At 45.0% G+C, this 113,712-nt stretch overlaps 2 protein-coding genes and 2 pseudogenes across 5 annotated transcripts; 3 read left to right on the forward strand and 1 right to left on the reverse strand.

The window, feature by feature from the left end:
* Positions 1-36,837: 36,837 nt before the first annotated feature.
* On the reverse strand, positions 36,838-100,028 carry PIG-O (phosphatidylinositol glycan anchor biosynthesis class O). Of its 4 annotated transcripts, none has more exons than XM_089580851.1 (11): positions 99,149-100,028; positions 96,347-96,522; positions 88,742-88,898; positions 88,055-88,237; positions 87,260-87,436; positions 85,355-85,555; positions 82,283-82,407; positions 80,045-80,339; positions 78,338-78,554; positions 75,391-75,686; positions 36,838-38,315 (listed from the first exon to the last, which is right to left on the reverse strand). In XM_089580851.1, exons 1-11 carry the CDS (start codon positions 99,734-99,736, stop codon positions 38,229-38,231), a joined length of 2,502 nt encoding a protein of 833 aa, XP_089436977.1. In that variant the 5' UTR covers positions 99,737-100,028; the 3' UTR covers positions 36,838-38,228. The 4 variants fall into 4 exon arrangements, with proteins under 4 accessions (XP_089436977.1, XP_089436978.1, XP_089436975.1 ...); XM_089580852.1 differs by lacking the exon at positions 36,838-38,315 and adding an exon at positions 63,481-63,847; XM_089580849.1 differs by lacking the exon at positions 36,838-38,315 and adding an exon at positions 67,957-71,551.
* LOC149351491 (uncharacterized) lies at positions 54,514-60,934 on the forward strand (annotated as a pseudogene).
* Positions 100,029-100,303: 275 nt separating the features above from the next.
* Positions 100,304-101,934, forward strand: LOC149351492 (cyclin-dependent kinase 2-like). Its single transcript, XM_089580853.1, has one exon. The coding sequence runs from the start codon at positions 100,367-100,369 to the stop codon at positions 101,279-101,281; it is 915 nt and encodes a 304-aa protein (XP_089436979.1). The 5' UTR covers positions 100,304-100,366; the 3' UTR covers positions 101,282-101,934.
* A 2,842-nt stretch (positions 101,935-104,776) lies between these two features.
* On the forward strand, positions 104,777-108,828 carry LOC149351493 (uncharacterized; annotated as a pseudogene).
* Positions 108,829-113,712: the final 4,884 nt, after the last annotated feature.

The following is a 113,712-nucleotide window of genomic DNA, read 5'->3' on the forward strand; positions in this document are numbered from 1 at the left end:
CGAATTAGTCCGGGCACGCGTGCTGTGGAACGCAGTTCGAGAAGCGGGCTAATTGCTGATCCGAATTTTGAAAATGTCGAACGAAATTTGGCGGGTGGTCGACCAGGATACCAGCAAGAAGGGGTAAGTAGTCGAAGGACGTAGTCGCATTCGAACAAATTTTGGTGGTAGCATGATGGTACAGACAGGAGAAAAGTGTGAGCCCGTTTCCTAGCTACTCTCGCGAGATCTGGTCCGAACGACGGCGACGTTGATGCCGCACTGCGAAGGACGCGCTCGTCCGATCCGAGACAGCAGCCCCGGCGCCGAGGGGCCCGCGCGGCGATGGCCTTGCTCCTCCGCTGGCGGCGGCGACATCCGGACCCCTCTCCGCGAGTCGGGTGCCCCTCGGAGCAGCCACGTTACGTGCGCGCCGGCCGACCTTCTCCTTGAGGCCCCGCGACAAGATGAATGACGCTCGGGTTTCCCACGCTGCGCCACCGCCTAACCCCTGCGCCCCTCATGCCCACGCGCTGCTGCCGCCGTCTTGTTATGCTGCGACCCCCTTCCTTCCCTCGCATTGCATTTTTTTTTCTTTTCTTCTCCAGTACACGAACTTTACGTAAGCGGCGCTTACTCAGTTTTTGATACTTCTGCGCGGTTATCTTGCTGATGACTTACTTGTTCGTGCTCTCTCCTTCTTTTTTTATGCTCTATCTGGCTCCTGAAAGCAGAAGCGGAGCGATTGCCTTCCTGGCGATGCTCGCGAAAAAAAAACTGCGTCGCACGCTGCGCGTTGGCAGTGCGAAAAGCGTTCGCCGGTGCTCCGCCGTTTCGTCCCCACATTCGTCCACTCTTCTAGCGCTCATCACTGTCGCCGACGATGTGCCGCCCCGTGGTGGCATTTCTACAGAGGACAATGACGCCGAACTTCATCGAGATTGGTCTTCAAATAAGAAAAAAAAAACATTCACTTTTGTGCGCAGAAATAAAGACAAAATTTGAAAAAGAAGAGTAAAAATTACCGCACGAAAACGTTGCCAAAGCGTATACCGGGCGTTTCAAATTATTCAACGAGGATTTTCCCCTTAAAGTCCTCAAAAGATGCATCGACGCCGTCTGTGCATGTGGACTGTGTGACAAGGCGGGCATTTACTTTATAAAGTAGAATTAAAATCCGTTTATTTCGCTAAAATTAACTAATCAGTTTTTAGCACCGCCTGCGGTGACTCAGTGGTTATGGCACTCGGCTGCTAACCCGAAAGACGCGGGCCCTATCCCGGCCGCAGCGGTCGAATTTCGATGGAGGCGAAATTCTAGAGGTCTGTGTTCTGTGCGATGTCAGTGCACGTTGAAGAAGCCCAGGTCGTCGAAATTTCCGAAATCGTTCATTATGGCGTCCCTCATAGCCTGAGTCGCGTTGGGACGTTAAACCCCCATAAACCGAAGTAATCATTTCTATTAATTTTTTTGGTTTTAGGGCGCAAGATACTATTGCAAAATTCAAAGCTGTCAACATCGAAGGCGAGTTCAGTTTTTAAAATGTCAAAATCGACATTATGGTTCGCGGTACCGACCAAGAAAAACGCACACACTTTTGAAAGCTCGTTAGATTGGCTTTCCCACCTTGCTTAATGACCAGTTTGCATCACGCGAACATTTAACGCAGAAACACTTTTGCAGTTCATGTGTCTGATGACGCAGAAAGACGGCAACGTTGTTTCCGTGACCACGCCGCGTGCAGCAGAGCCATATATGGTTTATGTGCAACGTAGAAAAGCCAACTTAAGGAGCTTTCGAATCCATCTTTTTTCACATTCGATGTCTTGAACCGCGTTGCCCTTTCGGAAAGTTCAAAAAGCAGGCCCACTTTCGACGTTGACGGCCTTCAATTCCGCGGTATAATCTTGCGCCCTAAAACCCCAAATTAAGAAGTTGATTAGTCGGTTTATTTCATTATTACCGTTTAATTACTCCACATCACGCAAATAACGTCCGACTTGCCGTATGGTCCAGGTGCACAGACCGCATTGGCGTATCTTTTACGACTTTGAAATGAAAAATGTGTATCGAATAACTTGAAACACCAGGCAGAGGATATACAGGCGTGGCCTAGACTCGTCGTTTCGTGCACTCTGACCGCGCTGTGGTGGCGAGATGGCTAAACAAGTCGTGTCGCTCAGCGCGTGGACACGACTGCAGCTCCAGTGCAGCTCCAGCGTAGTGTTTCTATGGGACGCTGAATTCAACGCCTAGGCTCCATAGCTTCATGCGAACAAGTTGCAGCGCTTTCCGGTCGACTACACGAGCAGCTGTTACACGTGTGACAGCTATAGCCGGTCCTTTAGCATCGGCATATCCTACATCTGTAGACGTATCGCACAGCGGGCTTTAAAACCTGTAAAATAAAATACATGTTATGCTTACGCCAACAAAGTGTACTGAAAACTGGCGCACTGCACAACAGCTGGTACACGTCCTGGCTCTGCGAAGCATGGGGAAAGGCAAAGAGACGCATTTCCGACGGTCCATGCGAACGTTGCCGCACGAAGGTTATGTAGCCGCTGAGATGGCAGGTTTTCCAGCCTGGGTTGCGGAAAACAATAAATTTTCGGTTTCCTGGCCCGACATAATAAAAAAAGAAGGTAGTGCTGTAACAGGTGAAAAAGCTTAGCACGCTTCTTAAACAAAATAATTTTTGTATTGCGCTTTAGAATTAAGGGGAGGGGGAATTAAAATTAATGATTCTACCGCACTTAAAACTACATTTATCTTTGCCGACTGCACGACGGCCGAAAAAAATGCTGGAATCATTTCAAGTTTCCGAACAACTCTCATGTGAGCATTTTTAGCTCTTTCGCGCGAGCACCTGTTCGGTCGCCACGCAGGTGAGGCCCAAAATGTCTACTCCAGCTTCGATGCGAGGGAAACGCAAAAGCACTCATGTGAAGGGCGATGTCGGCTCACGTTAAAGAAGTAATTCGGATCCCTTCATTATACGGCATCTTTCATTGCCTACTTGCAGCTTAGGGACGTTAAACGCCACAGACCACACAGCACTATTGCGAGTCTTCTTCAGCGTCTTCTATATATATATATATATATATATATATATATATATATATATATATATATATATATATATATATATATATATATATATATATATATATATATATATATATATATATATATATGCGGCGCTGTGCGCTGCGAACTCCCTAGCGCCGCTGTGGTTTTAATCGGTTTTAATTTTCTAATACTAGCCCAAAAATACTTCGCACGCTTTACCTGCAAATTTCACACATTCGACGCCTTTGAACTCGTCTGACTTTAAAACCTTTTCAGTTGCCCTTTAACATCCTTTTCAGTGATCCATCATTACACAGCCCGTTGCTCTGAGGCAGTAAACATTGCCTAAAACTAAATAAAAATAACGTTGTGGTATCTGCCGACCCAGCGAATGCGATAATGATTTTCGATCACTGTTCCGAGTAAAGAACGCAGCGGTCTGACACAAACATTTGATCCGAGAATCTTTTCCAGTGCGCAGCAGAGATAGGTAAGAGATGTGTTTTTGTTTTTAATTTCACGAAATAGGAAATGGAAATATGCCGTCGGCAGCGTAACTCTCTAGCTCAAGGTCGGCACCTGAAATCGGCCAGCAGAGAGGGAGGAAGGGAAGGAGGTTAGCATAAAAAGGTTAGTGAGGAAGGGCAAAGAGGGAGAGTTTTTTGAGCTGCGGAAAACATCAGCTACCGTCACCCTTGGGCTTGATTTCGAAAAGAGGAGTCAGAAAGATACGCGCGAGCTTTTAAAAAATCTATTTCGCTAAACAAACAGCTACAGGAATAGGTCTCTGCCTGTACTCCATCTCGGCAGTTTCTTGCAGCGCTGACAAAGCTACGAAGCCTCCAGGGCGAAGTTCTTGTGCTATAGAATATAGCGTCAGTATAAAAAGCAACTGCGCTCTCACGTTAGCAGAATGCATGCGGAGGAACGATGACAATCGCATGAGTTTGAATTGGGAGCAAGATCCCAACAAGCAAAGAGGCATATAACAAGCCTAATAACGTCGTATGAATTACGCTGAAGAACAGGGGCCGCGCTTTCTTTCAATTGCCGCCCGAACCCATTGGCGCTTATCTTGGAACCAAGCGCAACGCGAAGCCCTGTCCTGAGCCCGGAAGGTGCGAAGCCAGTGATGTTTTTCCCAAAGCACGGATGAGAGCGCTGCAATCGCGGCGCATCCGGGCGCACGGAGCGCGCTGTCACGTGGTATATTTTAAACTCCGCGGGATTTCGTTTTTCCCGAATAAAAACGGCCACGCTAATTCTATCTCGTTGGAAGTGCATGGGTTGGACAATATTTGTGGAGCTCCACAACTTTCCTATTGACGCCTGAACGTTTCAGGCTGTATTTAAAGGTTAATTTATTTATCTCTGCTAATTATTGAAATAGGAGGAGCGAAAAAATGGTACTGTAACTTTATATGAACCCTAACAACATCCACGCGATTTCAGTTCTGAAGAGCGCTTAGTTTTTTATAAATCTTGGTCCAAGTTAGCTGGGACAACCCATGAAGAAGATCGGTCTTCTAATCGAAACGTCGAGTCGAATAAATGTTTCCTTTAATGAAGCGTATACTTCGCTATATATATATATATATATATATATATATATATATATATATATATATATATATATATATATATATATATATATATATATATATATATATATATATATCTTCACAGCCTGATCAGCCGTTAATGTCATTTAAAGTAGTTCTCAAGATCAGTAACACGTATAACGATGGTGATGCCGGCGCTTTATGCGCACCTAAAGCGACACAGGAGACTGCCATTATAGCGGAGGGCTCTAAATTGACTTCTATAGTACTTTCGATGTCCATCGCGCACCTCGCGAAGCCTGCGGAGTTGGCTTGCCGAGTGCAAGATGGGAGCCAAGAAGGCGCGTAAACGTGATCCGTGCGCGCACGCGTTCACTTCCTGGCCTCAGGATGAACCTCGCCCCTGCGCGCGAGCGCCGAGAGTTAGCCTGCCCGCCTTTTGCTTCGCCCTTGCGAAGGTGTGTGCGCGACGACAGCTGCGGCCGAGCGCGCTCACGGAGCGCAAGCTCGATATCCGAAACGATAGCAAAGTTCGAAGCTATTTACGGGAGAGGAGAGGAGAGGGGAGGTCGCGTTGTTCTGGGCTTACCGTGGGCATTCTCCAAACTCCACGATCCCGCGAGATATTTTCGCCCCGCCGTAAATCACGTCCTGTCGCTGGGCAAGAGGAGAGGAAAAAGAAAAATAGGAACGAGACGATCGGCGCCGGCCCTCGCAGCATGTGCGCGCGCGTATACAGTGGCCGAGCTGTCGAAGCGCGCTCTCCTATTTACAGTGGCAGCTCTTCGCGACAGGTGTCGCGAAGTGTGCCGTTCATTGCTCACGCTCGGGCAGCCCGCTAATGAAACGGGCCTCTCCTCGCGGCTGCGCCCACGGACAGCGTAGAGGTTGTTGGTGAGCAGGGAAGACTCCCCCTTCATCGGCCGAGCACGGTGGACCAGCCGGAAGTATGCAGGCTGCGCACGGATACTCCGCTCTCCAAGCATCCCAAGGCACACGTTGTTCCGAAACCCATCTCCCTCTGTTTCTGAAGGAAACAGAAACTATACAGTCACGGCTTGACACCGCCAGCACTGCGTATATATACTTCATCGGAGAGAACGCGCCTCCTCGAAACTTCTCTCAGTTGACTTTGATTTTCTCGCACGCAAAAATGCGGGATTTGTGTGATGAGTTGCTCACATGTCACGTGTACGAACGTCTTGATGTCGCAAGGAGTCAAAATGGTCCTCATATGGTACCGTGAAATGAAGCATTACTGCGTTAGTCGCACTGCGTGCGGAGTTCACGTCCCTTTTTCTGTACCTTCTTCCAGCTGGTGCCGAAGCTACGCTGGACTCTGCACGGGCAGAGGTGAAAGGGAAAAGGAACGCGAAACGGGGCACAGTCTTTCTTTTGTCGCGAAGAAGGAACAAAAAAAAACAAAGAAGTACGGCATTTACGCGGCTTCTCACACAAATGGCAGTGGTTTCCAGCAACGGTCGGTCGCAGAAAGGGCCAAATGGGCACGCAGACGTACGCGCCTCGCGAACAAAAGAATTGAACAAGTGCGGTTTTAATTAAGCGCCCTTTGTTCCTCAACTCTCTGCAAACGAGGGGAGGGGGAGCGCACCCAAGGACGGCGCGCAGAGAAATCGAGTTCATGGACAGTAACTGTTGCTTCGGCGCCGCAGGTGCACTTTTTTCGCGACCAGAGGATGAGATAAAACAGTGGCACGCGGGGAAAGGTGGGAGACACGTACTGCAGTATCCCGGCGGAAGTTCATTTATCGGCACACTCTCCGGGCCGGCCACCTTCACGCAGCTGACGTCTGCCCGCATCTCTGCGAGAAGTTCTTATGCGGGCCCGTCTCACTCCTTCCTCGAAACCCTTCTCCTTCCTGCCACTTCTCTGGACAATTTCGTGCGGGGAAAAAAGGAAACTCGTATTTTCCTTTTTTTTTTCCTTCTGTCACGGGAGCGACATGCGGCTTAACCATGGTTTTGCTTGGTTTCTTTCGTGGCACACCAGAGCGCGCGCCGGTTTAAGTCCAGGCAAGCTCGAACAGTCACTCAACCCAATTAAATAAGCTGACCCAGTTAGCCATGTTGGTTTAATTTCTACAGCGTGGTAAGTAGCGCGAAAGGCGCAACTGACAAGAAAAATGTGATTTCCACAGCGCTAGCGCTGCGTCCTCTGTGTTCTGTTTAAGACGCTCTTTTCCTTGTTCTGTTCTGGTTGCCGTGCTATTCGCCACGTTGGAAGTAATCAGTGATTTCTTTGGGAACAACGAAAACCTCCGTAAGCTCGTGAACAGTACAGGGATGCGCACAAAAATGCCGGAAGGCACGGACGTTACCTGGCGGTATACGAACTGAACCTAACAACTGTCGGGTAACGTCAGCCAGGTGTGAAAGAGTTGGTCAACGTCCACCTCCCGCGGGGCAGCGCAGAAAGGAATAAAATAAAGAAAGAAAGGATCCACAGAAACGAAAGGAAGCGGAGAATAAATTGACCGCGGTGTGAATGAACTGACAGAGAGGCCGTTGTCACGCCCCACAAAGCGGAAAAGGAGCAAAAAAAATCTAGGTGAGCCTCTCCCGCGCAAGAAACGATCCAATACACATTCACATAACACACACACACACATCACACACACACGCAGACGGCCAGCGGACACGAGCCGGAGAGAGAGCACCGCGGGCAGCTCCGATTTCCCGAGGGAGTCAAGTACAACTGCGCATGACAGTGGCCTCGGGATCCCAATGATGGCAGGTAATTCTTTAGGCATGGCTGGGCTGAGCCGATTCGAGGGCAGTTAGAGAAACGCGCCATTAGAGTAGGCCATGAATACGTAAAGGGGGACCGAGTGGCGGCGAGCCTCTCTCGCTATATCGATCCCAGACACTCTGCTGCACGGAGAGCGTATAGTAAATGTAACGTGTGCCGCACATCGTCGTCCACTCTCCCCTCTCCGTTCTTGTTTTTGCGCGTACGTGAGCTCCGTCCTTTCTTGCGCGGATCGCCACTGGGCTGTGGCGTGAGCGCCGTCAAGGCAGGCAGCGGGAGAATGGAAACAAAAGTGCGGCGGGACACGACAACTCGCGCAGAGGAGTCACGCGCCGTAGGCGTTACATTCATTATGCATCCTCGCCACGTACCTATCCTTTCTTCCTCCTCCCCCCCCCCCCCCCACACACACACACACATATATATATATATATATATATATATATATATATATATATATATATATATATATATATATATATATATATATATATATATATATATTTTCAGCCCCGTTCCGTTCCTTTTTCTTTCCAAATTTGTCGTGCCTTTCCCAGGCAGAAACTCTCGTCACGGCCGAGTACGTTTCCTCTGCAATTCGCTGCTTCGATCCGCAAGACTCGCCCGTCTATTACTGCGCCACGGCACTTTATTTCGCTACTTCGCGGCCATCACGGTAGGAGCGCTTGCCAACCGACAGCGAGCAACGGTGTCGCCATCTAGGGAGCGAGCCGGAAAGATTTGCAGTCGCTGCTGTCGAGAAATAACGTTGCCTCTAACTGCTCCCTCCCTCCTCCCTCCTCCCACCGACTTTCCTTTCCAGCGTGCCGTTTGCGTGCTGGGCGACCTCGACTTAAATGGTGCCCTTCCGTTGATGATTATTGAGCTCAAACTTTTTGCTAACTGCGTGAAAAATCTATAACGTATAAAACACGCAAATGCCGGCGCAAAAATTTGCAAACCAAGACTTATTGTAACTTCTTTTCGCCTGAACTTTTGTTTGTTTGCTTGTATGTGTCAGAAAAAAAAAGTGCGCGATAAGTACGTTGTTAGTCTGCTTTTTCCAGTTCTTGGGTAATTGATTAAGAAGAATGCGCAGTGGGCCTGCATGATGCCATAAGTTGTTAATAAGGCACTAATTATTAATATAGTTAATCACTCACTCTATATGACGTATTTCCGCTTCCACGCGTACGAAACGAAGACGGCGATGACCAACGAGAAGACAGGGGCCCGGTGAATAACAAGACCATTTTGCCACGACACTATATTCGATGCTTAAGATCGAGAGGAATACGAGTTTTACGCGTTAAACTATTTTACTTGCGTGTACCGGCTACCCTCTTGCACTTTACAGAGTCGCAGCACTTCAAGGTAATCATCTGTGCTTTCTCATAAGCGGGCTGAGTTCTTTTGAAAGTTTAATATTTTTTTAAGTTGTTTGAGTGGTTTTCTGCTTTATCGAAATGCAGGATTTTTCAGGTAAATAAATTTCTTTCCTGTATCGGAGATATTTTACGCGGAGCTATCCCGGAAAACTTGCATCAAAGGGCTAAATATTAAACACCGATACCTAACGTCTTTCAGATGCTTTAGTGGGTATCATAAGAAGCTTTTTTTTTTAACCGAGTTTAAAGTGCCCCTGGATAAAGGTGTTTCGCAAAAATGAATTCTTTAAACTGCCGAGAGTATAGACGAACTATGGGAAAAGATGTCACGAATTTTATGTTCCGTATTACTTTAATAGATTGCCTACAGAAATTTTACTCCTGCCTCAGTTGGTCAAGTGAAACGCGTAACGCAAACCTGATTTTTTAGTACGTACCCAACAATTCTGGACAAAATCATTTTTTAGCGGGAAACCATTTAAAAACGGAATTTTTTCATATAATGTAAGATTTCACTATAACAATCGATATGTCCACAGATCACCCGACGGTACCCTTTTGGTTTTCTATGGCAGTCTTAAGTATTCGATGCGATCGATGGAAGCAATTCAAAAGAAATATTTCGCTACTTATCAGAAGAATGGACCGTACTTCAATATTTCCATAACAGTATCTTACAATTTTTCAATTTTCAAAATTTTCTCCGAGAATGTTGGACATACAGATAGCATAGCACAGTATGTGAACGTGTTTTGCCAATCATTATGCTTTTTGTTTTGATTCACCTTTAGCCTCTATTCATTGGTGCGGAGTACACGCCTGTCGACTGCCGTGACCCTTCCAAAAGCTCCCGTGCGCTTATTTGGGCACAAGAATGTAGGATATAAAATTGAAGGTTAATAATGTATGTATGTATGTATGTATGTATGTATGTATGTATGTATGTATGTATGTATGTATGTATGTATGTATGTATGTATGTATGTATGTATGTATGTATGTATGTATGTATGTATGTATGTATGTGGTGGCTTTCCCTTCTGCTGTTCTAATCAATTATTTTAACCGATAAAATATTCAGTAATATTCTCCATTGATAAACACCACAAAATAAATAAATATAATAAACTCCCCTGTGTTACTTGGTTCCTGTGGCTGTTGGCTCCTCTCTCATATGTATAACGAGCCACTCATCCCCTTCTCTTACCTTCCCTTCTCTCTCTCTCTATGTATATATATTTTTTTCCTCCCTTTTTTCCGTCTTTTTTCCCCGCGATCGCAGACGTGGGTGGTGGGCGATGACACTTATTCTCCCCCCCCCTCCTGTTCCGTTTTTTTCCTTTTTTTCTTTTCAGGCGTTCTCTCCCGTATCGTTTGCTTATTGTTTTGGTTCATGTGTCGGACACCTGTACAGATGCCAGCCCCTTAAATCTTCAGTCTTGAAAAAGAACAGGCTTTGTCCGAAACGCCGACTCGCAATAAATGTTTACCTAAATGAAGCTTTTCTATATATATATATATATATATATATATATATATATATATATATATATATATATATATATATATATATATATATATATATATATATATATATATATATATATATATATATATATATATATATACAGGGTGTCCCAGCTAACTTGGACCAACATTTAAAAAAAGAAACTAAGCGTTCTTCTGAACTGAAATTGCGTGGATGTTGTTAGGGCTTATCTAAAGTTACAGCACTATTTTTTCGGTCCTCCTATTTGAATAATTAGTTGAGATAAAAAAAATTAAATTTTTAAATATAGCTTGAAGCGTTCAGGCGTCAATAGGAAAGTTATGGAGCTCTACAAATATTGTCTAACCCAAGCACTTCCAACGAGTTAGACTTAGCGTGGCCGTTTTTATTCGGGAAAAACGGAAGCCCGCGGAGTTTAAAAAATACCACGTGGCAGCGCGCTCCGTGCGCCCGAATGCGCCACGATTACAGCGCTCTCATCCGTGCTTTGTAACAACCATCACCCGCTTCGCGCATTTCGCGCTGCCCAAGACAGCTAGGGCTTCGCGTTGTGCTTGGTTCTAAGATAAGCGTCAGTGGGTACGGGCGGCTGTTGAAAGAAAGCACGGCTCCCGTTTCGGCGGCGATAATTGCGCTGTCACGTTAGCATAATGCGTGCGGAGGAACAATTACTTTCTCATGAGTTCGAATTTGGGAGCAAGATCCCAACAAGCAAAGACGCATATAACAGGCCTGATAACGTCGTGTGAATTACGCTGAAGAACAGGAGCCGCGCTTTCTTTCAATTGCCTTCCGAACCAACTGGCGCTTATCTTGGAACCACGCGCAACGTCAAGCCCTGCCTTGGGCAGCACGAAAGGCGCGAAGCGGGTGAAGTTTTTTGCAAAGCACGTTTGAGAGCGCTGTAATCGCGGCGCATCCGGGCTCACGGAGCGCGCTGTCACGTGGTATTTTTTAAACTCCGCGGGCTTCCGTTTTTCCCGAATAAAAACGGCCACGCCAGGTCTATCTCGTTGGAAGTGCCTGGGTTGGACAATATTTGTGAACAACTTTCCTATTGACGCCTGAACGCTTCAAGCTATATTTAAAAATTTAATTTTTTTTATCTCAACTAATTATTCAAATAGGAGGACCGAAAAAATAGTGCTGTAACCTAAGATGAGCCCTAACAACATCCACGCAATTTCAGTTCAGAAGAACGCTTAGTTTTTTTTATAAATCTTGGTCCAAGTTAGCTGGGACACCCTGTATGTATATATATATATATACACGTATATATATATGCGTATCTTGAGCCATGTAATAAATATAAAACTGTTCATTGTATGGTTTATCTGTGAAGAAATACGACTGTTAATTGGCATACCAAACAGTTGCTCTTTTTAGCTTTGATTTATTGGTGATTTTTTGACGCTGAGGGAGGGAGGGGGATGCTGTTGGAAGGATCTGGTATTCTTTACCTCGTTAGACGGAGTACGAATGTATTCTGTTAGTACGGTGCGCGATGTATACACGACGTCGCCACGCCTGTCGATAAAATGCTACGCTCTGGGAATGGTAGGGAATAAATTAAGGGCTGTTCTTAGGAGTTTCCAACAAGTTCGGCCCCGACGTACACGCCTCCCATCTTCGCTGCGGTGCACTCAGTAGCACTTATTTTCTCATAATATTTTTGCGAATTGTTCCCTTACCAAACACCTGCGGTGCGCTCTACTCCGTTCCAACCACCTCGTTTGAACGTGATCTCATACGATAGAACCAGCTGACAGCTTTTTTTTTTTTCTTTTCGATGTTACAAAATGCTTTGGAAAGCGTCAACAACCCTTCAATACCTCCACAAATTGTTATTATTTCCTTATCACAACCTCCCATTTTCAAGTGGTAAAGAAGACAACGTTACTTTTAATTGGGCCTGACAATTATTTCCGTAATGTGCGATGTCGTCTGAAGCTATAACGGACTACTATGGCGTATATGGTGTCGCTGTCGTGGCCAGATTATCTTTATTGCTTGAAGCTACAGTGACAGCTTCCAACTGCATCATCAGTTGCACTCCAACAAAATTTAAACACCTCAGTACACAACGACAAGAACTAATTAGGAAACTATCCAACGATGCGCCATGCTTCGCCCTCCAGCAAAATATCACTGTTTCGTGGCACATTGTATACCGTCGTATTCTGTACCCGTGCCCATAATTGGTCTGTAGGATCAAAATTAAACACTTTTTCGGTTATTCTTCTCTTGCTTACATAGGGGCAACGTTTTATCAACAGCGCCGTAGACGCCGACAATTTCAGCCACCACAGCAGTCGAGGCAAAGTCCGCCGCGCACTTTGCAGCCTTTGACGCACATATCGGCACTGCATGGGAGTGGAGTTCCTGAAGTTTAGCTCTGTTTTTGTTTTTTTCCCATGCACCCGTTCGAAAGAATTTGAAGCGGGCAGCAGCATCGTGCCCGCCCTCTACAGGCCATATATACACGCTTCCGCGAAGGGAGGGCTTCAGCCGCGCAGTCCGACCTTATAGACGTGCTCGCCGGGAATCCCACCAAAGTGCGCAGCCAGAAAAGTTTGCCCTCCATCTCCCGCGTCCCTGCGATGTCGGGTACAGTGAGTTAAACGATGGCTTTAACTTTGCCTTCATTACACAGACCGAGTACTCTCGGGAAAACGCGCCGCCAGGACAGCGCGTCTGCATGTTATGATTTAGCTCAAAATAACAACAAAAAGAGCGTCGCGTGTTGATGCAGTCCCGGAGATCTCAAGAAAACTATACGCAGAGGCACTAAAAACGTTTGACTCGAACTTCTCATGCCCCTGCGGTTCCCAATAAGCAGTGGTTCAGCTATAACAGGGCACGGAAAATGTCTTGTGCGGTGAGGTAATCTGCTTCGTTCGACCTTTATTGATCGTTCTTCAGATGCCAGTCGACGGAATCGTTTCCTGTTTCTTGTCCGGGGAGTACACTGCACATTCCGCTTACGCGCATATTTTCTAGTTCCCTTTCGCATCACGGGCGCCATAATGATAGTAATGCTGATTATTAGTATAATGGTTTTTCTTGTTTAAGGTGCTGGTAAATAACTTGTCGCATTAACGTCATCAATCGGGTGACAGAAATCTGCAGAATAAAACAACTCTTGACCTACTTATGGCCTTTGTGGACGGCGAACAAACACCAGACTCGGTGGAAATGATCGCAATGTATACACACTGCGCTATACAACGCGTCGAGTAAGCGTATATTTAAGCACGATGTGAAGTATGCCTGCAGGTTCTGAGAAGTAAATCGCTCCAGTGCTCTCCTAAAGCGCCGGAATTTGGAGACAACGAAAGACTATATATCGTAAGGAAATAGTGCAGCACTGACTTCGACAGGACCTTTACTGCGCAGAACAAACCTGTTTGGATAAACAATAGTCGAAAAAAATCTCTTAAGATCTATTTAAAAGACAATGGAGTGATAAGGCAGTGAAATTCCCAGGGACAGGGTGCATGACAGGGGTAACGAAAGACCACCAAGTGCGAGCTTTGTCCAGCGGTAGAATTGAGTCATATGATAATGATGATGAAGTCTGTCACCTCGTCTGAGTAAGATAACTGCTTCGACAGTTATCTTTTCATCTGTCAACGTACTTTCTCGCTGTCTTTATTTAACCTATTCTTTCGTTTTACCTCACCGGCCCTCTAATCTGTATACCTACTTCTCCCGGCAGGTATAGCGTTGGCGAGGGAATCTACAGTCGCTGTTTTGTTTTCCCTTTGTCTTTTCTTTTCTTTTATATTCCTGATTCATTTTGTTTTCAAAACCCACGTATAGGGTGCAACACTTTTTTGCCCGCCCGCTAGATGGGGTTCAGTCCCATCATCATTTGAAATTTCGGCAAACGAAGTTGTTTGCCTTGGAACCGAGGCAAAAGGTGACACACAAGTCGCCTGACTGGGTCTCACATGACTGGGTGGTCATCGCATGCATAGTCGGCGGAAAAGGTGTTGGGACGCTCTCCTTTTCTATACACCGCCAGGTTTGGAAGGGTCATGGCTGCTGCTGCCTAACCATGCCGCGGCCAATACAAGCGCCAACTTTTTTCCCATTAAACCTTGCATTAGCTGCGCAACCTTCCAGCGCGTCTTCGCTGCCCCGTAGAACGCGCATTCCAGCACGAGCTGATGCTCACATGAATTGCTACGACTGTTTTCAAATCGTGTACTCAACGCTAATGCAGGATGTCAGTGAAGTTTGCTTTAACTCATACGCAAGTCCCCAAGGTTAACACTATCAATATAAACGGTGTCGCGAACGCAAAGGTGTAGAATTCCTCAAAAGTGCTTGCTGTATTAAGAAAATTTTTAAGCGGTGGCAGGCATATTTCTTCCAAATCGGCGGCGTGAGGAAGAGCAATACGGTACCCACTCACGCCGCGCGTCGGCGTGACTGTCATTGGCGTTGGCTATACGTTAATTAACGCCATCTGTTGGGAGAAAAGGTGAGCGTGTGACACGGCAGATTCGCTCGTTTCCAGGCAAGCAGCTGCGCATGAACGAACGTAAAGAGCGAAACAGTATAGAACAAGATACGGCTTGCGAGAGGCGGGGCGCTTGTACTTATGAGCCTTCACACATTAGAGACGAAGAAAGGAGAGCATCAGGCATACCCAGTCCGCACGCGAGCATGTTTGCACAGATGTCAGCTTTACTGAAAAATTTCCTTCGCAGTGCGTGTGCGTGTGTACATGGTCTCGAACGTGGCTTTCGACATTGCCGTTCCTCCAGATTGCCGAATTTTTTTGGCTTAATTATAAGACATGACACTGCATCAATCACGCCTGTCCTACTGTTCTTTTTTTTTTTGTCGCCTTTAGCGATAGAAGCACGAAGATAGATACCTCGGAAAAGAAAATTTATTTTAAAAAAATTCGAAACAGTCACCGTGTGGTCATTAAACTCCTCGTGCATGAAAAGGATACGTAGGGTGGATTATACGATTCCCAGCTGAAGAAGATTCAGAATATCGAAAGCAAGCGCAAGGCTTGCGAAGGAGGTATATGTATTTTCTATGCCTTCATTTTCAATGAATTTCCGAAAGTACAGTGTTCCCTTCTTCAGGACTGAGATATGCGTAGAAACAAACAATCTAACGACGGCATTTAACGCGCATTGCAGACCGACTGTCAGCACTGCAAATATAGCGAAAATAGACGCGGCGAATCTGGCATTCTGAAGAGGCCCGGCGTACGTATGAAGTAACCTGCACAGAAGCTGCTCGGAAGGCAAGACACAAATGTGAGCTCTGCATTTTTGGAATGACTCACCAACACGCCCAAACAATTACTCTGCTGAATTTTTAGCATGGTATGCCGCGTATTCAATGTAATTCATCTGGATAAGTAACACAAGTACTATTATATAGTATACCATACAGGCGTTAGTTGTAGAACCCACGCTTAAAACGTTTAAACGTGTTTTGTTTTCTTTACACAGCCCGTTTAAGAACAGCAAAGTTACAATTGAGTTTTTAATTTGCACAGTGAAAGACGCAGGGTGGAGCGGTATTGGCTCGTTGAAAACAAGTTTGATTTCAAATTGCAGAGCTCATTCGTCTCAGAACAACACTTCTAGCTAGAGCTAATCTCTTCAATTTTTTAAAGGATATGGCGCTCTTTGGCATAAGAATACTGGGCTGTGCTGAAGACTGGAAGTGGTATTGACCTATAACCGTTGTGGTAGGCAGCATGGAAGAGGGAAAAACATGAAAGCAGCAGCCCCTCACTCTTATCCGGCAGCTGTGTTCTCCCGCAGTTCGGCAGACGGGCGTTTGTCTTGAAGATTCCTCGCTATTGCGCACCGTAAAAGAATGCATAAGCATAATATTCATATTTTGCATTTGATGCAGGGTGCAAAAAAAAAAGAAAAAGTAGTTAATATAGACTTATATTCGGAATCCCAGTGTCGGTGAGGCTTAAGTGGCACGATCAGGGAAACTGTGGCTAAAACTTTTCATGTCATAAAAATGGTACTTCCGCACAGTGGCCCCATCTCTGACGGGTTAGGTGGTTTCCGGGTGGAGCAAGCCAAGAAAGGATACAAAGACAGCTAAAGTCGGTGCGCGGTTCAGAAAGGTGTTTGGAACGCTTAGTTAATAAAAGACGGTATGAAACCGACGTCGTTGGCGTGCACAGGTGACGATCCATGCAGAGCATCGCAGCTTGGTGCAAAGAAGGCCCACCATGCGTGACGGCCAGGAATGAACGGCCTTTCTCCTGTCACCGAGTTGCATAAGCATGGGTGAAAGAATAATCGAGCAGTAACATGCAGAGCGCCAACGGGAGGCTAACAAAAAAAAAGGGGGGGGGGGGGGGGGGATAAAGAAACATAGAACGCAACTGCCAAGCGCAGAGAGTGAGAGGGAGGTTTTTTTGGACGGCGTTTTCGTTCTTTCTGGTTCCCCTTGGCGAGCCCACCCCCGCCTCCCCTACGGCGGTGATATTACGCATTGATTTCGGGCGGGGAGGCATATAAGGCCCTCACGCCATTGGTCGCCTGGCGAACAAAAGCGGGCTCGGTGCCCTGCGGACGAGGTGCGGAGGGGGACTCGCATACAGGCCGGGAGAGAGAGGTGGTCCACGGAGGGAGGGTCCCCGTGGGGGGCTCTATCGGCGACAAGAGAACCTCCCTCTTTGCCGGCGCCTGGGCCCGCGGCGCACTCCTCGCGTTCCTACTGCCGCGGTCAGCCCCCCTTGCCCCTTGTGCCGGCTCGCGGCACAACGGCCCGTAAACAGCGCCGGATGCCCGCTGCAGCCCGCGTGACGCCTCTCCGCTTGAGCGGCCGCCGCCACGGTGCATGGCCGCTCTCCGCCCCAGCACGGCTATCGGTGACGAGCGGCCCGCTGTGAGCACACCGGCGCGGAGCTAACAGAATGTTGCCGCGGAGTTGCGGCAGCGGGATCCGCGCCATCCTCGTGAAAGTAGAAGGGCGCACCATCCCGTAGATATAGGTCGAAGCACAATGACCGTAAAGGCAGTCCGGGCTGGTCTTGCTCCGAATTTCGCGCTCTTATTTCTGACTGTATAACTCCATTACTACCGAGTTATGCTTCGGCCAAATAACTCACCCAGCCCGCTCGTTTGCATCAATCTGCCTATGCCACCAAGGCAGCTTGATCGCCTCTCTGCGCACGATACATCTACTTCGCATCGATTTCTTGCGGGCTGGTTATTCATCGAGCAGCGCTTATCTGTGCAGGCTGCAGCGGCGTTGTATTAGCCTCGTTAGCATGAACCCTCCGCGGCACCCATCCGCCGAGATCATTAATTATCGAAGCGCACGCTGGCCAACAAATATCTGCGAACCTTAGCCAGGGTTGCCGTTTCGAGTGCGTCATCTATCCGCATGCCGCCAACGGCGCTGCGAGGACGTCTTTTACAGGGCGCCTTTGAATGCCGGGGGTTCAACCCTTTGTATGATTGGGTAATGTTGTGTGTTAAAGAAAAATAGAAGGGAACATGTCCATTAGCAGAAACACGCGCACTATTCGCTAGCTAGAGATGAAAAAAAAAGTGATACATCAAGGCATTGAACCTGATTTCGAGTTTCTAGAGCTTTTTTCTTATGAAAATAGAAACGCAAGCTCGTGTTAGTTATGAAGAAAAAAAGATGGCCAGAAGAAACTACAGAAATAAAAACAATCATGCAAGGCGTCTAGAAACGGCACAACGCACAGGGACAAAGTCGAAGACGAGACGCACAATGGCGCTGAATTTTAACTGAACTTTCAGTTTCGACGACAGTCAGCGTCATTAGGGCGCCTTTTATTTATCTTTGTTCATGTGTGCTGCGCTGTTTCTAGACGCCATATTTCACCAACTATCCCAATAACCTACACTTATATAATTTTACCAACTTTTCTCTTTTCCTCCAACATTCGGTGAGAGCACGAAAGCAATCAATTTTAGTGTTCCCGACTTAGTATGACCTTGACGAAATTCCGCTGCTGCGGGTACTTTCTCCGGAAAGCATGTTTTTCTGTTATGCAGAAATGTATTGAGGTGAATCCCAACTGCGCAGATATTTCAGCTATTTTGTAACTTGCCCCCTTAGCATGACACGTTTTGCGGACACCGAAGCGCCCGTTACTGAATTTCCTGTTAGTTACCTAATTCCCCGCAAATTGTTATTTACCCACTACGCAGAGTGTACCATGTAATTTCAATAAAGCTCGTGCATTGTTGCGCTTACGAAGGAACTTGGACACAATCAGGGACGACACAGAACAGATGTGCGCAAACTATCAACTGCAAGTTTATTTCTGAGTGCATGTATATATAGGCATTGTCAAGACAAAAACAAAAACAAATCCGTGATCACATCGTCATGGCAAGATATCTTTTAACGTCCTGTCCAGCAGTAAAAAACATACATTATCTTTCTGACTTAGCTGTTTGTTTTTATTTTTCCAAAAATTCTTTTTCCTGATTTGAGAGCTCGATAGAAGGCACGCTTACACATGGCCCTTCTTTTCCTGATTGTATGCAGTATGCTTCCCAAAGTTCCCTGATTAGCTTCTCTCTTGAACCGAGCAGTATTGCTGTCTGCTTAAAGTGAGGTGTGCAATTTTTGCATCTGGCGCAATGCGCTGCCAGATTTCCCGGTGAGTTGACAAGACTGCAGTTGCGCCTATGTTCTCTGAGCCTCTCATTGAGGCACCTACTGGTCTGGCCAACGTACGTTTGCCCGCATGATAGCGGTATCTTATACACAACACCTTCGCGGCATTCCACGAACTTTGTCTCATGTTTGACGCCACATGACACCTCTTTCTCGGCATTGTCTTCGTCGTTTACTTTCGCGCACATTGCTTTCAATTTTTTGGGTGCTGAAAAAACAACTTTTACGTCGTGTCTTTGTGCAACCTTTTTCAGGTTGTGGGAAAGTGCATGGACGTATGGGATAACCACAGGCCTCTTCTTTTCTTTGGCATTGCCTTGTTCCTTTGTTCGGACTGTCCTTCTTAGCACTTTCTCTGCCACGGAAACGAGCAAAGGTGTCGGATAGCCTGCTTTTCTCAGGCGTGTTGCCTGCAGATGGAAGCTTTCTTGCATCTTGTGGCTGCATGATTCCATCTGCAGGCACACGCCTGAGAAAAGCAGGCTATCCGACACCTTTGCTCGTTTCCGTGGCAGAGAAAGTGCTAAGAAGGACAGTCCGAACAAAGGAACAAGGCAATGCCAAAGAAAAGAAGAGGCCTGTGGTTATCCCATACGTCCATGCACTTTCCCACAACCTGAAAAAGGTTGCACAAAGACACGACGTAAAAGTTGTTTTTTCAGCACCCAAAAAATTGAAAGCAATGTGCGCGAAAGTAAACGACGAAGACAATGCCGAGAAAGAGGTGTCATGTGGCGTCAAACATGAGACAAAGTTCGTGGAATGCCGCGAAGGTGTTGTGTATAAGATACCGCTATCATGCGGGCAAACGTACGTTGGCCAGACCAGTAGGTGCCTCAATGAGAGGCTCAGAGAACATAGGCGCAACTGCAGTCTTGTCAACTCACCGGGAAATCTGGCAGCGCATTGCGCCAGATGCAAAAATTGCACACCTCACTTTAAGCAGACAGCAATACTGCTCGGTTCAAGAGAGAAGCTAATCAGGGAACTTTGGGAAGCATACTGCATACAATCAGGAAAAGAAGGGCCATGTGTAAGCGTGCCTTCTATCGAGCTCTCAAATCAGGAAAAAGAATTTTTGGAAAAATAAAAACAAACAGCTAAGTCAGAAAGATAATGTATGTTTTTTACTGCTGGACAGGACGTTAAAAGATATCTTGCCATGACGATGTGATCACGGATTTGTTTTTGTTTTTGTCTTGACAATGCCTATATATACATGCACTCAGAAATAAACTTGCAGTTGATAGTTTGCGCACATCTGTTCTGTGTCGTCCCTGATTGTGTCCAAGTTCCTTCGTAAGCGCAACAATGCACGAGAATAACAACCACCAACTAGCCCAATTTGAAACTCTTCAATAAAGCGTTTAAAAAATCACCTGCTGCACGTTCCTGCTGCGGAACTGGGGCAGCATTATTAGCGGTCGCCTGAAAAAATTATAACTATTTTCTAAATAACGGTGATATATTTTATTTAAGCATAAATAATTAATCTATCGCCCACTAGCGATAGGCGAAATACTTTAATCAGACATTTGTAGGGCGCCGAAAGAAACCACGAGTGGCATTATTCTCGCGGTAATGGCGTTATTTTGAATGTCCTCTTTCGCCAACTCTGAAGAAAGAGCACGAAAGCCGGAGTGTCCATGGTATGAGAGCGTTTATCAAACATCCCGCGTTCTGCAACGCACGCCAGGGGTGCGTTTCCTCATGGGGTTTCTTGACAGAGAGCAAGAAGCTCTCAAAATGAACCCTTTTCTTCCCCCCACAAGTTGCGCTTTTGTGATTTCCTGTGGAACTCAGCAACATTATGGGCGACATTTCTCTGGCAATTAACTACAACGCTTCAAAATTTGAATCAGTAATTTTGAGCAAATTATTGTCGTAGCGTTAAGCAAACTAAATGCAGCTGGCGCAAAGCGACCGCCAACATTACTGATTCGTGCAGTTCCATCTCCGCTATCAATTCAACTTTTTTTTTTTAAATTCTTGGCTCGTGCTTCCAATAAATTACATACTGATAGTGCTATGGCGAGCTCCACGCATTCATTCATTCATTCATTCATTCATTCATTCATTCATTCATTCATTCATTCATTCATTCATTCATTCATTCATTCATTCATTCATTTAACCGCTCAGTCGTCCGAAAAACGCGGTCCGGGCTAAATGATAATAGATTAGGCATGACAGAATTATCCAATACACTTACCAGTGCTTCACAGGAATCCAAGGAGTGCGAGGTATTATGCCTCGGGCGCTAAGGAGAACTGGGCTTCTTTCGCTCTGTCCTCATACAGTGACAATTTGCACGTTGTCTAGCTAGGGTGTCTTTTCATGGCATCGGCAGGCTGTCTGTTAAAAGTGTGATCGCGGGTCTGTTATTGTGTATACTGAGAGATGTTTTGACTTTTTTTTTTTCAGCACGACACCGATATTATTAGGGAGCAACGTAACACAAAAACCGTGCACCTATAGTTCTGCTTCACGAGCCCTTGATGCGTCAACCGAACTCGAAAAACTGCAGCCTGGGCTAGCTGTCGCGCATTTCAGACATAAACACCGCGAAGACATAAGGGCACAGGGACAGCAGAGCAGGCACGTTGGTATACGCGTGGATCCTGTAGCCGCGTTCTTTTCTTGCGCTGGATAAACAACCGCATACCATGCTCCCTCCCTTCCAGCTGCATGAGACACGCACAACGTGAGCTGGCTGGGCAGAGGCCCGCCATAGCCACCCGCAACAGTCGATGCAGTCGCACGCGACTTTCGCGTCACGGGCGAGTGAGAGCAAGGCATCGATTCGAGCTGCTGGGCGCGACAGGCACCCCGCTGGACGACAAGACCACGCCACGGCGCTGGGCCCAGCGCGCCGGGGGCCGGCACGCACCGGCGGCGCCCACTCGGACGCCTCGTTACGAGCTGCGCTCTGGGCGAGCATCGGGGAAGCGCGTGCATCACCCGCTCCGGCCGGAGTGCAGCACAGCCGCGGAGCAGCGCAATCAATTGGCCCGCGGCCGCTTCGTTAGCGGCAGCCGCCGCGGGGGGCACTCTTTTGTCCCGGGCCGTCCAGCGCACTCTGCGCCAAGATGCCGGGCGCCGATAAGCATGCGGCCTCTTTTGTACAATCATAATGCCGTCTCTGTCGGCGAGACAATTGCGCGCTGCTCCTCGGAGGGCGCGCAAACTTCCTCCTCTTTACTCTGTCCTTACCAAGGAGGAGGATGCGGAGGAAAGGCGGGGGAGGGGTGCGTAGCGGAGTAGCAGCGCTCGTCAAGGTAAAGAAATGAGGAAGACGGGAGTCGGCGGAGGCGACTCCCTGTTCGCTTATCGTCAATCTTAGATCGTGCGCAGAATGAATCAGCTGCACAAAGGCGTTTATCGCGTGCTACGTGATCTTCAGACTGCTACTGAATGAAGGACATTCCTTTGTTCTTCCCCCGTCATGCACATGCTTGTCTGATTTCATAGGATACACGCGCATCATATAGACATATTAACCTAACCACACAGACTGTTTTCAGAGAATAATTATCCTTTCACATTTTATGACTGCTATTGTATGGAAACATTTTCGCATCAAATGCCAATTAAATCTGATTACCAAAAAGTAAGTTTGGTTGTGACCCGCAACTACTGTGATTTTTGGCTATGAAAAAATCATAGCCGAATATCAGGGTAGTTTCGTGCCTTGTGGCCCGAAACGCACGTGTATTTTCGAGCCTTATGACAAAATTGAAATGAACCTCATGATTTCCTCGTTTCGCTCGCGGCATATTGGAAGAAATACAGCCACCCGACGCTTAAAAGGAACATTATTTGCATGCGCGGTATGGTAAACAAGCAATTAACTCATGTATCCTTCATCAGGTGCCACGAGAAGCTCAGAAAATCAGCTAGGCAGCAATTGTGTTTCCTGACGCGAAACGGTAATCTCGTCGAATCTCATCAATTCGAACTCGGAGGAGAGCCAAATTTTTTTCGCATTAACCAGAGTTCGAACTAAACGGAGCCCGGTGGAAACCAAGGGTGATGCACTGCGTTGCGTTGGGAACCTCACCGGAGACGCGTCAGCACGCGCTAGGCCTTTCGTGCATTAGCGGCAGCTCAGCACTGAAATAGGGCAAGTATATTTGATCATTCACTGGCCTCGACTGCGACGAAAAAAATGGTGGGAGAAAAGAGCACGGCAAACGCTATGAGGGATTTGCCAGATTGCTATGGCGGACGGCACTTGCCATAACGGTGTACAGGGCAGCGCGTAAGCAACGCATGCTTGGAGGCGAAACTCGGCTGGCGATCGGCGTCGGCGGATGGTCACTAGCGGTGATGGCAAGCCGAGGTCCGCATCAACAGCAAAACGAAAACCGCCACTCAACGCAGTCACGTAATCGGTTTCCATGGCTACTGGTGAGCGGCCTTTTGCTGCTGGACCGGATACTTCGTCAGCTGGGACGAACTGCGCGGCATGTTTCAATTATTCGTTGCATACACTCTCGCGTTCGAATTACCGGAAGTTCTCTCATTTAAGCACGCGTGGGTTTGACGGAACCGAAGCGTCAGTTTTTATTCGAATTAACGAAATTTCAGCGCTATTAATCAAAACATCGAAACTAGAACTGAATTACAAACGCACGTGTGTTTCATCATTAGTGCGACTGCATAAATACGTTTCTCAAATTCATGCGAGCAAACCAACTATTTTTGTCCGTTACGGACAGCAAGTTGGCGCCACTGTTACAAATCATGGATCGCAAGAAATAAATGCGCGCGGGTTATTGCGCGATTCGACAACGACGATGCTAAGCGTGCAGGGGCCGCCAGCGAGGGGCACAAGGTGGCTGTAGAGGGCATTTCTTAGTTAATTAGGGTAACTGAACTATAAACTGATCCACTATAATGAACTTTTGAACCGCTAGGGATGCATAAAAGTTTTCGAAATGGAAGATGGTGAACTGCAGAAACGTACTTTCACTTGGAATTTTGATGGTCTGAACAGAGTGCGCGATATCTGAAATGCTGTTTGCACGAGCGTCGGTTCCGACACCTCACGCTTGGCGCGCCCGAGGTGCTGCGAGCGGCCGCAATCTTTTGAGCCCCTGAGGTCCGCACCGTGGAAGAAACGTTGAGAATGTGGACACCTGTCCCAAAATTGCACTGACTGGCGGATTTCTTTTGATGCTTCACAGTTTTCTCATGTAAACGTTTCACTCATCTTAAGCAGTTAAAGTTTAATTATACTAGCAAATTAATTATATTACGTAGAAAGCCGATATTAAAGTGACGTCCAAAAACATTTCCCGAGTTGGGTTTTCGTGATATGCAGTTCTGAAAGTTTTTTTTTTTTCTTTTTTAATGCCGGGGTCGTGCTGCGCGAACTGCTCACACGCACCACACGGGCGCGGTTCTTGGCGGCGTTGTGTTGGAGTCCATCCATGCAGGCGTCGCGAGGCCTGATGAGACGCGAGAAGAGCAGACCTCGCGTGTGTCCGGGCATCTACGTAGCGCTTGTGCTACGTGCAAAGCTTACGGAGTGCATAAAGCGGAGTGCGGAGTGCATAAAGCCGCAACTGGCCGGTAGGACGGTCCTTACGGCGAAGCTGGTGCGGGCCATTTGCGTTCAGCCGAATGACTCCGAAGGATGGGAAATGAATGGGAAGGAGGAAGGCAAAGTGGCAGTAAGCACCTCTGAAGTCATTCGTGTATGGTACTTTTTCTCTACGGGGTTCGCTTTTGTGCCTACTTTCCAGACGCTAGAACTAGCGATGTAGTTGTATGCCACCTGCATGCGAGTGCCAAGAGGCTCATAGCCTGTTTACTAATAGCGGCTTTGTGTGACAAATTTCCTGCGCTCGGGGAGCGTTTGAGGGTGCGAACGTCGCGACGTGGGAGTGCGTAATTTTTTTGAATTTCGCCGGCTTTATTTTAAGCTCGGAAAAAAGGAAACACACTAAAGTTACTTCGAAGGAAACAACAGTAATGGGCATTCAGCACAACTTTTACGCTAAAAAATGCATCTCCATGAGTTCAATGACGAGAAGTTCCAAGCAAAGAGGAAGCGATTGGAGCAGCAGGGAATACCCCCCAGTGATGGATGCTCCTAAGCAATCCCTCTGAGCAATCCTCATAGTTTTCAACAGAAAAAAAATGTAGAAAAAGATATTCGTAAGACAAGCAAAAAAAATATTTTTTTTTTTTTTAGCAGAGACACGAGGAAGCTAATCATTTTTTTTTTTTTTTTAGAGTCTGAAGGGAAGGCGCGCGCTCGGCACAGCTCGTTGATCATACCCGTTGCGGAACACGGCTTCGAAACCCGGCTGCTTCATGGGGCCACGTCGTGCAGTTTAACAGATGGTCGCGCCACCTATGAGATGGAGTGTCAGCTACTGATGGCGTCCTGAAAGTCTAATTTCTCTAATATGCTCGTGTTTCGAGCAGCTCTGAACGGTTATTCCGAACCACGTATATGTATCCTTTAGTTGATACGATGTGCAATGCCCTGCGCTCGAGAATGCGTATATTAGTCCGATAGCAGTATTAGTTGAAGACGACGACGATGTGCAATGCACAGCGCGAGAGTGTGTTGCTGCTTAACACGAGGCTTGATCGGCGATAGCCTAGTGCTCTCATGCAGTGGCCATCAAAGCTGATCTGTTCGCGGCGCCGCGGGTTCGAATCCCAGTCATGGCAATGTTTGTTTTTATTTATTTATGGTTTGGCTCGGTTACACCAACGGCGGCGACGCGGCTCAGCCCACGAACGGGCGATTAAGTGCTGCGCTTAAGGTCGCCTGGCATAATAGGGAGCATCAAAACATACGGAAATTAAATGCTTAATTCCGAGAATGAACCCACTCATATACGTGGGTGTGCTTCTTTCGATCAAAGTGTTACCACAGCAGAGATCAAAGATACGTCAAGTCACAGAAAACTTAAACTTTGGTAAGAGAGAATGTAAACCATTAGGACTGATGCTTGGGCGAGTTGGTATGCCATGTTCAAGAAGAACAGCGCGAAAAGACAAGGACCACAGGAAGATACACAAAGACAAGCGCTGACTTTCAACTAAAGATTTATTGCTCGGAACGTGGAAATAAATACATCAGGCTCTAAGCAACAAAAAGAACACGTAGGGTTGATACACACTTGTCCACGCACACAAAAAATACCAAACAGATACAGCAGCATTACTTCCTTGCAGATAGAAATTCTAATTCTTTCTTTGACAACGATAAGGAGGGACTACTGATACATGCGTCATTTAGCCGGGCGATTTCAGCAGCTTCAATGATTTCTCGAGTCAGCGTATTGGGGTGTCTACTTAACACTTTTGTTTGTTGGAAGAATGGTTGGCACGTTTTGCTTTCGCAATCTCGGCAGTGGATGCCGAGGTGCCCTTTAACAGTATTATAAACAGTGATATTATGTTCTCTCAGGCGCTCGTTCAGGCACCTGCCCGTCTGGCCAACATACTGTTTCCCGCACGAAAGTGGAATAGAGTAAATGACACCTTCTTGGCATGCAACAAACTGATTTTCATGCTTTATGGAACACTTTTTTGGCGTGAATTCATCATTCACTTGTTTACACAATTTCCCAAGCTTTTCGGGAGCCGAAAAAACAACTCTTACTTGAGCTCGGTTGCCTATCTTCTTTAGCTTATGGGAAAAATTATGAATGTAAGGAACAACTGTTGTCTTTTCTTTTACCTTGGCAGACTCTGTCAGATCATTCTTGTTGTTTTTGCTTAAACTTGCGAGCATCGATTCAGAAACGGACACGAGCAGTTGCTTGGGATATCCTGCCTTTACAAGGCGATCAGTTTGCTGGTTGAAACTGTCTTGTTGAGCGTGAATGCAAGATTTATTTAGAGCGTTGTAATAGCATGACTTAGCCACGGCGCGTTTAACTAACTTGGAATGCGACGATGCGAATGGAAGTAGAGGCTTGTTGCTTCGCGGTTCAAACGACCAGCAGGTATGATTCGGCGTAAAGCTGAGTCTAAGATCAAGAAATCTAATCGTATTATTTTCAGGAACTTCGGAAGTCAACGTGAGTGGATGAAGGCACTGGACAAAAATATCTTCAATCTCTTGCTTGACTGGTTCAAAATTATGGACATCGGTGTCTAACAGAACAAAGAAATCGTCAACAAACCGAAAACAGCGCAAAGCTTTTGACCCTTCTAATTGTTTGGTTTTGGTTTTGTGGGGTTTAACGTCCCAAAGCGACTAAGGCTATGAGAGACGCCGTAGTGAAGGGCTCCGGAAATTTCGACCACCTGGGGTTCTTTAACGTGCACTGACATCGCACAGTACACGGGCCTCTAGAATTTCTCCTCCAAAGAAATTCTAGCCGCCGCGGCCGGGATCGAACCCGCGTCTTTTGGGTCAGCAGCCGAGCACCATAGCCACTGAGCCACCGCGGCGGCCCTTCTAATTGTCGTTGGAGCCTTCTGTCCTTTTGTGCGAGCAACAGATCACTAAGCACGGGCGCTATGCATGAGCCGATGCAGACTCCTTTCTTCTGCAGGTAAAGAACACCATCCCAGATAGCAAATGTTGAATTTAAATACACTTCAAGCAGTTTCTTCTCAGGCTGTGAGGCACGGAGCTGAAGAAGTGTCTGTTGCCAGAGGAAATCAACAGTGGAGTTTGCCAGATCAGAGAATTCTTTCCATTTCTTCCTTGCATGATGTGGGGCCCAGGCGTTGTGAAGTTGGAGGTAAAGGCAGTGCCGGTAGAACCGAGCTTGTCTGTTGCATTCGGCTTTCAGGATCTGGCAGATTCTCGAGAAGAAACGCATGCCGGAGAACGTCATCCATACAGCAGGGAACGTTTCACTGCCCACTGAAGTGCGTCGCGTTCTTTCCCAAGGACCGAAGTATGCCACAGAACCCAAGAGGTCACGACCAGAACTTCTGGGCATGGTGAGACAAGTATCCAGGCTAGCACCCGTCGCCGAATCAGACAGGTGTGTGTCCGAAGGAGTCGATTCGTTGCTACGTTGTAAGGGACCAGGGAATTCCGGTCCAGTTAAGAGAACTGTGTCTTATTTGAAGGAACATTCGCTGCGTTTATTTCCCGCGGATAAGGAAGGAGGCTTCCTTGTGCTACCGTCGCATCTATATGTAACTAAGGGTCGAGAAGCCATTCTTTCGTCCTTCAATGCAGCAAAGAAGGTTTCCCTGGCTAAGATCAAGGCAAAAGCAAAAAAAAAAAACATGTAAGAAACATAGCCTTGATGTCTTGGCAAATTCAATTGACAAATGTAAAGGACTCAGTTTGCAGCTTTTCTTTAATGCCAAGACGCACAAACCGGAATGTCCTTTCCGTGTAATCGTCTCTGAGAACGGCGCGTGGCAAAAATCAGTAGCAGTGTTTCTTAAGAAGATTTTAAATTCATTGACCTTAGACGATCCCTTTCTGGTGAAAAAATCACAGGACGTAATTCAGGTTTTAGAAACCCTTAAGAACAAAGGCCTCATGGCTTGCTCGTTTGATGTAAAATACCTTTATTATTCACTGCCTAATGATGAGCTGTTTTTATGTATCGAAGAATGCATCGATAAACACGGCGTTGTTGCCTTCCAAAATGAGGCAGGCATCTCAGTCTCAGGGTTCCTAGAACTGCTTGAAGTGTATTTAAATTCAACATTTGCTATCTGGGATAGTGTTCTTTACCTGCAGAAGAAAGGAGTCTGCATCGGCTCATGCATAGCGCCCGTGCTTAGTGATCTGTTGCTCGCACAAAAGGACAGAAGGCTCCAACGACAATTAGAAGGGTCAAAAGCTTTGCGCTGTTTTCGGTTTGTTGACGATTTCTTTGTTCTGTTAGACACCGATGTCCATAATTTTGAACCAGTCAAGCAAGAGATTGAAGATATTTTTGTCCAGTGCCTTCATCCACTCACGTTGACTTCCGAAGTTCCTGAAAATAATACGATTAGATTTCTTGATCTTAGACTCAGCTTTACGCCGAATCATACCTGCTGGTCGTTTGAACCGCGAAGCAACAAGCCTCTACTTCCATTCGCATCGTCGCATTCCAAGTTAGTTAACGCGCCGTGGCTAAGTCATGCTATTACAACGCTCTAAATAAATCTTGCATTCACGCTCAACAAGACAGTTTCAACCAGCAAACTGATCGCCTTGTAAAGGCAGGATATCCCAAGCAACTGCTCGTGTCCGTTTCTGAATCGATGCTCGCAAGTTTAAGCAAAAACAACAAGAATGATCTGACAGAGTCTGCCAAGGTAAAAGAAAAGACAACAGTTGTTCCTTACATTCATAATTTTTCCCATAAGCTAAAGAAGATAGGCAACCGAGCTCAAGTAAGAGTTGTTTTTTCGGCTCCCGAAAAGCTTGGGAAATTGTGTAAACAAGTGAATGATGAATTCACGCCAAAAAAGTGTTCCATAAAGCATGAAAATCAGTTTGTTGCATGCCAAGAAGGTGTCATTTACTCTATTCCACTTTCGTGCGGGAAACAGTATGTTGGCCAGACGGGCAGATGCCTGAACGAGCGCCTGAGAGAACATAATATCACTGTTTATAATACTGTTAAAGGGCACCTCGGCATCCACTGCCGAGATTGCGAAAGCAAAACGTGCCAACCATTCTTCCAACAAACAAAAGTGTTAAGTAGACACCCCAATACGCTGACTCGAGAAATCATTGAAGCTGCTGAAATCGCCCGGCTAAATGACGCATGTATCAGTAGTCCCTCCTTATCGTTGTCAAAGAAAGAATTAGAATTTCTATCTGCAAGGAAGTAATGCTGCTGTATCTGTTTGGTATTTTTTGTGTGCGTGGACAAGTGTGTATCAACCCTACGTGTTCTTTTTGTTGCTTAGAGCCTGATGTATTTATTTCCACGTTCCGAGCAATAAATCTTTAGTTGAAAGTCAGCGCTTGTCTTTGTGTATCTTCCTGTGGTCCTTGTCTTTTCGCGCTGTTCTTCTTGAAAATGTAAACCAGTTTCCTTCCCATAGCAAAGCACAACTACATGTCACACTTCTGGCAGCCTGCAAGGGACCATGAACGCCGTACTGCAAGTCTTCAGATACGTGCCTGTTTGATGAAGCAATGAGAGGCCAATTTTGGGCGCCTTCCACAACTAGCGAGACGGGTGCATTCCCTAAACCCTCACAAACCTGTGCGCTGGGCCAGAACACATACAGCGTCAGGGTTTAAAATGATGCTTTTGCGCAACCGCACGTTTGTATGGGCTGGGCCGTAAAGGGTTCAACAGGCCTAAGCAGATGCATCTATGCGTTTGGCAAACGCTCTCTGTGCTGGTGGTTGCGTGCAGCACCCTTGCTTTGTTTTTATCATTGGCGAACTATAGCACGCATATAGGGACACTAAACTGTGCCGCCACGAACTGCACTAGCCACGCGTTTGATAAACTTCTATTTACCTGAGACGCGACCTGCTCAGGCTTGTCTCCTCTGCGGTACACCCTGCACCGCGAAGCGGCTGCTGAATGACGTGGTGAAATCTCAAATCTCGCAAAACCGCGGCGGTAAGTCTATATGAAGTCGACCTCTACTCTAGCTTCGTCAGAACACCAGCAGTTTTGCCCACGTTCAGTACTTGGGGGTTAATTAAAATTCAAAAGATGGCAGCATTTTTTGCCTGCTCTGATTTTCTTTTCTTTTTGCCGCAGGTCGAGAACGGATCAGACGAACGCCGAGCTGTGGATCCCTGCTTTTTCCATCCTGTCCACTGCTATGTTCGGTGCAAGGCTTAGCCAACATTTTTTTTTTTTTTTTATCGGGCGCACTCTGACGTGACGACATCGCAAAGCAGGATTGCGTATAGGGTGGACCGACGATGGAGGCCTCCACCCTTTCTTGTTGCGCGTCTTCTTTTTCACGCTCACTCGAACGGTTTCGCACGGAAAACTGCTGCGCAATGTATGCGAAGGGCTGTGAGGTAAGAGGAAATAAAGAGTTCGCTCTCCCATGGAAAAATACAGGCTGCATTTTCTGGCCAGTACTGAGTGACTGCTCAGTACTGATCCAGACGTACTGAGGTCACACAGCCGCTCGCACGAAAATAAAGTTGGTGGTCGGTCGGTGTGTTGGCTGTCGTCTCGTTTTCCACCGCGCTCACACCAACTGCGCGCGTGCTCGAGCCAGGAATGCACGTAGCTCTCTTACGCGCATCGGGTACAGGCAGATGTCAAAACACCTGCTCTTCGCACTGTTGCGAGCAGGTGCAGTAAGTTCCCGTTCCCACTTGTACCATTCTAGAGACAGAGGTGCACACAAAAGTCCAGCAGGCAATTTGGCGACGGACGCTAATTAGTCGAGCCAAACGACACGAGAAAGTGAATTTGCAGCTCAGCTATTTATTACAGTTTGAACAGCTCGTTGTCTTGTGGAGCGCTGAACATGCATAGAGGCGCCACTGCGTCTGCGTAGGGCAGTCGGAGGCGACTGCGCGCATGCGCAGTGGCAGAACTGCTGTAACTGCTGTAACCGAAAGGCAGAACTGCTGTAACTCCCGGCTAGAATGAATGCGCACCCGCACAGTAAAATTTTTCAGCGCATGTGCGCAGCACTCAGTCAAATGCGATGAAGCGCATGCAACCTGCGTTTTACAGCGTGCACGCTGAAGAGCGAAGGACAATTAAGATTAAGGTTTGCGAACGCGTTTGCGGTTAGTGAACATTAGGAGGATATATTTTTTGCGGGTAAAAGTTATCTGCTGAAAGACGGACGAAGCAATGTGTTTGGAAAGCTTGCATCCATTTATATATGCAGAATATCACGGCCGAAAGCATACCACAGGTATGGAAGAAAATTAACGCAATACTAATACACAAGATTGGTGATGTCAAAGACCTGAAAAATTAAGCATTGAGTTGCTCACTGTATGTTAGTCTTCAATCAACATTAGTCTTTAATAAGTCCAGAATACAAGTTCCTTTTCGGAACGAGACTAGTCCACCATTCTTCCACATGTTATGACTATTCCACATGCTATAGAGGAATATGGAGAATACAATGAACCCCTAAGGCTTTATGGCTTACGAAAAACCACTTAGCTCAGCGTGAACATCGGCAGTCATTGTGCAACCGAGCGGGAAGAAAACGCATGTAAGTGTTCATAAATTTATCTTCGTGAACAGTGCAGCGATCACAGTCTTCCAAAGTACGAATAATAGAGTACTATTTGAAAAATATGTAGGCCAGAAGAAACTGATCCCTGCGTTCTCTCTCTGCAAATCTACACAAAGCAATCAAAGCGTTTGGTCGGGGAGAATTAAGTGAAAGACTTCACAACAATTTCCACTTTGGTCATAATTTTGTTTTGCTACATAATTCACGGATGAACTGGAGCAAATTATTGAAGTTCAAAACACGCAAAACACAACGGCAGGTTTAAAATCTAATATGAAGGAAACCAATGTTCAACTGTTTGGGGAAAGGACAACAGCTTCTTAGAAATAGCAACATACACGAAGCCATGAGGCAGTACATTAATACATTACATGTAGGGACCATGCAACACGTAAAGAGGGCGCAGCGCGCCGCAGTGGTAGCGGCACCTGCGGCGACGTCCGCTTTCGCTCATGTTTTGGCGTGCAGGCCGCTCTATCTGTTTTGTATGTATCTGCTGGCGCGCGATGGCCGATTAACGTTGCTAGTTTTCGAAGCGTTAACAGCACTGAATTTTACGCGCTGTCAGTGGGGATAAAGGGGCCATTCAAGTATGCAGAAGTAAGCATCTTTTCGACATGCAGGAAAAAGAATCCCAACTTGACTACAGCGTCCTAAATGGATGGTGCCTGCGGCAGACGAATGTTAATGCCGAAATGTAATGTGTTATATTTAAGATTTTTGTTTTATTTAGGGCTAGTTGAGTCAACGCAAGTGGTTGTATTTGACATAGGTCGCAGAGGTCACCGTGTCAACTAGGGTGTTAAGCTCGGGAAATAGTGTACCGGCATGTAAACTAAACTACAGCAGCAATGGTATTCTAGACTTGCGCATGGAACTTATGAATGAAAACCGTTTCGTTGCACCATGTATGCCAACGGACTCTTGCGCGATATCTAACTGACGCTGACATTCTTGCCAGTTCTTAAACTGAATGCCAGTAAATTTTGCCCACAAAGAAATGCTGCTAGGTTCGGTTCCCTGAATCGAGCCAGACGGTCCTAGCTAAAAACAACAGCCCTCAAAAATGACCACTAAGGCAGAGGGCAATATGTTCAGACACAAAATAGAAGGCATTACAGCGAACCTATAGGGAAGTAAAAAAAAACAAAAAAAAAAACAAGGCGCATTAAACCTTCAGAAAATGCAGGGACTGTTGCTAACAGTGAGTGCGTGCACAGTGCTGTTTTAAACTGCAGCATTTCGTGTTGTCTGGTCGCGCGATCTTGCGGTGACAGATCTCTAAATCACCTACCGCGACGGCAATAAGTTTCTAATCCGGCGTATTGCTCCCAAGACGGGCTGCGCCCATGGGCGTCCGGAGGGGGGGCAAGGGGGGGCGGTTGCACCCCCCTGGAAAATCACTCACTCGAACCGTGAGTGATGGCCGCACACCAGGGGCGGTGGTGCGCTCAGTCAAAAGGGTAAAAGCAGCCCCGCATGGTCACATCTGCGAAATGCCGCGTCCGGGCGTGCGTCGTTCCGCCGTTTTCAAACCACGCCATCGTTAGCTCTACTGAAGGGCGACCTGTTCCAGACATACAGCGGCACCGGCGAGCATGTGTTTCGAGCCGCCTTGAGATGGGTGTCTGTTTCTTTGATCTCTAGAGAGATAGCGACACGGAGGCAGACAGTGCACGGGGCATCTTGTTTTCGCCTATGTCGTTACGCCGGTCACCGATGAATTCTTAAGGAGGGAAGGACAAATCAGCCGTGTCCACCCCCGCTTTGTCGGGCTGCTCAGGGGCAAGCGGGCGATGAGTTGGCGCCGCCGCCGCTCGCTGTCTCCTCCGATCCACGTGTAGCGCAGTTCGGTAGAAGCGCCGCTTTCAGAATCTCCGGCAAAGGGGATTAGCTGCTTTTGTTCACGGCGACGCAGTCTCCCGAGGCGCCCCCACACCAGCGTTCTTTGCGTCTTCTGTGAATACCAGCGCCTTTGGTCAACGCAGCCCGATGGCGCCTGCCTGGCTCGCCTGTCACCTCTGGCTGGGCCTCAAATCACAACAGCGCCCATGTACTGTGCGTGTCAGTGCATGGTAAAGAGACCCAGGTGGTCGACATTACCCGGAACTCTGTACTACTCCATCCCTCATAGCCTGAGTCGTTTTGGGGCTCTGAACCCCATAAAAACACAAAAACAAATTTTCCGACCGGAGTGGCGAGTGTCCCTTCCCCTCGGAAGTTGCGCGGCGTTCCTTTCACCCCCAAAGTGCGCATTCGGGGATACTGCGGCAAGTAAGCCCTCGCACGTGTGCGCGCCTCTGTGTTTGTGCTTGGGTATTTTTAGTGGCCGGTTGTCAGCGAAGCTGAGAACAACCAAGACAGCGGACGAGAAAACGACGAGCGGCGAGCAGTGTGTGTGGGGTTGCTCGACTGTGCGGATGCGCAAGCAAGATGGAGCGAGGTGTATGAAGCTGCGAGCGTGCATTTATCTTGTAAATAAGTTTTCGTTGTATATATAGTCATCTTTTGTTTTCAACGTACGCGTTCAACAGTTTTTCCAATCAATGTGTATGATGAGTGTGCACCGAGAGCGTGTAATGAAGCACAGAAGTGAATTTATCACACGTGTAATTACGCAATTCGCCCAGAAAAATCCGAGGCGCCTACAGTTGCTGTTCAAGGAAGACTGACTGAGTGACTGTAGTTGCGTGTTTGCGAACATATTGTGCTGTGTGCTGGTCATCAATCCGGGTGAGTCGAGAACCCGTATGCAGGAAGACTGAGCACTCTTCTCCACGAAGTGATATAGCATCTTTTTGCATTTTTTATTAATTTTAGTTGTTTCTTCGTTGATAAACTCCAATGTACCTCTCCTAGCCGCGCTTTAATTTGCTGTTTGTAATTTTTCTTTCATGTGTGCATTTTGTTTAATTTTTATTTATATATAAATAAATAAATTTACTCCACAAATAGCGCCTTTTTGCTACGAACATACCCCCCCCCCCCCCGGGGCACCAACGGGGCCCCCCCCTGCAAAAAATTCTGCGGACGCCCTTGGCGCCCACTCACATTTCGCACAATATTAGCTTGCCCAGGAATCTAGGACATCGGCAGTTTACGCTACCTTTCGGTCCCTAGCTAAATACGGCATTGCATTTAACTGGGCGGCCTTTGTTAAAACTTTTTTTTTTTTCGAAGCACAGAACTAGACTCGCTCAATACCAACAAAAAAGTGAGAAAGCATATTGTGTTCTTGTTCCAGGTGACATATTGACAAAAATGCTGCGTTCCTTTAGGATTAAAGATAAATTATATCCCATTCTACTATGCGGAGAAGCATCCTTGCGGATTCAGTTGTAATCTCGAAAGCTGTTTGATACAGAGTGTGGAACAACCCGATGGGGAATGCTCCGTACATCCTTCTACATAAATTCTCCGTACATCCTTTTACATAAATTCTCCGTACATCCTTCTACAAAAATCCTTCTACATAAATCTGCTCACAGAATTATTCGAAAGTGTTCTAACAATGACACAGTGTGTTTCACCTAAGACTTTACGCAATTTTTAAAAATAGGCTTTTTGAGTTAGAAGAACGCTTTTTTCGACATAACATTGTCAGTGGTGTAGTACATCGGAATACAGCTAAGATGTGCTAACTAGCAGGCAGCTTAACCAATTTTTAATGGTTAACTTTTTAACTATTATTGTTAGGCTTCTAAATTACTGAGAGGCATGTAGCCCACCGTAAGTAATATCCACATCAGTTTTTAGAATTTGTAAAACGCGGTTACCTTCGGCGCTGTGGCCCAACAAATTTTGGCTACATCGCGCCAAAAAACGCGCTTTCTAGACGCTTGCAGGCAAAGCAACCTCTCCAGTGCACGCAACTTGTCGAAATAGCCAAAATTTGCTGGGCCAAGAGGCGAGAGTAACCGCATTTTCCAGATTCTAAAAACTGATATGGATATTACTTAGGGTAATACGCCTCTTAATAATTAAGGAGCCTAACGGTAATAGTTAAAAAGTTAACTATTCCGTATTAGTTAACCAGCCTCCTAGTTAGCTTGCCTTAGCTGTATTCTAGCGTACTACACCACTGACAGTGCTATGCCGAAAAAAGCGCTCTTCTAACTGAAAAAGCTTATTGTTAAAAACTGTGTAAGATCTTAGGTGAAACACCCTGCATACCATTGTTGGTTTAGGAGAAGGTGCGCGACAACAACCACCTTGTGTGCCCTAAAAACACTGCGGGAGGCGTCTATTTATAAACAAGGATATTTCTCAGTCGCCTCCTACCTAAAAGGATCCTCCGAAACAATTTGTAGGTTCGGTATTCTACGCAACCTCGCTTACCCAGGCAAAGAGGCAAGGACCGGGGACTAGTTGGTTGTTCATTGTAAAGGGAACCGCGTACTGGTCACCTCGAGACGAAAACACACACGATTGGACGAACGAAGCACGTACAAGTGATGTCAAGGCTCGGGAAAGAACTCGATTTTATTCATAAATCTACATAATACAGCGAGATATATGGTCACAACACGAACCAAAACCCTCACAAGCAAAAAACAAAAGTGCATCCTTCTCTTATGTTCAGCATGATATCCCCAGCCATTCAATTTGACTACCCAAAAGAGCGACGGATTCAGTGATAACACAGTTTTATTTTCCGGCAGTCCTAATCCCGTACGCTTCGGTAAGTTTCCTTTCAGTTTTCGCCTTTGCACGAGCTAGGATAGTGATGGGTGGTGGTGGTGGTTTTGGTGGCGTAAATGTACGGGCGGTGTTAGCCTTACAGTGGCCTGTTGGAAATTGCTCCGCCTGAGTCACTGATTTAAATTATTGCGTCTCTACCACTCTTCCATAAGGCCAGTGTCCTCCAGAAACTTAAGAGTGATCGTGACACTAATCACCGCTCAGCTCGGGAGCTCTCAGGCTACACGATGCGTGAAATGTCGTCCATGGGAACGTTCAGTCTCCTCAGGTTTTCCAGCAGTGCCTCACGCTCGGCAGAAAAACGCGGGAACGCTAAAACGAAACGGTGCACATCACCCACAACTTCACAGTGTGCGCATATAGGTGAGGTGGCGCGGTGAATCTTGTGCAACCATACCGGCGTGTAGGCAGAGTTTGTGCGCAGTCGATACAAGAGAGTGGCTCTGTCGCTCGTCAAGCCTCGCGTAACGCAAGGGAGATGCAAAGGTGGCCGAAGTGCAGAAAAGTGTTGCACCACTAGCTGCCTAGCGAAGTTCTCGTCCTTTGGGACAGCCGCTGAAGATGGATACGACCGTCCTTCTTGAGCAAGAAGGTCTGCTGCCGGGCTGCCGGCGATTCCAACGTGAGATGGCAGCCACTGGAGGCAAACTGTAAATCCTTTCAACTGTATAATTTCCTCAGCCAGGTGAGACCCCAGAGGAAAAATTCATCGTCGGGAGTCCCTCGTTGCAGGGACTCCCCCCTCTCTTTGATAATTACTACCTCGTCCCATCGAACGAACAGTATCTACAGACTCACTGTCGCCAACAAAAGTATTTTTTTAACCAATTGCGCCTTTCTAACCGTATTTAAATATGTTTAGAGAGGGAAGTCTCTTGTGAGGGTCACAGACGTCCCGATTCGGCCGTCCGTTTACGGGCGTATTTCGTTCTTCCAGTGGATGTCCGGATTTGGTACGAAACTACAGATCTTAGACGGGGCATCGCTGGCCGTGTGAGGTAGTTTCACAGACAATCGGTATCAAAAAGACAGCCACAAAGCATTGTCATCACTACAGCTTGAGAAACAAAAGAAAGCTTCATAGAAGGCACGCTAGCAGCAGTTATTGCCCCCCACTTGAAAACTTCTGCCGTGGACACCATTGGTTTTGTCCACGCTGAGTGCTCGAGTGGTATAAATCTCTGCACATCGAAGATGCTTGCTGCATGCCTATTGGATTCAAAACCTTTTTTCCGTGTCTGCTCAGCGAGCCGTTTTACTGTTTCGTGTCCCTCTGGTGTCCTCTCTATGATGTCATAAGCACATTGTTGAAATGCGCCGGCAACCGGGCATATACATCGCTGCCTTTGAGCCAAAAAAGTGCTTCTGGCGGCAACGGCGTCGTGAAACTGGCAGCCATGCGTTAAGCGAATTGTTTGCTGATTGCTCAGCACACACTCACAAAAAGGTCACGGTCCAAGAAGCAGACATCTGACACAACCGCTGCTGACTGGCTTTGACAGGATTGGAAGTGATGATCCTTGCGATCCGAAGTACTGCGGCGGAAACAAGAAACACGGCGCATTTCAGTTCAGAAAATTTTTAATATTTACTTAGATAACAAATATTTATCCGCACAAAACGTGCCAATACGCTTTAGAGACTGAGCCTTGCACATGTGCTCATAAAAATTGTCAGAGAAAAAAAAAAGTGCAGCGGACGACCGGAACCCATGCGGGATATCGGTTTAAACTCATACGTCCTAAAAAAAGTGAATCTGAGGGACATCTACTGGTTCGCTGTCGGCGGACGTCCAAAAGCGGATATCTGCCGGACATCGATTGGTTTATTAATGTTACACCTTGATTATTGACCCAACAAGGCCCGCAGCTAGCGCCACCTAATAAACCCATTTTCTGTTCTATTCGCAACTCGGCTGGTCCGCGTCGTGATTCTCCCCACAACGACTAAACATAACACTCGCCATTACGGCGTCTTTCATAGCCCATGTGTAACTTTGGGACGTTAAGCACCACGTATACAAAATCATGCGAATGAAATGGACATGGGCAGGGCATGTAATTCGGAGAACAGGTAACCGATTGTCCATTAGGGAATTCGGGTGGATTCAAAGAGACCGTAAACGTAGCATAGATCGGCAGAGAGGCGAGCAAGGGGCAGATGATATTAGAAGGATGTTTGTGAGAATGGTGCCCGCAGCTTGAGCAGGGTAGGAAGTCTGCGCGAGAGGCCTTTGTCCTCTGCCGATGATGCCAATGGAGATTGGGATAATGTCGACGAAGACAAAGAGGAGCGGTATAGGGATCAGCATACTCATTACCAACAACAGCAACAGAAGCTGGTGTCGCCAGCTTCAGCTTCGCTTCAGTGAACTGAGGCACGTTTCATGAATACGGTGAGAAAAGCGAAGCGGTACCGGCAGCTCTCGGGCTGAAATGATGACATGGAGCATGCCAAGGCTGATGCAATGGCCAGTGGCCACTGCATCAGCCACTGGCCGGCCCGACATAAAAACCGAGATCAAAGTCAGGCTCAGTTTGGAGTAGAATATCATCGTGGTAGGGACAAAGAATATGGAAGCAACTCGCCTAATCTTCGGAGTGCAACTGATAATGTTAGACGGGTGCAAATATCATATCTGCGCGTACGTCAAACCCCCTGAGGACACGTGCAAGGGAGTACTGAGGGGCAAAAATCCGGAGGAGAGTGAAGAAGACATCTGAAGAAATATCAGATCCAAAGGGACGGAAATCCTGGCTGTAAGGAAATCTGGAAAAACGGCCACAGTGGCGGTGCTCTTCTACCTTTACAAGAAAACGACATCGGCCTGCTACGGGTGTAAGGTTGGCTACAGGGCCGACGTTTGCCCCAACCCGGAGGCACGTGCCCGGAGGTAACGAGATGTGAACTGTGCGGGACACGGGATGCTGTGGAGGGACATGAATGTGTAGTGCGCTGTTCAGTTTATAACGGCGAACACAAAACCAACTCGAACCTTTGTGAGCAGAAATTCAAGACTCCTTACATTATTAAAATGAGGGAGGCGGAGAAGCTGCCTGACCTCGGAGTTGCAAAGGACAGGGAGTCAAGGCCCTGGTCCAGGTTGGAGGCGGGCGCAGCCGGCGGCCAAAGATCAAGCAGCCACTCGCGGTCGGTCAGTTGGGCGTCAATCGACAGAAGCAGAGGCGGATCAACGGAGCGATGCAAGGAGAAGACCACGGAGAAAAGAGCGGAAAAGGAGAGCTGGAAAGCGCGAGGTACCTCGGGTCCTCAGTTGTTGGGAACCAATACTGAATCTAGAGAACTGAAAAAAAAAAAAAAAATACTGGAACACCTTAGAAAAGAAAATAGTAAACTTAAGGTGAAAATGAAAAATTTAAAAATAACTATGGAAATCGATAGTGCAGGGCCTGTCTCCCGAAAGCTCCTAACCCAAACAAACTGGAGTTGCCGAAAATAGCCTAAAAACAAATCAAGGATTTGATCATACAGATGAATGGGGAATTTATAGAGGAAAGTTTGTAGATGCGCTCTAGCCAGGAGCAAATGCAACTCGCCATCCAGCAGCTACAGCTCAACCAACATGAGCTCCAACAGGCATAAAGCAAAATGAAATAGTGGCCTTAAGATTAAGATGGACAGGAAAAATAAGGAAAGAACAACGCTGGTCAAAAAGATTGCGGTCAAGAGTTGGACTGCCAATAGTTTTTAGATGATGAGTGTCCTGAACCAGAAGGAATGTCGAATTAAAAAAAAATTAAACATTTTCGCAATCGAACTGAAGAGGAATTAGGAAAAAACAGGACACATCACAGCGGCGTGTAAATAGCGTTGATCTCAAACCCACGGTAATAGAGCTGCAGGAGACCAATGCGGACGCGAAGCTAATTGGATACAAGACCTTTCATCTTCCCACAAGCATGTACATATTAGTACGCAAAGATAACACGGCCCAAATCGTTGATCTGGAAGTGGAGGGGGTCGAATATACTTGCATAGAAATTTTACCCCGTCGTAGATAAAACAAGGGTACTTCGATCGTAAATACCTATAGCAGGCCGAAGGATACAAGGAACAGGTCCGAGAAAATTATTAGAAAAGCCAAAATTGCGGCTAATGGAGGTTCACTGCTAATTTTAGGGGACTTAATGCCGCAGGATAAATATGGGGCTACTTATATGAGATTGCGAAGGGAAAACACTTAGCAGATGCAATCACGAATGAAGCGCTGACGATCCTAACGGACCAAAGCTAGAGTGTGCAATAGTGTATGTAAGGACACTAGTCCGGATTTAACCCTAGGTCAAAAACCAAGACATGCAACATTGGGAGAATTTGAAGGAGAACTTGGGAAGCGATCACTTTACCCTTCAGACTACAGTGGAGTGCAACAACAGCAGAAGGAAGAGGAGGGCAGCGAGAAATACAAATTGGGATAAAGTCACTGGAGTGCAGGAGCGAAAAGGAGGAGCACGATATTGAAGATTATGAGGAATGGGCGGAAACGCTTTTGGAGGACGTGGAAACTCAGACACCAAAAAGACTATACATCGGAAGACTTTCCGACGATTGGCCCGCATTTATTGCACCGATGGGAAGCGAGGAGAGGTCTCACAAAGAGGTGGAGGAGGCAGAAGCTAAACAGGAAACTAAAGAAAAGAATAGCAGAGCTTGCGGAGCACGCGGAGCAGTATGCCTCGAATTTGGCCAAGGCTAACTGGCACCACCTCTGCGACGCTTTCAATGGCAGACTTAGCCTCAAGATAACCTGGTCCATATTGAGACGCCTCATGGACCCAGGAAAGAGCAAAACAGAGCACATAACAAATCTGTTGAAGGTCATACACAATTTCAAAGGGAGCGAAAGGGAGCTCATTGCAGAACTTAAAAGGAGATACGTACAATCGGAGGGTGTCGGTCAAGACATGCAAGAATACACAGGCACACAGAATGTGGAAATAGACAAGGAGATCACAACCTGCAAGGTTCATGCCGCACTCCTGGACATGAGGAGAAAAGCTGCCTGGCGAAGATCGGGTTACCACCAAAATGCTAGCTAACTTGGACGACAAGTCGTTGGAGGTCATCACGGAATACTTGAGCAAATGCTGGTCGTAAGGAAAAATCCCTCATGAATGGAAGACGGCAGACGTTCTGTTTATTTTTAAACCCGACAAAGAGATCAGTACGGAGAATTTGAGGTAAATATCGCTAACGTCGTGCACCGGCAAGTTGATGGAAAAAGGTATATATGAAAGAATTTACAGGCATTTCAATAAAAGCGGAGTCTTCCCAAACGCGATGTTCGGATTCAGACTAAACCTTTCGACTCAAGATGTACTTTTGCAGCTAAAAGAAGAAATCATGGACAAACCTAGAGGCTATTAGACAAGGGCAATTCTAGCATTAGATCTCGAAGGTGCATTTGAGAATGTCAAACATGATATCATACTCAAAAATTTACAGGACTGCAATTGTGGTGCAAGGACGTATAATTACATCAAAGAATTTCTCTCGAACCGAATAATTAGGCTCAGTGTCGGCGATGTAAAGTCGGAGTTCACGCACCTGGGAAGTAGGGGCACACCGCTGGGGGCAGTGCTGTCCCTTTTCTCTTCATTATCACCCCATTAGGACTACCGCGTAGGCTGGAGAGCATACAGGGCGTCAAGCACGCACTGTGTGCTGACGACATTACGATATAAACCTCCGGATGGTCAAATGGGAGCATGCAGGAAAGACTACGATGTGCTGCGGTTATCGTGCAACAATACGCTAATAGCTGTGGACTCCAATGCACACCCAACAAATCGGAGTTACTAATAATTAGGAAGAAAGGTGACTCTCATCCTGTTACATTATTTGTGGGGGGGAGTGCAAATTCAAGAGGTGCCACTTGCGAAAATCTGAAGTCTGTTAATAGACGCTAAGGGCAACAACGTGGAAGTGACTAGGCGATTGCAGGCAACAAATGAGCAAGTGACAAGAATGATTAGGAGGGTATCAAACCACAAGCATGGATTTTAAGAAAAAGAAACCATAAAGTTAATACAGGCTTTTATTTTAAGCAGGATCGCTTACACAGCACCGTATCTGAAATGGAAGAAAAGTGAGAAGAACAAGATGGACGTCAGAATTCGAAAAGTATATAAAAGAGCACATGATATCCCGGTCAACGTAGGAACAGAAAGATTACTACACAAGGGCATTCACAATACTTTAGACGAAATTACTGAAGGCCATTCGATATCGCAGAGGATACGGCTATCAGAAAGCAGGACAGGAAAGAACGTAATCGATAGACTAGGGTTTCCATGCATTTGGTCTACGGAGGTCAGCTTAGAAGCAAGATCGAGGTGCAGCCCATTCCGAGAAATACGCAACCCGAATATCACAAGAAAAGAAGAAAAGCTAGGGCGAACGCCATCAGGAGAACGTGGGGCGCGATGGAAGAGGCAATTTACGTGGACGCGGCAGGACCGGTCAACGGGATGTCAACAATAGCATGCACGGATGCGCAAGGGAAATTAGTTAATGGGGCATCAATTCAATGCCAGGGAATCGCCCAGGCTGAGGAAGCAGCGATAGCTTTGGCGATGGCTGCCAGGAAGGTCTCGCGTGTAATTATGGACTCCCAGACTGCATGTCGTAACTATACAAGAGGAAGGATTGGTAAACACACAAACATAATACTCAGAACTCAAGAAGATACAGACTTTAAATACGCAGTCTTATGGACGTCGGGGCACTCTACGGATGTTGGAAACGAAGGCGCTCACGCCGCTGCCCACGCGCTATTACCCAGGGTTCCCGAACATTCGCAGGTACATAATTATTCTGAACCACTATTAAGCTATGGGAATTTGCTCCAACATTTGAAATTAACGAGGAAAGTTTACGCCGAACCGCACAAAACTCTGAACACGGAGCAAGAGGTCATTTTAAGGGAATTGCAGTCGAATAATTATATAAATCCTTTCAAATTCAGCTATACGTTTCCAAATTCGTACGATCCGCATTGCGCCTTCTGCGGTGAAGTGGCTGACTTATACCACATGGTATGGGCATGCCAGAAAAGCAATACAAAGGATCAATGACCCAGCAACTGAGGACTGGGAGGCGGCGCTGTGCAGCTCACATTTGGAAGACCAGCTTTCGCTGGCGAACCGGGCGAGGGCGGCGGCAAAAGCCAATGGGCTCCTGGAATGAGGGCCCACCCAACCATTTTATGCATTAAACGTTTTCTCTTTCTCTCTCTCTCTCTAATGTCGCCAAGTGTAGCGATTCAAAGCTTGGCATCAACAGATATACTGCTTGGCTCAAACTCATGCCCAGCAATTCTGGACAAAAGAAGCTTTGAGCGGGAAACCTTTTATGAGCGCAGTTTTTTTTTTTTTTTTCACATGTAAGATTTCCCTATGACAATCAATATATCCGCAGGTCCCCCGACAGCAGTATTGAATTTTTTTCTATTTGCATTTTTGCTATCGTCAAAAGCGCTCCCCATTGGTTTCATATAAGAGTCAACTGTTCGATCGAACTGCTTACATTGCGGTAACAGAGCAGCAGACGAACACATCCTATGGGACTGTAAGGAAAATCCACCTCCAAAAGACCTTCTACAGGCTCCCTCCCGGGAGACCTGGCTTAGGCTCTTGAGAGAGCCGGACAAGAACACGCAAGCCAAGCTTGCGGACTGGGTAGGAAAGGTCGCTTTCCGATAGGGGGCCATTAATCCCACCCGATTGATCTTTTATATCAAAAAAGTTTCTCCAATCCAATGCGTTCGATGGAAACACTTTAAAAGAAATATTTTGCTACATATGAGAAGAATGGACGATTACCTTCAATATTTCAGTAAAAGTATCTTAAATTTTTAAATTTTCAAAGTTTTGGTCCGAAGTTGCTGGACATGAACCTGTTCATATTTCACGCTTTTAGTGCCTTGCAAGAAAGTATATGAAGGTATGCGCTACTTTCTTCTTCACAATCTCCGCTAAATAGCGAACCTTTCTCAATTAAAAGCCTTTATTATATTTATGTTGGACTCCCTGCATATATTTAGCATTTGAGCAACATTACATTAGATTATTCAACACAACTTTCGGGCTGCACGGCAGTAATGCCTCACTTTGGTAATGTCTCGCTCGATGTTTTTTCTTTGCTGATTTCAAACTCGCATGCTGTGAGGACCCCTTTGACGAGCTGTTGTCGCGACTATTACCGACCTTGTGCTCTGCGACGACATAGCTTTCTATCGTCGGATACAACTCACGAACGAAGCGTCGGATACAAATCACGAAAGAAGCGGCAAATGCCCCAAGGAAGAGCCCCTGCAGCCAATGGCGTCGACCGAGTCTCCCCCTTAGTTGATCCCTTTGGACCTGCTAACGTGAAATCGCAGGGAGTGGCAGATGAAAAAGGAATAACCATTGTGGGGACTTTGCCCCGCGTCTTCCCTTTTGATCTGCTTTCCCGCGATGCACACTCCCACGGCCGGTCTCGAGGAGCGGCGCGCCTCGTGACTCTCCCTAGTTAGTTACCTTAGGTAACAAGAGAGGGCGCCTGCGTCGCAGCGACATAGAAGACAACATGGATAACGAAAAGCTTGTCGTTATCTACGCTGGTCTCAACGATGTGCTGTAGGGGAGGAGCGAGAATCTCGCGAGACAGAAGTGGGGATGCGTAGACTTAGAGAGGCCCCTGAGAGGGTGCATATGGTCACATGCACCATCCCAGAGGTCCAGAGGCAGCCTAGCGGGATGGAAAGGAGGGTCGCTGAGGCTAACCCTGTCATTAGGGTATTGAGTCGACGATTTGGATACGGCATAATGGACGTTAACAGGGACGTTTACGAGGCCAGCGCCCACCCTTTTGCACAGGATGGCATTCCCTACAGTGGTGCCACTGGCAAGAGGGTAGGGATATAGGATAGGTCGCCAGGCAACAGTTTTTTTTTTTTTTTGGGGGGGGGGGGGGGGCAGGGCCCTGAGGGCACCAGTGTAGACAAGGTCGAACCAAGGGAAGAACCAAGATCAAATAAACCATGCAACCATAGGAGAAGGAACAAACTCAGGCGCCAGAGCCAAGTTAATTCGGATATAAGGTATACATCAACATGCAAGGTGGTAGGAGTAGGCTAAAATGGGAGGTAATAGAAGAACAGTTAAGGCAGGAGGAATTAATGGTACATGGGTTAGTGGAAACACATCTTCGGGACATGGAGCAACCACCCTGTAATTCTGACAACGCATGGAAATATTGCAATAGAACAGAGGGCAGCAGAAAGGAGGGTGGAATTGGGGCATTCATTCATAAAAGTATGAATTGGCAACGGGTCAAACAGGAATGCAAGGAACATTTACGGCTGGAAGGAAAAGTGGCAGGGGAGTAAACACTCCTTGGATTTGTATAGTTATTGACAGGAGCTGATGCCAAAGAGGAAAACTGAAACATGGTAGAATGCATCGTAAGTGACACTGATGAGCTAGGAGGATAGGGCGAGATATTATATTAGGCGACATGAATGCACACGCAGAATACCTGGATGGGTACACAGATTCGACAGGAAGCATGCTGCTGGATATGTGTGACAGGCATGATTTAGTTGTATGCAGCAGTACCGAAAAGGGCTCATAACATGGGAGGCAGGTAGTCTGCACTCGACGATAGATTATGCCCCTATGTATCATAGGATGAATAATAGGTTAGGGATAATGAGCATAGATGAACGTGGCTCCAGAAGTCTAGGTAGTGACCACAAACGTATCAAGCTGAGTTTCTGAAGAGAAACCAATGTAGGACCGAGGCAAGATGAACATTCAGGTGGAATCTTTTACTTAGTAAAGCAATTGGAAGCAGCGGCCAAACAAACTGAGAAAGTAATTTTTGAAGATAATGAAACAGGATGGACTTATACCAAATTAACTCGATTACTTGAGCTAGAGCTAGCTAAGGTGTGAGTGAGGCCAAAAGGAAAAAGAAGACGCAATAAACCCAACAGTTGGTGGGATGAGGAGGTCAAGAAGACCATAGAGAACCGTCAGGAAACGATAAGGAAACGCAGATGTTCCAAGAAAAGTGGGAAACCAGAAGCTGAAGTAGACAGAAAATGGGGTGCCTTCATAAAGTGTAGAAGGGAAGCACCCTATTTGATCAATGAGAAAATTAGAAGAAAGGGGGTCCAACCCTTAGCGAAAAAAAAAAGGATGCGCTAAAAATGCCTTTCGAACATATTGTTTTAACTTCATATTTCCCATTTTTTGTCCCTTTGCTTAACCTGTAATACGAATGCTTTCTAAGTATACTAGGAATAATATTTTGAACGTTCATAAAGATACGTGAAAAATACATTTTTTCTCACTTAGTATATTTATAATACATTAAAAAATATACTAAAAATATACATTAAATACATCAGATTACATCCACGCCAAACGACCCAGACGTTGCGCTCGACCACCTCCAATTTGTTCAAGAAAATTCACGGAAACCTATCCCAATGTGCGTAATCAAAGCCTGGCATATTTTGCCGAAAAAAATTTATTCGCGTGGTGAGCGCAATTTGAACATTTAGAAAAGGCGAGAAACTAGGCACTGATCAATAATTAATAAAAAATTTAATATTTTAGATGACACTCCGCAATTTTTTCAATGACATCTACACAGAATTTGGCTTTCGATATAATGATGAGTCTGCAGCTTTATATAACATAAGTATTTAAAAAACTGAAAGAAAATGTGAAAATGTTTAATTTTTGTCGTCTTTTTTTAAATATGAACTTTCTCTCGGAAATTCAGAAATAGAAATTTGCTTCTCTAAATGTCTAGTATCTATAACAAATGTTACAGGTGACGAAACTGCGAACATAGAAGTAAAAAAAAAATACTAACTTTGCAAAAAAAGTGCGTTTTGAGCCAAAAACACTCGCCAATTTCACCCAGAGGTGGTCGTAGTAAAAATACAAACCATAGCGGGTTACGTAGAACTGTTTATTGCCTTGCATTTCTGAAATTTTAATCGAGGTAATTTTTGTTTTAAGCGAGAAACTTATTTTTGAAGTTGAGCTCTTGCATCGCAAGCTGCATCGTGTCTTAACGCCTCTTCGCCACAGAGCATGAGATTGTGGCCAGACGAAACGCAGAGTTCTTGTTCTTAAGTGAGGTTTTCACTGCATACAAGCATGGGAACTTTGAGTAGTCTTAAAAGGTATGCGAGGGAAAAGATTTTCTTAACGCTGCCGGGGCGGAACATATTCCAGTGAGCTAGTTGTTGGGCGTGGTCCTGTCACAGTCAGTCATTTTTGTCAGCGCCATGACAGACATAAGCACCAGCATAAGAGCTTCTGAGACGCCGATCTGGACATGACCAGAACGATCCGCTGTTGAAGCAATCCGCGATGCAGCAGCACTATACGTGGTACCGACCCTTGCGGCCGTCAGAGGCTCATGCCCGATTGTTTTCGATGTGACGTCTTGGTTTTATTTGCTTTAATCGGCGCGATTTCTGCCTTAATATTCCAGCGCAGAAATGGGCTTTATAGCTAGAAATTCTTCTGTACATGAATAGGACGTAAGGCCAGCTCGTAGCCTGAGAGGTGAGGTTGGCTTGAAGTAATGAAAACTCCGTGTTTCTTTGACAGGGACCTTGGAGCGAGCTGAATTCGTATTTCTTCAACCATTTATTTTGGCACCCAAAGGATCACAGTACCTTTGATGTTATTTTTGGTCCAGGTAAATAGCTCATAGAGTGTCATGATTTGGTTGTTGTAGGGGCTTTGAAGGCTCGCCCTTGCTGCCAAACACTCACGGTGCCCCCAACTCCATCACAAGCACTCTTTCCGTGGGAAGTTGCAAAAAAATTCCCCTCAGAGCAAATGCCGAAGTCGTTTTCGTGTTGACAGAGGTTTGCGAAATTCTTCTTGTTCTGCGATGATGCTCCGTCAGAGAAGTAATGAATATTTGAAATTTGTGGAAAGTCTTGCTTCAGTATCCTAATTACTTCATTCTGAAATACAGAAACGGCCACCATGTCGTGGTCTGGACAATCAGAAATAAAGCTGAAAGATTTTACAGAAATTTCTGTGGTGTCTTCGTGCTCACGAAGGTAAATTACAACAGGGTGTACTGAGGCTTGAGTATTCACCCAGTGATAGGATTGTGGAGCGTCTTGCACAACGAAGCCGTAATTTCCGGCGAAGTCCATGAGTACTATTGCATCATGTGTCCCGATCTTCAGTTTCAGCCCCCGCAAATAGCGCGCCTGCTGTTTGCTTACAAAGTGGTGGGCCTTCAGCTCCTTAAGCATATTTAAGAATTTATCACAGAACTGGTCTGGTGTGAGTAGAATTGTCTCAAGTTGGCAACGCACCCCCCCCCCCCCCCAATCCACTGTTACACTTGGACGCAGTCTGTTTGTTCCGAGTCGAGAACTGGAGCGCTGCGGAGCAAAGTATCTGCACAGTTGGTTCCCGGACATTTGGCACATGTACCAAGCATGCACTCCTCTTTGGCCAGTTCACATACAGCAGTGGCTAGAAGTTCTTCGGTACTTTCCTTTAAACCCGCAGCCTGGAGCATTAGCTTGAAGTTTTGGTGCTGCATGCACACACAAACTATGAGTGCCGCTCCCTCCAGCTGAGACACAATTTAAGGTTGAAGACTCGCAAATGTCGAAAAGCCGCACCTTAAGTCAGCACTTTTTTTCCACTCCTCATGCACTTCCTTCAGATTTAGCAGTAAGAGGCGCTTCTGACGACCCTTTAGCACGTCCTTCTTTCCTGGAAGACAGTACGAAACAGCACAATCTTCATAAAAATTGATGATGGACGCCTTGACCTCTCCAGTCACCGTGCGGTCTCTACGCTTTGGTGGGGTGCCTAATACGCCGACTTCTGTTCTCAATTTCAGAGCTTGACGCGCTTGCCGTTCGGAGGCCACGAAAAAGTCCATTATCTTTCGCCGAGACCAAGACGAGGGGGCCAATGTAAGAAGTTGTATTCGTGTTTCTCAACTTTCTTCTAGGTCAAACTTGTCTTTGACATCTTGCATAAGTTTCACGCAATCGCTCAGAACAAAATCTTAGCTCCGGTCACGCTGGAGGCTTGATTTGTGGTGCTGTTCTAATTATTTAAAAATCCTTTTTTTTCGCATTCGCTTTAAGCTTTCGAACCTTATTTTGCGCGTAGGTTTCCCGGCTTTTTCGCACACGTTTTTCGTTGAAGGGGACTCTCCCCAATGGCTACAAGGGCCTCGTCGCAAGCCTCAGGTGCCATCACGACGTCATCTTGCTCCCACTGGGCATCGCGAGCCGGATGAGGTGCGCCACAGATACCACTCTTCTTCGAGTTGAAGCAATGCCGCCAGCATGCCTGGCAAAGTCGACTACCAGGAATAAGATTAAAATCGGGGTGTGCGTCAGCCAGAGGTAATGTTATGTGCTTGGTTCCACGGTAGTTCTTTCTGTGTTTAAAGAAAGGGTTAGAACACCACTTAGATGCAATCAGCGATGAATACTTCTTAAGGAAAACTTGATAGTGATGAGCACGCACGGTACTGATGTCTCCTTGTGGGCGCTCTGAGCGCAGAGAAAGAAGTCGCCTGTGTATGTCTGTCAGTCTTGGTCAAATGTTTAAGGGAATCCCCCAAGGTGGAGTAGATTTGTAATAAGGGAGTAATTACTCATTGACGTCCACCCAAGCGCAGCCATACGGCTACAAAGGAAAACTATACAGCTTTCTATACAGTTTTTCATAAATGATGAGGGAACGTTTCCTGATCTGTGTTAGCTTGTGGCACCCACTTGGACCAAGCGAGCACGGAGGAAGTTCGGTTTCTACAAACGAAACAGAAATTCATGCGCATGTATGAAAACACCTTTACCGATAGACGTCTGACACATGCAAGTTTTACGCAATTCAGATAGGACTCCAAAACTCAGCTATGTAATGTTTCTGCATTCGCCTTTAAATAGATGTTTGCGCTGGTTAATTTGTGCCCATCTCAAATCAAATCAAATCTTTATTTCCATCGGTGCTACAGATGGAGGGCTACGGAAAAAAAGCTGCCACTTGGCAACTTGACGAGTCCGCAGCCCCAAATATAAGGCAGAGTGTAGACAGCACCAGATAATGAAAAAACAATAAACAAATCAAGACACTTCATCAGTGCAGAACAAAGGAAAAAAGTCCTGAGCTAGGTAAAACAAACATCAGAATAGATAAAATCAGGTTAGTCAATCGGCAAACATGTCTCTAAGTTTAAGAGTGGAACAACTAAATAAATCAAAATTCAGTGACTGATAGTAGTTTAACAGAGATGGCAAAGAATAACACAATCGCTCCATACCAGAATTCAAGCGTGCTACAGCAACCTTCCAGTTTTCTCCACGTCTAGTCTGATAACATTTAGCATTTCCTTCTAAATGTGCCAAGGCATCCAGGCTGTGAATATTTTTTTTCACTTCATATTTAAACCGAGCACTCAAACGGTAACGGTATAGCTTGTGGGCTGTGATAACATGAGCACTGTGAAAAAAATTCTGCAGTAGTTGCATTGTAGCCAGCATTGTACACGTGACGTAGATACCGTTTTTGCATATGGAATATTTTTTGTGTGTTAGAGAATGTAGTTGTGCCCCACACAAGCTGGCAGTAGTTGACGTGTGAACAGAAAAGAGAATTATAGACCAATATTTTTGTTTTAGTAGAAAGCATATATCGGAGACGACCAACTACACCGGTTATTCGAGCAAGTTTCACTAATACAAAATTCACATGAGATTCCCAGGACATATTGGCAGTGAATATCACACCAAGACATTTGAAATGGTCAACAATGTCAACAGGATGAGAGTTTAAAACAATATCAGCATGAGGAGGAACAGGTTTATTTTTCGGCCGGAAGACAACTGCTTTTGTTTTATTTTCGTTAATCTTCATGTAATTGGATGAGGACCATTGCTGCAGTTGGACTATGGTGTCGTTACAATCAGTGATGAGTTTATCGATGTGATTACCAGAAAAAAATATGCTAGTATCATCTGCATATATAATAAATTTGGCGTTCCGGTTAATGTTAACAATGTCATTAATATACAGGTTAAATAGCAAGGGGCCCAATATGCTGCCCTGTGGGACACCACAAAGCAGTGGCAGGACTGGTGATCGCGAGTTGTTTATTTGGACTACTTGACATCGATGGGATAAATATGATTGTAATAACTGTAATCCACACCCTCGTATACCGTAAAAGTCCAACTTCTGCAGCAGAACATCATGGTTCACCAAGTCGAATGCCTTGGAAAAATCGACAAATAGGCCGACTACTATTGCCTTGCTTTCAAACTGCGTTAAAATATACTCTTTCTCTGTATATACTCTGTGTCTCATATACCACTAACGAGCCTTCATTCTACACTGAGCAGCATTTTTTTGTGGTCTCACTGAAAAGGTAAAACAAAAAAAAAGATAATGCAGGAGTAAATGCTGACAGAATACGTAGACCTAAATTTAAGCAACGCATACCATCACTTAGTTTAGGAAATCCAAACAATAAGACTTACTTACTTACCCGCGTCGACATCCGCAGGACCCGCAGAACTGTTAGATGGGCCTAATTCATCCATGGGAAGAAAACAATTTCCGCCCTCAGCAGAGACCCGACTGCAACTGTAGACGAGCCTCCAGGCTGGTGAAGCACCCTCATGCGAGCGACGCGCCTACGCACTTCGCACCGTCATGTGCGCTCCGCGGTCTTATTCGGACAAAAATAAAGCACTTGTGATACGCCTGCAACTCCGGCTGGTCAATCCCTCCTCGTGGTCCAACTTCAAAAGCGAAAACGATCTCGCTAAAAGTACTGGCCGTTGGTTAGAATTGAAGCATACTTCGGATGAATTTATTTCATATTTAAGAATGTAACTTTTAATACGTTGACAAGATGCTAAAACTGCATACATATTTTTTCACGTGTTTGAAATGTGCTCGAGGCATGCTTTAAGTGAGGTATTTTTGGCAAATTTTAAGCATATCGATTACCAAGCATGAAATTTCAGGAACCTATTTCCTACATATTTTTAGTGCATTCATGAATGCAGAATATGTTTAAAATACAATTTAAATATCGCACCGTATATTCCAAACGTATTAGTTTTCGCTAAGAATGGATATAAAAAGTAAATTTTAAAAAGGATATAAAAGCAGCTCAGGAATTTTGGAAACATCTCAAATCCTTGAGTAATAAGACTAGGCTAGAGCAAAGGTATTCCAGATAGAGCAAAGGTATTACAGATCAGGGTATTCGGCTAGAAGAGGATAAAGCAATGAAACATATAGGAACAAGGATGACAGAAAATTTAAGAAAAAACAAAGAAATGTTGCAGATAATTTATCGAAGGAGGATAGACCGGTCACTGCAGTTGTTTAGATTGGACAAAGAGAGTGGGAAAGGGCAGAGAAGAACATTCCTGGTAGAACGTCGACAGGACCAGATGGTATTTCAATTGTTAGCAAAGATGCTAGGACCAAAATCGAAGCAAACATTAAGAGAGGTAGTGAGCAAAATTATAACGGATGGGAAAGCCCCCGATGGATGGAGATTAGGCAGTATGTACAGCCTTTGTCAAAAGTAACCAGGCTGCATGGTTTGCTTCTCATTCGTATAACAGAGCCCTCACGGCTTCCCTAAAGATAGAAAAGTTCTTTGAAGGTGAGAACAGGGGTTCTTCTTACCATACAGAGATTTAGAGCTTGAGGGCTGGCATAATAGCTTTAATATACGACTGAGAAGAAAAAAACGTGCAGCCTGGTTACTTTTGACAAAGACTGCACATGATATATGAGGGGAAGGGGGACAAAACTGACATAAACAACTACCGTTGCAAAACAGTGATGTGATGCAGATTATATAGGAGAGACTGCAGGCATGGCTGGAGAATGAGTGGGTGCTAGGGGAGCTAAAAAATGGGTTCCGGAAACAGGAGGTTGGAGGACAATCTGTTTTCATTGACGCAGTGTATAGAGATTGCTGAACAGGAACACAGGCTCCTATGGCCAGCATTTCAGGATATCAAGGGAGTCTACGATGGCATTATTCAAGAGGATTTGTGGGACATACTGGGCACATTGGATGTGGAAGATGGAGTAATTAATCTCTTAAAAGATATCCATAAAGGTAACAAAGTGCTTATAAAATGGGGAAAAAATGTATCGGAGCCTATAGGGATACAGTGGGGGCTTAGGCAAGGATATCCTCTGCCGCCATTGTTCTTCATGTTGTACACGGTTAATCACACTTAACGGGAATACGGCTCTGCGTGGCCGCTCAAGTGTGGAGTGCCATTGCAACAAACGCGGTCATGACTCACTGAAGAGTGGCGCATGAGAAGAGAGACCTCGACGTGGTGCATCGTGTCATCTGCCCCTTTGCACGAGTTTGCTACCGGCTTGGTCGCTATGGTGCTCCAGCAGCCACGCGGAGCCTTGTTCCCGCTAAGTGTGACCGACTCTGTACTTACAAGAATTAGAGACCAAACTAGAGAAGAGCGGACTAGGCTTCAACCTTTCTTTTTTCAAGCAAGACGAATGGATTAAACAGCAATTACTGGGACTGATGTACGCGGATGATATAGTGCTAATGGCTGATAACAAGGAAGATTTGCAGAAGTTGTTAGACATCTGCGGTGCAGAGGGAGACAGATTAGGTTTCAAGTTTAGTAAGGAAAAATCTGCAGTCATGACATTTAATAATGAGGGTGGCGAGCATACAATGCAGGAGATCACGCTAAAGGCTGTGGATAAGTACAAGTATCTTGGGGTGTGGATAAACAACGGTGCTGAGTATCTGACAGAGCATGAGAAATATGTAATGACAAAAGCTAGTAGGAATGCAGCTGTCATAAAAAATGGCCATTGTGGAAATACAATAGGAACGAAATGGTAAGAGCGATCTGGAAAGGGGTGATGGTTCCTAGTTTGACTTTCGGCAATGCGGTCACCAGATGTTCAAGCGTGAGATAGATACAAAGAGGGGGGAAGGCAGGGATAAAGCGAGATTAGAAATCAAACGTGGCGTAAGGAGGCTTGTTTTGGAAGCACACGGCAATACACCAAATCAGGGGGTGCAGGTTGATATGGGATGGGCGTCGTTCGAGAGCAGAGAAGCTAGCAGTAAGATAGAATTTTAGGAGTGATGGAGAGAAATAAGGGGAAAGCAATGGGCTAGGAAAGTTTACAGTTACTTGTACATGAGGAATGTCGCTACAAAATGGAGAAAGAGAACTAGAAAGTTGACAAGAAAATACGTGGACAGCAGTTGGGGGGGCAATTCAGCAATTATCGGTTAAGAAAAAGGTTAAAGAAATGCTGACAAAATCGGCACTGGGAACATACAGAATGCTTAAGCAGGAAATTGCCAAAGAAAACAGCTACGATAATTCTAGGGGAAGCTCTTAGTTGTTCGAGACCAGGACGGGAGTTTTGCGGACTAAGATATATCGAGTCAGGTACCACGAGATGGACACGTTATGCGGTGCGTGTGGAGAGGAGGCGGAAACGGCTGAACACCTGATACTTTTCTGTAAAGGGCTTCAACCTACAGTTTAAAGCAGCGGGGCTCATTTATTTAAAGCACTGGGGTTTAAGGACAGTGAGCGAAAAAAATTTGGCTGCGGTTTCGCTCTGGTTAAACCTGGAGGATTGCGAAAGCAACATCTGCACGTAGCCATATATTGTTGCGTGAGCTGCATTGCCCACAGTCTCGCCGTTTCGCGTGCTCTTGCACGACCATACTGCGCATGCGCGAGGAGCAAGTGACGTCACTACGCACAGCTGGCGTGCCTCGCCGCGCGCGCTCGCCTTCCTTTCCTTAAAATGATCGCAGTATAAAACGTTGACAACGCCAACGCCAATGAACACAATGAACGCTGATGGCCTATGGCTTCAGCGCCGCGTTTCTGGCACAACGTTGTCAATGCCAACGCATGCAGCGCACACCTGTCACTACCGCCACTTAGCTTAAAGCATAGTTGAGGTGTCCACTGTTCAAAGAGGGCAGTTATGCGCCTTCCCTCTGGTTCAGCTAGGTGTCCACCGAGATGTGGACACCTCACCCTCACCTCACGCTACGTATATCCTAGCATAGCAGAGCTAAGCCAGTGCCAGTTTTATATGCACCACAAACCACGCAGATGGCGATGTGCAATCGTTACTGCACATCAGAGAGGGAGAGAGAGAGAGAGAGACTGTCGACGAGGCGATGGAGAGCGCGCGGCGGCGGCGGCGACTCTGGCGGCGGCCCCGGTGCGCCAGCTGTGCGCCATGTGATGTCACCCGCTCCTCGCGCATGCGCAGCTTGGCCTTTCCAGAGCTCCGCGAAATGGCTCGGCGACTAGCGTAGTGTTGCTTTCGCAACAAAATAGATTTTAAGCGGATAGAAGTAACCAAGCGAAGGTTATCGGATTGGAGGCTAAAATCAAGACAAGAGTGAAATTTCATGAGTCATGGCTAGGTGGCTTGAGCCGCCGCCCAATTTAAAAGGTTCAGCATCCATCCATCCATCCATCCATCCATCCACCCACCCACCCACCCACCCATCCACCCACCCATCCATCCACCCATCCATCCATCCACCCACCCACCCACCCATCCATCCATCCACCCATCCATCCACCCATCCATCCATCCACCCACCCACCCACCCATCCATCCATCCATCCATCCATCCACCCACCCATCCACCCACCCACCCATCCATCCATCTATCCATCCATCCATCCATCCACCCACCCACCCACCCATCCACCCATCCATCCATCCATCCATCCACCCACCCACCCACCCACCCATCCATCCATCCATCCATCCATCCATCCATCCATCCATCCATCCATCCATCCATCCATCCATCCATCCATCCATCCATCCATGAGCGCTACGTACGGCGTGACTGCAGCGTGCGCGCGGGAGAGCACACTCTCTCTTCGGCTGGGGATTTCGGCGCGCTGACGTTCAGGCACGGCGCTCCGCTCTCCGCCAGCGATGCGAGGCCTCATGGTGGGAACATTATCTCGTCAGCTCGTCCCGCCCGGCCTCAGAGTTCCTCCCTTGCCTTAGCGTAGGTAAACGTTCGCTCGTAACCATGCTGATGAGTCGGACGCCCTCGATTCCTTAGCGTATTTTGTTGCTACCCAAGTAGCACAGGCAATCGGCCCAATATTGCAAATGGACGGTTTCACTCTGGTCCTTTGCAGGACCAACCCGCCGTGGTGGCTCAGTGGTTATGGTGCTCGGCTACTGACCCGAAAGACGCGGGTTCGATCCCGGCCGCGACGGTCGTATTTCTATGGAGGCGAAATTCTAGAGACCCGTGTACTGTGCGATGTCAGTGCACGTTAAAGAACCCCAGGTGGTCGAAATTGCCGGAGCCCTTCACTACGGAGTCCCTCATAGCCTTAGTTGCTTTGGGACGTTAAACCCCTTCAACCAACCATGCAACCTTTGTAGGACCCGTCTTCGCCAATGCGTTTCCAATATTGGGCCCATTACCTGTGTTGCTTGGGTAGCTGGCGATATTGTTGTTGTAGCAGTAAATGCCTGTTTGTGTCAGCCAGAGTGTCGTTCCTTTGTTACCTCAGAGCAAGGCCCGCCGTGGTCGGCGTGCGCTCAGAAGCGCGCGCGATCACAGGGTGTGATCCCGGCTGTTTTGAACTGCGTCAGCCGCGGTTAAACGAGGAAAACGTATCTGTCTCCTCCATTAAAGGGGTGGAGACACCAAATTTTGAAGCTATAAAAAGCCTGCTATGGGATTCCTATGTATGCAAGGGCAGTCACTGCCAGGTGTTGGACGCAACAAACGTTTAAAAAATATTTTAATTCGGTTCCAAAGATTACCTAAATGCTCACTCTCACGACCTAGACCCATTCGCTAGCGCCATCAACCATGACGTCACAAGGGGTGTAGAAAAATAAAGTTTTAGTGACGTCATACCAAAATACAGTGACGTACGATGAGCGGGGCACAGCCGCGTGAGCGCAGTCGACGCACCAGCGAGCCGCGTTTGCTGCTAACCGCCACTCGCTCGGTTTGCGGCGCGCCGTTGCGAACAGCGTCGCAACGTCCGATTGCAGCTCGTTGCCTGCGTCCGGCCTGCTAGATGTCAACGGCGGGCCGCTCGCGGCAACGACGACGGGAAGCGGCAGCCAATGCGAGCGCGGAGAGCGGCAGCGTCATGATGACATAGGGCGCACTCCTTGGAGCCGGGCGGCCTGCGCCAGTCTTCGTGCCGAACGCCGGCATCTGAAGAACGCGATAGTATTGTTTGTTCACGTTCATAGCAAACCCTGGGATATATGAATATCAAAAATGCATCGTTTGTGACGATCGTTGGCAAATACCGAGTTCCTGGTAGAAGTGATGACTGCGATGCAAGCAAATTTCATCCCATAGCCGGTTTTGTGCTGCTGCTACCTGGTGCGGTTCGCCTGCCGTCTGCTAGCTCTGTTGCTGAAGACGTCGTGGAAATCGAGCATATCTTTTATTATGGGACGAGTTCACAGTAAAGGGGTGCCGAGCGGAGCACGTTTCTGAGCGCTGGCCAGTCCCGAAGCTCCCTCAGCTGCGGAGTCGATATCGAAAGCAGCTAGGCCTAGCGACGACTAGGGCAGTCTGGGACCAGCGCGCAGGTCGTCGGCCGGCGTTGCCGCAGGCAGTGTCGCTGCCGAAAGATCCACTTTTAGCACAGATGCCTGCTGTCGTATCTCGAATCTAGAAAGCATCCTTTCTGGTGGCATGGCTGTTTGTATTTTCTTGTGCGGACGTGAAGTACGCCGAGTCTGCCGGCCGGTAGGTCAGCCTGGATACCGTCTGCCGACGTCATAAAAGCGAGCTAAAGAGTGTTCTTGACGTAAATAATAAACCATTGGACAAGAAATGTGAAAAAAGTGTCATTTTTGAGGATCGCTGACCAATACTGAGCTGCTAGTAGAGGTAACAACTGTGATATGAGCAAATTTCTCACAACCGCGCCTAGCAGCTGCCGCTGGCGCGACGTCGGGGTCCGGCTCGCCTGGCGCCCGCTAGCTCCGCTGCCGAAGGCGTCGAGGAGATTGACCATACTATTATTTTATTGTGAGATGATTCTGTTAACACTACAGCTATTTGTGAAAAGTAGGCCTTTTATTATAGCGCAGGCGACTTCCGAAGCGCCGGCCGCTTGCTAAACAGGCTATAGGCCTAGCGACGACCACGGCAGCCAGGCAGCAGCAGAGCTCGTCGCCCGGAGCGCCCGCGAGCGGTGCCGTTGCCGAAAGCTCCCAACATAAGCAGACATGCTTTGTCGCTGCTCGAGTATAGCTGGCAGTTCTGATAACAAGGCGATCTTGTCTTTTCTTGTGATATTTGTACACCATCCCAAGCAGCGCTCAGGTACTGCTGCACGGCAGCGAAGTGTGACACCGGTTGTGGGCGCAGCTTGGGTAGAGCGGCGCAGCGATGCTTACTGGCATTTTGCAAAGTGTTTCGCATCCTCACGCGAACCCGCGAAGGCGATATTATCGTGCGAACAAAAAAAAAGTCGATGTCCTCACTCGTTGGAATCAGATCTGTCAGAATCCGAGCTGCTGGGACTAGACGTGCAGTTGTTTGTTTTCATATGCGCTGGTCAGCACGTGTGTGGGAAAGCAGACGATGCAGCAGTAGGTGCGTCACAACTTTTGTGGGCCCACGTGACCAAGCGAAGCAGTTGATCTTCCCCCTCTGTGACGTCACTGTACAACTCGGCGTTCCGAAACCGAAACCGAAAATCGTTCACCTAAAAATGCTATAATAAATTATTCACTGTGAATATATGAATCTTTGAGTGTGTATCATGCTTCCTGGAGCCATAAGAAACGTTTGCAACTAAGAACGCGCGAACCATAAATTTGGTGTCTCCACCCCTTTAAAGGGGCCCTGCTACTAGATAGAGCATGCGGGCTTTATTATTTGTATGCAGAGTTAAGGACATTTTGACTCGCAAACGCCCAAGGAGGTTGCCGAAATAGTAACATTTAATATTTTAATCTTCTCCAGAAATGCTCGTTTCGAGCCGATGGTGTCGCTGGGCGCTGCCTTTCTGATTGGTTGGGCATCCAGTTGTAACCTTCTTCCTTTCTACTCGCGAAATGGATCCAAAATATTATGTCTCTGAGTATTGTAAGCTTATCAAATGCCACAAAAACTGGAAAGAAGCAGTGAAAGCGAACAAAATCTAATAAGAATAACGCTAGAGGCGACACTTTCCATCCCGCTTCAGACTTTCGTGAAGGCAAGCGCAGTTGTTCAAACCACGCCAAGGCAGTGAAAAAAAAAAAAAGGTGGACACACCTTGGCCACAAATGTGAAGAGAAAGGCCGGAGAGGAGACGGGAGGCGAGGTTAGGGGAGGGGGAAAGGAGATGGAGACAACCTTTCAATCCTACGAACAAAGAAACATCGGGGGGGGCTTCGTTGAGTTCGTCATCCCTGCATGTTATGGATCACCAACTAGCCTGCACACCCTACGGTCTGCGGCGCGTACACAGGGGGACGACGCCGTCAAAATGCGCGGCTGTGGGCCGTTGGGTGTGTCAGGCGCGGCTCTCATTGGTAGCGCCCAGTCTCAATACTGGGTGAGTGAAATGGGCAAGAGAAACGCGTTTTAGTCTGATCTTTTAATTTTGAATTTTCAAAGTGAAATAACTTCTGTTTGCATGCTCCGATTTCAATAATTCTTTTTGCACTGGTCTCTGGAACGCACAATGAATCCATTTAATGATATTATTCGGCCCTGAGGAAAGCATCTCGGTGTCCCTTTAAAACTTCACATCTGGCAGCCCAACGTACGTGGGGCCTGCTCTTGGAACATTGGACGACTGCTTGTCTGGTTCGAGGAACGCTCTTTGTCCGGACTTGACAAGGGCTAGGCCTAGCGTGAATTTTGATCGCTAGGACCTGCAGCATGGGCGTCCGAAGCCCCCCGCACCTAGAATTTCGGCTATTTTTATGCACTTAATTGCAAAAAACAACTACACAGCTTGATTTAATTCTTCGTTCATTAATAAAGTCCAGTGTATGTTCTCCAAGCCTAGCACTCTATCTGTAATTTTTTGTTTCATGTGGGTATTTTAGACCACAAATAGCGCCGAATTCTTGGTGCTAACCTACCGCCTCCCCCATCCCCGGCCGCGTATCGGGTGACCCCCCACCCCTGCACAAAGTTCTGCGGACACCCTTGACCTGCGCGGCATACTTTCTTGAGTGCGAGGTGTATGTTTGAACTTTTCAACATGCACGTTTTCCGTCGTTCCGTCCCTGTCCCCTAGCAGGCCCGCCTCGGCGTGCGCTCAGTAGCGTACACGATCATGGGGTTGGGTCCAGCGGTTATGAACTGTGTCAGCCACGGTTAAGCGGGGAAAACGTATTTATCTCCTTTATTAAAACCCCACACCATGGCCTAACCGGATTAACCATGGCGTCGTGAAAATCGGTCGACGCCATTGGCTGGAAGGCCTTCTTTAAGGGGCTGTACCTTCTACTGTACTTCCGTCCACATAGCGCTCCGACGGCGCACCGGGGAGTACATTGGCGTCATTTACGAGTGGCCTAGGGCTCGAAACAAGACCTTACCATGAATGCACATTTACACGGATCTTGTTTTACTCCTCATTGGAAGCGGACAACGCGTCCCATCCACTGCAAGCGACATACCGGCTGCCTCTACTGAAATCATCCGTAGGAGACGCCGCATTTCAAAAATTCAAAACGAATTTCTCCGTCGCTTCACGCGTGCTTCCAATTCCACCGCGTGGATCCAACCCTCCCGGCGGTTTAACTCACCGTGAGGAGGTGGCGTTGAGCAGAATCCGGGTGGATGCTGCGCTGACGCCTGCGGTCATCGTGAACATCACAGACTCCTCTTCTGAACTGTTTAGGCCGCCGCGATGGCTTAGTGGTTATGGCACTCGGCTTCTGACCCGAAAGACGCGGGTTCGATCCCGGCCGCGGCGGTCGCATTTTGATGGATGCGAAATGCTAGAGGCCCGTGTACTGTGCGATGTCAGTGCATGCCCAGTCAAAAAAAAAAAAAAACAATGGGTCCAATTGGGCTTACCATTTGGTTCCAACTGAAACCAATTAGACTCAATACGTCAGCCAATAGGGCTCATGAATCCAACTGGGTAGTCCACTTGTTTTCCCTATTTATAGTTGGGCATCCCAATTGGTTCTGCATTTCCTGTTGGATTACCCAACTGGTATGCAAGGTTCCACTTGCTTCCAGCACTCCCAGTTGGATCGTCCAATTGGAACCATTCAAAACAAATTGGAGCTCCCAATTGGAAGCTACAGTTGGTTCCAACTGGACGATCCAATCGGAAAATCTAGGTGCAAGTCAGTGATGTATCCCTCACTGATAAATGTGTGTATATATATATATATATATATATATATATATATATATATACAGCTGTCTATAAAATATAACACTAATCTAATTAGGTTCTTGTAAAAGAGGTATTAGCAGCTTAATTTCCTGAATTGTTTTCATCAATTCCACCATCACCACGGTCATTCGTAAATAAGATAACTTCACTTAATTGTCAACCACTCCTGGCCCCAGCAATAGGGTCTCGCGATTAGGGTATATAAGTGACTGCAAAAGTGTGTTCTGTGGATGTATATATGTTGAGAACTTATGTTGGTATACGTTTGCCAGTAATCCTGTGTGATGCATGCTTCTTAGTCCTGCTTGATTTTCATAAAAGTGTGTCATTATAATTTCAATTTCCTTGTAGAATTGTTTGCATAAGTCTCGCAGCAGTCATCATAATTTTTTTGGCTGGCCAGTTGAAACCATTTGAGTCGAATAGGTATGCCATTCGAGTTCAATTGGTGGGCCAGTAGAGTGACCAACTATTTCTAAATGGAAGCACCAGTTGGTTTCAATAGGTCGAAGCCCAATTGGTGGCGAAAACACAATTGGTTTTCGACCAGTTGGTTTCAGATTGAAATTTTCCAATTGGATCTATTGGTTTTTGACTGGGCGTTGAAGAGCCAAGATGATCGAAATTTTCCGGAGCTCTCCACTACGGCGTCTCTCACAGCCTAAGCCACTTTGGGACAATAAAACGCATAAACCAAACCACGCATTAATGTAAATTAAAAATGGGAAGGGGCTTAGAACAAATCCCTGCTAATTGTAATTGGTTGGGGTAAAGTATTAGGTATTTGGACAAACTGAATTCTGTTAGCGAGGCAATTACTTAGTGATGTTAGAGTGGGCCCACAAATTCCTCGCGATCCTAGTTTTAAAAACAAGTATGCAATGATTGATTGTATCAAATGCTTTTGTAAAATCAATGAATACAGCTGCCGCTCAAAGTCCGCTATCAATGAAGTGCTTAATTAATTAGAGTGTTTAATGTTTAGTTCAAGGACTTCAAAGTAAATACCTTCAGGGTAAAGGACTTTAGGTCAAAAGCTTTAGAGTAAATGACTTCTCGGTAAAGAAAGGCCATTAGGTCAAATGCCATTAGCACGTAAAGACCTTGAGTGCCCAACATAACTAGTGCTACTGCACAGTATTCCGCGCTTAACCATGCTAAACTGTCTGCTAAACTGTCTGCTATGCTTTTTTATTTTATTAGGGTAGTGTACCTTGCAAAAAGAAAGCATAAATAATGCTCCGTTGCAGCTTGTCCAACTTGCAGTGATCACAAGCATTTGAACACTCTACCTGTTTTGCATGAGCACTTCATGGTTTCTATTTCTATACATACAGCCTAAGGCTTCACGCTCAAATGACTATTTCCCACTCCTACAAGTATGCTAATCACCCAGAAAAACTAAAAAAAAAAAACAGCAGTAGAACTCTTGAGAAAGTTTGTATCGTTTAAAAGCTGACACTGCACAGAGCCAACTCACAAGTCCAGCTTCAAGAGAAGACACAAACAGCGGCTAGCCTTAGCGGTACACTATACTTAGCAGGCAGGCAACCATGTCGGTTGCAGTGCGATACCTTTTCGTCTTTCCTACGTGTCCATGTTCGTGCAGGGCTGCTAGCAGAAGGATTCAATCAGCGATAATGCAAGATGATGATTTCACGCCGCCAGTGACGACAACAGGTGATAAAAGCAGCAGAAGCAAAGAAATTCGTTTAACTGGTGTGGCTCGCCCCAATTTTGGTTTGAAGCGCTTGGTAATGCAAAATTAATCTGCTCGAAGTGCTCTCTACCACTGTGCTTCATTGAATTGTTGGTAGGCATGGAATATATGACTAATGAATTGTTCCCCTGAAAATTCGGTATATGGTAGTGGGGTTTTATGTCTCAAAGCGACACAAGGCTATGGGGGACACCGTAATTCAGGGCTGCACATTCATCTAGAACATGTGGAGATCTCTCACTTGCACTGACATTGCACAGCATACTGGCACTTCTACATTTAACCTCAACCAAACTGCAGACACTCAAGCAGAATTTAACCCCACCATCTTGGGATCAAAAGCTTGAAACGAAACCCACAGGGCCAGTGTGGTGGGCCTATACACCTTGAATTTGTTTTAAAAAGGTTATTATTCTCGGTAATGGAATTTGAAATTGCAAAATTTAATTCTTTGTGAGTGGGTGGGAGAATGAATAACTGTACTGCACAAAAAACTGCGCTGAGGCAAGTTCTCTACCATTGTTTAAATTTTGTTTGTGCTCAAAAAACTAGATATACTTAAGTATATTTCCGGAAGGATGCTGGCAAGCTGTTATTTTTGTCTCAGAGTAGCTCTGAACTGCATGCAGACTCATTCTTATAAATGCATTACCATTAGAGGGCTCGGTACAAGTGGAAATGTCGACTGCAGCCTGTCAGTAGTCAGTGGCAGGTGGCCCACCTGTCCTGCCCACCAGGCAATGAACTTAGAATACTGCCTTGGATATAAAGAACCTTAGAACCTCGGATAGAACTACCTTTCCTGTGTTAAGATATACCAAACGTAGGTGTGCCACCTCATCAGATATAATGGACTTCCTTGCCTGCACCTCAGATGTAACCAGCTTAGTGAGTCAACCTCTGATATAATGAACATTTGGCAGCTAATGCATTCAAACGATGTGCCAAAGATCGCTTAAAAGTTTTTTTTTTCTTTTCCTGCATTGTCTTCACTTTTTATAAAATGCAGGATGGTACAAAACTTGGCTAAAGCTAACCCCAATGGCTTGTGGCAGCAAAATAAAAAAGGCTCTACCTTTTCTCTGGTCAGCACTTGTTTTCCACAAAAAGTTGAGGTTGGTCATGATTGACTTGCTTGTCCAAATATAGCCATTCAGAGTCAGAAAGAGTAGGAATTTCAATTAAGCAGATAAGTGTAGACAAATACGCACTTTAAAGGGACCGACAGCTGATTTTAAAGACTAATTCTTTTCGAACAACAGAAAGCTTGGTGTCCACAAAATATACTTAAAAAAAAACAACCAAACATGACAGCAGTAATAAAATGTTTCTTTGAACAATGCCACTGTCCCTTTGGCACATGAAACATTAACTGCTGCATTACTTCTGTGTTAATATTAGGGTCACTTGATAGTGTTCTGCTTGTTATGCAACTTCGTTATGTTATAGGAGAGCACTTTTCACCACCTGAATTGACAGGAATAAAACAACATAGTGCCACAGCGCCACGTTGATTGAAGTGCACAGCTTTATGTATTGAAGAATTCAAGGCCGTTAGGAGAACACTATAGCACACTGCAATAGGTGTTTCTCTGTGACTGTTCAGATGGCATTTCGCTGTTTGAACTTAAAATGTGGGAAGCATTTTTTTTTTAATGCTTACTGAGGTTGAGTTCTGTGCACCAAGTATGCAGTGACCATGCACTGAGCATGTCCGCTTAATTCTCGTTTTCCTTTTTGTTGCTTTTGTTTGCATACTTCAACTGACCCCTCACCATACCAGAAGTCCTGCAGGGTCAGATGGCAGCTGGCAGGACAGCAGCGATGAAACTACCATAACTAATAGGTGCATACTGTTGGCCACATGAGCTGCTCATTACTGCATTTCTATGAGTGATGTCAGTGTTACATCCAAGCAGGCAAATCGTTAATTACAATGTCAGAGTGTCACGAGTGCAGGTGATAATGAGTTGCAAATGCACAGCCAGCCACTCAGCAGCAGCGATTTTCTGCTTTCTGATCGACAGCAGCATCTGCCATGGAAGCACATTCTGTCCACGAACGAAACTTTACAGCAAGTTCCATGACAAGCAGAAGCTGTCAGCAGGTCCTGCTCATACACATATACTTGCACGTATTTTGCTCTATACGAATGAATACAGAAGCATTGATGGGTGCTGCCACGTTCTGAGGGTGGCTGCTGTTGTGCCATTCATCTCATCACTGCTAAGGCACTGCCACCTTTTACCAATATGCCTTGCATTAGAAGACAGATTAAAGACAGCATGTGCACTGATAAAACAATAACTTTTTAAAACAAACATGTTGAATTTAGCAATAGACACAGACATTTCCAGATAAATGCTAGCATCACACCATATTTTATCTATGCAAAAATTATATTGATACAAAATATTTTCATTCTCTCCCTAATGTCATGTCCCATTTAGGTCAGCTGCTGGTCCTTCTAAAGTATTTACCCAAGTGAAATAATATGCATGCAACAAGTGACCATATTATGTAAAAAAGCAGAGAATTCATATAAGAAGAGAATGACACAATATGAGCATTCTCTTGCATTTCGCCCTGCATTTTTCCTCTGAACATAATCTCACACCAGACTTCTCCTGGCCTAAGTCATCAGCGCATGTTTCTGGTCTGGTGGGCAAGCATGTGGCTTCTGGTAGTAGGTGCGACGTTTTCCAAGGTGGCTCCAATAGGGAGAAGAAACGTGTCAACGCATGCAAAACTGGTTCACGGGCAAAAGTAGGCAATTTCGCCCATCAGGCCACGCCCCTTTGACGTCAAGTTGTCTATTCCAAACTTTCATCAGATAAATAGCCCAACTTGGATAGCTTCTCCGCACCAAAGCTAATAGCCTAACGCGTTCATTGCTTCGAAGCACAGATTTTTTTTTATTTTGCAGAAAAGCTCCATAGTTTACTACCGACTAGTGCTTTAACTTATGGCAGCCCCTTCAGATGTAAGCCAACACTGCCACACAGAAATAATGCCTTCATTGTGGAACATCTTCAGGCCCTTTGGGCAGAAATTAGGTTCAGTTCTCTAATCTAGCACAATATCAATGTACACAGTGCCTCACAGATGTCATGAATTATCTCCGGAAAGCCACAGTGCATTTTCCGACGAAATAAAAATGCCTCCAAGTTCTGCACACATATCAGCCTCACACCTGATGATTGTATAGCAACACATCAGGAGCACATTACATTTGCTTCAAAAACAGCCCATACCACCTTGGTGAAAAAATTTTCACTCTGACCCAGTTCTTGCAAAGAAGTAACAGCCACAACAAATAAGACTGAGAAAAAAAGAGCTCTTTATTGAAAAGCAGACATTTCAGCTGGCATGTTTATTAAAGCTGCTAACATGCTACTCCGCCCAGAAGAGGGGGTTAGGGGACAAACAGGCTATGGAAGAAAAGGGGCAGGAAATGAAAAAACAAAAATGCTTAAAATACAGTAAAAGCTCGTTAATTCGAACTTCACGGGACCGGGAAAAAAGTTCGAATTATCCGATGTTCGAATTATCGAATGGCCGCGAAAAAACCGACAAGAACCATTTGCATTACGGTATATGTAGGGTATTTACTCGCGTAACAAACCCACTCACATAATGACCCCCCCCCCCCCCCCCCCCGATTTTTGCCTAAGAATCTGAAAAAAAAAAAAAAAAGCGTCAGTCGTTAACGCTTCCCTCCGTTTGGCACCGTCACGGCCCACAACGCTTTTGGCGGCGCGCCAAGATTCTGCGCAGCGATAAGTGATGTTATCGCTGCGCAGCATCTTGGCCGCCAAGAAATGCGTTGTGGGCCGTGACGGTGCCAAACGGAGGGAAGCGTTAACGACTTATCGCTGCGCAGCATCTTGGCGCGCCGCCAAGAAATGCGTTGTGGGCCGTGACGGTGCCAAACGGAGGGAAGCGTTAACGGCTGACGCTTTTTTTTTTTTTTTCAGATTCTTAGGCCGGGGGGGGGGGGGGTAGCTCCAGCAAGGGGGAAGCGAACTTTGGCAAAGTGCCAGCGCTTGTTCGGTTGCGCAAGCCTAGTTCAAAAGCGGGCGTCTTGTTCGCGGCTGAGCGCGTGCTTCCGTCGCGTCCGACCGATGGGTGGAAGCATGGACGACACTCCCAAAGAAAAAAAAAGTTTTTCGCTCGTAATTTGTAGCGCCGGTCCGAAGTCATAGCCTTCATGGGCGTTGGCTGGGACCGCGCTGACAGTGCTTATCCGTATTTTCGAATTAACAGGGCTCGAATTAACGAGTATTTAGATGCGAGTTCCGGAGGTTGCGCGGAAACGAGGGTAGGCAGCCGCCAGTGCGGTCGCCAAACCCTACCCTCCGGTGCCGCCGGCCACCGCGCCGGTGATGGTGCCATTTAAGCTTTACCCACTTTTCCAAGGTTTTATCTAGTTCCATCTTCTGTGCCCGTTTAGGACATACGCAGCTAACTATGCGGAGGAGGTGCTTTGGTGGTGCTTTTTTTTTTTTTTTTTGGCCACATGCTGTGTGCCAAGCCGCCCAGACGCGGTGGCACGTAGTTCGAATTATCCGTAACGGAACCGACTCGCTTTCGAATTAACGGGCTTTTTTATACACAGATCTCTATGGAGCTTGGCCGGACCAAGTAGTGTAGTTCGAATTATCCAAAAATTCGAATTATCGAGTTTTGAATTAACGAGCTTTCACTGTACTACCATGGCTCTCAAGAAATATGAAAGTAAAGTTCTCCAATTTGGATAAAGGTGCTATTTTTTTGCAAGAACCCTCATTTCTTAGTGAAAAGAGGACAATATGTTCAAATCTTTGTGCTCCTGCAATAAGTAAGGCAAAGGCCTTAATATGTTTCACAGCCTCAAAGGTATTTGAGTCACTCATCTCCACATTGGGTTAGTAAAAGGTTCATTTGTCTGTTTAGGCTGGGCAATTCTAGCAAAATGTGTTTCATTGTCTCAGTGAAACTAAAGTGTGCATAACAGAGTGAGTATGTTGGCACAACTAGAACCTAAATGATAACACGAAATAATGCACTCAGTCCTATTAAAAAATGGCTTTGTTTGTACAAGCTTCAAAATGAAGACAAGGATCATGAATCTAATCTATATACAGAAACCATACCTCTAAACATGAGGGAAATCGAAAGCTACCACAGTTCACCTGCAGTAAAATGCTAATCTCAGACAAAACAAAATCGCCCTTCATGCACTTGCAATTTCTGAAACAATCTATAATTCGCCACCCAGTGATGACCTCTGACCTGCCAAATGTAGGACTAAAAGAATAATTTTGCCACCAGGAGAAGAGAACTGCCAGAAGAACTGATGAAAACTTATGTGAGAGCAGAAAATTGGCCCATACTATTTCAAATCTTAATTTCAGTAAAAGTGCTGAAGTTCATGGCAACAACAATGTCCATCTGAGAACTCAACAAATCACATTATGTTGGCAATGTTGGTTATGTCTCTTCATTGGTAACCTACCTAGTTTAATCAAACGGCAAAGACAAATAATCACAAGGCTACTTGGAAGCCTGATCTAAAGTACCAATACACACTATTTCAGAAGTTTTCGTCTTTTGTCTCAATCCAAAGAATACTGATTATAAAAATGGGGCACTCCACAATGACAAGATACTCATGACAGGCACTAATGACTAGTTACTCAGAAAAGTATAGTCATGGACAGAATATGGACCATGCTTCACCACTGCAACTCATCTTTTATGCTTTGTAACAAAAACAGAAAGGTTTTCTGCATTTATGGCCAAATGTGCATGTGGCATTTACTCGCACACAGTAAAAGCTCATTATTAACTCCAAGGCGCCGGAAAAAAAAAAAATGTTTGAATTATCCAAAAGTTCAAATTATCGAATGACCCTAAAAAGTCTCAAGAACTGCTTGCATCATGGTAAATTTATCTGATGAAAGACTGTACAACGGTTGCCTGTTTTTGACACAACACTAGCGTGACTATTTTTCACATTCCCATCAATGCTTTATTGCATTCATAGTGTCGGGCACATCAAAGCCGAACTGCTCCAAAATCTTACAGGTCCCTCGCATCCTTCATGGTGAGACTCGGTGGAGCTCCACCGCTACCACGTAATACCCATTGGAAGCTTCACCACACAAACGGCGAACAGCACGTGACAAGTGCGCAGTATCGGCCCACTGGAAGAACGGAACCATGCGGACGGAAGTGAAGGAAACTAAAGGAAATGGCTCAGCGGTGTCGTCGTGGTGGCTCAGAGGTTATGGTGCTCGGCTGCTGACCTGAAAGACGCGAGTTCAATCCAGGCTGTGGCGGTCGCATTTCGATGCAGGCAAAATGCTAGAGGCCTGTGTACTGTGTGATAACAGTGCACATTAAAGAACCCTAGGTGGTTGAAATTTTCTGCAGCCCTCCATTATGGCGTCTCTCATAGCCCGAGTCGCTTTGGGACGTTAAACCCCTTAAACTGAAAGAAGCAGCGGCGCTGAAGCGACGAGAAAAAAAGAAGACACCAGCGACTTGGCAATCAGCGTCCGAAACGGTGCTCAGCTGGGTTAGGTTGGTTGGTAAATACTGGCTGGTGGAGCCGCAGTCATCACGGGCTGACACAAAGCTTAGAAAAGCAAAACCGAAAAGGCACAGTCGGGACTCTTCTTGACATGTTATCGGAAACCGGGTGTCCGTTCGTTGTCACGTCTGCTGTCGTGCGCACAACCGAGGTGCGCGGGCGACTCTGCAGCATGGAACTCGGGTTTTGGGTAAGGCCATTTTGGCGATTTCTTGCTGCGCTGATAACACCTGGACGTGGCCTCCATTAAGGCGCTCAATTGAATAAACAGTTGTGAGAACCGTAGCGTTCGTATTAGTGAGCATCCGACACCACAGATTTACATGGGCGTTGGTTGGGAATGAGCCAGCAAATCAAGTTATCCGTATTTCCGAATTAATGGGGTTCAAATTAATGAGCTTTTACTGTAATAGCAAGCACCCATTAATTTTTGCCAGGTAACGCATCAGACAGGTTTTACCGCTCAAGCATGGTCCATATTATTGCTCCACGACTACACATGAAGGCACCTGATAAAACAGAGCCCTGTGAAACAAGCAAAATATACAGGAGTATTGCTACTCGCCCTGGAATGTGCACGCAGAAGAGGTATTTGCAAAGGAAGCAAAGGTTTACATCAAAGTAGAAATTTCTCAATATTGCATTACAGAAACTTGACGTTTTAAGTAGGTGAATGACATTACTTTCCCTTTCAGCCTGTAATAATATGATGCATAGCATTGCGACACAGTGTACGCACTTTTAATTCCTCAAATCTACGACACCATCATTGAAGCCTGAAAGTTCATAGATAAGACAACCTGAATAAATTGGAACTCTACACTGCTAATGACAGAGGTCAGTCTACATGCAAAACCTGTGTTCTTAACACTGTTCTTCGAGACACTATACAACCCCCGATGGCTGCAACAATGCTGAAACCCGCCGACAGCACTTGAAAGACAAGTCGAGGTGCAAATATAGACCACACCATTAGGTGGCGCCGCAGAAGCAAGCATGATGCCATTGTGCTGCATACCTGAAAGATATAGACAAATCATGAGCCAGACTGTTATCTTTTGACTAACAACTTCCAAAAAATAAGCAACAAAACTCTACTGCGTAACATGTAACATGTAACAAAATAACCCCAGGTGGTCGAAATTTCCGGAGCCCTTCACTACAGCGTCCCTCATAGCCTGAGTCGCTTTGGGATGTTAAACCCCCATAAACCAAACCAAACCAAAATAAATCATAAATCAATCTAAAAAATAGACACTATTATACTAGTACAACAACATCTCTGCACAAGTTTTTTTCTCTATATGTATTGGATATTATTCAGAATAAGAAAGACCTCAGAAAATATCAGAGTTTAAAATCTGAACTGGACAAAAACTCTCTAAACATTTCATTCAACCATCATTCATCAACTTGAAGTCCTGCAATTCACAAGTAGTTCAACACACCATGTATAGTCACACCATTGCAGCTTCCAAGGTTTGCAACTCCTCTGTTCCCATTTATCTCAGAGGCTAAAGCAGTGCTTTTCTTCCCATGAAAGAGAAATGGAAGAAGCAGGCACAAATGCTACCCATTATTCGTATTGGCTTTCTTTCACAGAGCTTTCATTTTCAGATCTGTGTGCTATCCACAACATGACTGCAGGTTTCAGCCTTATGTACCATCAGCAACAAATGAAACGCGAATAATGCGAACACAAGAATACAAAAATATTAGCTCCTGGAGAAAAAATGCAGGCGGGGTGCGTACATTAACATTTCCTCAAAGCGGTCTTCGTGCCACCAAAGTGAACATTTAGTCTCCATCATCTAAAATCTTCTCGTTTTGCTGTTCCCATTTCATTTGTTGCAGATAGCACAAATGACTTGCAGCAAAAAGATCACGTTGCAAAAACATAAAGGTATGTGCAATTTTGAAAAATAACTGCATCAACGTCTTGATATGTGCAGTCTTAGCTGAACTTTTCTAAGTCACGGTACCATAGATGGAGTGGGCTAGTGGCTGAGTGGGAATGTTGCTGTAGCCCGCTCCAAATGCAGCCTAAGAAATTTTGGTAATGACTGCATCTATCACCAGCAAGAATGTCGTGTACATTTAAGAGGCATTTAAGAGGTGCATATCCCTGACTGAAACAGCTGCCAAACACCTGTCTGCTTGGGGGAGAGGGGGGGGGGGGGGGGGGAACGAACAGGCATACTTGCTTTCTCCCTCTTTACATGAATACTAAATGACACTATATTTGTTATCCAATAAACCAACTTACCCATTTTTTTTAAGCTTTTTCAACCTATTCATTTAGAATCCAATTTAAACTGAACTTTCACTATTCACAGAGCTCTACAATTAAAAAGTAAAAACAAAAATAATAAACCAACACAAAATTAGCATGTACTATGTGCAAGGCAGGATGCTAAGTGCTGAAAGCAGACATCACTAATAAGTTCTACAAAGCACCCAGAGTCCCCCAGTCTTTGCAAAAACCCTGTTAGGTGACATTAAAAAAAAAAAAGCAAGAAAAAAAACCCAAAATGCAAGCACACTACTCAAATGCATAAAGTGTGTTTAAAAAGCACTGTCTCTACCAAGTTTTTATGACAGCTACCAAAGTAACACTCCAAAAACTCTGTTTAGTACACAAGTGAGTGCAAAAGAATTAAAGGAGAAGTTTTGGATGAGCAAAGAGAAAACACAAAAGCAAAGCAGTAGTGACTTCCCCTAATGCCATCCGTGGTGCTTTCCCTTCCAGTATTTTTAAGCTTGACCATGCTAGGTGATGGTGCCCCCCGCGCCCTCCTGCTTTGGCTTGCCTTATTCCGATCTTGCCGACAAGACAGAGTCATGTGGCCTTGCAATGTGATGATGTCATTTCAGCCGATGATGATGAGATGAGATCAAAGAAAGGGGTCTCGCTATAGCTACTAATGCTATAAAACTATGTGCCTACCTAATCACCAACGGCTTGCTCAGTGGGTGACACACCTAACATTCACCATAAAAAGTCACTGCAAAGTGCTGACACTGTCAGTAGTGGAAGGCCACTTTGTTTAGCTGATTTAAACAATAAGTAGTTTACCTTCATTTAAAGGTGCAAAAATACTGTCATGTCTTGCGCTGTGCACAGAACAAAAGCAGCTGCTTGAGAAATTTGCACTGCAAGGTCTATTTAACAGTGAATTTTGTTATGAGTTACGACACATTTCCCAACCTTCATTCAAAAAAAAAAATTCTTGAAAACCAGGATTTGCACTAAGATCTAAATCCTTACCTACTACAAAAACACAGGCCAATCCAAAGGCTAGACACATTGCGTCTTCCTTGTGCCCAGAGGGGCTTATGTTACTTCATGCCAGGAATATGCCCTCAAATTTAACCTTTATGAAGACTGCATTAGGCCGTGCAATATTAATGTAAAGCTTTGTTTTTCATGTGTTTTGGCGGCAATAAATTGAGAACAGGTTTATAGGTTTATAAACCTGTTCTCAATTTATTGCCATCAAAACACATCATTACCATTTTTTGAAACATCCTCTGAAACAAGTTATCTGGAGTAGGATTACTAGACATTACTGGATCATTCACGAAACATCGCAGTCACATGTGGGTGATTCTACATTCCAGACTGTTGCTAACAATGTATACAGTTGAACCTCGTTATAACGAAGCTGAAGGGGCCTGGCGATTACTTCGTTATAGCCATAACTTCGTTATAGCCTGTTTTGACAGAGCTTCCTAGGGAAATCGTCATTCCTTCGTTATATCTACTATTTCGTTATAAACCGTTTCGTTATAACGAGGTTGCACTGTAGTATGTAAGTGTTATCTAGAAAGTATGGGACTAAAAATATAGCACACCCGACAGCCACCCCCAGCCTGATCCTAATGACCCCCAAGTGTGTGCTTGTACATTACAATCATTCGTTGCCAAGTTGGTTTCCTTTGTGGACACAAGTGTTGCAGTGGTGCCACTGCTAACCCGTGTGCATCATTATTGTTGTTCGCACCACCAGGCCATATTCTAGTTCACTACAGTATAAATCACTGAATTGCATTTAAAGATGTAGAGAAATGAAAACTAAAAGAAAATTGTGTCATGAAACACGGAATGCGCACCCAGCCAACCACTGAGGCAGCACCCAATTGCATGTGCCATGCTGTCCAAAATCACCACTGTAAGCTGCCTGCATCAGAGCGAGGTAACATCTGAAGCCAATTAAAATATTACACATTAGTGACACTACTACTTGCACACCTTTATTAGGTGTTGAGGCATCACCATACCTTGGACTATGAAAACAAAGAATAAAAATACATGGTTAATTTTCATTGCAGGATCCCTTAATGGCATGCTGCACATACCCACACAAGTAAGACATGCAGTAGACAATGATGACTGTACATACAGCACATCTAAATAGTTTCACACTGAAGTTTCTGTGCAGTGGCTTTGGCCGGCTGTATAGGTATATTCTGAGAACTGGCTAGCATCCTGAAACCATTGATTAGGGTCTGATTCCTAGATTATATCTATAATATATTTCACTATGTTGCCAAGCTACCTCCAGTTTTGCAGCTGAAGAATTTTGTGGCACACTGCAGGAACATTCCTCGGCATACTGACATAGCCCAAGTATCTAAATAACATTACAGGAAAGTACGACTGTATCTTGCCTAAAAAGCCTATGTTATACGCCTACAAATCTGTGTTCCCTCTGAAACAGTATTGGCAGCATCCTGCCACGACATGTGCATTCACGCTGAGAGGCCCCTGAAACAGCATCAAAGCTCTGTGGCAATCTACACACACAAAGCCAACTGAGCAGATGCCTGGATGCCAGTGCTATCAAGGTGCCTCACCTGCAGCACAAGAAGTGTGACGTAGGCAGCAAGTGGCAGGATTTCCTTGCGAGCACAGCATGACACTTGAGTTGAGAGTAGCCTTTGCATCACAGGCAGGCTGGCAGCTGCCACAAGAGGACCCGCAAAAGTGTTCAGCAGCACCTTGAAGGCACCCAGAGTCAAGGGTGGCTGATCAATAGGTGCCCCCACAAATGCTGCTTTCCAGTGGATTGTCGAGAAGCTCGTCTGATGGCCTGTTCCAAAAAAGCCCAGCTGTCCCAGAAGCAACCAGCTCATTGCTGGGCCCCACACATCTGAAAAGAAAGAGCTAGACATACTCAGAGAGTGACTTGCATGGATTGAGAGGTTGCTTGCAAACCTTTATGCAACTTTCAAAAACGTGCAATTGATACTAAAAAAACTCTGTGTTTAGCTCAAGGTTAAAATAATAGCGCAAGAGTAGGCACTCTGTTATATTACCATAATTACTCGAATGTAATGAGTTTTTTCACTGAAAATAGAAGTGGAAGGTCACACCTCACATTACATACGAATATTAATGTTAAAATAGAATACTATGCAAAAAGCACACTATGCTGTATTTACTCGCATACTGGGTGATGCGTTGCGCAAGTCACAATTATCCCCACTTCGTTTCTACTTGGAGTTATTGATCAATTCACTCTCACTCTACCATATGCTAGCTGTCCTGTTAGCTCAGTTGGTAGAGCGACTGCTGTGGTGAAGCGGTGGTCTCGGGTTCGAACCTCGAACCAGGATGAATTTTTATTGAACTACGAAGTTTCTATGGAAGCTGTATAGCTTTCCTTTGTAGTCGTGTGGCTCTGCTTGGGCGGGTGTCAGGAAGTAATTACTCCCTTATTATATATTTTGTTTCTATGAGAGAGCTGCTTATCAGAAAAAATAATAAAACTAATATGTATAGAGTTATGTACTTTTCTGACAGTGTTCTACCCACTGATGTCAATAACCTATCTGACATCAGCAGGGAAGAAGCGAGTCTAGACATGCACAGGCAGACTAAGTTTTGCAGGATGCAGATTTGCAGGAAAAAATTTATTGCGACATGATCGAGCAGAGCAGATGAATGAAATACATGGAAGCATGAGGAGACATGCATGCTGCATCAGCTATTAGAATACCATCTGATTGGTAGCAAGGCAATTTCAGAAATATTATTTTTTTCCGCGAATCTGCATCCCGCAAACTTTTGTCCATGACCGTACAGTGGTGCTGCTGCCCTGACCAGCATCAAGAGTTGCAACCATTAAACATTATTGAGAAACTGCAGGCATCAAGCATAGTGCTCAAACTTAAGTTGCGCCTTACTCATCTTACACATATGAATATGAACATCAAAAGTGTTCTAGGGCTGCTTTACATTTGCTTTCTGGTGAGCATAACCATTTGAGGGTTTTTGCCACACAGAAACAGTTCCGACCTAGCATTTGAAAATTCTTGCCACACTGACAATATATTGTCACTGGGACGTGCTGCCACCTCCTAGGCCTTACAAGAAGTGTTAGAAAATTGCTTATGCTTCCTTCTTGAGGAGATAAAAAGAACTGATTTCGATCTTCAGTGTGTCACGCAATTTGCGGTGACACGTTTTCGTCGGTTCAGTTTCTCCGTGTGATCGCATGAAGGCACGCGAAAATTGATTTTTATCTTTATTGGTGCTGTCCCTTGTTTATTACCGATGCTCACGGAGTATTATCACTCTCCCGGTTTACTGAATTTTAGGACCTCTGCCCAAGGCAGCTGCGTGCAGCGAAGGTTCCATGTGTGCACCGACACAACTTGGCGCCCCAAGCGGAGAGCAGACAAGTGTGTCATGTGTTCAGACTGCGACAAGACTCTGTGTGTAGAGCCATGTTTTAAGGGCTGCCCTACTCTTAGATACTATTCAGCATTTTTGCAGTTCTCAGTAATGCTGACACCACAGTACTGTCCCTAATTTTTTTTTTTTTTTCACCTTTTTTCCCCCGACTTTGTTTATTCAAGATCCAAAATAAAGCAATTTGACCATACAGAGAAAAAAATTCAACTTTCAAAGGGTTAGCATGCACATTCTGTTATAACTAACAACTGCTTCTCCATGTGGCACCTGCAGTTTTCATTGGTCATTTGATGGCCCCCAGTGGCATAGCTGGCACCGATAGTGTTTCCTCTAGACTCACATCCAGTTGAAGGGCATTTTAGGAATGTGTAATTTCAGAAAAAGGGTAAGCCAAAACATGTTCGACAGAAGCTGCTAGGGAGCAAGGGTGAAGACCACTGAGATGCTGCATGAGATGCTGAGATGCTGCATTGAGAGGCCGCAAGAGGCAGGACCAGAAGGAAAATGAGAAAAAGATGGCGACACGAAATGGATGAGGAATATATTTCTTATAATTCTGCTGGTTGGTCGAATCGAGGATGTGCTAATATTTTTTTTGTCAAAGCTGCGAACATGAAAATGTGGCACATTTAAAGCCTGCCTGCCCAATGCCCATAGTTTACAGTCTAACCACTGCTTCCAATAGTGCAGCTGTGCTGCCACTGCCATATATTGGTACTCCCCGCACCAGAGATGATACTGGAAAACAACAGCCAATGAATGGACGCCATGAAGGAAGGAACACACACACACGAGGCTCATGTGTGTGCATTCCTTCCTTCATGGCGTCCGTTCGTTGGCTGTTGTTATCCAGTATGTCCCACCAACTAGGCCAGACACAAGTTCTTCACCAGAGATGAGGACAGATATTTTCCGTGAGAGGAAAGAGCGACACCTTGCTGGCACAGAGACAGCAGACGAGAGAGGCATGGCGGCTGAAATATGGGTGGTATTATGTCCTCGACCTTTCCTAGCTATGTCCCTGCATTGCATGCAGACACAGCCATGTGTCTGCGTGCTCAAAGAAACAGCATGCTTCAGAGTATATTCGTAAAGCATATTTACCGCTTGGAGGCACTGAAGACCACAGCTGAGTAAGGCCCCACAGAGCAGCAGCTTCCAGACACAGTGGTACAGCATAGCTCTCACCAGCCACGGTCAAAAGAAACAGCAAAGCAGACGCAGGCAGAAGGCCCAGGTAACTTGGGGAAGCATGGGGAAGAGCCCAGCCAAGAACCGCCAAGGCTATGCTCACCACCATTGCTGTGTTGGGAAGTAACTCCTGAGCAGAGAACATCCACATACATTACTTTTCACACCAACATCCAGAAAAGACTAAGTCACACCTATTGCAGAAACTATCAGCGCCAGGTGCAGCTCTCTTGAAAAGAATCCCCTCCCCTCCACCCTAAGCAGAAACAATTCAAAGAGCCCCTGGAGCCATTTAGAAGGCTGCTATTTGAAAATTGGATTACACTGCCACCTCAAACTGCACACAAAACTCGCAACCTTGATCATAATATTTTAACCCATTCTTCTACACAGCACGATGGTCTTTTCAAGTTGAGCCACAAGTCAGGCTTCATATAGAATAATTAAGAAAAAATTCAGGAATTAATTCAAGAATTACAGGATTTGAAGGACACAATGAGGCAATAATCAAGAATGGCAAAAAATGTCTGTTTGACCACACAGACTACAAATCTTTTAGACTAGGAATCATTAGAGGTTTGCCTCTAATTTCCCTCTTTATAAGCACCGTCCCTGCCTTTTTTTCTCCCTTGCCATTCAAAAAAGAGGGTTATATCATTTTAAACTCCAATATTCTCTGGGGAACCATCTACAGGCTCCTGCAAAGACCTGCGTATTTTCTGCAGCTTTGTCTTCGTTTTCTGCAAGTTCTCAAGCTCCAGCTGCAACACCTTCCTTTTTCAATATTCCTGCTCACTTGCTACTTCTTCTTTAGGCTATTCAAATACAGCCATACTGCACAAGAGGCACGGAATAATTTCAACTTGACAGACATTGCTATGCTGCATACTGAGAAGGCTGCTACTCCGTCGTACTGCATTGCACATGGCTCACTGAAAAATATAATATAGTTATGCTATGTGGTTCACATGAATTTGCTCATTAATGTTGTTCAAACATCCTTCTGTTATGCTGAGAAGAACTGGGAACATCCCCATGCAAAATGATTGTTTTCCAGCGCACATTGAGACTTCTCATAGTGCACCTGCTTCCAGATGCATATGATCTCGTGGTGTGTTTGGAGCTTTTCAGGTGACCTCCCTCCACGCTGCAGAGATTCACCTAGCAGACAACATATATTCACGAAATTAACTCCTGCACAGGCTTGTTTCCAAGCTGCTAGTCACAGTGTAGCTTTGCTTCAAAGAGCCAGGTCAGAACAACCAGAATTATTCCAAGGAATTTAAAGACTGCATCCAAAGTTGAGGAGTTTCAAGGGCCCTTAATCTTTCTAAAAATCAAGGGTATTCAATGATTTCAAGGGCCTGTACAAAACCTGCACACAATGCAGTGCACCTAATGATGGCCTAATGCAGTGTGCATATAACAGCTAGCTTATTATGCTAGCTGTTCTTATTATGTAACCGCACACTGTTCCCAACATCAACCAGCTCTGTTGATGCCAATCATACAGAACAAAGTTGCACAGAAAAAGCAAAACAAGCAAGAAAAAAGTGGAAAGATGTCAAGTGCCTAGGATGACTAGGCCCAGCAGAGAGCAAGCTGCTCTCTGCAGCATACCTGGTGGGAGCCCAGAACACCCTGGATGGTGGCAGGTGGCTTGAGCTGGATGAACCAGTGTGCCAAGAGGGCCCCCGTGGCAGCCATTAGGCCCACTCGTGCCAAAGCAGCACCCAAGCCCGAAGAAGCCCTGGGTGGCCATGCTCCCCATGCCAGCAGTAGGGCACAGCCGCTTGCCCCCAGCACTCGCTCCAGGCCCCAGGCCTGAGGCTCAGAAGGGCTCTTCTGCAGCACGCTCTCCTCACATGGCAGCCCTAGATGCTCTTCTCGGCAGCGCCAAAACAATGCTGAAAACCTGTGCACAAAAGATTGTCCAAATAATACAAGCTTTGTTCATACGTAGCAGTAATATCTCAATGCGTCCAGTGGGGCAATAGTAGCCAATGGTTTGACGGCATACCGTTCAATCAGAAGTTATGGTTGATGAAGTTCACAAGTCACCAATCACTGACCACTAAAGTCACTAAAAATGCTTCTAAGTGCTACAAAAACCCGGATACGCCCGCTGGTTGCCTCATCGTGAACAAAGGAGCCGTAGCGCTCCCGAAAAGCAATTCTTTTCTAGACCATGGTCAGTGACCAGTGAACTTCATAGGACAATAGTAATGTGAAACAGTGGTAACATTGGTAAGGCTTTTTCAGGATACTAAAAATAGTTGGTTGCTTCCAGGAACACTTATCATCATCATCATCAGCCTGACTATGCCCACTGCAGGGCAAAGGCCTCTCCCATGTCTCTTCAATTAACCCTATCCTTTGCCAGCTGCAGCTACTGTACCCCCGCAAACTTCTTAATCTCATCTGTCCACCTAACTTTCTGCAGTCCCCCGCTACGCTTGCCTTCTACAGGTGCATAAGAATTCTGTAACTCTGATGTTTCAAATGAGCTAATAATGAATTACTAAGGGCAACCATACAATGCAACAAGGTTAAGCTATCTGTCTATTGCACTCAAAGTAAAAAAAACAAATGTTTTTTTTTAGCCTACGTCAGTACCCCTAACATGCCCCTAAACTAGATTACCTCGAGAATTTTATTAACTGGCAATTCTAAGGCTCTATCCGAGACATCTTCTCCTGCACAATTCTGAAAAGATGACGTGCAGGTATCAGTACTACTGTCTGACCAATAAATTTTGCTCCAAAAGAATTGCCACACCCTCAACCAAGTGCTCACCCTTACCCTGCCACTAGTGTAGTTTCTGCAGGCCTTCAGGGGGTAAGGGGAGGGGTGAACCCTCTTTGGAGATCTACATCATGGTGGAGTGCTTTTCTTTCCTTTGGGGTTTTCCTGTGCAGTGACTCTTTGCTCCCGACAGGGATGGCTTCCTGTGGTGTGTTTGTGTGAGTGCCACCAGCTTCCACAAGAGTTTCTTGTGACCAATGGTAGTAGTACACTGGGTGCTCACTTCGGCTCTCACTCGATACACAACTGTCTGCGTGCGAGGGGCTCTACAATGACGCTGAACAGCGTGCGCTATCCTTTGCCTCATGAAACATATGGCAATATATTGTTTTGTCAAGTTAGCCACCAACCTCTATACAACCTTGCGCTATCTTTGGGTTCAACCACCGTCATACAATTCAACTCGCCGTGACCACAGCAAAAAGGTACACATTCCACACTCAAATACGCTTGCATTTTCATACTCGTTTATTCCTCGGACAAGCAATGACTGGAATAACCTACCAGCATCACTAACAAGCATATCTGAAATTAAGAACTCTAAATCGGCATTACACAGTTTCTTTTCATAGCTAGTGCTCATATCATTATCATGGCGTTCATAGATGGTGTTCATATTCCCATTACGACTGTTTGTTTATTAGGAACTGCATTCCTTCTTTATTATTTGTTTTCCTTCTCATATTTTTATGTATTTATTAACACCGTTACTGATTTAGTAATTTACTCTTTGTACCTTTGTTCTTTTTCATTCTTTTTGTATGCTTACTTTCGTTTTTGTACTCGTTTTACAGAGATTGTGTATATTTTTTACTAATAACTTTTTTGTTTACAATGTGTAAGCCTCTGCATCTGCCCCTCCCCTCTATAATGTACATTTGTACCCTGAGGGTATAATAAATAAATAAATAAATAAACACTTATGCTTTACATACTGCATGTCATTCCTCAAAATCTCCATGCATATCTGGGGGCCCTTTCAAGAAAACATCACTTTCTGCAACTAAGCTGCTTTATAAACCATTCCAAATTACTGAATGTATCTGTGCATACCTTGTAGCCGCGAGTGTTCCCACCAAGCAAAAAGCCAAGGCACGGTTTCGACTTGTGTTCAAAGTGACAGAGCCCTTACTGAGGACTGATACCACTAACAATGTTTGGAACAGGAACAAAACCACCTGCAACAAGTGTACACAATATCCTGTTAGCAATCAAAAATTCAAATAATTTTTGAATACAGACTCCTCCATGGACAAAAATAAACTGTGCAAGGCAAGTGAAGAAGTAAGGCTCAAATTTTAAATTTTCACATGAAAACTACTGCAACATAAATTCAACAACAGGAGCGCTAGTTAATTTAGGTGAGCAAATGCTATGCCTAATAAGCTGAACTACACAGCTTCTTCAGAGTGCTCTAGTATACAACTTTATAGCAGCAAGCATGAAGGCTTAAGGTTTAAGGTGCAAGAACAGTACAGAAATATTAAAAAATATTAACAACGCATAGAAACCCCACACAAATGCTACACTGGTGAACAGTTCCACTGGCTTTCATTTTATACAAAAAGATGCACTGTTTCTATATCACTTTCACTCTACACACAACAGGATGTACAATACTGCAGCTCTATACTTCTGCAATGTTCTTGTCAACCATACACAGACTGTTATGCATAAACTGAAGTAAAGTTCTTCAAATGTGGTGCCTTTAGCAAGATTACTACTCGGGCAGTATTGTAGATGGCTGCTTAGTTTACTTAGCAGTATTTCCTTAAATTTTTAATTTAACTGTTCCTTTTCACACTCTACAACATTTTAATGGAGACTCTTCACACATTTTCAGTCAGCATTAAGTAACTTTTATCTAATAAAATTATTTAATCAAGAAATAAAAAAAAATATCTGCATGGCATTAGTTAAGTAGCAACAATGCTACCCAAGTTTTAGCCTCATAGAGTTCATTGTTTATTTATATAAAAAAAACGCTGATTCATCATGCATGAGATGCCTTGCAAAATATGCAGGGTGAGCAAAATTAAGGTTTAGACATTTTTTAAATTTAGGCACCAAGAGGTACGTGAAATCCACCTGTGCACTTACGTTATGCGGCCAGGGGGACACAAAGTAAGATGATAATTTTGACTGTTAAGCACCTAATTAACTAAAATAATTATATTAACCAACTTTTTAGCCACTGCAGCTAGCATGAATGTTTATACTGGAAACATAGAGGCGGTCACATTTCTACACTAATCCTCTAGGTAGAATTTTTCTAGAGCCTGCGTGTTCTGAGATATCCACCCCCAAAGTTTCCACTGATTTCACATAATCATACATGCAAGGCGGTGACAGTAGACCCGAAAACTCCCCCCTAGCGTGACACAGCTGCTGCGTTATGCTTTTTTTCCATTTCGATAGCCAAAAGTGAAAAGGAAACAGTCATCAACTTCACCAGCCGCCCTACACCATTGGCAGATGAAACATGACGTCAGGACAGGAGGAGATCATGGAAGACAGTTGGGCTAGTTGGTGTGAATTCGTTAGTGACTGCGACATTGCAACTAGTGTGGAAAGCACAAGGACAACGACAAAAGGAACTGACGGGACAGCACGCTAGACCAAAAACTGACCTAGGCATAACAACAAAACCGCCCTCTTTATCAGAAACAAGCAAAGTCAGTGGATTACTCTTTAAGAACTCTACCGTATTTTTGACCGCTAATTTTTTTGCAGATTTTAAGGGACCTGAAGGAAGACAGTCGACGCCATCTGACACACACCTACACTTTTCTTCACTGCTAGCACGGTTCGCTATGTTCCTTACAATACCTAGAAGAGAAGCAGGGTTCTCTTCGGGCTCAACGCAAAATTTTGGACCAAGTTTTAACACTTCAATTCACACCAACTAGCCCAACTGTCTTCCATGATCATACTCCTTTCTAGTACATTGGGCCCTGTCCTTCCGAACTTCCTTCTTCGTGACCCGTCAACGACCTATGTGAACCTGATCGCCATCGCAACGTGCCGTGCCAGGATTCTTACCTTTGCGCTGAACAACCGTCTGGTTCCCTTGGAGGTTCAAGCCCTGTTTGCTCCATGCACCCCTTCCGTTCAACATGCAAGACGCATCGTCAAAATTATGCGGTCAGAACTATGGCGACAAGTGAGGCACTTGCATGTGTGCCTACGTGTTGTCACCTCGTCGCAAGTGAGTGTACATCGGGACTGTGAGGCTGTGCTTAGGACGAGAACTCGTGAGGCTTCAAATGTTTGCGAATTTTTGTGGAAGCAGTACTTGCCGAGCTTAACTACTTGAAAGAACTGTAGCAAAAAATTGCCTGCTAGGGCTGCACCGGTAACTTGTATTGGTCTGGAGAAGCTTCCTAATAAGGTCGAAGAAGTGTTAAAACTTGGTCCAAAATTTTGCGTTGAGCCCGAAGAGAACCCTGCTTCTCTTCTAGGTATTGTAAGGAACATAGCGAACCGTGCTAGCAGTGAAGAAAAGTGTAGGTGTGTGTCAGATGGCGTCGACTGTCTTCCTTCAGGTCCCTTAAAATCTGCAAAAAAATTAGCGGTCAAAAATACGGTAGAGTTCTTAAAGAGTAATTCATTGACTTTGCTTGTTTCTGATAAAGAGGGCGGTTTTGTTGTTATGCCTAGGTCAGTTTTTGGTCTAGCGTGCTGTCCCGTCGGTTCCTTTTGTCGCTGTCCTTGTGCTTTCCACGCTAGTTGCAATGTCGCAGTCACTAACGAAAGGACAGGAGGAGATTCACACCAATCATGGCCGCCTTGCATGCGCAATTATACGGATCAATCTGAAAATCTGGACACGTATGTCTGAACACACGCATGCTAGCAGAATTCTATGAAATGGAATTGTGTAGGAATATAGTTTCCAAATTAAACATACCCACCTATTGCATTCACTAACTCACTAAAAAGTTAATGAATCGATTTTACTTAATTAGGTGCCTGAAGGCGGTAATTACCTCTCAGTGCCTAATTTTAAGAAATCTGTAAGGCTTAATTTTGATCACTCTATATATGTATAAGCTAATAACTCTGTCACATACATTGCAGAATGACAACCTCTGAATGGCGCAATCAGTTGATGAAATCACTAACCTTGTGCTCAGCTACAGCAAAGCTGTTGGAGAAGGGCATCAGCAGCCAACAAGCAGCACAAACATACACAGGACTCCTCAGTAAGTCATATATGGATTTTCCTCCACTCTGACCATAGCAGAAGCACAGCAGCAGCAATGATCCAAGCACGGTTATTGCTAGGCCAGTGTACATACGAGGAATGTCAAATGTGGCCCAGACCTAAGAACACAGAAAAGATACCACAGTGAGTCTACTTTTTGCCACTGGAGGAGTTTCTCTTCCAACAAAAAATGACAAGCATGCCTTCTGATGCACCACCTACACCTTTTGGGAATTCCTGACAAGGTGAGCTGAACCCATGAATGTTACATGAGAATATCAAGCTCATTTAAAAGTACATTGCTATGAAATACAACAGACTCCCTTTAAGATGAACTTGAAGAGGCCAGAAAATTTGCTCGTCTTAAGAGAAGTGCCCCTAAAAAAGATATGTGATCATGCTAGGGTGTCCATATATATTTTACCAGAAAATAACCAATAAAATAGCCCTTCAAAGTGAGGACAATTTCAAATAGAGCATTTATTGCACTATGCTGAAGTGAGCTGAGGACTGAGAGCGTCTTTACTGTCTCCTTTTTTTCCACTGTATTTCACAGCGGCTGCTACTTGTGTGCGTTTTTTTTTCTGATTTTTGTTTTCTACCCTGCTCTGAGCGCTTTGAAGGTGCCCACCAGTGTAGACATGCCTCTCTCTCTTACCTCAATCCTTCCGCAGCATAACTGTTACCAACTCCCCGAACAGGCACATCATGCATCTTTCTGTACACCGTAGACGTTGCGTACCAAGACAATATCTGTACATTTCTGCACTGCGATAATAAGCATTGCGACACCGTGCCAGCTGAAAATCCACCCTGGAGTTTTAAGCCCCAGTGAACGGGCAGGTGCACTTGGCGCATACCAGCCTTTTAGTCTCTGGGAGGCAACGTGTGCCAAGAAATGCTCATGCAATGCCAAGATGTGTCCACGTCAGGTCACTGTACCAGCGCAGGCGCCATGGTGCCCTGCCTTTTACACACCGGCAAGAAAACACGCTCCTGCAAAACGGATTCTGCACAGTTTTGCACAAAGGTGCGCAGAAGTCATCTTTCTGGGGCGCACTTTCTTGCATAGAAGTATCTGAAATATTTTTTTTTATTTCCCTGACAGTGTCGCGTAGATGCCCCATGAGTACCGTTCGCGATCGCTGTGAAAATTCCACCTTAAACCGCAATCTAAAGTAATCTAAAGCGGATTTTTTTCACATAGAGTCCAATGGGAAACAAACCAAATGGCCTCACTTTCTTTATCTTATCTGAGAGTTTGTCTTAAAGGGGCTCTAAAACACCTTCTGAGAAGGTACACAAGCTATACCTCAATCCCTACATCGTGCTGTCCTGAACACCTGTGCCAAATAACGCACTTCTACACGCAGCAGGGAGCCCACAATCGCGTGTGAAAGTTGACACGACAAGTTGAAACGTGACAAGAGGAGAGGGAAAGGCATGTAGAGACTGAAATTCAAATTTTGACTATGGATAACTCAGCTTCTAACAATTGCATTAAAAAAAATTCTTACTGGCAGATATTTGTGAAGCGACATCCTTTAACATCCCAGGCATACTGCACCTTTATTGACAGCCCCTTTCAGAGCCCCTTCAATCAAGTTCATCTTAACGGGAGTCTACTGTAGTTGATGAAACTGTGCTCATGATTTTTAGCTGCCTCATTATATGTGGAACTAAATACTGTCCTCAACAAAAGCCAAAATTTAATACAGAACCTAGATCCAATGTTAACAAGGACACAAAGGTAGACGGGAAGTGGCAATAAAGCAAGAAGAGAAGGAAAATACTAGGTTTGCGTGCAAGACAAGAGCTCTTACCTCTTGAGCTGCACGTCGAGCATCCTGCAGGAACACCACAGAGGCATTGACAAATATCCTGGCTGCTTCAGGGCTGTGCTTCCCACCCAGACATCGGTCCCACAGCTGTTGCAGCTCCTGAAGCCTCAGTTCTGGTTGCAGGGGAGTGTTGGGAACTTTGCCTAAGTAGCGTGCCACCTGGACAATTCAGTACTTTCTGCATCAATGTCATCATGATCACACTAAATACCAGTAGCACTGAGACAACTCATATACTGCACTCTTTCCTACTGTCGTTTATTAGCTGCCATGTTGTATAAATACAACCTTCAATGCCACAGCAACGCCTGGACACTGTAAGAAACTGCAGTGAAAAGCTCCAGATTATTTTTAAATGCATGAGCTTGTTTAAAACAGCAGGTATAAAAACTGTGGAATATCAGAAGAGTTTGTATTTTTTTTCCTGGTTTAATTCAACAATCAAGGTCTGACCTGGGACATAATATCTAATGCCAATCTATAAACACGACAGCCACACTACCAAAGATACAATGGTAAAATATCTAAAAAGAGGAATTTTACGTCCAGCAGCAGCTGCATGCAATGACACATTTCATTATGTATCTATAATCATATGGCAGTGCAGTGTGGATTTTTCAATTAAGTAAGACCAGGTAGGGCATGTCGAATACCCACACGTAGGTGCTGCTCATGCATGTCTACCATCATCTCACCACAGATGCAACTACGGCCCAGTGATGACTATGTTAAGTCCAGGCCATACACCTGACATCCACAAAGAACCCGCTGACGCACCTGTTGCACGTTTAGCCAAAGTGGAAGCAGTCGTATTGGATCAGCATGCTTTGCTGTGACATCTGGGAAAGCTTGCAGCACCAGAGAGCCAAGGTTCGAGTAAGGAATTGGGACATCTAGGAGCATCGCTAAAGTGGGCACCAGGTCTACCTGTGCTACAGACGGTGGGTTGGTCATGTCAGGCTGCAGAAAATAAAATAACAATTACTCTGTGTAATTACAGTAACACCAAAAGACACACAACACCTACAACCATGATGGGATAAAAGTGTGATGGCCACCTTGTTATGTTCTGAACTTTTAATGTCTCTAAGCCCCCCGTCCTACCACAAGCCCAATTGATTAACCACCAGCAGCTCAACTAGTTCTTACAGCAATGCCCTCACTGTTTTTTTTAACTGATCCAACATGCAATACTTGCACCTAACTTGTGCAGACACACTACAGTAATGTGGACTCAATGTACTTGAATGAGGCAGGCACAGAATTGCTGCAAGTTACGTTCAGCTACTGCATAAGAATGCAACAGATGCTAGAAACATTTGCTGCAACAGACGTTAAAATACGAACACATAGCTGTTATAAATAACAACCTAAAAGAGCACAATGCACCTAATGCACAGAAAAGGATGTCAAATGGTCATCAAGCTTCCAATCAGCTATAACTGGCCTCACTGAAAAGCTCACCTTGCTGTCAGGGGACAGAAAGGGTTTCTTGGCATGCAGGAAAAGGACTGCTTCCACTTCATCTTCTGTTTCTCCACCATGGTCACCATCAATGGTCATGCCATGGTCACTCATCACCACTAGCAGAGTGTCCTCAGTGAGTTTTGAAGCCACTGATCTAGCAAACACCAGGGAAGACAAGAAAAGTGGGGCGATAAGGTGACAATACACAAAAACCTATCAGCACAAAGGATTACACAAAAAGTGGATGCGATTACGTCAGAGTGAATAAGTACATCACTTCAGCAACACATTTGCATGTTAACAGCACAGGATTCCCCACGCAATGTGGGCCAAGGATTCAAAGAAAATACTGTACCCATTGCTGAAATAAACATAAAGCAGTATTAACTGCAGCTGCATATAGCAAGCAGCAATAATTCCTGCTTCATGCTTGAATAATTCATTAGGTCAATCAACTTGTGAACCACTAGAGCTAAATGAAAAGTTTGAATTATACTCGTGTCAAGCACGCAAAATAAAATGCACTCTAGCACAGCTAAATGGTGTAACATAAGTGCGCCCACAGAAGTGTGCACTCAGGTCACAGTGAGTTCACAAAACACACTTTGAGCTCAGAGTATGTAGCCTCGATGGCAGTGATATTTTGGGCATAAAATGTAATATATAACAAAATGCACATACAGGTTGATTTTACCTGTTACATATATTTTTTTATTTCGGCAGTCATTTTAAGATAACGACCAACAAAACAACACATAAGAAAAATGCACTGTAGTCCTCTATGTGGTTTGTCCGGATTCTGGATGTGCTAAGAACTTGTCTTGACTTGCTACACTATTACTATAAAACAAATTTAATGTGGTCAGGGCCGAAGATTCAGTTATGTTCATTTTTATTTGCTCTATTGCTCTAAACAAGTATAACTCTGAAGGTTATGCTTACAGATTGGCATTTCGAAAAATTTTGTTTTTAGCCAGCCACCATTTTTGTATCTACGAGCGCACTCTTCTTTCCTGTTTAGCAATGCGTAACACTTCATGCACTTTTTCAAAGCATGAAAGAAACTTCTGCAATAAAGTTATGTTCATAGAAATGACAGCACTTGTGCTTTCATTTAACACTTCACATCTTACGAACTCACAATAAGTATGTACAGGTCAAAAAGTTAAACAACTGATAACTATCTACTTAATGAAGTTAGAATAAACTGAAGAATATTCCTGTTTGCTTTGAGGAATGCGAGCAATAAAGCGCAGTTTCACACCTATTACGTGCAGCAGTTCGTATTAAACCCTTATGTTATGTGGGATGCCCTTTATATGCTGTTACACAACACATATGAAACAGACCAAATTAAAAAAAGAGACAATGCACCATTGAGCAAGAATAAAACTAAGGAAGTGGGCATATTTTTACTAAGCAATTAACCAAATAATCCAATAACTTCATTAAACATAGAAGATATTCAAAAGTTTCATTTACCTTAAAACTGGAACACGCAATTTGTGTATTCCAATTATAACTAGAAACTATTCCCGGGAACAGGTATCTTAGGGGGCGCAACCACCGTGAAAATACTTATACAATTCTCAACAATCCTATTTCGTCCGTTGACTCATACAAATTTAAGTAGAGATTTAACCTGGTCACATCATATTCACCACGTCACCAATTCAACTAATCAAGTTCTAGGGTATTTGCGCCGTAACCTATCCTTAGCTCCCCCTCCCATTAAGCTTCTTGCTTACATAACTTTCATACGTTCTAAACTTGATTAGGCATGTGCTGCATATGATCCCCACTATACTAACCTAATCACCACGCTCGAAGCAGTCCAAAACCGTGCCGCCAGATTCATTTGCTCAGACTACTCTCATTATACTAGCGTTACAGCACTAAAATCTCAGCTTAATCTCCCAACACTGGCCTCTCGGCGTAAAAGTGCCGTCTTTCGCTGTATCATAAATTTTATCACACTTCCGATCATGAAACTGCCCCGATAAGACGCGCTCATCACTTTTCTCGTAACAGTAACCCTAACGTCGTCTACCCTGAACGGGCCCGCACCGAAACATATAAAAAGTCATTTTTTCTTCGAACAGCCAATGACTGGAATGACCTTCCATCCGAAGTGGTGACCATCATCAATCCTGTTCCATTCAAAACCGCCATTGAAGACCATCTGTGTTCATATTAACTCTTGTTTGCCCACCCCTCATGTAATGTCCCCTGTGGACCCTTGAGGAAACAATAAATAAATGAAAATAAATAAATAAATAAATTGTGAAAAACACAAACAGGGAACCACAACAGAAACACACTACACAGGAAAACTGGTTTCTGCTTCCACTACACAGGCAGTTGAGACATTATCATTCCTGAAAATGTGCTGTCACAGAATTCTAGCAGCCTCAAAAACTATCTGACCGCATGTTATGGTATTTGTGGATAAGCAGTTTTGCAAAGTCAAGTCAGGATGAGGGTTTACAAACAAGGAAAAGCTGATGGGTTGGCCTAGAATCGTCTGCTCAAGCCACTTAACAAACCAAAAAAAAAAATTGAGTACAAATTTCCTAATTATTTGCCTATGCTTGCATCACCATTTTGATTCCATCCTACACACTGAGCACTAAATAAATGCAATACAGAACACGTATTGCAGGCCAGCAGAAAAATTTCTCCCTTCATGAAAATCTGATTGAACAAGAACAGAGTGCTAGCTTTTTAGAGAACAAAGTGCAGCTCCAATTTTACTTGTCAAGTGAAAAAATTATTCAGAGCCTTTGCAATTAGCGCCCTTTTGGGAAAAGCATATATTTCCTGCTGTCTGAAGCCTTACATTGAACATAGTCAAGACAGAATAACAGAAGTAGTCATTAAAATTCAAGGCTATCACGGCCACATTTATTTTCAAATGCCGCTGATTTGTAAATGTACAACAAAACAAATTTCTGCAAGAAACCTAACTAAACCCATGTCTTTAAGGAGCACTAAAAACAATTCTGAGTTCGTCTTTTTACCGCGAGAACTCAATCTACATGCTCCAAGCATTCTTAGAAATTTAGAATTATTGTCCTGTGCAGCCAATTTCCATATTAAATTGGATTAAACGTGCCGGCTTGTGCCTTTTTTTTTAAACTGACCGCAGGGAGTAGAAGGAATCAACCAACGCATGGAGTGCCTTTAAACCAGTTGCGTCGCGGCTTGCCATTCTGCCATCGGCGGTGTAATATGTAGTAGTACATGGAGTGGCCTTCGAAAACGTGCAGGTTGCTCGCGAACCAAACAACACTTGCAACAAAACACTATGGCGTTCCACAGATCACACAAAAATGTGTAGATCCATGGATGTCGTGGGATTGCAACCCTTGTGAGTGGGGCTGACACGGGACTTTTGAGAAAGGGAAAGAAGCGAGACGTGCGCTTCCGTCGGAGCAGGCGGTGGGACGCATCACCCTGTGGCAGCAGACGAGGAGAAAACATAGTCCCATTGCTTTGGGCTTGTTTTTCTCGGTGAAATGTTCTCTGAGCCACAAATATGTATCTGGTTTATGGAACTATTACTTACATAATGTCGAAAAAGAGCAATAAAAATTACCTTGGCTGTCTTCACGGTATTCACCTGCCAATTGCAAGGTGATGAGGTTGAGTCTCGTGAAAGCAATAAGTTCATGTGTATTTTCATTTCAATGCACTTAATTTGCGACTATGTTGTCTGCAACTGAAATGATTTATTCACGGAAACCAAAAAACAAAACAAAATAAAAGCAAAAACTAAGTTTTCCAGAACGCCCTTCAGTGCACCTTTCAGAACTGCAGCCTTTCTACATGAGCAATAGCTTATTCCCTCGATGACTGCAACCACAAGCATAATTGAAAAATTTCTGAGCTGTGAAGTGCAAAAAGTAGTCTTCACTGAGGTGCTCATACACTTCCCCATCGTTTACACAGCAAACTCAAACCATGACTTCTAGAGAATCACAAACATGCTTAGCGCTAGTGCTGTCATTTGTTCTGTGCTGTACTGTGCAATGTCAGTGACCGCTAAAGAACTCCAGGTGGTCGAAATTTCCGGAGCCCGTCCCTACGGCGTCCCTTTTAGCCTGAGTCACTTTGGGACATTAAACCCCCATAAACCAAACTTGTTCTGTGCTTGCTGACATATACATGCAGCAGCCCAGCACTAACTATAGTGATGTAATGAAAGCTATTCCCAGAAAACTCCACATGAACACTTAGTAAACTTTGGCTTCCAGCTGTTTGCTTTGGTATCCCGCAGCGTGGTGTCTTTCATTTCCGGAATTCACGAAGCAGCTTTTTCTGCCTGCACTAAAAGGACCTAACCATTCCTCTTAAAAATGTAGAATCAATGCCTGCAATTAAAAGTTTGTAGAATGTAATACAGTTGAACCAGGATATATTGAACTCGAAGGTGATTGTAGAACAGTTAAATATATCACTAATTCGATATATAAAAGATGGTAAAGATAAGTTCACCCGTAATCTAGAAGCAAGAACACACTGCACCCACGCTAGTGACATGCTTCTTGCAGCAACATCTCAACCACCGGCATGCCGGCAGTGCACCGCTCGGAAGGCACTGCTATATCTAATATGCTTTGTATCGTAGTTGTTGTGGACAGTGCTTTGGAATTAGGCACTGCCTATCATAAGATGTCTAAACCTGTTACAGTGCACTACGAATAGAATCATCGGTCATTAAAATTAAGATGGAGTCAAGTTCCCGCAATGCCTTCAGCAGCGAAACTCGCCAGGCGAGGGCCGCCGTCAGGCTTTAGTTAGTTAGGTTAGCTTCACCACATGATACCAATGTGACGTGGAAAATGAGTAGAAGAAACCGAAAGCTACCCTCACGTACACCCCGAGTTCACTTCCTCACATGGTTTCAAATGGCTAGTGCTACTAGCAGATTCCCAAGGTTGCGGAGCTGAGCAGTCTCCACGCGTGGGAAGTGATCGAAGAGTGCCGTTAGGAAAAGGGACTCTGCATGCAGTTAAATATATCAAACCACCAACGAAATTGCATTTCAATATACAGTGAGACTTTCCGATTCTTTTTCAGCGGATATTCAAAAGTATAATCTCTGTGTTCAATATAGCCAATGATTAGAAGTATCCGGGTTTGATATATCAGAACTCAACAGTATTAGTGAAAAAAAAAAAATCATTTCACTGGCATCTTTATATGCAGCCTGATTGTGTGAGTTACATGATGCACCATTAACTATCAAGATATACAGTCGAGCCCACTTACAATGACCACAGTTATAACAAACACTCGCTTATTACGAACGGGGGTGGTGCTACCATCAAAATATGTATTAGGGCAATGGGTATGCGTCTCAGACACAACCACGGCGGCGTAACTCGGTTAAAGCGAACAAGCATGGGTCGTAAATTCAGCTCCGAAGTCAAAAACATGCGCTTTCGGTGAGCCCTGAGATCCAAATGCTCGTGACACCTATTCCCAAAAAGAAAGTGGGGACCCAAAAACGCAACAAAAAAATGCGAGGCATTTCCGACAAAATGGCACAGATTTACCAAATCCTGCTACTAAAAACGCATGCTTTGATAGGGGACAACTGCACTGGTGAAACATCCGGCAAGCTTTTGCCTTAAAGCCCCACTGTGCACGAGGATCAATGGCAGCGACTGGGAGCGGCCCTCCGTCATCGGCAAGTCTCGCGCACCGACTCTTTAAGAGCTACGTTTTTGTATGCTAGAGGCCGAACACAAAGGCCACGATAATGCGAGACTTTGTTTTTTGTTTTGTTTTGGATGTTTTGTGAAGAGCATGCAACCTGGCAGAAGTTTCAATGAAGCAATGGGTATTGCACAAGATTTTCTCGCCAAGTGTCTTGCTGCGTTCGACCGTAACATAGCGAAAAGAATATGAGCTCAAACTCATGCCTGACAACTTTAACGCACCATGCATTACCTCCTCTGTCTGTGACAGCATTCTTGTCGCCATCAAATGACAAGAGCAAAATTGCATTGGACATGGGCGTATTCATGCTCTTAAGATGTCCTACAGGGGGTATTCACATGACGTCACGGGCATCATTTTGCTATCCAGTGCGTAGCTTCAGCAATGCAGGCCAGAGCAGGAGGCGATAATCCCATTAGACACGCCCGCAACCTTTCGCAATGCTCCATAGACAACAAAATGGTGGCCGCTGTGACGTCAGTGAATACTCCCTATATCATCAGTGCTTCATCCAGCTCATGCTGATAGCAACTGACACACCAGATGTCGACGTACAGATATCTATGTTTGCTTCTGTCGAATTGATTAAGGCCATGTGGATGGGGCTGACTACGGAGTGCATCAGAAATTGCTTCCGTAAAGCATGTATTATGGGCCAAGGAATGACTGAGGTTAGACACATGTGGATTTGTAGCAACACGTGATTGATGCACAGATGGCCGGACATGATTTTGACTGGGATGACTTCCTTGGTGAAAATCATGACGCGAGCATCAGAAAGTCACATACTGGGCAAGCTATTGTACATGGAATACAAGCGCTGCCCAATTGCAGAGAATCTGATGACGATAACGAGGAGTCCGGCCTGCCACTTTAATCACATTCTGTTATATCGTGTTCTTAAAGCGGCTTACTTTTGGAACTTTGGCCTCTGAAAGGAACAATACGTATGGCTGCTCTTCTTGAAGGCTTGGTAGGAGCTGTAATATTGTGTGCTTTGAAAAAGATGACGCACATAAAATATAAATGCCAATTTCGTTGGACGCCGTATTTCTGGCTGTGAGACGAGAAGTCCACTTACTATGAACCTCGTATACAACAAACACAATCTGCGCAACCGTCAGGTTCGTTGTAAGTGGGCTGGACTGTACACCCTGGATTAAAAATTAAACATAAAATTAAACATAAATTTTAAACATAAAAAGTATATGAATGGATGTTTATACAGCTAGCATAAGCAAAATCATCTCATGACCGACAATCTTTTGCACTATGACTTCCATCCAAAACTCATAGATGCAAAATTTGTGTGCTAAGAATAGAAGTAAAAGAATGAAACAGAGGAACTACCATCCTAGAGGACTAAACTGCATTGAACAGAAAAATTAGACCGGTGGTCTGCATCTGAAAAATGTAAGGCCTTTTCCTATTAATTCAAATGCCATATGTTTATGCAAATAAAGTTTGGAATATGATCACACCACGAAAAGGTGCACCTGAGACTGGACATAGTACACATATTAATTTCCCGTGCATGGTCAGTCTCATGCAATAACTAGAAAAAAAAAAATCTACCTGATCATACTTTTCTTAATGCTTATGACTGTTGGCTTCTCATTTCTTGTTTGTTGGATATTTGTTTCAGAGAAGCATGATTAAGAAAAATGAAGTGTTTGCTATAACATATAATCAACACATATAATCAACTTCTAACTTTACCAAGACATTTAAATTTACTTTCATAATATTGTCAGGCAATCATAGACCGCCCAGAAAATTTGTTCTTGAATTAGCTTGCAGTAAGCAGCATAAAGATGGCCGCAGAAGAAGGAGACAACCATTCTGTTAATCTAAGCTTAGTTTCTGCTTGCCCACCTTATCACCTTGTCAAGTTGTGTGAGCTTAGCAGCCATGGCAGGATGATTTCGCCCCAGCCAATGACCACAATGGTCCACGCCAAGAAAATGGGCCACAAGAACATCCCACTTGTCTGGATTCTCCAGCTCTGGATAAAGGTGCCCCAAAACACCATTGTCAACGGTGTGTAGATCCTGCAGAGTAGCAAACCAGTCAATCAGTCATACTTGTGGAACTTGCTTAGAGGCTTACACTAGTTTTCCTGCAAATTTCTGCGCAGGGCTTGCTTTTTTTGCCAGTTTGAGCATGCGAGAGTGAAATGCCATTCATCTAGACGCAATGCCAGTTTATATTGCCAGGATGAAAATCACTGTGTTGAAAAGGGTAGCAAACATGCCCACATAAAGGTATGAACAGAGCAGTCACACACCTTAGAAGTTAAAATAAATAATCTTTTTTGTGTGTGTCCTAGACCACAAAGCAATGAAAAACATAAAATAAAGATGTCCCCCTGTAGGGCCTTGCAACTGCCTTTTGGAGACAGTAAAATGAGCCTCAGTGAATAGAAGGAAATGAAAAATATGAGTTTTAACTCCTCTTATAAGTTGCCGCCGCGGTGGCTCAGTGGCTCTGGTGCTCGGCTACTGACCCGAAAGACGTGGGTTCGATCCCGGCCGCGGCGGCTGGAATTTCTTTGGAGGAGAAATTCTAGAGGCCCGTGTACTGTGCGATGTCAGTGCACGTTAAAGAACCCCAGGTGGTCGAAATTTCCGGAGCCCTCCACTACGGTGTCTCTCATAGCCTTAGTCGCTTTGGGACGTTAAACCCCATAAACCATAAACCATCCTCTTATAAGTTGATTGGCAGAAATTAGAAGGGGCATGACATGTGCATCTACAACAGCATTGCAAACACAGTACCACATCCATATACCACGGCTCTTAGTTTCTGCTAAGGCAGGAACAAATATAATGAGGACAACACAGCATGTTCCATTTACTTCTATCTGCACTTATACACAAATAAGGTTTTTCTTCCTCTCCATGTACATGTGTACGTATGTGTGTTTGAGAGAGAGAGAGAAAGATGAGGTAAAGTACAGATATACAGAAGCGAAACCAAAACTCAATGGACAGTTTATAGTTATAATGACCATCCCAATCTCCAAAAAGAACCAGCAACCGAATTTTAAGTATCCAATTTTTTTCTTTTTTTTTGGTGTTCTGTAGTAGAAGGTGCCTGACCCCACAACTTTTTCATTAGACACAACACTAAATATTTTTACCAAGAATTTTTTGATCAGTGGATGTGCTCATTTTTATGCAAAGCTGGACAGCATGATCAGAGAATGCAGTACCGACTGTATGCCAACAAAAGTAAGAAACCAAACGCTAATATGGCCCCAGCCACCACACAATAATTACACTGCTTTATAAAGGATAGCGTAGCATCCACTTACAGTCCCAAACGCAAAGCCATTACAGCACACTTACGTAGTATGTCTCATCAACAATAGTTTTTGTGGACTCTCATATCTGCCAGTTCGACCAAGAAATACAAAACTTTACTGCACTTAAGTGACAACTCAAAGCCCTTCATCAAAAAGGCAAAGAGACAGCCACTTATCAACCAATACTTTTTTTTCATCGAAAGAGGCACTGAGGAGAGCGCAAACTAATAAATTATGACCAACAATTTCAAAAGCAAAAAAATGCACAGGTGATTATATGATGTGATGCAACAAGTTTGCATTAGCAGTACTGGTTGTACATTTCGCTTTTACATAGACCACCTTTCCATTGCACCCTTAAATTTGATTACACTCTGATGGGTGGAGGGAAGGTGCACAAATTTTCCATAACACAAAAGGAAAAATAAGAACTGCGATTCCCCCCCCCCCCCCAAAAAAAAAAAAAAACAGACCCACAATCACTGAAGGTCAAACTGGCACACATAGCAACCGTAAGCAGATACTAATTCCTATATTAAAACCCATCCATGGCTGCCAGGGACATTTTGGGACATTGCAAGGGACATTTTGCAGGAAAACGAGAAAAGCAAACTCACTAGATATGGAGGAGTAGAGATACAATACAATGACAGAGATACAATGAATAGAAAACACAGCTCAATGGTTGTATGCATAAATACGGTTGCAGCACAAGCACAAACTCCTGGTTGGGTGTAGAAACAAAAACCTCAAGAAATGTGTCCTAGCCCGAGATAGTTCACAGGGAAATGTGGAATAGCTGTTTGGAATAAGAATTCACAAATAATCTTCGTAAGTTATCTTCTCCTAAGGTAATATGAACTGTTGGTTTGAGATCTGTACTAAAAATAATCCCAGCCTTTCTGCTTACTACCCGATTTGCAAATGAATATTTAAGAGCCTGTGTTGAAGTTCAAGAGTGTACTATGAAACAGAGGGTTCCAGTCTGTGATGCTGACACTGTAAGAGTGCGTAACAAATCATGAAGAACCATTTTTATTACCCTCTAGTTTTTTACGCGGGAAAATTAGTTTTAGGGTCTCACACTGTATATTCCGGCACCAAAGAGATAAGAATGTAGCGGAAACATGAGAAGTCCATTGTAAGTGTACCTTATCCACACGAAATGTTCAGAGTTCACTATATATGTGTGCAACTGCGAATGCAATGTTGACCTATGTTCAAAGAAACCTATGCATTGGAAGGAGAGTCAACTTCTGTAGGAGCTTTAGCCAATACAGCTAGAGTTCCTATGTTGCTACTTTTGACACCATTTATTATGCATAGGTGGGCAGCGCTGCGACAGCCAAACGTTACAGACATCGCCTTACCTTGACAACAAACGAAGGGTACGGGTACGCACGGGCAAATTTACCCGGGAAGAGATTCACCCAAGCGTCATCGCCCATGAAAACTATCTTCTTACCGATGCTGAAAAACTGATGGACTAAATTATCTTCCCGCACTTCAGTCTGGTAAAAATTACTTCCTGCGTCAATAAATGTAGGAAGTCCTCCAGTCATCAATGCTTTCAGCCTTTGCACAGTTGTAGTAGGAGCGTCAGCGACAAACTTGAACAGCGCAGAGCGCTCAGGGCCGGTTTTAGCAAACAACTCGGAGAAGACGGGCATCTTGTTCCGATAATGTTCGTTTTCATCCCATGGAGGCCCATATAGGGTAAATTCTAGCTTCAGGGCATCGATGAGCAAAATGATTGCTTTCTTGAACTTTGCCGGATTCCAGCAGTGCACACCAGACAAGGTCGTGTAGTCGCCAGAGGACCGGCAGAAGACTTCTTTGTCGGAACACTGACTATGTTCTTCAACTGCTTGTCTTTGTAGCAGGAAGCCGCAACAAAACAGGCAGACACCACAAACAGCAATGCCTACACCAACCGCCAATGCCACAGAGCGGTACATTTCATCACCGAAGGCTGCCTACGCAAGGACTGGCGAGCATGTTATGAAGGGCACGTGAGTGTGCTGGGCAGAACTGCCAGAGAGCGCTACCACGAGGCCGGCATTCGAAAGTGGGAGGGTCAAAGCTTGCAAAGACAGTACGCGTATATACAGCAGCTCTTTCACCTTAACGCAAGGATTTCACATGAGCTTCTAGGAATGCACAAGCAGCACGGAACGGGCGATCAGAAACCATTCAAACATTCTGCCTACAAACAAGAGCCGCTTCGTGGCCACTACGTTGGATTGGCTTGAATTCAAGGTTTTATCCTTGGGCCAAGAAGCTGTGTTTGTTCAGCAACCGTGGAGCACACAGGTGTGAAGAGTAGTAGTGAGCAAAATTTTATTTTTGAAATTAATAAATTTTAAATCAATTTTAACGATAATATTACGTTGCGATTTCTTTAGCTTTCTTTGTATTTTTGTTTATAGTTAGTTATCTCTGGCGATGGTAGCGATGTAGCGACGATGGTGGCGAACCGTTGCAAAACGATCATCATCATCACCATTTGCGCGCGCGAAAGTGCATTCGCTTACATTCGCTACATGCCCGCTGAAGCCTTGTGGTTTTAGTGATATTCCTGTGTCTTAATGGAAAACGGCTTCAATGAAAAGTTTCAAAAAATCGAGAAAATTGGCGAGGGAACCTACGGCGTAGTGTACAAGGCCCGTGACAAGGCTACAGGACAGTACATCGCCCTGAAAAAAATACGGCTTGCACATGAAGCAGAGGGTGTACCGAGCACTGCCATACGAGAAATCGCCCTCTTGAAGGAACTCCGCCACCCGAACGTCGTGCGCCTTCTGGATGTCGTCCCTCATGATAAGAAGCTGTACCTCGTGTTCGAGTACATGTCAGAAGACCTCAAGAAGCACATGGACAAAGCGGTGTCTACTAAGACCCCGCTGACCGCGCAGCTAGTGAAGAGCTACCTGTGGCAACTCTTGCAAGGTATCGCCTACTGCCATTCTCACCGCATCTTGCATCGTGACCTGAAACCACAGAACCTGCTTATTGATCTCGAAGGGAACATAAAGTTGGCCGACTTTGGCCTGGCACGCGCCTTCGGAATGCCTTTACGCACCTACACGCACGAAGTAGTTACGCTCTGGTACCGAGCACCGGAGATCCTGCTGGGTACACGTTTTTATTCTACATCAGTCGATGTCTGGAGCATCGGTTGCATCTTTGCAGAAATGGTTATGCTCAAAGCACTCTTCCAAGGCGACTCCGAGATCGACCAGCTCTTCCGCATCTTTCGTACCCTCGGCACTCCCGACGAGGATTCTTGGCCAGGCGTAACCAATCTTCCTGACTATAAATCCACCTTCCCGCGCTGGGAGCCGCAGTCGCTTGTGAAAATCATCACAGGCCTGGACCCCGACGGTGAAGACCTCATTATGAAGCTCCTCATTGCCGATCCCGAGGCCCGCATGCCAGCCAGAAAAGCGCTCAGCCACCGCTACTTTCGAGATGTTACCATTCAGCGACCTCAGTCCTCGTGAACCCTTGCTCTTAGCATTGCGCATGCCTTTCTTCACCTGCTACACTTTGCCCCCCCCCCCCCCCCCCCCCTTTTTTTTTGCCCTTGTTTGTTGTGAATTCTGCTCCGTGCTTATCTGCTTATTGTTTGTTCTTTATTGTATACCTGCTTCGTTTTGCGGTAAATTGGTTAGCATCTTTTCTTTCCGTTTTTTTTTTTTTTTTTCGGATCTTGTCATGTTTTTGAGCATGAGTTTTGTGAGCGAAATGCATCAATAGCTATTACCAGTGCTTACATTTAGGTTGAATATACTGTACTTGAGGAAACAGTGTAGGGTTATAAGTAACTGTTCACATTTACTGTTCAAACAACAATGTCTAAAGATGTATTTGTTTCTTGTCATGCGTAAAGACACAGAAATGCCTAATGACATTTGTTGTAAATGAAATATGAACTAGCAGACTTTTACAGTCAAACTGTAAACTATCCTATCCTGTATTATCCTTTTAAGTTATGAAACCTATGACTGCCATTCTATGTGTAATTCTTCTTGCCACCAAAAGAAACAATGCACGTGAAAATGTATTTGCATTGCGAGTGTGGGATACATGTTTTGTAAATAAGTAATAACATAAGGGTTTTCATGAATAAAAATACTATTTTCAGTGCATCAGACCTTATCAAAAGCATGAATTTTAGCTTGCAAAGTTTGTTCTTCATTGTCTAAAGTATTGTCTTGCCAGGTGGTTTCAGGATGAGTTAACAGGCACATTTCAAGCTGACATTGCTTGAACATGAGAGCAAACACAAGCACTTCTGACATTCTCTTGTCTTTGCTTTTATGTTTGTTTTGCTGTGTTTAAGAGATTGTACTATTGGGGACAAGTGCCCAGGACAGGCGACCAGCTACCAGAGCGCATAGCTTTTATTATCGGCTGGTGGTTTTAGACCACACTTGTAGAGGTAAGAGGTGCACTTCAGTTTTCTAATTTGTGCTAGTGAAATGAGTATCGTTGGCAGTCATGCTGTCTCCAATAGTACATGTTATTGTTATGTGTGTGTGTGATATCAAGAACTTATTGGTGAATACTGATCCATGTTGTACAGACATACTAGCTGTTTTAATAAATGGGACGTCACAGGCGTCATCTTTAGGTAGTGGGGCTAGCTTCTACAGTATATGCGGGAACCAGTTGGCGATAAGTGGATTAGCAAAATGCCCAGCTTTTCGGTGCACTTTCTGGTTCAGAAAAGATGGCGGCCGCTATAATGTCAGTGCAAACTATGTAATAGGTGAGCTTTGCACAGAAAATATCTGTAGCCTGGCTGCATCCTGGTGATTGCCTATTTAGATAAGCTTTAGTGCATGCGTGCAAGTATTGGCAGAATAAGGAAACACTCTGGCCAAAAATAAGAAAATTTTCAGATATGAAAGTTGTTAGATGTCATTGAAAAAATAACTGAGTTACAACTAAGATGCCAGGTGAAAATTGGGTGCCCCCCTTCGAATTTCTTTTTCTAGCATATTTATTTCTGTCTGCAGATTACAACGTAGATTTGGGTTAGTCTGAAACCAAAGTGACGTTTTGTTTGTGTGCAAGAAGTCACTTTGGAGAGGTATCAAAAGTTAGTGCTCTTTGAAAGAAAAGTGTTCCAGAAGGGATAATGCATACATAATAATCCTGTACCAACTAAGATTAGTGCTAATTCAAAGTTGATACTTGTCATTATTGTTAACTAAAGGAATAATGGTGGTTCTAATTTCAGTGAAGAAAACTACAGTTAAACGCGGATATATCGAACTCTAAGGAGATCATGAAATAGTTCGATAAATAAAAAAATGGCAATAGGTCCACTTATCGTGGCCTAGAAGCAAGAATGCATTGCACTCATGGCAGTGATGCACTTCTTGACGCGACGTGCTGCCCGCCAGTGTGCTGTGAGCGCACCGCTCGCTATAGGCATTGCTAGACCTAACCTGCTTCATGTCAAAGCTGCAGTGGACGCTGCCTTGGAACTAGCTCCTGCCTATTTTAAGATGTATAATCCTGTTACCACAATGCTATAAAAATAATTGCTGATCAAAATTACGGTACAGTTTGTTTCCGCAACATTCAGCAGAGGAGCGAGCGAAGCACTCCGCGAGCGAAGGGCCGCCGCTAGGTTTTAGCAGGTTAGTTTCACTGCATGACTGTGAGGTGATGTGGAAATTGAGTATAAGAGACCAAAGGTCACCCTCAAGCACACCATGTTCGCCTCGTCACGTGGTTTCACAGCACTAGCACTACTAGAGGTGCCCAAGGCCGCGCAACTGATCCGTCTCCGCACTTAAAAGCCGTTAAAAGCGCCACTTGCAGGGGCATTGCACGCCATTCGATATGTCTAATGACCGCGCATACTGCAGTTCAATGTACGAAGCGACTTTCCTATACTTTTACTCGGGATTTTCAAGGGGACAATTTGTGTGCTCGATATATCCAATAATTAGAAATATCCAGGCTGACTGTTTTGTTAGCAAAGTACCAAAACTGAACCTTTGATTTGTGAGTGACGTCGCCATTTTAAGTAACTTGAGTGATGAATTGCAGCTAATGGCTGAGGACATAAACAGGCTAAGTGCAGAGGTAGGCTTAAAAATTATGAAGAAAATTGAAGTAACGTTCAACTGTGCACAAAAAGAACAACAGCTTATAATAGTTAGTGAGGCATTACAAGTAGCAGGGCCCCAATGATATGTACAACTCGAATTGGAAAATTTTTCTGGAGAACAAGCTTTTCATACCATATTATACTGGAATGCATTTTTGCGTCATTAAGGGTTGAAAGTCACAATGCGACTGAGGCTGTGAGGGACACTGTAGTGGAGGGCTCCGGATAATTTGGACCACCTGGGGTTCTTTAGTCGTCGCTCTTGGTCTCGTTGGATATTAGCTGTGACTAGCTGTATCACAGTTGTTCTAGTTCTTCCTTTACTGTTTTTCAATTGGTTGCTGAACACATGCAGCGGCATTAGATCTTTACGTCCCACTAGCGGAAGCTACATGCCTCTTGGCCTCTCAGCCAGGCCTGGCTACAGGCTAACTCCAGTTAAGAGCTTATCGCATCACTGTTTTAACAACTTTTTTTTGTCATTTTAGGCGCGTAACTTGGGCTGTTGGGCATAAAAACGATTCAGCTGTCCGATGTGCGAGCTAACAGGAGTCCTGAATAAAGGTGAGCCTGGATGATTCACGAGTAGGAATGTTCGAGTGAGCCAGAAATGAGTGAGTGCAGACAAGTCATGAGTGAGTCCAGGTGAGACTGAAGTCGAAGCGAATGAGCCCAGATGAGTCGAAGTGAGTGAGTGAGCCGTGAGCCGAAATAAATGAGCTCAGATGAGTTGCGAGTTGAAATTAGCCCAGATTAGTCATGAGTTGAAATAAGTGTGAGTCCGCATGAGTCGTGAGTTGAAATGAGTGAGTGAGCCTAGCTGGGTCGTGAGTCTGAGTGAGGCTTGAGTTGCTATCAGTGACCAAAGATGACTGGTGAGTCTGAGTGAGTCCAAGTGATTTGTGAGCCTAAATGAGTTCGAGTGAGCCCGGGCCTGTGTGTTTAGCGTGTAGGTCGCCCAAACTTTTGTGAGTGAGCACTTGTGATTTTGCCGAGGTATGCTGACATCGCACAGAACTTGAGCATTTAGCATTTCGTCTCTATCAAAATGTGACTGCCGTTGCCGGGATCATACCTGCGTCTTTCAGGTCAGCAGCAGAGCACCATAACCACAGAGCCACCACGGCGGCCTATTTCATACATTGGACAGGGTGAAAATGTATGGAGCCCGTTGGGGCCCATATATTCTTGTGCATTAATATGGACAGCGGTCAGAACAAAAGCATGACTGCCCCAACCAGGTGGTTCCTCTTCTCTGTTTTGATTGAAAAACACCAGCAAACATCAATGTGAAAGTGCAAATGCCTTAGTGACGCCCTTTCTTAGTTTTTGGGTTTCACGCATTACAGTGGTAGGGTGCCTGGTTGATGTGTCTTTCTGTTGCCATTTGCCGTATTGCATGAATTGCTGTGAAGGGAGCTCTCACAGCAACTTCTACGATGTTGAAAGATGCATCCAGCTGATATTATCTGCCTGGGTGCAGGTGTGTACTATCGGCTTGGGGGATGTGTACAAGTTGTAGTTGCAGACACGTCAGCACGCTATGAGATGCCATCATGCACCTCTTGGACTATTAGGTGCTTCCCGGTGCACTGAATTTTTTTTTTTAAGATGATGGCAACCAGGATAACGCACTTGGAGCTTCAAGAATTTTTTCTAATTTCCTGCACACTGCTAAGCATAAAAACAGACTTTAATCACAAGGTCTGTTTTTTCTTTTTCTACACAGTTTGTTATCATGAACGACTTGCTTTATGGAGTGTTTTGCTTGGAAATCAAACTGTCTATGTTGACAAGGAACGACTGTGCATCTATCTAGGATGAGTGATAGTCATAAATATAGACCATGAGAAATAAATTTACCATAGAATAAGAATGGATTGGAGTATACTTGGCAGGCAGTCTCTAGTCGAAAGCGTGAACTTGGTAATATTGCTAAAATTAATATAGCAGTTGTATCCTGCTAGTACTTAGCTATGCTATGGAGATGAAGTTTGGAGGCTTATGAAAAGGCCTGAAATTAAGATTGAGGACAGTGGAAAGGACGATGAGAAGTATCTGTACAGTGTCATTCTTCAGCTACACCAAAAAAAACTACAGGTGGAAAGAGCCTCGTTTCTCGTGCCATGCGGTGAAGCAGTTCCTGGTTTTCGTAAGGCAAAGGTGCACTCCGCACTTTTCACAGAAAACGTTCGTCTTCTGTTCGACTTTCCGCTCCTGATAGCACATCCTGCAGTTTCGCCTTTTCGGCATCTTATTGCGGATGGTGCGGCACTTCTTTTGGGACAGGATCTACATAGGCAACTTCTTCATCGTCAAGTTCTAGCAGCTGTTGGGTGAGCTCCATACGAAAAGAAAGTTGGTCGAAGTGGGCTCTCCTTTGAAATTCCGGTGTCGAGAGGTGTTGCCAAGCATACATCTTGGACATGCGGCAGACGTTCAAAAATGCGTCTTCATGGAATAAAACCAGCAGGACATAGGGTCACAGCTCACTAGTGAATAGCTGACATAATTTTCGGGTAATTATCACCACTCAATGCAGCTGGATAACAAAGCCGACAATATGATTCGATACTTGACTTCCTGGAAGTCTTGTGATCACAAAATTTGATGTTAATGCTGCATTACCACGAGTGCCAGGCTTTTTTTTTTCAAGCGCGGCTGCCACGTCCCCTTTCGCAACAACACATGCACATTAGTTCTCAAAAAAGGTCCATCAAAAATCAGAACGTCGCCAGAGTGGGACAGTTTGAACAGGTTCTACAAGTGCAATGCCAAGACTAACCAATGGGTGGCACTAGATGCACGAGTAATGATTTCAGCATGTCGAAATCGGCAATTTATTGCATCGATCACCGGTGATCGATTTGAATAGACGTGGTAACGAAAGAGTTAAGAGACAGAAAAAGCGTAGCGTGGATTAAAGATAAAACTTGAGCTAGTGATATGGTATTTAGCAGAAACCAAAAGGAAGAACTATGCATGGGCGAGACGTGTAATGCAGAGAGCAGACAATCGGTGGTCTGTTACGATTAGTGCAGATTGCAAAGAAAAGGAAATGTAGCTATGAGTGGCAGGGATTCGGGTGTGATGAGATGAGATTAACAAATTTGGGGATGGGTGACCACGGGTAGCATAGACCAGGACTTGTGAAAGATCAGTGGGAGAGTATTTTAACCTGCAGTATATGTAATCTGGCTCCTGCTGATGATAATAGAGAGAGAGAGGACACATATTTGCTCTAGCTTAGGGGTCTGTAGTAAGGTGGAGAGAAAATTTTATCGAAGAACTCATATGCAAGTTGTGGACGTGACAGGGTGAGTTGCAGCTGAAGTGAAGCTCAGGACAGTGTTTAGGTGTACAGTACCTCGGTTATGTGAGCTATCAAAAGTGGCCATTGAACGGCCCAGCTCTCCCGTGAATAGGGGATAAGAGGAAATTGTGGAGGAGGAGATTTATAGACTGGTTTACTGGCAGCCACCTAAGTTGAATGCCTTTCTAACATACTTGACGAAGAGAGTCCACAGTGCACGGTCACTGCAGATGTTCAGGGCGAACAGTCTATTCACTCTCTGTTTGGGGTCAGAAGTTAGGTGGAAGCTGTGATGTAAGCTTGCAGACAAAACAAGCATACCGCTTTCACTCCATCGTCCAGCACATGACACAAGTCATGCGATCACTTCTGTATATACTGAACAGCGTTGCAATAAACAGGACTCCCTTTTCACTGCTGATGGATATATGCTGCGTCTGACATGGTGTCAGTAGTGGGATCGCCAGGGGCGTACAGAAATCTACAGGGCAGAACAGCAGCATAAGCGGTGCAAGTGTTCATAGAAATCACGGCAGCAACAAGTGACACGTTGCCATGGTGGGAATTAAGCCACTGTAGCCCCATTTGATGACTTCCAAAACACCACAGACTGGCTCACTTTGATCAAGGAATTTGAGGACTACAGCTTCGCATCTGGTCTCAATGAGAAAAATCGAAGAAATCCAAAGTCAAAAGAGATTCTTCGGTCGTTAGCTATAAAAGACAAACACTGGAAGAGCTTCGAGGTCATAAAATCGATGTTTGAAGCTTATTTCATGCACACGAAATATACGAGAGCGCTTGCTTTAATCAACGGCGGCGGCAGCCAGGGTAGACTGTAGATGAGTTCGCAACTGAGCTTCACAAATTAGCAGGGTGGTGCAAATTCAGAGACATCAAAGATAATTTAATTAAGGATGGCTTTGTAGTTGTCCTTTTAGACGGAGCGCTGTCTGAAGAGCTTCAGATGGATCCCAAGTTAACATTGGCCACCGCTGTAGTGAAAGCCAGAACAAGTGAAACGGTAAAGAAGCAGCAATCAGATTTGAAAGGGCATGAAGGTAGAAGTGCTGCAGCGGTAAAAGAGAAGAACGCAGAGAGGGCTATACTTGTGCGTAGTGGAAAGCCCGCTTCTGGAAAAGGTTGTACTCATGCGTAGGTTCACCATACCTGCGAACTATTATTTGCCCAGTGAAGCAACAAAAATGCTTTTACTGCCGGAAGCTCGGGGATTTTGAAAAGCTTGTCACATTAAGAACCAAGAACAGAAACTCGCCAGGGTCGCCATACCTGATAACAATGGCTAATTTCTCGGCACAGTCATGCCATGACAAAGAAAGTCTTCGCATTTCGTGACGGTGCAGATAAATGGCCATGAAGTGCAAATGAAAGTTGATACTGAGGCGGAAGTCATGGTCATTGAAGAAACTTTCCCAGGTATTTTGAATTCTGTTCATAATGCAGAAGACCTGGGAGGACCAAGTAATGCAAGCTTTTGGACTCGTGGAAAGTTTCAAGCAGAAACCGTCTAGAAGGACAGTGGCACTGAGCAGACAGTGTAAGTCAGGAGAAACCTACGCATACCTCTACTAGGGCTGCATGCAGTTAAGGCCCTTGAAGTAGTTAGATTTTTAGATGAACTAGAGGCCTCTGACGAGGTCACAAAAAAGCACCCTGGCTGTTTCAAGGTATTGGATCCTTAACACGAGAGCACACGACACGGTTGATGAAAAATGCAATTCCCTATGCTGTGTCAACCCCTCGCAGGTTTCCCATTCTGATGAATCAAGTGGTGAAGGAAGAACTTGACAGGCTCAATTCCAACAGAAGAATTGTTTGTGAAGTATAAAATTATAAAAGCAAAACATTATTTAGAATTTCGCTTACTGCATACTTTCTTTTTCGCAAATAATGCCCTTCAAACGTTTTTAAAGAGTACCGCAAGTTTACGTAAACAAAAAAGTGATGGTCATACTCTCAGTTGTGTCAAATGGTATGTACCACACCGGCGTACCGATTATCTCTGTCAGTCCCTACAGTACCTGCTTCCATTTCTTCTGAACGATTATGAAAAGAAGGATGTATATTTCGAGACCTACAGTAAAAAACAACCAACAATATTTTGTAACCCACTAAACAACGTGTGTACAATAATCATGCTAACATTGTATTAGAGTACGACTGACATATGTGAATTCCGCAATGTTTTCTGATGTTCAGGGTGAATTCAGGCAGAACGTCGATCACCTGAAATTCTCATTAACAACGATTGTCTTGTTAATTATTGTACTCTATAGTTGTTCGAATGATTGTTTGAAGATGTGTACTCACACATGTAATTTAGTCTGTGACCACTACTGCCTTGTATGGGCCCCCAGGCACCTTTCAAGCTGTCGTAGAACAGCTGTTTTGCCTGGGGGCCTTCAACCTCGAGTTGAAAAAATAAATGAATTGAATTGAATTGAATGGGAAGGCATGATCACAAAGGTTGAGGATTCAGCAGAATGGTGTGTGCCAGTCGTGTTGGTACTGAAGTCATCTGGTGCAGTCAGGATTTGTGTTGACCTCACTCAAATGTACAAGTTTGGGATGAGAGCGCCTCCAGCTGCCAACTCTAGAGCAGATCATAGGAAGCTTTCAGGAAGCCGCCATGCTCTCAAAATTGGGCGCAAGCTCAATATTTTGGTGCCAAACCCTCACCACCTTCAAATGCCGTACAGCAGGCACTATTACCCGACTCTGCCCTTTGGTATAACTTTGGCACCAGAAATTTTTTGTAGAAAAATCTTGGAAGAATTACATGGCATTTCGAACTTCATGCATGATATTTTGGTGTACGGCACAAATAAGGCAGAACACAACTCTCGCCTGCACAAAGTACTAGAGAGGCTACAGCGTGAAGCAGTGACACTAAACAAGGAAGAAGTGCTGTTTTTTGGCCCAAAAAGTATCCTTTGGCATGATTTTTGGCACTGCAGGTGTGCGGCCACATCCTGAAAAAGTGTGGGCCATCACAGAATTTTCCCAACCACAGAATGTAGATGTTCATTCTCTTCTGGGAAGTTGAACCATTTTGCTAGGTTCTTCCAGATGCAGCATCAATGAGTGCACCTCTACATAGCCTTCTATGCCAAGACCACAACAGGTCTTGGGGACCACAATAAGAACAAGTGTTCTGCGAGACCAAGGAAATGATGAGCTCGGGCAGGTGCCTCGCTAGGTACCACCCCAGTTACGAGACAATAGCCTCAGCAGATGCTTCATCACTTGATCTTGGTGCTGCATTATTGCAGGTCTAGCTATCCGGAGAACGACGACCGTTTGCATATGCCTCGAGATCGCTGACGAAGATGGAACAAAAATACTTTCAAATTGAGAAGGAGGCATTAGTGCTGATGAGGGCAGCTGAACATTTTGACAAGTTTTTTAGTCATATGAAATTTTTGTTCAAAACAGATCACATTTAAGTCTCCAGTTCTGCTGCTAGGCCGTGATCCTCTGGACGCCATGCCACCATGAATCCAAAGATTGAGAATGTGTCCTACTGCTTCACACTAGCACATGATCAGGGCAAAAGCATCGCAACAGCAGAGACCTTATCAAGAGCACGACAGAACGGTGCTAACCACGCACTGGCGCCCTGACTGAAGTTGACATATCAGCCTTCGTCAACAGAAAGAAGGCATGCTTTTCATCATACGAGTAGAGAAACGAAAAGACCTTGAGTGCTCATCATTGCCTATAAAGCCTGCCAGCAAGGGTGGCCAAGAAAAGAAAGGCTACCAGCAGTTCTGGAACAGTTCTGGCCTGTCCGTGGTAATATTTCATTTTGCAATGAACTCTTGCTAAAGGATGCTCGGATTCTTGTTCCACGAAGCATATGGAAAGAAATGATCGAACAAATACATGAAGGACATCAAGGTATCGTTTGATGCAGAGCAAAAGCAAAGGAATTGGTTTGGTGGCCAGGGCTCAGCAAAGATATAACGAAAGCTGTAACTGGTTGCCACCAAACATGTGCAGTTTGCAGAACCAATGATTCCCTTAGTAATGACAGAACTACCATGGCAGAAAGTCAATGTTAACTTGTTTGAAATGAAATGTAACATATATTATCGTGCATTTTTACAGATCTCCAGAGCTGGCTTTGCTGAAGGACAGCATGCCATCAGAGACAGTCATCAATCACCATTTGAAGAGCGTGTTCGCTAGGCAAGACATCCCAAACACAGCGATATCAGACAATGAGCCACAGTTTGTTTTGTTTGCTTTCAATTTTTAAAATGTCAAACACCTCACAACTAGTCCTTGTTACCCGCAAGCCAATGGTGAAGCTGAACACGTGGTAAGGACATTAAAGCTACTTTTGAAGAAAGCAGAAGACTGGCACAACCAGAATTCACAAGGTCCTGTGGTTTCCAGTCCAGCCCAACTTTTGGTGAGCCAACGACTGCGCTCAAGAATACCTTGTGTTCATTCCCAGCTAAAACCTTGTGTCGTTAGCTCTTCCTGGTAGAAGAAAGATGAAAAGTACGGAAATAGGCAGAAATGATACTTTGACAAGCGTCACGCTACCCAATCTTTGCCCAGACCTTGTGCAGAGAACCAGGTGTGGCTGAAAGACAAGGGTACCACCAGAACCCTTTTTCGACCATCCCAAAAGCCAAGGTTCTACTGGGTTGGGACAGACAACGGTGTCGTTCGCAAGAACTGACACCACCTCTTCCTACCGCCAGAGATGGGCAATGACAGTCGTCCATCAGTGGCGATTCAAGGTCACCATCTACAGGGGATCGACACGACACCAAAGAGTTGCAAGTTTCTGTGTACGTCACCTATTAAGTTGCCAGTCAAGTCAACTGAGGTGCTGCAGCCATCAAATGATGGCCAAGCCAGTGAAGACACCGGGCATCATCACAGAGCCACACACTACAGGATACACGCTATATGCTACACTAGTTTCTCCTGAATAATGGGGCAAGCATTGGGGTTGCCTTAGCAATTATGGCAGGAGGGGTAGCTCATGAGTTTGTGTGTTACACAGGTAGTGGGAAGAGAGGCTATCAGTGTTGACCCGCCATGGTGGCTACTGCCAAACCCTGGGATGCAGGTTCAATCCCAGTCATGATGGCCGTGTTTTGATGGAGGCGGAACGCAAAAGGCACCCATGTGCTGTTCGGTGCGAGTGCACGCTAAACGATCCCTAGGGTCGAAATTATTCCAGAGCCCTCCACTACAGCACCTTTCTTTCTTCTTTCATTCTTTCCTTCCTCACGGCGCAGTTTGGGTGTCCACGGAGAATGAGACGGTTATTGTGCCACTTAATTCCTTTCCTAAAAAACCAATTTTCATTTTCTGTCAGTGGTCGGGAATCATCTGTGTGGATAAATGTGTTGGATGGGGAAAGGAAGTGTCATAATCATAATATAATCATTCAAATGATTATATAGTTATGTACTGGTTGATGGCAATTCAGATGTGGCCGCAGCCTTGTTCCATGACAGGTGACATCATGAGTAGAATTAAAAAAGTACACCTGTGTGTTTTCCATGGGAAAACCATGTCGCCTCTAGTTTTTTTTTTAACGAAAAAAGTTGTATAGACATCCACTATGCTAATAGAATGTCCCCAACTGCCCTCTCCAAAAGTTGTCAATAAATCCACCCAGGGTGACATTCCCCATTACAGCTGTTGACAACGTATAGCTGCCCTGGAAACTTGTATCCGTATAATTTATAATGATGCCACTTGGGAGAAGTAAGCTCTTAGCCACCTTTGTTCATGCGGACTGCGCGGCGTCGTCGAAAAGTTGGCTTCTCCTAGTAGTTCAAGTGCCTAGTGGTGAAGGTCACTGTGGCCACCGTGAGGAGCAGCGAGGAAAAAAAACCACATTATGTTTGTATATTAGTTACACATATAACACGAGATGCATTATGAAACTGGTAACTTAAAGAAAAAAAAAACTTGTGTTATATTCTTCTAAATACGATAGAGCTAAGAAAATTTACAAATGCTGCAGTACCTCCATTTCATACAAATGTTCAAAATTGATACATTCTAGTAATTATCTAGCATGTACGTAGTCTACATGAGACAATTCATTAGTGCAGTTATAGCAGTCTGGAAACAGATTCTGATCGTGGCAGAAACAAGAAAGTTGGACAATGGCCAGTAATTCTCAGGTCATATAACACTGCAGCACACAGACATTTCTAACCATGGGTACATAAAATGTGGTCATTAGTTGTTATTTATTTATTTATTATACCTCAAATGCCCCAGTTGGGGTATTTTTGTGGGTGTGTTGACAACGTTCTTGAGTGAATAATTCCAGTAAGATTACAGAACCTGGTCAGTCATTCTTTGACAGCTCAATTCCAAAATTACCAGCTATTACTCCGTTTGGGAAGGCATAGTTTAACACTCAAAAGCAAAAAAGCAAGAATCCTTGTGCGCTCAAAGATTTGAAGGATTAATAGTTAATAAATTAT

This window comes from Amblyomma mixtum, chromosome 3, assembly GCF_055824585.1.
Source record: "Amblyomma mixtum isolate Tamu chromosome 3, ASM5582458v1, whole genome shotgun sequence".
NCBI classification, from domain to species: Eukaryota; Metazoa; Arthropoda; class Arachnida; order Ixodida; family Ixodidae; genus Amblyomma; species Amblyomma mixtum.

Bases quoted from the DNA above. Each gene is read 5' to 3' on its own strand.
- LOC149351492 (XM_089580853.1), top strand. From the start codon at position 100,367: ATGGAAAACGGCTTCAATGAAAAGTTTCAAAAAATCGAGAAAATTGGC.
- PIG-O (XM_089580849.1), bottom strand. From the start codon at position 99,736: ATGTACCGCTCTGTGGCATTGGCGGTTGGTGTAGGCATTGCTGTTTGT. The intron at 85,556-87,259 runs GTAAGAGCTCTT...CTGTGTTCTTAG, and splicing joins CTCGACGTGCAGCTCAAGAG to GTCTGGGCCACATTTGACAT. The intron at 80,340-82,282 runs GTATGCACAGAT...TTTTGTGCACAG, and splicing joins GGAACACTCGCGGCTACAAG to GTTTTCAGCATTGTTTTGGC.